Source organism: Cyanistes caeruleus, chromosome 5, assembly GCF_971803275.1.
Source record: "Cyanistes caeruleus chromosome 5, bCyaCae1.hap1.1, whole genome shotgun sequence".
NCBI classification, from domain to species: Eukaryota; Metazoa; Chordata; class Aves; order Passeriformes; family Paridae; genus Cyanistes; species Cyanistes caeruleus.
Window position 1 is genome coordinate 73,491,647 of NC_141705.1, and position 144,179 is coordinate 73,635,825.

Below are 144,179 nucleotides of genomic sequence, written 5' to 3' on the forward strand. Positions count from 1 at the left end.
AGAATGTTATTCCCCATTTTTTAAAGGAAACATTACAGAAACATAAAAGTAAAGCTGCTACATAGCAAACTCCCAGCTTTATCTTGTAAAGCACTTCTGTGCCCGAATTGACTATTATTTTCATGTCTTTGACACTGGCCCAATGCCATGCACCTACAGGAGTTGCTTGTTCACCCTCCCCTGCTCCAGCTGGGCAGAGGAGAGAAAAAAAATTAACGAACGCTTCATGAGTGGGATAAGGATCAGAAGAAAACATTTCAAGGACAAAACAGGCTCAACTGAAGTTGCAAAGTGAATTTATTACTAACAGAGTCAGAGGAGGATAATGAGACATTAAGTAAGCCTTTAAAACACCTTTTCCTACCCAACACTTCTCTTCTTCCCAACAACAGCTCAGGGTGACAAGGCATGGAAGGTTTTGTCAGTTCATCACCGAGATTTTCTTCTGCTATTCCAGGAGAGGAGTCCTTCCCCTGTCAGACTGTGGGGTCCCTCCTGTCAGGAAAATCAATCCACGAACACCAGAGGTTTATGTCCAAAAAGGAGACAGAGGAGTCCTTTTACTTTATTCGAATAAATGGAGAGGCCATGGGGTATTCCCCTGGGGTCTCTCAAATTTTGGAGGGCGCAGCCTCCTTTTTATCCTAATTCCCGGCCGCTTGTCCCTTCTCTCTTTCCCCATAGGCTGAGGTACTTGAGAGGTACAGGCTTCCCGGAACGCCTGATACCTGGGGTACCTTCCCCCCCCACCCCCCCCCCCTCCCCCCCTAGTGCATAATCCCATCTTAATTCTTAACTTTTGTGGAACTCATGGTGCTCTTTCAGTGCCTCTTTCATCTTTTACTGGAATCCACCCCATTGTTTCTGTTGTCTCTCACTGATAGCTGCATCTTATCAGCAGACCCTCAGCTTGTTTGTAAAGACAAACCCGTCATTCCTCTCACTGCCACAGGAGACAGTCCTCTGTGAACTTCTCTGGCATGAGTCCACTCTCATGAGCAGCAGCCATATCTCACCTGTTGCAATGTGAGTACCTCCCATGGGCAGTCCCAAAACCCCTGTGGTGTGGGTCACTCTTCCATGGGGTGCAGTCCTCCAAAGACAAGCTGCTCCAGCCTGGAAACAGGGGCCGTCTCTTTCCACTGGGTCTCCCACTGGACCAGAGCCTCCTCCAGGCTCTCCCACTCTGGTGTGGGCACCTCCCTGATGGGCTGTTGGTGGATCTCTGCATTCCCTCTGGATTCCCATGGGCTGTGGGCGGATCTCTGCATTCCCTGTGGATCCCCACGGGCTGTGGGTGGATCTCTACATTCCCTGTGGATCCCCACGGGCTGTGGGTGGATCTCTACATTCCCTGTGGATCCCCACGGGCTGTGGGTGGATCTCTGCATTCCCTGTGGATCCCCACGGGCTGTGGGTGGATCTCTGCATTCCCTGTGGATCCCCACGGGCTGTGGGTGGATCTCTGCATCCCCCATGGATCCTCATGGGCTGTGGGTGGATCTCTACATTCCCTGTGGATCCCCACGGGCTGTGGGTGGATCTCTGCATTCCCTGTGGATCCCCACGGGCTGTGGGTGGATCTCTGCATTCCCTGTGGATCCCCACGGGCTGTGGGTGGATCTCTGCATTCCCTGTGGATCCCCACGGGCTGTGGGTGGATCTCTGCATTCCCTGTGGATCCCCACGGGCTGTGGGTGGATCTCTGCATCCCCCATGGATCCTCATGGGCTGTGGGTGGATGTCTACATTCCCTGTGGATCCCCACGGGCTGTGGGTGGATCTCTGCATCCCCTGTGGTTCCCCACGGGCTTCAGGGCACAGCTGCTTCACCATGGTCTTCACCATGGCCTGCAGAGGAATCTTGGCTCCAAGGTCTGGAACAACTCCTCCTCCTCCTTCTCCACTGACTGCGGTGTCTCTCCATGTTGTTTCCTTACACGTTCTCACCTCCTCCTCTTCTCTGACTAGGAGCAAAAACCTTGTGACTTTGTTTCAATTTCTTTCTAAAATAAGTCATCACAGAGGCGTTACAAATCTCTCTCATTGGCCCAGCTCTGGTCAGCAGCATGTCCATCTTCTGAGCCATCAGAAATTGCTCTGCCAGACATGGGGGAAGCTTCCAGCAGCTTCTCGCAGTGTTGGGGGTTAGGTGTCTTTTTTTTCTTTAGTTCTGGCTTGCCTCTGGAATTTTTACCCATTAGTTGCTGGGACAACCTAACTGTGGGTACTTGGTGGGTGCTTGAAAAAAGACAAAGAGTTCGGCGGGGCCCAGGGGGGAAGGCGGCAGGGAAAAAAAGGAGGGTGGGGATAGTTTGGTGGGCTTTCTTCAGCTTCGGAGAAGGACACGTTGGGCGCAGAGCTGTTGCGGTGGGGAGAAGGGAATTTCGCCATCACCCAGACGGAGCTGCTGCTTCTTCTCCTTCTTCTCTCTTGGTTGATGGCCTCGCACCCCCTGTCCTGCCGGGACGTGTGGCAGTGCCAGCCACCACCGCGGAGCTGCTGATACATCCCATGCCCACAGGCCTGGGATGTCTGCTCATTCCTGCTGTTCCTGGGCCGGCTGTTCCTCAGAGCCCTGCAGGAGCACCGGGACTGCCCACCCGAGGGGGTTTGTGAAACAAAGCCTCTGGTCCATCCCTTCCCATCTCAGCCGAGAAGGCTGTCACCGGGTCCCTGGTTCTGTTTTCTTGCTAACACTGTAGTTATTGTTTGTTTGCCTGGTTTTACAAGTAAAGAACTGTTATTCCTATCCCCAGATCTCTGCCTGGAGCCCCTTGATTTCAGAATTATAATAATTTGGAGGGAGGGCGTCTACATTCTTTCACTCCAAGGGAGGCTCCTGCCCTCCCTAGCAGACACCTGTCTTCTAAAACCGAGACACGCAGGAGCCCTCTCTGTGCCCCGCCTGCTACCGAAAAGCAGACTGTGCCAAACCAATACAGTGTTTTGCAAAAAAAACACCATATATATATATATATATATATATATATATATATATATATATATATATATATATATATATATATATATATATAATTAAGTATCTGCAAGATCTCTTTTCTTGGCCCTTCCACAAAGATAATTCTCTTATTGCAGTAACTGTAATTTTTTTTCATGGATGATGCAATGCTGAATTAACAGTTCTTAACAATGCTCCATGCTTTTCATTATAGTAAAGGATATCATATTGTATTGGAAAAAATTTTAGCGACTTGTTCAGGGACAAGTGAAACAAAGGATTGGCTGAAAAGCTGTTGCCTCTCTGGCCTTCAAGGAAATTAAAATCCAGTTTTGATTTAAAAAAATAAAATTGGTTGATAAACGTAATTGTAATAGAATTTAAAGCTTGAGAAACTGACACATAATTATTAGACTTACTATGATTTATGCATATTTGAAGATGGCTAATCCAAGGAAGAAATGGAAAAGAATAATGGAATTACAGATCTGACTATGTAATTTCAATTTTAAAAAGCTTTACTTCTCTAATTCCATAGACATGAATAGGAAATCGGGATCTTTAGTAAAAGGAGTAAAAGAAGGGTGTAGTAAAAATTCGGTTTCTATTGCTAAAGACTTTTAATAGCTTCCTCTCTCTTATACTAATAATCAAGGGAAATGTATCATCATGAAGTATTTGGATTTGTTTTTTATTTATACACATACACAAATTCTTACTCTCTATTGTAAATTGGAATAAATGAAAGAATCAAATAAACTTATTTTTATGTAATATATATTTTATAGAAAGAACACTTGCAAAGAAAATATTTTTTTTTCCATTGTTCCTGTTTTTCTGTACCTAAAGTCTTCACATCCTTTGTTTGGGATGCAGAGGGAATTTCAGAGCAATCCAATAGTACAAAAATATATAAAATACTTTTTCTGTTGGGAATTCTGACAAACTCAAAAAGAAACTTGGCAGGTTTTATTTGAAACACTCTTTCCAGAATATCAAAAAAAGGAATATATATCAGAATCCTTTCTAAGAAATGCATCAATTTAAGTGCATTCATGGTGGTGTAGGTATTCTGTGAAACTTGCTGACTGAAGTTTAATTGATTTTCTTGTTTTATGAAAAACCTTTCATGTTGGGATTATTATTTATTATTATTATTATTAAGATGGGGACAAATGAGCGATGTTATAAAAGATGGTTTATTGTATAATCAGTCTTATGGAAGGGTGAGACATTAAAGATGCTACATTCAACACCATTACATCAGAAGCATTATTAATTCTCGTTACAATGCCTTTTTTAAATTTCTTAGCCAATCAACTACTCCCACAAAGCTCCCTAACAACTTTTTACACCAAACATGTAATGTGTTGCATTACATGACTCTGCCACAATGCATCTTTTCTTATCCAATCATATAATGCAACATAAGCCTACATTGCTACATCTTAAGGTTCCCACTAACTCTATAACAGGTTCTATTGTTTACCTTTAAAATTATTCACTATCTTGTTCAATATATTTTTTCACTTACATAAAGCATATTTCTATTTGCTTAAAACATATTTCTGCTTAAACCATAAACCCATATTCTTGTTTCATGTCTGTGTAACTTTATTGTTCCAAATCTTAAAGCCTTTTCCAAGGCTTAGGTCAAGCTTTGCATCCATCTTGATCTCTGAGCCTGTACACGTAAGGCTCTGGGAGCTTTCTGCACCTCCATTTCCCACATTTATAGCTTGGTAAATTAAATTCCTAAGTGGTCTTTTCTGGCTCATTATTGCACTTGGATTTGTGAAAAGCCTCTAAGACAGGATAAGTTTTTCTTCTACAGTGCTATAGAAATTTGTTTGATCTCCTTTAGAAAACTGGAAAAATGATATACGAATTCCTCAGTTACGTTGTGTAGGCTGCGATAGTGCTGTTAATAACGGGACTAATGTTATTTATCCCAGGTCTTCCAGACCTTGTTAAATATGTCCTGCAAAATGAGAAACAAAGGCTATTGAAAAATATTAGTAGTTTACTACCTGTCTCATAATGTATTCCTGAAGTCTTTCATGAATATATGGATATTTGCTATGCTTGTATTTGTTTTATGTTTGAGTACTCATATAAAGTTCTGCATGTGAATTATCTTTTTTATGATGTTCCCAAGTTTCTCTCTTATGCTTTGTACAAAGATCTTTCAAATCAGTGGAAATACTATGTCCAAAGATATCTAGAGTAAATTCTTGCTTGTTGTAAGTATGGCTGTTTCAGAACAGTCAGTTCTGAATAATAAAGTTACCTGCAGTTGCTGTAGTTTATTGAAATTATTGCCTCAACAGAAGTCTGTTCAGTGTCTTTCAGTGTCACAACTCAAGTATTTATGTTTTTGAGAGCAGAATAACAACATGTTTCAAGCATTATCATTAGTGGTAGAACACTGAAAATTTTCTAGGATTAAGTAACAAAGTTACTGTAAAATGTCTGTCATGGTTTTAAAGCAGTAACTAAAAAATTACTAGAAAACTTACTTATTTCTTGTTGTGAGATATGGATTAGAACAAGAGCAAAACAGGCTTAAAACTTAAGAGGAATAAAGAAAGTTTATTAACAAAACTACAAGAACAAGAACACTAGAATAAACGTCCAGAAAACCCTTTTATCTCCCACTACCCACTATTCCCTTGCTCACATGACAACATAGAGCCAAAAAACTTTGGAACTTTGGTGGTTAAAACAGTCCTAATTCTTGCTAGTGCCTTTTCATCAGCCTTTGTAGAGAAACAGAAGTCTTCTTTTGCTAATCTATGGAGTTTCTCATGAGAAAACTATTTTTGTTATAGTTTTCTATTTCTCTAATGCCAGCTGCCTGGAAATCCTGTCATCAGTTCACTCCTCCCATTTCACACCACTCTGACGTGTGTATGGGTCAATGAGTCTAGGGATGTCATTTTCTAAGGATGAGCTATTCAAAGGCAAAAGTTCTCTTCATCTGTCTCTGTGAGCTTCTCTGGAAAACAGTTTTCTCATTGCTCTCAAGGCCTCAAATCTTCGCTTCACTCTGTTCTAGCACCTCACTGTATCACAATTACTCTACCTTTTGCTCAAAATCCATACTTTGAACACTCCATTCTTCCCAATATACTATGTCATGAATTAAAGGAGTTTTTTTTAAACACTATTGTCCATCTCTATAGCTTTAAACGAAAAATATTTCACCTTATAAAGCATCTCCTTATTCTCTCTTCCGCATCTAAAACTTAACTTTTTTCTTCACTGTCTTTTTCATGTTGATTGTCTCTCTCTCTCTTTTTTTCTCTCTGGGAAAAAGGAGTAATCTGTATCTTTTATCCAGGTAGTAAAAGAATTAAAATCTTGGAAAAGCTGCAAGTGTTCATGGTGTCAGGTTTCAGTCTAGCAGCAGAAACTACAAACTAAACCAGGCCGGCCAGCTCTGTTTCTGCCCCCCCAGCCCTCTGCAGCCTTGTCCAGCCTGGAGGTGGGGGGAGGAGGCCAAGACAGAGCCTTGTTACTTTTTCAGAAGCCGGAAATCAAAGAGAGCAAGAGAACTCTGGCTTTACATCTTAAGGTGGTGTTCACAAGTTGATCTCACTTTCCAATGGTCAAAACTGCTGTCAGTTCTTAGAAATGACCGATAACTGGTCAGGAGAAAAGACTCCCATCAGCCTCCAGCAGCTTCAAGTTCCTTAGCTCCCAAAGCTATCTTAAAGGTAAAGTCACCCCATGACATTCCCATAGACATCAAAAAGTTAAATGGACTATTATTGCAGGTATCCAAACTGATATTATACTGAACAGGGTGCTGGCAACTCTGAGCAAACAAGGAAGAAAAGGGAGGTAATGGGAAAGGGGATGAAAACTATTCAGTTTGTAGTGTTGAAATAGAAAAGCAATGTGAGAACAAAGCTGTAAAATGGAATTTAACAACATGTGGCTTGAAGAATGTAGATTGGTTTCAGAAACGGTGATACATCATTGACAACAGAATAAGTGTCAGAATAGAAGGATAGATGTAAAATAACACTGTCAATCTGGTATGTAGGGCCTGGGCTATTCTAAAGAAAGATGTTCAATAGAGAACACTATGGAAGAATAAAATAAACTATACTGAAATACTTGCAGATATATTTCAGAAAATTTTGGAGGTAACTAAATGCATGTAGCTCCATCAGTTTTTCTTTCCAATGAAATGTCAGGAAACTGAAATATATTTATATGGGGTAGCTGGGAAGAGGAATGCTGTGGCCCTCCTGCTTTTTATTGCTTTCAGTTCCAGGCTTCTGGCAGTCTACTGTTAACCAGCCCCTTTCAAGTATGTCTTCTTCATAGATTCCATAAACTCACAGATTTTCATAAAATGGCCTAACCCTGTCAAAATTTTTTTTAGCTTAACTAACAGATAGTATACTGATGGGAAAAAGCCTGCCAGAAACCAAACCACAAGATAAAACTTACTTATTACTTATATTTTAGCTTAGATCACACTTTTCAAAAAATTAAGAATTTACCCATTTTTAGACTCCATAATTCTTTTGACTGTGCTTATCTGGATCTCCAAATGCCTTTGTATTGGACATCAAAGGCTGTCTACAAAAGTGTTCTGGGATGACTTTATGATGCTTGTATCCCCAGTTGTCTGTTTTGTTTATATGTTGGATGTTAAGTTCTGCACCTTTCAGACTGGCTCTGAGAGTGAAAGGGGGAAAAGGAGAAGCCACAGTTTGTATTCACAAAGAGCCCTCACTGCCCCACATTCTGCTCCTGGACTGTGTTGTCTGCAGCACAGACAGACAGCAGGACAGAGTTCTCCTTTGCTTTTAGTTAGTTTTTAACTAGTTGAGCCAGAGAATTCCCTGGACTGTGTTTTTTCCCTTGTTTCTTGGAACTGTTCAAACCTGCTATGGACCAAAACCCAGACAAACCCTGGAAGCTCATGCCTGTGGCCCACTGGCGTCTGGGCCTCAGCATTTTACAGCACCAAAGGGAGTGATACGAGTCTATGACAGCCAAGCTACACTCCACGACAAGAACTTTCTAAATTTAACATCTCATCAAACAGTGAGAGGTTTAATATTGTTAATTTATTTTATGCTTGTAGATACTTTGCTTGTTGAATAAACAGTTTTTTCCACTTTTTCTCCAAGGAAATAATTTCCTGAACCAGTTGGGAGAGAGGCTGCTTGAATTTCCTTTCTTGAGGGACCCCATTCAGAGGTTTCTTCATAAATTTGCCCTAAACCAAGACAAAAAGCCTATCAAACATAACCTCTTCCTCTTGTTTTGGGAATTCCATTTCATGAAACTAAATTTGTTTTCTAATGTGCAAAACCCTTATGTATTCATTTCAATATGACAAGATAAAACAAAGATAAGGTGTAGAGTTTGTTAGCACTAGAACCATGCATATTTACTTTTCATATTGCAAATTTATGCAATAGTAGGGTACTGTAGCCTCTACTTCTGTATTGGAGCTGAATCAATGGGTGGCATTTCACACCTTTAAGGCACAGTTTATTAACACAGTGGAAGTAACTAGTTTAAAAGGTCTCAGAGCCACTCTAATGAAACGAAAAATTCTGTGTACTGCCTTAATTAAAGGCAAATAGCACTGCAGTGCTTCAGTTATATTCTAGGGGTTGGTTGTAATCTGTTGGTTTAGGTTTCCATGGATTTTGTTGAAACCCATGGAAAGTTTTTTAATGCTATTTTTTTAAACGTCTCAAAACCAACCAAAAACTTCCTACTGTGCCCTGAGTACAGAAGAGAGTGAATCTCCACTTCCCAAGGGAGGAGTAAAAGGCAAAGCCGAGTCATGTATTGTACTTTATCATAGTGATGCAGAGAAGCAATGAGAACTTTTTTTGTCTCTTTGTGTATGCTGCTCTTCCTCATAATGTGAAGCTTGGGAAAAAACAAAATTAAACAAATAAAAGAAAGGAAAGGGTAATGTGTAAAATGGCAACTGTCATGTTTTAATTCAGCGAAGATGACAACTCTATGCAATATTCTTCTTGTGTAGATGATTTCTGTTTATGTTCTGGTTTACGGCAAATTTGGGAGGAAATCTGTGAATACGGTCTTTCTATAAAACAAATTCAAGCGGACCCTCCCCCAGCTGATTTGGAAAAAATGTTTCCTTGGAGAAAAGTAGAAAATACTGTTTATTTAACAGAAATTGAATAATATTGAACAATAAAATTTCTTGCTTATCGATGAGATGGCAAATCTAGAAAAGTCCTTTTCATGTGATGTGGCTTGGCCTGCTCAGTCTCTTATCAGTCCCTCCAGCGCTGGAAAGTGCCGAGGCCCAGGCCCCGGTGGGCCACAGGCGTGAGCTCCCAGAGTTTGTCTGGGTTTTCAGTCCAGAGCAGGTTTGAACAGATTCAAGAAAAAAGGGAAAAAAAAAACCACAGTCCGGGGAACTCCTCTGCCTCAGCTAGCTAAAAACTAACTAAAAGCAAAGGAGAGCTCTGTCCTGCTCTCTGTCCATGCTGCAGACATCACAGTCCAGGAGCAGCATGTGGGGCAGTGAGTGCTCTTTCTGAATACAAACTGCGGCTTCTTCTTCTCCCCTTTCACTCTAAGAGCCTGAAAGGTGCAGAAAGTTTCAGCCTAAGTCTGAAAGGTGCAGAACTTAATATGAAACATAAATAGAACAGATGATTGGGTATAGAAGCATCATAAAGTCACCCCAGGACAGTTTATGATAATGCCCTTGCTAACAACAACTTAGGAGGAATTTTTTGTTATTTATTTTGTTTTACTTTAAAGTGTTCTTCGAAGTCCAGTCTATGATGGATGATCTGGGAAAATGCCTGTACTATAGTTTTTTAATAATATCAGTTTAAATTACATTATAATATTATAGTAATATTGATGTTTATGCAGATTTAATTTCCTTGTTTTATTATTTTTGAAAGTGATGTAGCACAACAAATCAGAACTCCAGTAGCACTACAGAAGGCTTTTTTCCTTCTATGTCAGAATTAAAATAATAATCTAGTTCAGTGGAAAAAAAAACCCAAAACAAACCTGTTATGGTAAGGACTGTATTCTGCTAAGAATCCAAGGCTGATTTTCTTGAACAGAGTTTGTGTAATCTCTCTTAACAGAGATGGAAATTATTGTAATCTGTATTAATGGAAGACCTTATTCCTAAAGCAGGTAATTTATGTGCACTTTTTGATTCCTTTTCTTCTTATATTAAATTTAGAGGCAAATTAGCCTGAAATATAGTTTTAAAAATTGTTTAATAGAACTCCCTACACTAATGCCAGAGAAATAAAAGTACAGAGCAGATTCTTATCTTTAAGCAATTTAAGTAATGATGGGATTGTAGAAAATTAAGGGTTGGAAGGAATCCTAAAGATCACCAGTCCTCACCCCCCTGCCACTTCCTGCTAGACTATGTTGCTTAAGACCTCATCCATCCTGGCTTTGAAAACTGCCAGGGTTAGGCCACCCACAACCTCCCTGGACAACCTTTTTCAGGGTCTCCCCACCGACACAATAAAGGATTTTTTTCCTAATATCCAACCTACATTTCCCCTCTGTCAATTTGCATCCATTACTCCTTGTCCATTCACTACATTTCCTCATCAAGGGTCCCTCTCTGGCTTCCCAGATACTGGAAGTGAGTTATGAGGTCTCCATATCACCTTCCTTCTCCAGGCTGAACAGCCCCAACTCTTTCAGCCAGTCCCCTTATCAACTGGTACTCCAGTCTCCTTATCAACTTAATGGCCTCCTCTGGACTTGCTCCAATGGTTCCATGTTCTTATGCTGGGGACAGGAGAACTGTAGGCAGTACTCCAGATGGAATCTCAGCCACTTTTTTATCCATTGAATCATCCATCCATTAAATCCATGTCTCTCCAATTTAGAGACACTAACATTCAGCTTTGGATTCTATTTTATTAAAATCACTGTTTTATGACTTTTGCTCTTTATTTGAATAAATGCTATTTTCATACTTAGAAAAAAAATCATTTGGCATTGACTTTGCACAGGTTGAAAACTCAACAATTATATTGTGAAATACTTAGGAAAATGGAACAAAAGAATAAGGGGGTGGGTAAGAGGTGAAACACATAGCAGGAGTGGGGGATGGCAGAGAGTGAGACTGGTGTTTGGATAGTTTCAACAAACTTGATTATAATACATTTCTCAATGATAAAAGATTGTTTTGTTGAGGTGACTTGCTTTAGAGTATTTGAAATTATTTTTGCCACCCTCCTTAAAATTAACAATGTTTGTGCACTTTAATGCTAGCAGGTTTCAAGTTTAACTTTTCTCAGTATACATATTATAGGATACAGTGGTCAGAGGTTATAAAAATATTTGTAAAAATTCATGGTGAGCCTAAAAGAAACCATTCCTTTCAAAAAGACTTGAGAAATTATAGGCCTCAAAGACACTTAATGTTGTATTGCATTATGTTATGAGAAATTGTTTCTCCCTGTTGTCCCTCCTCTGATCTGTGATGTGTTGGTTCCATCCCCTTCACTCCTCCCCTTTGGTTTTTCCCCATTGGCTGTAACCTGCCTTCCCCCGCCCCCTTTTCCTCTGTTCAAAAGTTCAGGCGTGAACAATTAGTGCCCTTTTCTGCCCTGAAACTCCTTGGATTAAAACTGCGGTACTGTCCCGGAAAGAGAGAGCTTCCTTTGCCTTTTATCTCTGTCCTCGCTGTTTTCCCCCCACCCGGGGTGGACTGCAGCTAGCTGGGATACTTCCTAGGGGCTGGGAGCAGAGGGAAAATAACAATTTAAAGAAGATGGGATGTTGAAGATTGGGCAGGAGTGGAAACATGGTAGGATTGTGAACAGAAGCAGAAAATCAGTGCAGTTAAATACAGATATGGTGATTGTATTCAGTGATTTACTTAAGTGTATCTTTAGGGAGAACACTGTTTTGTCTAATTATCTTTTGTGTGTAGCAGTATTTTGTGCATTTGTAGAAAACTAATACAGCTGAAGATGAATAAGAAAACTGCCTAAAATAATCCTGCTTAATCATTCTAGGCTGCATTTCATATTGGGTCCAAAGCTGAACTCTCAAAAATACTGATGTATGCAACACATCCTATTTTGCTAAGACATTAAACCAGCTCTCCTAAGCACCTGATATTTTAAAAAATGATAACAGGCCTTTCCTTCTTATGGACCAGGTAATTTTAGTCTCTCCTCATAGCTTTTCTGTGCTATTTTTACTCTAGTGAAAATCTCCAACTCCTAAGAAAACCAATACCAACTGGAGGCAGAGTACATTAGAATGAATCCCGTTAAATATAACCTCAGGTTGTGCACTTAAACGGGATGGATTTTCCAGCCCTTCATTAAGGCACACTGTGACTTAGATCAACATAATAAGTAGCAGTGCCTGAGGCTGTGTCTATCCTAATACAACAGTCTCGGTCTAAACTTTTTTCGAGTGCACTCGTTGAATCTGGCAACTAAAGGAGTATATATATCAGTACTCCTTTTTCTTTTTCTTTTTTTTTTTTTTTTTTAATGCAAACTAAAGCTAGCTAGGCAATGATTCAAATTAAATCACTGTGTATATGTCTGGGGAAAAATGCATAATTGTTTGCCTGGGCAAATGTGCTTTCTAATGCTGGCAAGAGTTCATTTTGGTGTTCATCATGATGTATTATGAAAATTCTTTGGTCTCTCATTATATAAAACCAGCTTCTATTAAATAGGTGTATATATGCCTACATGCATGTACATGCACATAATCATTCTGAAAATGTTTGAAAAATAATGTAGGATTTGATGTAGAGCTACAGTTTAATTCCTCAGTCCAGTTCAGAGCTTACACTGTCAGATAAATGAAGAATAAATAATTTCAGTATAATGCTCCTGGTAATATAGTTGAGTGCAATTAAAGTAAAAAACTGATGGTGTTAAATTATTAAATCAGTATGGTAAAATTGTTGCATTAATTGCCAGCAGAGGTAACATGTGCAGTATGACTATGGACTACAAGAAGCACACGGTCTGTCTAAATTAATTTTTATTTTTATATTTCTCATAAAGCAATGTAAAGGGAATTGTCCCTTTGCTTAATTGAGGAAGTGAATAAAAAATTTAAAAGTCCACTATACTGACTTTCTGTAAATGTTAACATTCTTTTTGTCAAATCTATTGCATTTATATCTGTTCACTCAGGGTGAAATTTGCTGGGCTTGTAATATTTGCTTTTGAAGACTTTAAGGAAAAAGCCTTCTAAGCTTTTCAGCAGATGTGTTCTGTTATTGTATAGTCTGTTCAGATGCTTCCATACCTTGAACAATATATTTCAGTAAACAATTACATCTCCTGAAGCTATCTTGCTTTGAAGATCTGTCTTTCCCAGGTCTTAATGGCAACCTTAATCACAAAGAATAGGTATTCAGATTCTTAAAGCCACTTATTTGCCTATCATATAAATAGAAGTATAAATAGTTATTTTGTGGTTTTCATAATTATATCAAGTAAATCAAATTCTAGTACAATAATTGAGAAGTAAAATAAATAGGCCTTTAAATATGAAGAATTTATTATATTACAGACTTATGTCTATATTTTATTCAGTCTATTATTATTCTTGTTATATTAATTCCATATCCCATTTATCCAAGAGATTTCTGAAGTGGGTGTGTAAACTTATGTAAACATGTGTGTGTTTATATTGTGTGCACATTACATGCCAGAAAACCCATTACAAACATTGTCATTGTTATAAATAAAAAAAAACAATGTTCAGATTATATGTTCTTGTTCCAATCCCAGTTTAGGTCCCTGGTTAAGGAGTTTGGTGTTGTAAGCCCCAAAGGGCTTCATTGTTAGGAATTCCTTACTTGTTTTGTCCTTGCATTTGTACCCATGGGTATACCCCTTATTCCCTTCTAAACCGTCAGGTAATTCAGCTGCTGCTACCCAGGACGAACTTCTGCATTTCCCATGAAGACTTGCACACTGGTGCATATTAAAATCATATTACCACCTGGGAGCAAAGACAGCCCTGGACGACGAGCCACTCTCAAGAAACATGTGGAGGACCACACTGTGGAGGCAATGGGGACCTGGGGAGACTGGGTGCGCCGATCCCGGTCCAGCAAGCTGGTCACCATGACCTGGGCAGGACTTGAGAGAGAAGACACCCCTGGACTTTTGAGCCTAAGGCAGAGTCTCAGGATGATCCCGGCGAGGATGGAGGCTCCAGTCCTACTGACAGTGAATGACAACAGGTCTGTGTGGTCCTCCTCCTCAATGTCGACCACTGGGAACAGCGGTGGTGGCGCGCCCCCTGAGCTCCCCCCACCTCTAGGCCTAGTTCTCTCTAATAAAGGCTTGTTAAAGGGAGCAGAAGGTCTCCTAGCCCTTCAATTTACATCAACTGGGGGCTTGTCTGGTATCTGCTATGCCCACGAGGACCAGGAGGGACTGGCCATCCACCCTGGACCCTTTGTGGGATTGCTGGAGATGCCTCGACAGCCTTAGAGGGAGTTGACGCCAAGGAGTGCCAGACTGGGTGAGAACCTCCAGTGGCAGGATTGGGAGGCGCACAAGTGAGTATGTGAGACAGGGGCTGGCAGCCCAGGCTCCTGAAGCGAGTGGGACCTCCCAGTATCACGGTTCCAGACTCTTGCGAGGGGGCTGTCCGGGAATGGGGGAAAGCAAATGAGGCCCAAATAGGGTGCAGAAGAATGTGTGGAGTCGTCTTCCAGGGGGGTTTCAAAAGGCAGCGCGTAAGCGACCCCCAATGACTAAAAGATCCCCTCAAAAGTTCTGGGACAGAGGTCAGAGGGAGGGAGAATCCGGAACCCTAGGAACTGAATCCCAGGATAAGACAACAGGGAAGAAACAAAGTCAGGGGCCTGTACAGGACAGAAATGACTTCACAGTTTCCGCTTGGACCTGGCCTTTAGGTCGAGACCCAGGATGTTGGAAGGGGATAACGCTTAACCTGTTGGGACCAAATCCTGGTATCTCGAGTAAAGAGGGATAAGGGTGTGGGGAAGAGATTAGCTCGTTGGGACCCCCACCAGACTCCCTAAGGGAATAAGGGTAGAGGGAATGGGCTAACAAGGGGAGGCCCTGCAAGGACCTTACCAAACTCCCTGCATTTTGTTAGTTTAAGCAGGAAGTTTTTCCCCTTTCATTGGTTAGACATGTCGCCTCTGATGTTGGGTGGAGGTGGTTCACTTATAGGAATCAGAAATAACTCTTGAGTTGGCATTTCCTCCTAAGTTTTCTGTGTTTTTCAGAATATCAGTTAATGGAAAGATTTACGTTTCCTCTGGTGTTGGGCTGAGGCGATTAACCTGACAGTAGTACTTAGATTCGGGAGGGGATTTAGGGCAGAGAGGAGTAAGATTCCTATTTTGCTTTCTAGTATAGGATGACTTGTTTTCGGTTGTAAGCTCCAGTTTGGGAAGGGGTAGTAGGTTTTTTGCAGTTGAGTTCACAGAGATTGAAGTTGGGCGCGTTAGCCATTGTTTTGCCTGTCAGTATTTTTCTGTTTCGGTAAGGGCACGTTAATATATTTTGTGTTGAAACCCACTGATAGAGGAATGGGACAGTGTGCGGGTAGACAGAACTCTCCAAAAAGGAGAAACAAAAAGGTAATTCCACCAAATAGCCCCCTCGGAAAGATGTTAGATAAATGGGAAGACAATGAGCTCACCAAGGGGCTTGATAAAGTCAAGATGATCTATTATTGCATGGAGGAATGGCCAAAATTGGAGCTAGAGTGGCCGTGGTTCGGCTCTCAAGATGCGTGGATGTGTATGCAACTTAAACAACACCTAAGAGATCAGCCCAAACCTGATGAGGAGCAATTAGTATATGCAGATTGCTGGGGGCATGAGAGCATAGGAAACAAAACTGTAAAGATCTGTAAACTCAAGAAAACAAAGGATGAGGGAGCTGATCTAACGAAGGAACCATGAAGTGGCGGTGGGACCCCCTCGACCACTTACCTCCCCCTTCCTACCCTGTACCTCCCCTAGAGCCTCTAGCCCAATGTCAAGAATAGAATCCCTTCCCTTGCAAGTTTCCATACTTTCCACTCCCCCTCCTTCTCAATTTTCTGCCTCCTTACCACTTCCACCCCTTCAACTCTGTAATCCTCTCTCCTCCATCTTCCCAGGTCCCAATCCCCCTATTACCTTCACAATCCCCCACACCCTTTCCATTGTCCCAGATCCCTATTCCCATACCGCCACCACCCCCGCAGAATCCTACTCTTCCGTCATCTTCTGTTGCCCAAGGCCCTGCTCCCTCACTTTCTCCATCTTCCCAGACTCCTGTTTCTCCACCTCCTACTTCAGGACAAGCCCGAAATCCTTCACCACTTTTATCCCAACTCCCGTCTTCTAACCCTATCTCTTATGCCATCCAGGGTCCCCCGAGCTCATTGGCCTCCACCATGTTAGTCCAGAGATCGCACGGGATATCTCCCCAAGCCCCGAATCCCTCAATCTTCTCCGAGCACCCACTTGCTAACATTTTCACCCCCTTACTTACACAAACCCACCAATAGTTATATCCCCCTCACCAGGGAGTGTCCCCAGACCCCCTTTACAATGGAAAGGGATAACCACCTCCGCTAACAGTAATGCCTGTGTTAGTGGTCTGCAGACCCCAGGGCTCAAGCCATCTTCAAGATGAGACTCAGGATGAGGGCCTGTATTGTAATACTAGGTCCAGGACTCTCCGTGCAGACCAATTATTCCCCTTGCGGGAGGTATCAATGGGAGGTGTGTTCGGTAGGATAGGCTATGTGAATGCCCCTTTAACCTCCTTGGAAGTGAGAGGATTTAAGAAGGAAATGGGTAGTTTAATTGAAGATCCATCTGGGGTGGCCCAACAGGTAGATCAGTTCCTGGGGCCCAGTATTTATACTTGGGGAGAGCTGACCTCTATCTTGAAAATTTTATTCAGTCCAGAGGAAGTCAAGCTAATTAGAACTGCAGGTATGAAGATCTGGGACAGGGAAAATCAGGCACGGCCCCCAGCTGATCGGAAGCTACCAATAGATGATCCGTGCTGGAACCCTAATCAGGCCCAGGACAGAAGGAGCATGGAGGAGTATCGGACCCTGATGATCCAGGGAATCAAGGAATCAGTACCAAAAGGGAGTAATACTAAGTTGGCCTTTGACTCAATGCAGGAAAAAGACGAGACACCTGCTGCTTGGTTGAACAGGTTAAAGAAAACCTTCCAACAATATTCTAACATAGATCCAGAAATCCAGAAAGGCAGGTTTTGTTGAAAGTACAGTTTGTATCAAAGGCGTGGCCTGATATTAGAAGGAAATTGGAAAAAAATGAAGACGGGCAGGAAAAAGGGATTAATGACCTGTTAAAAGAGGTGTTATGGGTATACCTACGGAGAGACGAGGAAAAGGCAAAGAATAAGGCTAGGATGATGATTGCTGTAGCATGGGAAGGATTAGGAACAAATGGAGGGGTGGTAGAAAGGAAAGATAGCCCAAAACCCTCGGTAAAAAGGCCACAGGAAAAACCCATTATACTGCCATGGCGAACTAAACCAAGGCTTTATGAGGATAGAAGGTGCTATTACTGCGGGGAGGTGGGACACCTCAGAAAGGATTGTGGGAAGGCCAGCTTCGATAATGCAATAGCCAAGGAACAGGAAACCTTGGAAAGATTGCTGAAAGGTGAGGACTAGGGATGTCAGGGGCTCTATACTCTGGGGGACCCAATGTATCACCTCACAGAGCCCCTGGTAATTTTTGAAGTGGGCCCCCATTACCAAGATTTTGAGTTCCTAGTGGATACTGGTGCAGACCGATTGAGTATTAATGAAATCCCATCTGGAGTGACAATAGGGTCAAAAACTTGTGAGGTTGTTGGAGCAGAAGGAAGGCCCTTCACAATCCACGTGCTAGAAGGAGTGGATATCCGAGGAAACGCTCAGTGTTGTTGGGTGGACTTGGTTTACCTCCCAGACTTGGAGAGTAATTTACTAGGGAGGGATTTACAAATCCAACTGGGAGTTGGCATTATCCCAGAAAAAGGGAGAATGGTGGTAAAGATGCTCAGATTAACTGAGGTTGACCTAGAACAGATCAACCCAGAGGTATGGGCAGAAGAAGGGAAATGTGGACTCATAAACGTGACCCCCATACAGGTAGAAATCCGGGAAGGACCTCCTATAAGGGTAAAACAGTATCCCCTATCATTAAAGAGTAGGAAAGGGTTAGTGCCTATTACTGAGTCCCTATTAAGGTCAGGCATCTTAGAAAATTGTATGTCTTCCCATAATACTCCGATCCTCATGGTCAAGAAGGCTGAAAACAAGTAAAGACTGGTGCAAGATCTGCAGGAAGTAAACAAAAGAACAGTCACCCGACATCCAACTGTGCAAAACCCATACACATTCCTAAGTAAAATCCCAAAAAAACATGCACGGTTCACAACAATCGACTTAAAAGATGCATTTTGGGCTTGTCCTCTAGCAGAGGAGTGTCATAATTGGTTTGCGTTTGAATGGGAACACCCAGAGGGGAACAGAAAATCATAGCTAAGATGGACACGCTTGCCCCAGGGATTCTGTGAATCACTGAATCTCTTTGGATAAGCCTTAGAAAAAATGCTGGAACCATTTACCCCTGAGGATGATGCGCAGATCTTGCAGTATGTGGATGATGTCTTAATATCTGGAAAGGAACAGGGGTCGGTTTGGGCAACCAGCATTAATCTACTAAATCATTTGGCGACAATTGGCTTAAAAGTTTCTAAAAATAAATTACAGTTTGTAGAACCCCAGGTAACTTACCTAGGGCATATAATTGGAAGTGGTTATAAAAAACTAAGTCCAGAAAGGATTTCTGGGACTGTGTCCATTACAGCTCCAAAGACAAAGAGAGATGTCAGGAAAATATTAGGATTATTTGGCTACTGTAAATTATGGCTAAAAAATTACATCCAGAGTGTTAAATTCTTGTATAAGAAGCTGGTATGTCCAGACCCGATAGAATGGACGAAAACGGACGAGATCCAGTTAGAAAATTTAAAGAAACAACTATCTTCAGCACCAATCCTAGGAATGCCAGATTTAGACAAGGAGTTCCACCTATTTGTAGACGTGGAGGAGGGGATTGCATACAGAGTATTAACACCAAAATGGGCGGGTTCAAAGAAGCCCATAGCTTACCTCTCAAAACTTTTAGATCCTGCAGCTCGGGGGTGGCCGACCTCTCTTCAGGTAATCGCTGCCACTGCTCTACTGCTTGAGGAAGCCCAAAAACTAACATTCCAAGGAAGAATCAAAGTATATACTCCACATAACGTGAAAGGCATATTGAGCCAAGGGGCACACAAATGGCTGACTCCCGGATCCTAAAATATGAAATTGTATTGATGAATTCGGATAACCTTGAGTTAGCAACCACAAAATTGTTAAATCTGGCACAATTTTTATCAGGGGAACCAATGCCTGGCTTAGAGCACCATTGCCTGAATGCTATAAGTCTGCAAACCAAAGTCAGGGAAGACCTAAGAGATGTTCCTTTGGATTATGGGGAAGCTCTTTTTACTGATGGGTCCTCGCAGGTAATAGACGGGAAACGAACATCTGGTTACGCAATTGCAGCAGTATCTAAAGGTGGAGACATAAGACTTTCAGAAAAAGGAAAGTTTTCTGAAAGTTTTTTCAGAAAGGAAAGAAAAACGAAGAGGTCAGCCCAACTATGAGAAGTTTATGCATTAAAAAGAGGATTGGAGCTACTTGAAAAGAGATGTGGGACAATCTGTACCGACTCCAAGTATGCTTTTGGAATTGTCCACACCTTTGGTAAAATCTGGGAAGAAAAAGGATACTTGAATTCAAAGGGAAAAGATCTAGCCCATCGGGAATTGATAAAGTCTGCCCTAGATGCCTTGATGGCCCCAAGGGAGGTTGCGGTTGTCCATATCAGGGGCCACCAAAAGGGGAATATGATCGAGGTGGTTGGGAATCAGATTGCTGATTTGGCAGCGAAAGAGGCAGCACAAGGCCCCGGGGAACCCTCACAACTTCTAAAACTTACCAGCACTACAGATGAAAAAGAGAATACCCCAGTAAATACACCCATATTTACTAAAAAGGAGTTAAAGCTTATAAAAGAATTAAAACTGAAACAAGGACCTCAAGGGGAATGGGTACTCCAAGACAGGAGGAAATTCCTAAGCAAAGCATTGGCCTGCAGGGTATTGGATGAAATACACAAATTGACACATTGGGGGATGCAGGGTCTATGTGACCACTTCTTGAGGGAGGACATCTGCATAGGGGTTTATGATATAGCAAAGGCCATCACTCAGGGCTGCGTAACATGTCAAAGGGTAAACCAGCGAGTGATGAGGAAACCTATACCAGGGGGGAGGGAACTAGCTGAGAGACCCTTCCAAAATGTGCATAATGATTTTATGGAAATGCCTCTAGCACAGGGATACAAACACCTGCTAGTGATTGTAGATCACCTGACCGACCCATTGGCCAGAGGCTTTTCCCACTCGGAATGAAACAGCGAGAGTAGTAGTCAAAATACTTTTGGAACATATCATCCCCAGGTATGGGTTAATCAACAACATAGACCAAGGCCCCCATTTCACTGCCCATGTCCTCCAGGAAACCACCGAAGCCCTAGGGATAAAGTGGGAGTTACACACCCCATTGCTTCCCCAGAGCTCCGGTCGGGTAGAATAGATGAATAAAACCATTAAAACTACCTTAACCAAACTAACTCTGGAGACTAAACTAGATTGGGTAAGATGTCTCCCTTTGGCTCTGTTACAAATAAGAACTGGACCTCGAGCAGATTTAGGGGTATTCCCCTATGAAATGCTATTTGGACTCCCCTTCCTAATTATTCCTTACAGCATTGCCCAATATATGGAAGGGGAAGAAACATCAAGGAGGTATTTGGAAATTGTCATTAAAACTTTAGATAACCTCAGGAAAAAAGGGTATCTCCCTCAAACCCCTCCCTTAGAGGTAGACACACACCATATTAACCCTGGGGATTGGGTATTGGTAAAATCTTGAGCTAACTCTCCTCTCACTCCAAAGTTTGAAGGACCATACCAACTTCAACTCACCACACATACGGCTGTGAGAACCCGGGAGAAAGGGTGGACACACGTGATTTGAGTTAAAGGACCAGTGGCACCACCAAATGGGGAAGTAAACTTCGAAAAAGATCCCTCTAACTGGACTGTCGTCCCCAACACCAAGGACTTGAAAAAAACCTTAAGAAGGAAACACAGAGACTAAAGTCCCCAATCAGGAACTAGAATTATAACAATTGTTGTTAAGTGATCTCTTGGTTGCAATGTTTGTGGTTAAGTGTTTCCTTAAATCTTGTGAGCTAATGTTAAAGTGTTTTCCAGTCGTGGTTAACTTCTATTATTATTAGTTGAGAAAGTAAAAGAACCCCCCCAAATAAGGCTCCAATTTCCTAGCCAAGACTATATCCCTCACCAAGCAGCTTTTCCCAAGACCAAAAACGAGAACCGTAGAAAGGAGAAGGACAAAAATAAAGCTGTAAGCCTTGGACCCAGACCCCAAAAGGGCATGAAGAAAACCCCAAGAGGCAAGACCAGGGGAGATCAAACATGGTTCCTACTGGACTCTTGGGAGTCACGGACCGGAGGGAGCCTAAAAGGATCATCACAAAGCTCATGGTAGGTCTAGTGATAGCAATGCACCTCACCAATGCCATGGCGACCGACTCTTGCATGAAATGTTATTATCCCCTGTGTGATGGGGAAAATCTAGAGTCCGTGGTAAGGGTCCACAGAAATTTGAGTCCTTCTTGTTACAACAAATCACAATTAGAAGAATGCCAAGAAAATGGAAAAACATATTGGATTACCAGAAATACGGCCACTTTTAGAGAACGTCTTTTGGGAGACTGCCCCATGAGGGATACTTGGCTTTGCTTTGAAAAGAACGAACCAGTAAAAGGTGAACCTGGTGTGGTAAAGGAGAAAGGAGTGGACATGAGGGTGGGAAATGAAGAATGGGAAAATTTGAGTAGGAAGAACTTGGTCATTGATTTAATTGAAAAGATCAGCAAAGAATTAAATATAACTGATTGTTGGGTAGGTGGGAGTACTAAAATGTCTGATATTTGGCCCTGGGAGGGAATCAGAGAAATTTTAAGCATAAAACAAATTGGGGAAGGCCAAAGAACACCAGGGTATAGGAGAAGGGAAAAATGGGAATTAAAGGCTAAGGTAATTGGGGAAGAATGTATTCTACGAACTGGAAAAAATATAGGACCCCGGTGGGGTGGATGGCATGCAAAAGATATCTTATAACAAAGAATTTAGGAACTAAATGGGTTTCCCAAGAACTCAGCCGATATTGGTCCTTAGGGAAAAGGGAAAAGTGTGCATTTATCACGAAGGGTATAACCTTTATGAATGTGCAGAAAAAGGGATCAATCCCTTCTGGGGAATTAGAAGCCTATCAAAGCATAGGGAGTACCCCTATGAAGACGGGGAAGGTTTTTGGGAAGCCCCAGATAATTTCTTTTGGATCTGCGGGGATGAAGCTTAAACACATCTACCAGGAGACTGGTCAGGTAGCTGCATGATTGGGGTGATAAAACCAGCTTTCCTCCTGCTCCCAAAAGAAGCTGTCTCAGAGCTGGGAGTACCAGTATATGACAACCTAAAGAGGCCCATAAAAAGGAAGAGAAGGAGTGTAATAAGCAGAGGAGGGACCCAGAATTGGAAAGGAAGGGTCTGGACCCCAGAGGAAATAATAAGAACTTATGGACCAGTGATCTGGGCCCAGGATGGATCCTAGGGATATAGGAGTCCAATATACATGTTGAACAGAATAATCAGGCTCCAAGCTGTAATTGAAATAACATCAAACAAAACAGTCCTGGCCCTTGATCATATAAGTGACCAACTTTCCCAGACCCGAACAGTGGTGTACCAACTCTGTCTGGCAGTAGATTACCTTCTCGCTGATGAGGGGGGAATCTGTGGGAAGTTTAACACCTCTGAATGCTGCCTAGAAATAGATGATAAAAGTGAAGTAATCTGGAACATTTCTAAAGAGATCAGAAAAATCTCCTCCGTATGGAACCAAGAATGGACGCTGATCCTGAATACTGATTGGTGAGATGGTTTTTGGTCCTTTAAGGGCTGGTGGAAAAAGGTGGAGTTCATTGGTATAGTGGGACTAGCAGGACTGTTATTTCTTCCCTGTGTCATCCCATGTTTAATCAGAATAATTACCTCAATGGTACAGTCTAGCAGCATGATCTCCAACTCATTAGAAATAACCCAAGAGAAGGGAAGAACTAAGATCCTAATGTTAGAAAGTTCAGAGCGGTAAGAAGCAAAAAGGGTATATGACCAGTTCCAAAGACTAAAGAAATTTCATTACCAAGAGCCTGAAACAGCAATTTCACACAGGGTGATGCCTGGTCAAGTTAAAATAGGGGGGAATATTGTTATAAATAAAAAAAAAAAAAAATGTTTAAACTATATGTTCTTGTTCCAATCCCAGTTTAGGTCCCTGGTTAAGGGGTTTGGTGTTGTAAGCCCCAAAGGGCTTCATTGTTAGGAATTCCTTACTTGTTTTGTCCTTGCATTTGTACCCATGGGTATACCCCTTATTCCCTTCTAAACCGTCAGGTAATTCAGCTGCTGCTACCCAGGACGAACTTCTGCATTTCCCATGAAGACTTGCACACTGGTGCATATTAAAATCATATTACCACCTGGGAGCAAAGACAGCCCTGGACGACGAGCCACTCTCAAGAAACATGTGGAGGACCACACTGTGGAGGCAGCAAGGACCTGGGGAGACTGGGTGCGCCGATCCCGGTCCAGCAAGCTGGTCACCATGACCTGGGCAGGACTTGAGAGGGAAGACACCCCTGGACTTTTGAGCCTAAGGCAGAGTCTCAGGATGATCCCGGCGAGGATGGAGGCCCCAGTCCTACTGACAGTGAATGACAACAGGTCTGTGTGGTCCTCCTCCTCAATGTTGACCACTGGGAACAGCGGTGGTGGCGCGCCCCCTGAGCTTCCCCCCACCTCTAAGCCTAGTTCTCTCTAATAAAGGCTTGTTAAAGGGAGCAGAAGGTCTCCTAGGCCTTCGATTTACATCACCATTACAAATCAGAAGGGACTAGGTGAGGTATATTTTGAGTTAGGATATGTAGGGAATATTTTAAGAAAGGACTATTTAATTTTGTTTATCAAGAAAGCAAAACCATGCAAAGCACCTATAAAGTGAAACTAGCTTTTTTGGATTGAGTTTTATTAACTGTATTCACCTAACAGAAAGAAAATGTAGTCAAGCATTTTGTATTATGAGAAGAAATGAATTTTAAGACTCTCACAGAGATGTGATGACATCTGACAGATTGCATTAATGTGTGCTTCCACACTGAGAATACTGTTTTAATTAGTATATAAAGAAAATTAGGGTAGTACCAAAACTGGTATGATGCATGATGAAGTGATGCAGGCCAGAGATTTCCCGAGCTAGCTTAGATAGGTTTTTTTTTTTCACTCTGGCACGGGCCAGGAGGGGCCCAGACCAGGGCTGCTGTTTGAGCCCCAGTTCGGGCTTGAGCTTTTCGGCCCTTCTTTGAACACAAGTCTTTGAGATCAGGCGAAGGGATGAGGGGAGGACTTTCTTGTGGTTTGCAATTCAAGTTTTATTCTGTAAGGAGAAACTCCGGAGAAAGACAAAGGACGTGTGGTCTGACCATCTCCTTTTAAAGGGTTTACACCTCGTGGGGTTGGGAATTTTGAGAACCAGTTAGAAATTACAGCTGGCGGGCACACAAACTTTCTACGAATAAGATACCGACAGGTAAAATAAGCGGTAACGGACATGGAAATTCTCGAATTAATTTCCAAGGATTACGGGTTTTTTCACGGGCGGGGTGGACCCGCGGGGTGCAGCCACTGGGAAGATGGGGAGAAACCAAGCCGCCTGAGCCCCTGGGACACAGGGAACCGGAAACACGCGGGCAAAAGCGACAGAAACACCGCGCTGGGGCCAGAGCAACAACGAAGCAGACCCCCGGCGGCGGCGGCTGCGGTCGCCCGCTGGGGCCGGGACAACAAAGGAGCAGGTCCCTTGTGGCCACCCGGCGGGAAAACGGAGACTGACATAGCGCGGGGAGAAACACAAGCTGAAACTGGAGCCCGGGGCCCCGCGGTCCGGGGCCCACAGGAGCGAACCTGCTGCGGGGGTATGGCGGCGGCGGGGGCCGCCGGGCGCAGCCGACGTGGGACTGGGGCACGCGGAACCCCAGCCACGGCCGAAGGGAAAAAAACACACACAAAAGCCTCCAACCAAGCTGGCAAACTAAAAAGTCCACCACAACAGTGAAGAATAAAGTTATTAAAGATAAGTACTGTTTAATACCAAATAGTGCAACTGCAGCATGAACTTATCCTCACAAAATGAGAGATATATAGCAGGAATGAAAAATGGCCTAAATTACATAGAAATATATTAATGAGGACTTATTCAAACTCTGCCAATTCTTTGATGTTGGGGTTGGATAGGAACCCAGGGAAAAGGCCATAGGAAAAACCCTCTGGTTATGAAGAGGAGAGTATTAACCACACTGCTCCCTGTTCAGTTTTATGTAAACGTTACCAGAAAGTTTTCTGGTTTTGCTATTATTATTGGTTCATGTTTGGTGCAATATTTTACATATTTACACCCTTTCCTATTGGACCCATACCTCAGACCCTGCCCTGAGCTTAATTTATAAAAGTTACTGTATCCCATTGACCCTCGCCTTTTTGGTGCACCCTTTATGCTCTTCAGATTGTCTGTTGTTTTCATATAAAAGTTCATTATTTTCCAGGCCACTAAATCGAGCCCATCTGTCCCCAACTGGTCCGGTCTCAATGAAGTTATGGATAAAGAAAAGCCTAGCCTGGCTTTTATCTTTTATCTTTTTTTTTTTTTTTTTTATCTCTTTTTATCTTGACAAAATGTGTTGCTGAGATTTGATAAGAAAATGTGTCGGCTTTATTTAAGCCTGTTAAAATGGTAAGCAATACAGGCTATCAGAAAGTTTTCAGGTACACTTACGTCTTTGTATTTTCTATGTCTTCTTGCTTGTTGCCTTTAGCTGTTCAGCAGAGACCACATCTGATGCAATCCTGATGTGATGACCAGTTAAACTGCTGATTTGATTTGATTTGATTTGATTTGATTTGATTTGATGTGCTTTCATCAGGAGTTAGGTATACTATTCCTACTTCTTGACCATAGGCCTATTCCTACAGTCAAATCTTCCTAGAAACTCTGGGAAATTTTTTTTTCTCCTTTTTACACTGTCTGCATAAAATGAACTTTATATTCTTTATCTTATTCCTTAGAGTTTGTAACAGATTAAGAAGGGATGCCTTAACAAAACTCTAAGGTCCCTTAGGGATAAATAGAAGTAGCAATCTTGTGGCAAAACATCTGGTAGGACTTCCATTGCCTTTCCCTGAGCTGCAGCTCTTTTTTATCTTCTGTTCATCAACACCTGTTCAAGCCATGTATGTACTCACTTATATGTAAATATAGGAAAATAGCCACTTGAAAAATTTTATCAAATTCTTTATTTTTTTTCTATAAATTATTGGAATTCCATGCTTTCTGTTTGGAAAATCAAATAAGTCTTTTTCTTAAATTTTCATTGGAAATGTACTTTTACATTTGGTTGGTTTTTTTTTTTTTGCATGTTGAGTCTTGTCATAAATTCTGAATGTCTTACTTAAGTAATGAGTAGGTAAAATTTATTCTGCAACTCCCTTTCAGAAATGGGGAAAGGGAACATAAGTTTCATCATTCTTCTGCATTTCAAATAGTAACTCCTGCTATCCACACTTCTGAGAACATATTTTCTTTTAAGTAAGCCTTACTTAATTTTTTTCATTTCAATTTTTTTGAGAACAAGTGACATCGTGGTAGGATATGTACTTAGTTTTTGTCTTGTAGATGTGCTGCTAAAGGAATGGAACCAATTTCCATTGAAAGAAAAGCTTTTGCTTTTGTGGCTTCATGATAGCATTTTAAATGTATTTGTCAAGTATTTTAAGGCTTTAAGGTTCCTCAGCTGATATGCCCGTAAGTGCTTTAATAAAAGTTTTCTGATTAATTTTTAGTGTGCTGTTCTCTTAAACTGCAATATTGAACACAAGCCACACACAAATGCTATAAAATTCCAAGGAATATATTTTCTTCTCTTTTCCTGGTTTTCTGTTGTCTTATTGCCCTCATACAAATCTTGAAAGCAGACAACTACCACATATTTCTTTCAGGCATCTAGGAGAGGACTTTTGGCAGAGAAAAAAAAAATGTTTCGAAGGTCTGAAATTCCTTTCTTCAGAGGCTGAAACAGGACATTTTGTAGTTTGAACAAGTAAGAATTGGAAAGAATTTGGCTAAGTATCAAAAAATCCCAGGAATTTTTCCAGTTGTTTCATAGTTTCTATTGTAGATTTTTTTTTGGTAATAGCTTGCACTTTTGATGCATTTGTCACTATGTCATCTCTAGTGATTGACAGTCAATATAGTCTATCTTAATTTGCAGCTGGTTTGTGGAATTTTAAAAATTTCATTTATTATTTCTAAAAATCTGTCAGATTTTCAGTGAGCTAGTACCATTTATTAGGCCAGTAATATAATCTCTCAGTACTTAGTCTGTTTATGTATTTTGTACTCTGTGTCTTAAATTCTTTTTAGGTTCTCAACATTTTGTTTATTCTACCACATGATGTGTTTTGACTGTGTTCTGTCATTGAACTGCTTTCCTCAAACTGTTCCTGTTGTAATGCCTCCCATTGTTGATGTCACTTGCAAGTGCAGAATGCTTTCTTGACGAATCATTTACCATACATGTTCTTTATTTTCAGAGTAGGTCAGACCACTCAGATTCCTAACATCTTAATAGGTGAAGCAGGATCTTATTACTGAGTTTTGTCACATACCTAAATATGGGTGTTAAATGCAAGCAGCAAGCAGAGAGCACAGTGCCTGTGGAAAAGCAGGTCACATAACATTCTCAGTCTCGCCTGAGAAAGTGGCCTGGGAAATCATAAGGGGGAATTAAAACAATCCTCAGAGATAGAAGACAGCCTTGCAGGTGCTGTTTGTCAGTTTCTTGTTTTCATGCAAGAGAAGATCTTTCTTGCAAGGGTGGTGTACCCCACTGACCAATGATGGTGATGAGTTAGTTCACTGATCAATAAGGGTTTTACCTTTCCGGACCTTCGCATATCAATCTATAAAAGAAGATCTGAGGTAATAGACCTTGCTCTCCTGTTCAACGCACAAGAGAGTCCGTGTCGTGCTTCTCGCTGTTCCCAATATAGTGTGGCACCTAAAGTGTGCAAAACAAAAAAAACTTATAGAGAAAATTAGCAATGAGAGCAAAAGTCACATGCTTAAAATAAAAGTTACTAATGTCAGTAATATTGGTAGTGATTTTCATAGAAACTAATCTGGAGCAGACTTCATTGCTAATGACAAGCCCATGACTGCTACTAGTGAAATCAGGCTTGATTACTTCTACAAATAGCCTTCAATTTATCTTACAATATAAACAATGTAAAATATAAGAAACAGAATAGGGAATGAAATAGTAATTTAGAATTGATCTTGCAATATAACATCAAAATATATTTGTTGAAGTTTTTACTGTATAAATACTTCAACTCAGACACAAAAATAATTAACATGAAAATGTTTCCTTCTGCGATTCTTGTCAATCATGAAATGTTTATTTTGCAGTATTCAGAAATACTTATTGCAGCCCATTAGATTTTTTTTCCATCTGTAGCAAGTCATGATTTGGCAGAAACAGGAGTCTCTTCAATCTCAAAATAATAATAAAAACAAAAATGCAAACAGCATCTTCCAGAGGCTCTCTTCTTGCATTCCTTCAAAAGACTTTTCTCCTGGTATCTATTCAGTCCTCAAAACCTTTAAGGGAATTCTTTTGTGCTCTAATGCAGCAAACAGTGTATTAATTGATCATGAGACTAATTTACTGGTACTTATAACTCTGCCTTGGTAAATGTCATATATTTAGCAAACAGCTTGTGCAAGGTGAATAACCTGACATGATCTTGCTTTTTTTTGTATTTCATTTGGTTCCTGATACTTTCAGTGATACCTTTTGTTTAACAGGTCTTTCTGTCTGTATTTACTGTTAGATGCAATATTTTACTCAGTAACAGGTCTTTAGTTTCATTTGTAATGTTGAATTTTTGACATGAAAGAAATAAAATTTTATTCTGAGTTAAGTACTATATAGCACTGGAACATCAACTTTGTGTAGTCTTCTAATTACAATATATAGTATACAAATTACAGCATATTCCTATCCTTGTTCCTATCCATTGTTCCTATGCTACATTCATTTTAACTTGACATTTAATGTTAAGTGCCCATCTTACCACCAATAACCCATCTGAACCTGCACTCAAGAATCCAATTACTGAAAAGATTTAAGTTCTTGCCTGAATCTCCTTCTTTCTAGGGAAAGTAGACACAAGACAGGATAAATCAGAAATATCAAAACCTTTCAGAAACTCCTATACTTGCATATATTTTCCCTAAAGGTGTTTCCTTGCAGTATGGCCATGGGAGTAAAAATCCCTAGGTCATTAACCTCACTTTTTTTGTAGAAAAAATGGTAAGTAAAAATACTTAATAAAAATAACTTTATTGTTTTCAATTTAGTATCTCCACACCTCTGCTATTTTGCTTGATTGCAAGACCTTTCTCATTTACATTAAATTTTGAACAATCTTTCCAAGTTTCAAGTTGCATTCTGTTGTCACGTACACGCATATAATTTTATTTAAATCACAGAGTATTTTGAGTTCGATCCACAAGGGTCTTTGAGTCCAACAGTTAGGTAAACACACAGTAGTTGAACTCTGTAAGTACTTTAGTCTTTTCCCTATGCATTACATTTCTGTGTAATGAGGCCTAACATTATTTGTATTCTTTCCACAGTAGAATCCAGCTTGAGCTCTTATTAAGGGTAGAAATTTTCAACTGTGCATTTTGGGAACTTTTACTTCTGGAAGTGCAAGACATAAGTGACACCAGATAAAGACATCCAAGAATCACTTCCTCTAGCTTTTCTACTGTGTCCAAATTTTAAAGGCATAGCTTTATAAAGACACTGTTTGTCTCAGCCAGAAAAAGAAGAAAGAGGAATTTACAGCAATATATGAAGAAGACGTCATTTATGTTTTCAAAAATGAAATTTTTCTGGTGGCTTTCCAACTATGCTGAACTGAACTTTTACATAGGTCAAATTAATTTGAAGTAGATGAACACTACTTATATTTGGCAACATCTAAGAAGCTGCTGTTTTTCCACTTCAGAGGCATTTCATGTTACTCGCTTTCATTTATCATACTAGCGCATAAAAATACAGCATAGTAGATTTATTAGTTTTGAGCACCAAATCACAGAAACACGATGATGTTGTCAGCTGATGTAGTAAAAACGGAATTTGTGGAGGGGAAAAAATGCAGAGCCATTTTCTATATGGGCTATTAATAAAACTCCTTCTTGCATTATACTGATTCTTGTGTGGTGGTTTGTTGGTTTGCTCTTGTTCTAAAACAGTACATAGTCTCTGTGCTTATCTGGGAGGGAGTGAGAGCAAAAAAATGAATTCTTTTATAGAATATAAAATAAAAAGAATAAAAAATAAAAGAATTTATATATAGTGCTTTTATAGAATCATAGAATAGTTTGGGTTGGAAGGAACCTTAAAGATCTTTAGGTTTCACTCCTCCCTGCCTGGCAGGGATGCATTCCACTAGATCAAAGTTTGGTAGCATTGTATAGTAACTCTGGGCCCTCAAAAATAGGAGGGCTACAATGCCATCACCCAACTTTCTCAGAGTGGAATTTGTACCATACCATCTTTATTCCTGTTTATTTTACTTTATGCAAAAATATTTATTCTATAGAATTCTTTGAAAATTAAAAGAAATTTGTTCCATTCCTCCATGTAAGCAGCAGTTTTTTGAAAATCCCTCTGATACCTATGCCTCCAGAGAGACCACAATGAACAGAATAGAAAGCATTTTTCTGTTTCATCCTTCTATGTAGTAGTCTGAAAGCAATCCAGTGGGAGATCCCAAGTCAGAAATACAATTTATTAAATCGTTAAGTTTAATAATTTAATTTTAATTTTATTGCTAATGTTTTAATGTTAATTTTAATAAATTATTAAACTAAATGCAGTAATAAAGAAACACCAAGAGAGTCAGGATAGAACCTGAGATCCTGTTGGTCAGGGTGTTGGTAGCAGTCTGACTAAATGGTGGCTGCAGTCCTCCTGGAGTGACAAATGTTGTTCTGTTGAAGCAGTAATCCTGTAGAAGGGTTCCATTGAACTGTGAAGATCCGATGGTGGTTATGGAGAACTTGTTCTCTGGGAATTCAGTGGATAAAACTGACCAATGTGTTCCAAACTCAGATTATATCCAGGTAGGAATGCTTTGCTCCTCCCCATGGGCAGAGCATCTCACAATGGAATGTTGTAATTTTATCAGTCAAGCAGTGAGAGTCAATGGCCCATTTACAGAAGATACTCGCCTGGAATAATCAGGAATGAGTCGTGAAGGAGATAAGGAACACTGCCCCACCTGCTTTTAACAGCTTATGAAGATGATGATAAAACACGTACTTTTGGATACATCTTACATTGTAACCTAAAACATCTTGTAATACCTTGTTAATGTGTTCCAGTCCTATTCCAGAGGCTTTATTTGATTTATTTTTTTTTTTTTTATTTGTTTTAAAAATCTTTGTTCTTGGTGAGTTGGTAATGGTCTTATTCTTTTGAGTACACCTAAAACTTGTTCTTTCAACCATTTCTTATATTTCATATCAAGTATGTTGGTCTCAGAATTAAATAGTAGACGAAAGATGGTTGATATGCATTTAATTGCTATAAAATGATATTGCACTGTAACCAGCCTGGCAAAAAGTCCTATGCTTCCAGAGGTTAATTCTTCTAAGACCTGTGTGTTTTACACTATAGTAACTTTTCATGCTGGGCTGAAATCTAATTCTGTTATTATAAAAAAAGGCCATCATATTTGAAAATAATTTTGAATTTTAACATTGCTATTTTTCCATAATTTAATTTCATTGTGATGGGAAGTATCATGGCGTAAAATAGCTTTGCATAGGGGATGTGAAGCACAGATAATCTATTTGAATTAGCTGTGACTACACTGGTCATAGTGTAACAAGGACCTGAACCCTTTTATTCAGAACTTTGAAGTTTCTGTCTTTTCCTCCAACTTTTCTACAACAAGTCCTTTATTCCAAAAATTGTACTTTTGTTCTGAAGAGATGGACAAGTGATTACTTAAATTTATTTCCATTTATGGATATATATACAATATTTTTAAAATACTTGATTGTAGTATACAGTTGTCTTTGATATAAAGGATATTATCAGGGAACAACTGAAATTTAGGTTATCTTTGCATTATTATAGAGATTTACAGTTTTCAAAATAGTTTATCAGTTTTCATTTTAAGCATTTAAATTTAAAATCATTATTCTCTTTATATTAACTGAAATACATGTAGGGCCACTGTAGGTAATCTGCTACTGAGACTGTCAAAGTAGAATTAATACTGGATATACTTGTTAATTTTCCAAAAGTTATTAGGATTGTCTGTTTTTCATCTATGTGCTTTCTAAACATCATTAAAAATCACTTCTATACATTGTATATAATAAATATAATAATTTTATTGTCTAATTAATTAGTTATTAAGTAAATGTGTTCTTAATTAATTAATAGTTAAATTGTCTATAATAAAAATCCCTATTTTCTGAGCCAATACTCTCAGTCCTTCTTATACCTGAATGTCCACATGTATGTTTGTTACTAGCTATTGGGAACGGCAAGAAGCATGACACTGACTCTCTTGTGTGTTGAGCAGGAGAGCAAGGTCTATTACTTCAGATCTTCTTTTATAGACTGAGACGCGAAAGTACAGAAAGGTAAAACTCTTATTGGTCAGTGAACTAACACATCACCATCATTGGTCAGTGGGGTACACCACCCCTCGACCTTCTCCTGCAAGAAAACAAGGAACAGAGAAACAGCACCTGCAAGACTGTTTTCTGTCTCTGAGGATTGTTTTAATTCCTCCTTATGATTTCCCAGGCCACTTTCTCAGGCGAGACTGAGAATGTTACGTGACCTGCTTTTCCACAGACACTGTGCTCCCTGCTTTTGCTCATATTTAGCATCTATAGGTCAGTAAATTCATAATTTAAAACTCAGCATATATGTTTGAAAAATCAAGAACCCATTATTTCAAGGCATCCTGTAGATAGTCAAATGTATCTGTGCAGAGGAAATGAAGTGACCTTGTTCCACAACAGACCTGAACAACTGTTACAATCTGATTGAATTCTACATCATGGTTTTTAACTGCTTCCTGCAGCTAACAATTTTAGGCTATGATAAGAGGAAACACTGTCTATGACTGGTTGCTAATGACAGCTGAATGTCACAAATGACAGCCACTTTGGTAGCAATGCTGGCAGGCTGAGATGGAAGAGGAAGGTGAATGTCAGTCTAATAAATCTGGGCTGCTTTGGAAAACCTTATGAATGGTTTATTATTGCTCCTATGTGTTTTCTTTTTTTCCCTACCCTGACCTTAAGTGTCTGATCACTGTGATATCTATGTAAATATGCAGTAGACTTTTTTTCACTACTACTCCTAGTCAAGGCTTTTCCTCAACATTACCAAATGACTGGTACACTTGGAAAAACTATCAGCAGAATCAGCAGGATACACTAGAGATTTTAGTTTTTTCATTTTGGCTTTGGTAAATTATAGTCCTTTTTCCTTCCAAGTGAATGATCCTTTCAGAATAAAGTTTCTGTGCTATAATATAACTAAGATTTGACCTGCAGGGTCTACCCCTCTAAAGAAAACTTATCTCCTTAAATGTTTAATTCTGAAATTTTTTTCACTAGAGTGGAAAAATTCTAAATGGAAATATGACAAAAGCAAATGATGTTAAGGAGGAACTCCATTCTGCACAGGTTTGTATGAAAAAAGCATAAATGAGAAATATTTTAAAAGATAAAGTTTTAAATGTAAAAGGATGGATCATTTTTTTTTTTTTTCTTTCTCCCCTTTCTGGGAAAATCTTGTAAATTATTAGAATGGTATTTTATTTGCTTTTCTAGTTTTGTGTAGGTTTATCAGGAATTTTGTTTCTGGTGTATGAACTTCAGGTGATTCAGAAGTACAACTGAATTTTGAGTGACTGCTCACAAACATGTGTCTATGACGGGTAGGTGGTTAATTGTGGACCTGATTTTCTGAGTCTTAGAGAGTTTTGAGCCTGTCAGTGGCTGATCTGTTCCCAAGGGAAAGTCTCTTGGGAACATATCTCATTCAAGGACTGTTTTTGTAAATAATTTGTAGTTCTCAAAACAATATTGTACAGCTGTGATGAGTGTGTTTTCTCTTGTTCCACCAATGGGACAGAGAGGTGGTGTTCCCTTTACCAATCATGTTAAACTTGTATCGCAACACCCTATAAAAAGGGCTGAAAAGCTCGGAAATACACCCACTCCTGAAGGATCCTCTCTCTGCCTTTTGAATTGAATCCACGCTTTTTATTTCATGTCCAACAGTGACAGGTATTCTTACTCAAAGAACTATAGCTGGACTTTGAACTTAAGAAACTCTTACCCAACAATCTGCTTTTGAGATGCTGAATTTCACAGTACATTTTTCCTCCTTAAGCTTCTGGGATCCTTGTTAAGGGTGACTGCAGGCATGTAACAGAGCACAGGATGCAAGTTTAGAAAGATGCCACATTCTTTTAAGTTACTTGAATGCTTATTTAATGGATTATGGGACTGGTTGGCTCACTAGAATTCCACAACAATTATTCAACTATTTCTTTTGTTAACTGAATCAGTAAATTTCTTTCAGGATAGATATATCATGTTCTATGTCTTTAAGTTTGTCGGCTTCGAAATGTTAAGGAATAACAACCTATACAGTGACATACTGTGCTATCAGGAAACTCTAATGCAGGAAGAAGATGTTTCTTGCTAGCGTTTAATCTGTAAATTTCATTACATGTTAAATGCTTGAAATCATGAGATACGGGTCAGTACCATATCTTTATTTGCATATTGATATCTAAAGATGCTTAAGATAAAAAAGTTCATGATAATTTTTATCCATGAAATTACAAAAATATACTTCAATTAGTTTTCAAAATTCCTTATTATGACAGTAGACCAAATTTTTTTTTAAAACTGAAAATGTACACCTAATGCAAATCTACATTAATTTATTTTATGCTATAAAAATTCAAATTCATTTGTAGTCTGAAAGATCTCAACATGTATAAATGCAGCAAAGCGGATGGGATGAAAGTGCCTTTCAAAGATAATGTATGAAAAGAGTGGATAAAAACTTGACTTTCAGTTCTTCTGGGAGACAAGTGTCACTTTTTCGTGTGCAAGAATTGCATCTGTAAAAACACTCTTCCAGCTAACACAGCCTTATAGATTGGAAGAAAAGAACAAAAGTAGAACTGTCTGGTGGAGATTTTTTTGTTACAGCTAGTAAAAAATGAAAAAAACCCAAAAACACCGAGAAAACAAACCCATATAATAAATGACTAGCTTCTTCTTTTTATAACTGCTAAGTATTTGGACTATTGAGGCAGACTGAGTCATAAAAAATAAGGTTAGAAAAGAATGAAAGAGGTTACAGAGAACTGCTTTCCTTTCCCATTATTAAATGTTCTTTTGTACTTACAAGTGTTTCTGGCTTTATTGGCCCTTGAGCACTAAGCTGCTCCCTGGAGCTGGTCTGCTCAAAGACAGGAAAACATTACTTATAGATTATCCACATCTTGGATGCTGAGAACAGCCAGACATATCCAGCCAGGGTCCTCTCCCTCTGGATGATCTTGTCCAAAGAGGCTTCTTATGGTTAGGTACTAAGTTATTTTTCTAGTAACTTTTTGGTGCAGAGATGTAAGTGGGTGCAGAACCTAAATGGTTGCTTAAGTCCTGCTTTTCTGAGATGTCAGATAGTTATCAAAGATTCTTTGTCCTGCAAACTACTCCCCATCAAGGAGGTTTTGGCTGAGCTTATCAGGGATGTCTCAGGGCTTCTGCTAAATCTCTGTTGCCACATTTACTGGCTTGCCTTTGACAATGTTCTGTCAGAAGGGAAAACTAGATGGTAAGCCAGAGAAGTAAAATTAATCATAAAAGATGCCAGGTGTTCGTCTGGCAATGATTGCTATTCTCTTGTTAGCTTCAAGTTTGGGTGTCTGTCCAGCTGGTAACTAAGTCTAAGAGAAGTTGTCCTGCTTCATGATATTAAGTGAATTTAAATTTTCAAGAAGAAAGTCAATGTTTGATGCTAAAAAGGGATGAAAAAAGCCCTGCACAACCAAACACATCCATACAGAAAGTCAAGGATTAATCAGCATGAGTGAACAATACTCAGGGGCTTATGGTTAAGTAATTAGGTGGGTCATAGAAAAGCTTGGACATGTATACAAAGAGGATTCCAGGTGTACTACCATATCCTACAATTTCAGCCAGGTGCTGCAAAATATGAACCCTGGACTAAGACCAAGAAATGTTAAAGTTGAGTTTTCCTTTGGGACTGAATTTCCAGGAAGCTTAGTTAAGCAAACTTAAGGTTCGATCTTGATATGGAGAATTAGTAAAGGGTCCAAACTTGAAAACAAGGAATATTTTTTAGCTAGATTTATAACATGAGTTTTAGTAATTTTAAGATTTGATGCTACTTGTAGTCTCCTAAGAACATTTAGGACAAGGACTAGGTCACTATGCTAAAGCTAGCTTCTGGGTCAGTTTTCATGTCCTCATCTAAGAGAGGATATATTATGGCAAAGGAAACAAAATTCAGCTCTAGGATTGGCAGGAATTCTTTGCATTGTGGTTAAAATGTTTAATGAGCTGGCACTGCTTTGCTTATTTCTGTGTCCAACTCTATTCTAACTGAACTGTTGAGGAAGAACTTATTTGGATGTTGGTGTTATTTCCTCTAGGAGCTGCTGCTGAATTTGGTGGTGCTGAATTCTGAGACTGACTGCAGATTTCCAACTTCCATGGCTGAATCATTTTTTCTAAGTTAACTTCCATTATGAATATGAAAAGTTTTGTCAGGTAAATGTTAAGCTTTTCTTTTTTTTTTCTTTAGGTTGAGATAAGGAAATGAATTAGAAATATTTTTACTTTCTACAATATGAATAGGGTAAGATTTCTACCCTTTCAGAAAATAAAATAATAGTTGTAACAAAATTTTTCCTGCCAGTAACTTACCTGACATGTTCTGAACTACAATTTTGTGATGATTTTTCTTATTATAAAAAGAAATTAGTCTCTCTGGATGTCAATGTCTTTCAAACTCAACTTTTTAACAGGCTTAAAATATGCAAGAAATATTTCTTTAAAGACTTTCTTTGCATAATTCATATTCATTATTCTACAGCAAATGTTTCTTTCAAGAAAAAAAAGATGAAGGGTATGTTTAAAAATTATGACTAAGTATAACAAATTTAAATATAGATGTGGCCAAATGTGCTCTCAAACTTTAGGAGCTTCTGAATGTGAAATGAATTAAATTCCTGGCACATTTTCATAACCATTGAATTGCTACATTACTGTGTAAATCTTGGATTTCTTTTTTTTTTTCATGAAGAAAGAAAAAGCTCTCGTAATGAAAGATTGGTTTGTAACTTCAAGGAGAGCCTGAAAATGAAATTTCTTGCTCTCTGCAGAAAAGCCCATATTTTGTCTGAATTTTTACCTTCCCTTTCTAATATTGCTGTTCTTTAAATCTCCCTTTCTCAGTATTTCCATCCAGTATTTTTATTTCATATTAGAAATGCTCTCTTTTTTCATACATTCTCATATCTCTAGTCCATAGAGAAGCCCTTTAATTGTCCTGTACTAATTGAGATTCTAATGTGGAACAGCAGCTAGCAAACTCCTGGCCTGGCCTGTAGATATGCGTGGTTTGTTTTTCTTTATTTACTAAAGCTTCCACTTCTGAGAATACAAAACAGTTAATGAATAGATTTTGCTAAATCATATTCTCAAAATAATAATAATAATAATATTCTTGGAGTGTTAAAGTGTTTCATCATTTTACTGATTTCTTTTTTGGTGAATCATTTTAACTGAACCAATGTACTATGAAATTTCACTATGAATATTATATTAGAAACAGAAAAATTTGCTCTGCTTTTGAAAACAAGAAGATGGAAGAAGCAAAGAAAGGTCAAATTCAAGGTAACCTTTTTAAATAACATTGAGTATCCCCACTGTCAGAGTTCATCCGTACCTCAAATCTTTATAGAGATAAAAAAATAATAAATAGGAAATTCAAGTCTGTCCAAGTACCAGTGAATATATAATCTTTATTTTCATTGACATCCAGTTTGGCCACATAGACCATGAAAGCCACTAATTTAATAATAGGTAGTGATGTAGTAATGTTCCTGAGGCTCATCCAAAGGCAAGGTAGCTGTTTAAAATTAGAGTTTATGTGGGAAAATTTTTGTAGTATGATATAGGACAGATGGTCAGTGACATATTTTTTATTTGATAATAGAAAAAAAAGTCAAAATTATCTCCCTTGTTTATGTTTTTAATTTCTTGTAACTCCATGCAACATATCACATTAGCAATAGGTTAATATAGAAGCAAAGGATTTTTCTAACTACTTCTCAAGTCAAAAGTATTGTTTAATTTAAATGGAAATTTGATAATAATAACAGAAATATAACAATTTATATTTAGAGTCATGTATTTTCCTGTGTATGACCCTTATACTACACTAAAGTCTTTCATTATTTATCAGAAGTGATTTTTAATAGATTAGGTACATAAATGTAAATGTAATTTAATGCAATTTTTCTGTGTTGGGTCAGCGAATTTAATAGCATTTTTTCAGAACTTAAAAGCATTTCTTCATTTACTCATGTTTTTTTCTAAAGAGATGCTGTCCCACTTGAGTCTACTCCATTTTTTGGTGTGAATTTCATCTTGTGCTATCAGAGAAACAAAATCTGAAAATATCTTGAATCCATGGGCAGCTGAATAAAGGGAACTTCTTTTTCTATTTATAGTTTTTCCTCACCAAAGGTCTTTTCCACAGAATCAGATACCTCTAACTTTCACAATCCTTCATGTGCATTTTAACCTTGTCACCTATGAAACAGTGGTATTGGCCCGGGAAAACTAGAATTTTATTGGATACTAGAAAGTGAATAGGTTTTATAGTGGCATCCTGGCATGCATGTCCACACATATATGAGAGACATAAAAAATATGTGTTATGTGGAAAATAGTTTTCCGAATAATACAATAACTCTTTTTAAAGGTCTTTAAGGATTACAAAATATGAAATAGAATGTTTGCAAAAATGAGAATTTAACTAATAGCTGCCTGACAGAAAAGCAAAATCATTCCAATTTTTATTTTGCAATTGTTAATTAGCTTTCTTTCTTGGGTTTCTTTTTGGGTTTTTTTTAGGGTTTTTTCACTAAAAATCCATTCAAGTTTGGAGTGTCAAGTTGTTTCTTTTCAAGAAATTTTAGCAAAATAGCAAAGAATAGGATTGTAGAAAAAGTTTTGGGTGGTTTTTTTTTGTTTTTGTTTGTTTGTTTTACTTTCTACTTTAAATTGTGAAGCTACTTTTATAGCAGAAAAAAATCAAATGTTGAGGTATTAGGAATGTCAGTTTTGAGGCCAGGAATTAAAAATATAAATCAGTGCAGGACACTTGCCTCTTTCTCTACTATTAGCAGCAGATGTCTTTACTTGGATTTATGAATTTGGATAAACTATGAATTTGCATTTTTTTTTTTTATGCTGAAAGAAAAAAAGACATTAAATAATTTTTACAGGCTCTGACAGAAAAATGAAGACATTAGTGCTTTCAGAGGTATCATGGACATATACACAAGTGGACACTCACACAAGTGAGTAGTTCATAATGCAAATCAAGATAACAGTGTGGTATTGAGGTATTCAGTTATATTATCTGCATTTACTAAACTTCAGGGCATTTGTAGCTATTTGAAAATGAAATGTAATTTTCTGGATGAAATGTATTTTGGAAGGGAACATCCCCCAAGAAAGGAACATTAGAAAAGTTTTCTAACTGCTCTGCCTTGTCCACTCTTCTAGATAAGGGATGTTGTTTGTCTAGGTTAATTTTAATGATGCCTCTCAGCTTTTTTCTGATGCTTGCTCATGCTCTCATCTGGTATTCTGGGGTTTGGAGACTTACTATCATTGCTCTCCATTTTCCTGACAGGTGTCCTTTTATTTAAGCTTAGATGTCTAGATTAATACTTTTTTGTTGTTGTTGTTGACCATAGTGAAAAATCTTGAGCAATCAGTATTTTGTGTGAATTTATTGACAATAGTATTTTATGTGGACATTATTTTCAGATTCCTATCTCATGGAAATGATGGTGAAGAAAGAAGAGATAATGTGCATGATTATCTGTTGTGGAAACACCTAACGTAAGAATAAGAATTTCCTTATTTGTTCTCCTGTCAGTGATTTGGTATTTTACCACTTTATTACATTTCATAATACAGCAAAGTATAAAGCTCTTCACATACTTGACTGAGATAGTGCCAAAAAAAATTCTGATTCATAGTTGCTCTGAATAAATGTATGCATCTAACAATGTTTTTATCAGGTAAGAGCACTTCTGTCACTATGAGGTGAAGGGACATGCTTTATTATAAAGTTGATTTTGACCTGCACAGTCATGATGACTTTGTCTTGTTTCCCTGTGCACAGTATCTGACTCATTGTATGAGTGAAGTGACCACAGACTCTGAACTATGTGAACCCTTTAGAATCTACAAGTGAATTCACACAACAGATAACTAATGAGGTTGTACTGGTTTTGGTCACTCAAATTAAATTTTGTCCAATTACTAGCCAGACAAACTATTTTTGTAGAGTTTGGCTTGTTCTGGTAATTATTAAAATTGTCTCCATCTTTACAAAATTATTTAAATCAGATCGTAATGCACTTATTTTTTTAATTAGTAGCTGCACTGGTATTTCAAATATAGGCATTTACTGAAGTTTATAATATATATGTCTGTGTGTGTGTGTGTTTGTATATGTGAAGTATTGTGAATGCTAAACAAAACCTTCCAAGTCTTTAATGTATTATTCAGAGGTCATAATTACAATAAAATGTCCCTTATTTACAAAAGTAATATGGCAGTCTACAGATAAAATTTCTTGCAAATTCAGAAAAGCAGTCTGTAGCAAGGTGTCACTGACTTTATTTCGTGAAGCTAAAGACTACATGATTATGTGCAATATGACACAGGGAAATAACCCTTCTGATCTATGTTGGTGGTCCAAAGCCACCCGTACAGAGGGTAAATGTAAAGTTCATTCCAGTGGCACTCAAATACAAAAGAAGTGTGGACATACAGGAGAGAGCTCAGCAAAGGAGCAACTCTTATACAAAGAAAGGTTGAGAAAGCTGGGACTGCTTAGTCCAGAAGAGGAAATGCTCCAGGAATCTCATCAGCGTGTAGAAATACATGAAAGGAGCAAACCAAACAGAGACAGGCTTTTTCTAGCAGTGCCCAGTTATAGTGAAAGAGATAACAGGCACAAAATGAAATGGCATCAGGTTCCTTTCAAACATCAGAAAAGTGCAACCAAGCTCTGGCACAGAGATAATGTGTAAAGCTCTTTCCTTGGATATATTCAAAAACCATCTGATTGTGGTCCTGGACAATTGAAAATTGACAAATGAAATGTTCTGGGGTGATCCCATTTGAGCAGAGGGGGGTTTGACCAGATGACATCCAAAATCCCAAGTTTCCAAACTCAACCCTGTGATCCTGTGTGAATGCCCTAAAATAACCAGCCTTTGTCTGTCCTCAAGGCAAAAGTCAGATTTATTTCCTTCTTTGGATTACGTAGGGTTAGCTTCTGCTGTATCACATTGGACTGTGTTGTATATAATGTCATTTAAGATCATACAAATAACCCAGAATGAAAGCAGGAAATCAAAGGATTTTTTTTCATGCTCCCTACAGCAGTACTTTAAATTGCAAATTTCGGGCTTATTTTTGCATTGGTTTAGTTTGCTGAGAGAAGCTATGAAATCACCTGGGCTTGCAGTGCTAGTTTTACTATCCATCTAGTTTTAGTGAACTAAGTTTATTGATAACTGTTTTCTTGATGAAACCGCGTAGTCTGAAAGGTATAATATTTATTATTGTTTTATTGTTTTACAAGAATATAAGCCTATGAAAGGTACAAAATGAATCAAAAGTACATTCTCAGAAGCTTTGTGGTTAGGGGCTCAGATATTTTAAACCATCTTTTTATCATTTACAAATGTTACATAAACGTTATACTAAAATGTTTGATAAATAAGAGTTAATTTGCAGTGTATTGGGGTGATTGTAATTCATGTAGACATTGGTTTTGATGTGAAAATTAGAGTTGTAAAAATTGAACTGGGGATTACTGGCCCCTCCAATAATTACAGAACATGATATATTGCACCCTTCAAATGCACAACCATTTTCAGAGTTTAGGCTATTTTGCATTGGCATAGTGCAGGTACACTTAATTTTACAAACATTCCTGAAAAATTAGTTACAAATTAAAACTATGCATTTATAAGATCTTAATTGTAAAGAGGGGCCGGCTCAATATGCAAAATTTAATTCCATCTTAGTGTAATTGTAAAATTAGAAAACAAAAATTAAAAAAAAAAAAATTGGTTGAAAATACTTTTTTTTTTTTACTTGTGTTAAATGATGTGGTATCTTTCAGGTAAATATATGGGAAATCTTATTTTTGAACCATATTACAAAGAACAGAGGATTAACTTTTCTTAACTTGATTTGTTACTTCATTGTACTTTTGGATGATATGTGTGGATGCTAAATGCAAGAAAGCAGGCGGGGAGCACAGAGCCTTTGTGAAACTAAGTCACACAAGGTTATCACTCTGGCCTGATAAACCATAAGAAGGAATTCAAACAGTCCTTGGAGAAGGACAACAACCGTTGTAGGTGTTGTTTAGGATACTTGTTGTTTATTTGTAAGAAACAGTCAAGGGGTGGTGTTCCTATTTGACCAATAATGGTGATGTATTGGTTTAATGACCAGTGAGAGTTCTACCTCTCAGATCTTCTCAGACCTGCCTATAAAAGAAGATGTGGAATAATAAAACTTTCTATCTTGTGCAACCCAGCTAAGATAGTCTGTGTGTCATACTACCTCACCATTCCTAGTATAGTGCGCTAAATGTGGGTCTTTCTTCCCTTCCTCGAGAGTACAGTACTTTGGGAAGGCTTCCTTCTGTACCCATTCCTCTAAATTTGGCCTGCTGCTTTTTCTTCTTTATGTGAATTATAAAGCTCTTCGTGGAAATACCTGTTTTCACTTTGCAACTGAAACAGCTGCAATTTCTTTCACTGTTTTGTTTGGAATAAGCTGTCTCTGACAGCTCTTTTCAGATTTGTTTTTACAGGGCATCAGATTCCACTGCAGACACACTTCCTTGACTTGGATATCTGTCAGCTGATAGACTACAATTGGTGAAGAGAGAGCTGCTTTCTTAGCTATGATGGGAAAGTTGAAGAAACTAGATAAACTCACAGCCATCCTATTTTAGATGGAAAACTTTCTGGTTTTCTGAATTGTCAAAAGCAGAAAGCTAAGTGAAAAGTGCTAAAGCTTTGTGCATGTGCTGGCTGATATACCTGCAACACCACAAAGGAAACATACAAGGAAGAGAACACAACTCCAAAACCCTTAGCTCACTTTGAAGAGTAACCTGAATTGTGAAACCACAGTTTTGGAATGCCACTGTTGACCAAGGACCAGCTGTACCAGATTTCTGTTAGAGTGTAAGAAGACATAAGGGTTTTGATTCACAGCCCTTCCTCTATTAGTTCATTTGAATGATACATGACGATTTAGCAGAAAATAGAAAATTAAAGCAGAAACTACAAATTATTTCTGAAAATTTTTGCTGTGAAATCACATACAAATAAGAAGGAAGAAAGTACCAATTATATAGAAATGGGATGTTTCTTTTCTATTTCATATCTTATCTTTAGGGTGGGGATGAGCCACTTGGTTAATGCAAGACACTAATCCTGATGTCACAGTGTCATATACAGAGAGGTAATAATCTACTAAATCTTTATTCTTTGCAGAGTGTCATTTGTCATTAGCTTGACCTGCTCATTGTTCAGAATAATCACAAGCCACAGGATCACAACAGCAGTGTGAATGTGAGCTAATAGTCTGTGCTATGAAACAGGGCTGATAACTTAGGTTCAGAGCCATGACAATGCTGGTGCAGTGCTCTCCAATATCTGTCAGGATGGCACATATTCTTAAGCAGTGAGTAAAGAAAGGAAAAATTCTTTAGATTTCAAGTACACGAGAGAGGAAATGGTGGTGGAAGAAAAGGACAAAACAAGTGACAGGATAGTTAAAGAGGATAGCAAAGACACTTGTAGAACCTTCTTTTAGAGGAATAGGAATGAAATATAACACATATAGAAAGAGCTGAAAAGCCAGATTAAAATTAAAACCAGGGAGTTGTGCTTTCAGGACCTCTTTGGCTCCCAAGCATTGAGAGATGATTTTGCAAGATGGAGGACATTGCCAATGAGCCTTCCTGGTAAAGAATGTTTTGATGTTGAAACTTTGTCTAACAAACAAACAAATATCTTATTGCTGAAGCTGAAACTCTGGTGGGCTTATAACTGGCAATGTTAATTTACCTGAAGAGAAAAAAGAAATTAAATTAGCAACCTGATAGTATTACATACTTATCCATGTTTGCATAGCCTTTAGTCTCTGGAGACTCCTGAAAACTTAAAAGGTTTTTGTATGTAAAATACTAGGGATTTACAATATGAACCAATGACTTTTATACCTTATTTTGTATCTGCAAGATCGTAGAAAATTTCTTTTATGTCATTACTATTTTAAAAGTTATACAAATGCCTTTAAACATAGAAACAGAAACTTTTCTCTAGGTTGTACTCTACATGGAAATACCTTGTTTCTTCAGATATCAGGTTGCTCTCTGTTTGTTTCTTATATTTAGTGAATATTGGAATTTGGGTCAAGTATCCTATTTTGTCAATATTTATAGAGTGTTTAAATCCACTGAAGATCTTCCCATATGAAATGTAATCCTAAATATACATTGATCCTTGGCACATTTATGGCTCTAATCAGCTTATTTGTCTAGGTCTCTGACGTGAAATTACTTAAGTAGAAGATTCTATGAATATATAAAATAATATTATTTAGTTCTGTTTTCTAGTGCTTATTAAAATGTTCTTCTTTTTGATATCCAGAAAAATAAGAAGCAGTACTGTGCAAGCAACTTTTATAATTGTCCCTAATGTTGGGATGATGTCTTTGCAGCAGTTGCTACCCTGGTGGATATTTAAAGTACAGAAAATTTGTTGCTATTTTAGAAATGTACAAGCAACAGTAAAGAAAATATATCTATGCATAAGTGTATGGTTTTCAAGTACAGAAAAATATGACTGTTCTTTAACATTTCAGAAGAATTCATCTGTGGTTTATCTGCTTTAATCCTGTTTTCTTTGACTTTGAAGTCCATGATATTTCTGCTACAGGTTTTTACTCACATGATTCCTTCTGTCTAAATAAGTAATTTATTTTTTTGTTTTTTGAGGGCAGTGTAAACTGAGTAAAAAAAAATCATCTTGCTTAGAGACATTTAAAAAAAATATACAATTCAGTAGCAGATATGTTTGCTTCCAATTTGTAATACACAGGCATCTGTTTATTTAAAAGGTGAAACTTTGTCCATTTTCAGATAATCTTCAAGGGTAAACATCCCTCACATTTGTATCTCAGCATTTATTATGACTAATATAAGTGTATTGTTTAAAAGGAACAAAATAATATTTTTTAAAGAAGGGAATTTAACACAGCTGATTCAAGGTAAGGATAAGTTACTGGGCAATTAGAGAACACTGGATAAATTAGAGAACAGTGAATTTGAACACTGATTTTGAAGACTTCTGAAGATTTTTTTTAATTTAAAAATATAAAATTCACAGAATATTTAATAAAATTTTCTTGTAAGCTCACACTGGCACAGGTATAACATTCCTCCAACCAGATGTATAAAGGATAAAATTTTTGAAAGCAGGAAATGTTCTTGATGGAAAATCACTTAAATTGTTTCTATTTGAAGTATATTTAATAAAGCAATAATTTTTCTGATTTCTGCTTAAAATTAATGTAAATAAATATATTCCATAATAATAATATTAATATATTAATATTAACAGTATTAAATATATACATAACTAATAACATTTTAAATTTTAATAAATATAAATAAAGAAATACTAATATACATATATTAAATATATGTCCATTTGGATATTTTATAAATATATTTTATCAACTCACCCTAATTTTCCAAATATATTTATTGTGTTTTATCAAATATCTTGACAAGTTCTTCAGAAACCTTTTAAAAATATACCAGTGATAAGAAACTTCCATATAGTTCTCTAGTGCATTCAGAGAATGATAGAGTATTTAATCTTAACTTGGTAAAAAAAGATATGGAATGATAGACAGAGCTTTGATCCTTTAATATTGCTCAGATATGCACATTAGTGGAAATTATGGAAATATTTTCTGTGCTCTGATTTTATTGTATTTATATGCCCACAGCTAACTCTAAGCTTTCAGTGTGTCCTTTCCCCACAGTTTCAGTCAGAAGGACCTGAGATTTAAAATTAAAATTCTAAAAAAAGTTGGTAATTTGATTTGAGGCAGTTGACTGACAAAAATAATTAACAAGTCAAAGACAATCTTCAAGGAGGAAGGCTCTAAAACTTGAGAGAAAGAAAAAAATAAGAGTTCCTCTGAATCCTAGCACTGTCACAAGAGCACTAGTATGTCAGACATAAGTTCTGAATAATGTTTTCTATTTAAATTCCTATCAGAATTTAATTGTGAAAGCAGTATATGTAAGCAGCCTTTTATAAAAAGTAATATTTAAAACACACAAAGCCTTAATGAATTGCCTGTCTCCTAAGATCTAATTAAGAACTTGACAAAATGCACTCTCTCTAGATCCAGAAAAATCTTTTTTGCTTGCTCTCATCCCATCAATGACGTATGAAATTAATATTTTACTATTTCTCGAAGATATCTTCAGGTTTTTATACAACATCCTTTTAAATATTTTTTTTTTTTTCCTATGGGGAAGAAGAGATGTAACTTATTCTATATCAGTAAAATTATTTCTGGCAAAATATAGAGATTTGTGGTTCTGCAAGGGAGACAAAGGCCATGCTACAGAACAGAATCAGACTCACTGGTTGTGGTTAGTATTAAATTACATTGTTTTCTGCCACGTAATGCTTCTGTAATCCATGTTTCTAGACTATTGAAAAATAATAATATTTTGCAAGAAGGAAAACATGTATTCAGCCAGCAACCAGGTGTACAATGTCAATTGTCTGTCTCAAGTATCCCTGCTGCTCTTGTCTCCTAACTTAGCAGCCAATGAAATAATACATTTCAGGACGTGTAGGTTAACATCCACAAAATCGAAAATATGAAAGTCTTAAACTGAGCTGTATTTTGAGCAGTAGCTTGTAAAAATATTCTTAGCTGTCCACTGACATAACTGGACACTTACAGACCAAGGATATATTTTAGCTGCAAGATACTGAATAATGTATTTCTCTAAATATTTCCCTTCCAAACTCAAAGATAAAATTTATTTTTCCCCTCTCTTAAATATACCCTGGCTGTAGTAGAAGAGAATTATGGTAGTGTACTACAAAAACATTGTTTGTTTAAAATTCTTTGAAATAATGATTAGCTGGACATCAGAATAAGTCTAGTGCAAAATATGTCTATTTAAATGAATCCCCAGACTAAGAAAAAGGGAAAAAAAGGCTCAATTGGCAACTTGTTTGCAGTCGTATTTCAGAATCTCCAGACCTGTCAGAAACTTCCTATCTATCCATGAAAAATGCATCCCAGGTAGCTTTTAATTGGTTCATGATAAGATTTTAAATTTTAAAATGTTTGGATTCTTGGATCTTAAGGGTACTTTCCAACATAAATGATTATGCAGAGACCTATACAGTTAAAGAACATGCATTTAACTCAACAAATAGAGTGTCACAAGGTAACTGATCTTAAAACTACTGTAAAATGATGTGGTTTACATTATTTTATGTGTCTTGTGCTCTGTGGTAAAACATGTTTAGATTAGGAATGCTGTTCTCACAGTAGAAAAAAATAAATAGCAAAGTGCACATTTCCATAGGCATTGCTCCAGTTTTATGACACACTACCACTGGATAGTTTTGAAATTAAGTTATTAATATATATATAAAAAAAAAAATCAAGTTTGAATGAAATAACTATATTTAATCATTCATTATGTATCAAAAATTTAGGAACAATAGCAACCAATTTTTCTTAAAAAGATAACAAAATGAAGTAATGGGCACATTAAATACTTGTATATTTACTTAACTATAATAAATAACAAAACTTGTGGTGTCCAAGGCAAAAAAATGGCTAATAAATTGCAATAATTTTAGTATAGGGTATTCACTTTACTCCCTCTTTTTAGCAAGATTAAATAACATCAACTATATAATATAAAAGCTCAACATCTTACCAGTTGAATTTATTTTCACAATGAAATAAAGACAATTTTTGGGGGATGGAATCGCTTAATAGCTGCATTTACAACTCCTGTGAACATTTTTCATGAATGAAAATTGCTACTACTGCTTTAGCTCACCCATTTATTTTATGTTATGATGCTTCCTAAGGAGAGACTGCTTATTTCAAACCTGCTGGAATACACGGAGAGGACAGGGACAGGGAAATATGGACAAATCATATAATTTATGAATCTTCTTTAATTGCTCAGCCTGACTTTGTGATGCTATTTTTAAGTAACTCTCTGAAAGCATCTGAAAGAAAACTGATGTCAAAAGGACAGAGAATTGATGGTATTAGTAACTGTAGAGATTTGCAACTTAGAAAAGAGCCATCTTTAAATTTAAAGACTTACGAGTAATAACAGACAGTATTCACCTTAATGTTGCTGAGATAATTTAGGCTTTTATCAGTTAAAAAAAAAAAAAATAAAAAGGTGTTCAAAGCTTGCAGAATGACCAGTTATGCTAGTTTGGGGTATATTTTTCCTTTCAGAGTGATTTTCGTGTGTCCTTTCTAGCAGCTGTATGGAAGGGATTCCTCAGGGCTTAGTGGAATCTTCTGGGCAGATATCTGTGCCTCTGCAGATTTTGAGGTGTCGGCAACAAATTTTTGCAATAGCTCTTGTGGCATTTTTCCTCTGGCTGTCAGCTCGGGGAGTTCCCCCTGTCCTCCTGCGCTCCCGGGTCCACCCTGTGCCCCCCCAGCAGGTTCACTCCCTAATGTTTGCCATTTGAAGATGTCCATGTCTGTTATTTCTTAATATCTTTGTTTGTCTAGTCCTGATTTGTAGAAAGTTTGTAAGTTAGTTAGCTGTGAATAATAACTGGTTCCTTCCAAAACTCCCACCCTCCGAGGAAGTCCTCTTAAAAGAAGCAGCCCAGACCCCTGAATCCTTTGTCTCCTCCTGGCGTTCCCTTGGCAAGAATAAATTGTGAAATATAACCCAGAAGAAGAGTCCCCCTTTTGGCTTCTTGACTCAGTCGATAGACTTGTGCTCAAAGTGAACTGGCATGATCATATCTTGGTCCAAACCCAGACAGAAGTTCTGGCCAGGACCCCTCCTGGCCCCAAGCCGGAGAGAGAAGAAAACCTATATTTGAGCCAGCCTGAAAGCTCTGGCCCGGGTCAATAGCAAATTGGCAAAGGGATTTACTTGGAATTCATAGCCATTTATAAGGCTTGTTTGCTATTTCCCTGTTCTTCTATGTGCAGATTGCCCATCAGCTTCAATACATGTAAGAAAAAGGATTTTTGAATTTAGAAAAGCTGACTGCATAACATATTTGTAAAAAGGTTTGTGTTAGCCTATTATAAAACGTTCCTTTCAGAGTGAAATTTAATAAAATTTATTCAACATACAGCTATTTATATCCTATCTGAACAGAAGGGATCAAGGAATTCTTTGGGGTTTTGTTCTTTGCTCCTAACAAACTTGGGTAATATGTAACCTTGAGGATTTCACCACTTTCTAGACTAGTTTAGACTTCTGGAGAAAATGCTTAAGTGATGCCAAGCATCTTGAGAGGAGGTGATTTCATTCTCAGTAAAAATACTGCACTGTTCATGTGTCATGCCCACCAACAGTCAGATAAATTATTTTAGATTACTGATCAATTTTATGAGAGATCCAAATGACCATCAACTTAGAATAATGGTTTCCCCTCGTAGGAAAGAGAAAACTGCTAAAGGCACAGCAACAAAAAAGATGACTTAACAGTCCTGGAGGATTAGGAAACTAAGATTAGCATATAGATGTAGGAGGGCTGAAAATCCAAAGATGCTTTTGCTGAAAATGTGTGCTTAAGGACTCATGTAAAAGCTCTCAAACTCCAAATCTAAAAGCCCAAAAGCAGTATTTGCATTTTCGGCTGTACCCTTCATTGGTTCACTATCAATTTATGCAACATGTTGATGAGATAGATTTCTCTGTATTTAGATGTTTGGGTTTTTTCCTGCATTGTATTTTCACATAAAACTGAGATACAAAAATGAAGTATCCTGTAGCCACTGTGCCCTTGATACAGATCTCAAATTTACTCCATGTCAACTATAATCTTTCACTAAAATATAGTTTGTTTTCTGAGAGAAGAGCCCTTGATAAACATAGTAGTGGGGAAGGATTAAAACAAATAAACAAACTAAAATCCCTTCATACTTATAAATAGAATCAAGGAATGTTAACAGGTTGGAAGGGACTTTAAAGATCATCTAGTCTAACCCAGCAATTCAAGACATAAAAATAAAAGGCATTTGGTCCACCTCTGGGTTTGTCATCAGAGCTGATTCTCCCAGTTCAGGAACAGGAGAAAGGGTTAGTATAGAAATAGCAGAGCTGTATAAGCTTAGGCTGGTACTGTGGATATAAGAAATGCTGTGGTAAGACTGAGGCCTAATAACCTTGGTATTGGATGAATCAAAGATTACTAGATAGTTATGTGTTGGTATATCACTTGTCAGTAAGTCAGATCTTCTTGTCTCTTAATATTCCTGTTAATAAGTGCAGTGAAATTATAAACACAAGCTCTTGTGGATTATCTATTTCTCGTATATATTTTCATTTTAATGGGAGAGATCCAAAAATTCCTAAGGTGTCCAAAACTTGCCAATTTAGTAACTATTTTGTAAATCTTAGCTAGATGAAGGAGTTTTTATTTTATATTGACACAATTGCTTGGATCCTCATAGTTAGCAATATGTTGAATAACTTCCATGAAACATTTTTTCAATGAAAAAGTGCAAATTTTTTTTTCATTGAGATTATTGCTTTCTTTCTGCAGCTGATCCAATGAAAATGTGGCAGACTCATACTTCAGGTCAGCATAGATTAGCTGTCTTTCCCAGGTGAATTTGGGAGAAAGCATGAAAAACTTTGAAGTTTATGCATGCAAAATACATTTGGGGGAATGAAAATATTGCAAGCAATAAAAATCCTGTTAAAAACAGATCTGTATTTATGCTCTTACTTCAAAAACAAGTGAAAGGTGAGTTTTAAAATCACTATTTTATTTGTCTCTGGAGCTTGTTTTAACAATGACTCTTACCATTCTTTAGTTTCCCACATACTACATAAACCCAACAGGTATTTAATTTCTATGTAACTTAGTTTGCCATTTTCACACTTTAGGCATGTATTTCTGAGTATTCTTATTGGTTTCTACCTTATTTCTTGTATTCATTCAGTCTTTTTAATATGTATCTGTAAGTGCCAATTGTTTAAAAGAATCTTTGCACTTACTAGAGAAATTTTACCTGTTAAGATAGTCATCCTTCCAGCTGAAGATGATTATTTTAAAGTGAAGAGTAGAATTTTATTTTGTAATGGAAATAAAGATGCTCGAGCCTTTCTTGGGATGCTACACAAATTTCTACTACTACTTTTATCAATGAATACAAGAGATAAAAAGAGAAAGAGATGGATATCTCCCATTTTCCTAAGATCTTAATGAAAGATTTAATTAGCAGCAGCAGCATTGTTGTACAATAAATCAATTAATCTCTCCTGCCCTTTCCCTTGTGAACCTTTTAAAAACTTGCAATTAATTAAAATCTTTTGTCACTTAATCATTGCCCTACAACCCTGAATTATCATGTGATGCAAATAGAGTAAAATGCCATATTTTTGATGCACATGGGATGACCATTCTGGCTTGAATGAATTTAGTGGCTTTGCAGTTTATGCCAGACTCTGCTGCTTTGTTTGAAATTTGAAGGGACCTTCTCTGATATGCTGATGTTCTTGTTGATGAGGAATATATATCTACATATGAATACATCTAATTTATAGATGTTCTGTAGTCATAAATATATAGTCATATAATGAATATTGTAGTATATAACATGCAATACATTTTTTCCCCCACTGCTCATCTTGTGGCACAGGTCCTTCATACCTCAGTCCTGCAAATCAGATCACAGAGGGAGAAACATCTGTACTGGAAGTGCTCCTATGAAGGAGACAACACTGATTTGGGGAAATTCCTTGACTTTGAAATATGAGAAGAGCTTAGCCATATTTTACCTCCTATTTCTCACATATCAGAAATTTTGTATTTGAAGTGGGAGAAAAGTGGAAGACTTGTCTTAATGCTGCATATTCAGAAGATAATCTCCTTAGAGAATGAAGTGGGGAGTAAGGGGATGAATATTTCACTGTAGTCTACTACAGGGTCCCAGATGTCCTTGAGCTCAGTCCTTGCTTGTTCACTCGATTACTACATCTCTAAAAATAGGTTGATAAATCATGAAAGTTAATTAGGGTGTGTTGGATATCTGCAGAGAGAAAGTAGTGTTATTAATTGCTATCTTTTTATATCTTGCCTTTATTTATGGGTTAACATGCTAAACATGTAATTTCATGTAATACTCAAGGTGATTTCCACAATTACAATAGCCCTCTTTGAAACCCTGACATGAGAGAACTGCAGGCAGATGCTTCCCAAATATCAACAGATGTTTGAATTACTTTCTGCTATGAAGGTGACAATGATTCTATTCTCTCTGCTGCTTCGTGCCTGTGTTGGTAGGGTTAAATATATTCAAATATAAAATAAAAACTGAGGAGTTAGAAATACATATTTACAAGAAATTCATATTGTTGGCAAAATTTGTTTTGCTGACACTCTTTATAAAAGCACAGGTGTGTGATAAAAGATTTCAGCCTGAAATAAATGTACGCCTTAGCTTTAGTTGGCCTGTTCTTTTCTTTTTCTTCTGCCTTTTATGATGCACATTCCATTTTTAACAAATTATCTACTAAAAATAATCAAGATGTTCTGAGGTATTTAAGTTGCCAAAAACAATCTGAAGAACTTTCTGCTTGTCTTGGTTTTGTTTGTTGTCTTAAAAGCACAGAACATATTTTTACTTCAGTGTAGTAAATGCAGTTTGATTAATATTGTGTGCTTCATTTTATACGGATAAGCATGTTCTGAAATCTGCAGTGGGAAGATGCTGTTGGAAAGGCCTTGGAGAAGGAAAAAAAATTATGTTTTGCTAGTAGAGAACTAAAACAAGAGGTGCCACATTGATGCAAGCAAGCACCTGAGCTTTCCTGTATCAGTTCCATGTCCTTTTTCTTCAGCATGCCTTTCCTCTGCTGTAACAGAGAGCAGAGGAAAATCTCTTTGGCAAAGGTAATTTGACCAACATTACAAAGGCCCTTCCTTTGGCCGCTTGTCTGATCTGCAGTCACATCTTCACCAAAGGGATTTGTGCTTTCCCTTGGCCAGATTGCCCCTTCTGAACTAATGAAAACTTGGAAATGAATTTCCTTAGAAAGAGTTTCTAGAAAGAAAAATTTTGAAAGGGGCTAGCTAAATGTTCATTAAGTAATTGGGGGAAGGAACTCTGGCAGTTCTGTTGCTGTGGCTGGGTGATACAATCTCAGCTTTCATGTGAAAGACAAGCTTAAGCCAAGTTCATCAGGCTGTAAGAAACCTGTTTTCCTCCAGGTTTTCACTGAATCAGGATGATGCAGAGCATCTGCAACTATTCCTAGGACTGCTAAACTAGAACTTACTTGAAAGAGAATGTGCTAAAGCATAATTTTGTCAATCAAATTATGCACAAGTTTTTTTCTATAGTATATGATAAAAATGTAACCATTTTGATACATTTCATCTTCTGCTTGCCAGGTGTCTTTCTCCCTTAAAAACAGGATATAAAAATGTAGAGGACTTCTTCAGCTTCACATACTTGTTACAGCACTTCATAATTACATGGGTATTTCTTCATGACAAGAACAAGGCAATAAAAATGAAAGCAAATAATTCTAAAATAAAATTGCTTTCAGAATATTTCACTGACTTAGAAGCAGTGCATTAATAAAGATGCTAAATGAATGTTGAATTATTGAAAATGATATATATGTAATTAAGTACTAATAGAGATTTGTTTCAGAAAGGTGAAAGTAGTTTTTGATTTAAATGTTAGGGTTTTGGTTTTTTTCCACAAACAATGTTAGAATACTCAATATGGAAAAGCAGGCTACCACATTTAGGACAATGATTTTAAGGCAGTAATTTAAAGTTTCACAATTTTCTTTTCTGTAAAGCTCACAGCATCCTGCCGGGCATTATCATGGTCTTAGTAAAAGGAAATTCAAAGGATTATTATGGAGATAACCATGTCAGAGCAATCTGGACTATCCTTGAGAGCTGAGGATAAATATGAGGCAGCTGAACCATTAAGAAATAGGCATTAGCCAACATAGGGGGGCTTTGTTCATTTTATTTTTTTACAGCTAGATTGTAATCCTACTGTTCTTTGTGGGTTTTTCTTTCAATTAGCCCTTACAACCACTAAAGAGACAAATGAGAACATTGCTTAAACAGATGTTGCTCTAGAAAATGGGTCCAGATCATTAAATATATTCATTACATTTAAATGATTTACGATAATTTTCAAAAATAAGTTATTTTAGAAAAACCCATGACTGGTAAAAACGTGTGAGTTAAGACCACCTAGAAGAAAATATTTCATTTATTAAAATTTGAAGATGATATACTACAGTTGATAAATGGGATACACTATATATATATATTTGTATTCTATAACAATTTGTATTAAAATTTCAGGGGTTTTGTTGTTTTGGGTTTTTTTCTGGTTTGTTTGGGGTTTTTTTAATGGAAAGTAAATAATATATAAAACTACTGGGGAAAAGGAAGTTCTGAATTGCAGATGTTTGCTCTCTTGCCAACTTTCTTTGCAATATTTCTAAGACAAATATACCTTTCCAAATTATTTTTGTGAGGCAACTTCCATCATCTTTGTGGATCCTTGTTTTCCTCATTTTATGTCTGAAACTAATGATCTATTTTTTCGTTTGATTCTTAACTTTTTCATTTTATCTCTTATTTGTTAAGTTTGTTATAATTTGAACTATTTTGTGAGCAATGTTAAAGGAAGGTAAAATCTGATGGTGTATACTATGATATGGCAACACTGAAAAATGCTATGAAATGGCATCCCATGGACTTAACAGAGAGCCACAGACAAAATCTGTAGCTTCCACTGTGCTTCTTATGTGTCATAACTCTCAAATAATTCCTGATGGGAATAGTTAGCATGAATTTACCAAGTGCAAATAGTGGTTGACCAACCTGATCAGTTTTTGAAATGAGATTACTTCTGTGGATAAAGTAAGTACAATAAGTACTGTTAACTTTGGTTAATGTACATGTATTTCCTTAAGTCTCTGCTGGAAAATTTGTGTTGCCATAATATTAAACGGCCTTCTTTGTAGAAGCCATTCTATGAAACACTGTGTGATGGTTGAAATAATATTTTTAACATTTCATACAATTATCCTCTTGGCCTTTTTTTCCCTTTTTTTTTTCTTTTGATCACGCAAAACCTGGATTTCTTCCTCTGCTTCATCTAAGCACTTCTCTTTATGATAAATATTATCAACACCTTAAAAATAGCTCTTGTGTATGTCAGAGGACACAAACTAGCATAAGGCCCATAGGATAACTAGAGAGAGGCTTGTACAAGTCTGAACTTGGAGGTCACTTTCCAATGTGATAGTGTGAGAGAGCTGGAGACAGTGTGCTATATTCTTACCTCCTTTTAACTGCTTTTTTTAAAGTCATCTTCCTTTAGGCAATAATTCATTAAACATCTGAACTCTGATTCACAAACATGTTTCTATTCACAGCATCTAAGTACAGTAGTATTCCATGGTGATATGCTAGGAGAGGTTTGCTTCTTCAACCAGTTTTGTTGTTCTTATTGCTGAGAAGTTAATCTTCATGTAAAATATGTCAGTGAATTTCTTTGCAACCAGTTGAAGTATTGCTTTCCATTCTGATGGGAAAAAAGCAGAGTTTTGAGTTTTTTGGTTTTTTTTTAAAATATTTTACTTGGTTTTCAGCAGACTGTCCCCACAACTACCAGGGTTCATTGACCTCCTACTTTTGGTTATAAGGAATCATCATGTTAAAGGGTATTTTCTCTCATTTTGTCCCTCAATCTTGAACATCTTGATCAGTCCCTAGCCTTGAAATTATTCCCCTGGCCATATTTCAATGTGGTTTTTGTTGGACCGTAGGCACCATACAAGGTAGCCCATCTAAAGGTAAATTAGAAGTGAATATCAATGACTTTAGAAATATAAATAGCTGAATAGATGTTAGATAACCATTGATGCTAAAGTTTAAGGAAAATAACAAATTATTTTATGTTCTCTTCTGAATAAAAAGGTATTGGTTCTTGGGAGGAGCAGAGGGGAACCTAAAAGAAAATGGCTGGTTCAGCCAGTCTTTCCAAGTGTTGCTGTCACCAAATAGCTTTCCAGGATATTTTTATATTTTAAAAAAATGTGCCTAAATGTGCCTAAAAACCAAAATAAACCTGAAGTAACCTGCTTTCACTCTATTATGAAAACCCTAGTGGTCTTCATTTTAGGCAGATAGATACAGATTTTGTATGAAAGAATAGAAGAGTTGTGGTTTCTTCCTCTGCTCAGAATTGTGCAGGTACTTGGGGAAAAAGTCAAGAAGTACTTTATTATATATTCTTCTATTATGTAGTAGTAAGATATTCAGAAGTAATTTATTCTTTGCCTCAATGTCTATGTGTATATTATTATATTTTGGATGGAAAGTGGCTCAGTAGTTCCTGTACCACGTAAGTCTAGAGCCACCTCTCAGATCCCAGGCTTCTTGCACTAAATGTCTTGCCCCAAAGGGTGAATAAATGTCTGACTTTTTTCTGAGGCCCATATATAATGTAGATTTTTAGGAAAGTTATTTTTGAATTGGTTACACTTGTGCTTAACTGTGGGAGGCAAATAAGAGTTATTACTAAAGGCAGTGGCACTCACTTCAGCTGCTATGGTTCAGTTTGACAGGAACCAGGAATCAAAGCCATAAGCTGTCACAATTCAGACTGATTTATTAAATGAGATCAATGGCAATTTACATTAGTGGATGGGACCAACTGAAGTGGTCAAATTGTCCTTTTTTTTAATAGCATGTGTCTGATTTTGCTGGTATCTTCTGGCTGCAAACCTTTAAATCTTGTCTAGCTTACATTGTTGGAGCTTGCAAGATCTGGTCTAATCTGCTGTTCCCAAGGGCAGAAAATAAATGAATTTTTAATAATAGCAATAAGAATAATAGAAAATTAGTCTGGAGCTACCATGAGACACATGACATGGTTCAGAATACTTTTCAAAGAAAGCTGTTTCTGTGAAATCTGTAGGGCAGGTGATTACTAGTGGGAACTAAAAAGTTGATTATTAATCTAACTTCGAATAATAAGAACAGCTGAACCTTGGATGATAGTGATTATAATAAGCATAAAATGGCCACTGTTATATTAAATGCCATTAAAAGCATCACAAATTACAGTTTACAGTATGATAATGAACACAGCTAAGAGAGGCAGTAGTTTCTGTGTGTGCATTCAACTTTCAAAATATGAAAGTTAGATTATTTGACAAAATTTTTCATTTAGTTTTCACTGTTTTGCAGTATCCCACCTTGATTCCTTTTTTTTCAGTTTTTTTAACAGTATTTTTATGCAGAAATATTCCTTGCTGTGATGCCAAATTGTTTTTTGCTTTTTGTCTTTCATATATTCTCTGTATTCTTCATACATACATTTGTAATTACGCTGACTATTTTGTATAGTTATATAGTTCTTAGCTCGTTTTCCCAGTACTTTTCCCTTCCCTGATAAGCAGAAAGACAGAACACATTGCAGAGCTCCAAGCTGGGGATATAAGGTCACTATCCGATCTTGGAAGCTGAACCCTGGTAACCAAAGTCAAAACCAGCTCTTTGAGATACATTTTCATCAACAGCTTTTAGTCCCTAAAAAGTGCGGGCAGGATTCCTGCATAGAGGGGTTTTTTTGGTGGGAAATTGCCTCACCACTTATGTCTCTAATTGATTTTTGTAAATTATGCTAATTTGCTAAACTTATAAAACTGTATTCACCCCATGGGGTGCATTTTGTGGACATTTTCCATATCTGCCCCTGGAGGCCTCCAGTAAACACCAATATTACCTCCCATACTAATATTATCTTGAAAAGTGTGTTGTTTCTTTTCTAGGTTCTTTAAGGCATCAGTTTAAGTAAGTATTTCTGAGGACAAGTCTTATCTCAATGTTCAACCATCCAATCCAGTTAAAAGGACAGAGAGATTAGACATCATGGCCACACTTTAGAAACTCATCTTGATTCCATCAATTTTTATCAACACTGGAGGGAGATGAGAAGGATACCAGTAGTGTTAGTTTAACACTGCACGCTTTAAACTGTATTTTAATTGAAAACTCTCCTAGATCTAAGCAATATACATTATATCTATATAATATATATACATATATAATTTATATAATATATATTATATATGTAATATGAAACTGCTTAGTCTATTAGCCAAATAAATCTATCTTAAATAAAACATTTATGCATTTCATTGTTGGAGTTGTTTGAGATGCAGTGAAATACTTAGAAGCAGTGCTTTTTCCTTTTTGTAGGCCCCAGTTATTGCTGAAAATACATATGCAAATATATATACATTTTAGATTTTGTCTAGTTTAGATATCTCAAATACTTTTTTCTCAAGTTTTTCAAGGTCTGTTTTGAAATCTGAATTTTTTTTCCATATGCAATAAATAATCATGCCCTCATAAATATAAGCAATATTAGTATTAATTTATATTAAGGCAAACTCAAAATATAAAAGTAAGCATATTCCTTTTCAAAAAAATCACTCTATTTTGGTGTCAAGTTTTCATTGGATCCTTATTTTGGACAGAACAATTTTGATGTGTCTGGAAGCAAACCAACCAACTAAAAGTCCCAATTATATTACTACTATTGTTTTTGCTGTAAACAGTTGGTTCACTTTATCTTTTAATTTTAAAAATTACCTCATCTGCCCTGAATGAAATTTCTTCTGGTTCCTTCTTGAATACCTTCCCTAAGCTGGATTTCTGCTCAAATTTGATTGAACAGTCCTTGCATTTGCCTTAGAGAGTTTTCCATACTATTCTTCCATTCCCAGTAATCTTACTTTTTTTATATACTGGCTTTAGTTAACTTGATTCTTAAGCATTTCTTGTTCATAATTATTTTGTATGTATCCACTACAGCTTCCAGTATAAAGCCTTAAAATCTAATTTACAGAAAAAACTTATGCTGCCCAAATAACAGTGAGTCTTCCTTATTAACCAGTCTTTTCGTAATTCTTTTACATTGTACTCTATAACTAACATCACATATGTATTTTTTGACTAGCATATTCAGTGCTTCATATTATTTCTGTAATTATTATAACTTTATTATGCATTATGCTTTAATGCATCTTTTGCATAGCATGGGTTTTTTTTGTTTATTTATGTGTGTGATAATCCTAATTTTATGTTTATCTACATACAGTAATCTATTATGAGAGTAATTTCTTTAGCCAAATTTGAGTATCCAGAAGAACTGGATAACATGTATGAATGGAGTAAATGTCAGTTATTTACATTTTAATTGTGAAATATTAGGGCGCAAACCCCATGTTGAATTGTGTGTCTTCTGAACCTAATTGCATCATGTAGTTAATATTGATTGCACTCTTGTTAGTGACATCAGAACACAGCCATTAGTAAGTAAGTCGATTCTTTTTTTGCTTCAGGGATCCTTGATGCCATAGTCATGATTAAACACAACTTCCATCTGTTCTAGCCTTAACCAAATTTTATACGACCCAAGCAGAGTGTGGAATGATTCCAGACACTATTACATTGCTCGGCTAAACATTTTTAGCTGTATTAACTGTTTAATTTAATTTAAAAGTCTGGCCATAAAAGTCTTTCAGTTTTAAGAAGTGAAATAAATCTTTCAAAAAACATCACAAATGAAAGAGACAGTAGTTCAATGTGAATAGGGATCACCAAACATTGTCTTCATCAACATTAGATCAAAACATATTTAATGGTGCTATTTTACCTACTCATTATGTAATCATAAGTTACCTTGGGTTGAAAGGGACCTTTCAGATAATCTTGTTCCAACCCCCCCACTCCGTTGCAGGGACACCTTCCACTGGATCAAGCTGCTCAAAGCCCCACCCAACCCAGCCTTGAACACTTCAGGTGATGGGGCATCCATAACTTCTCTAGGATACCTGTGCCAGTGACTCACCATCCTCACAATAAAGAATTTCTTCTTAATATCTTGTGGAGGAAGCCCAGTTGTCTGACAGGCTCCCTCCCTGGAGGTCTGCCCCCTAGGATAAGACAAAACCGCCTAGTCATGGTGACTAAGCTGTGGACCCCCTCCATGCCTCAGGACCCCATGTTATCTCCCTGTTAACTATTGGTCATCTTATCCCAGTCTCGGACCATTGGTCCCCTTCCCGATTCTTCCCTTCCCTATAAAAACCCCAGCTCTATCCCAGATCGGTGGTAGATTATCACTGGCCTGTGGACATGATTTTTTGAGCCTGAGAGAGTTTTCAGCCTGTCAATGGCTAATCTGTTCCAGGAAAAAGTTTCTTAAAAACAGTTTTTCTCTCAAGGACTGTTTTTTGTAAATATGTTCTTGGTTCCCAAAACAATAATATACAGATCTCCTGAGTGTTTACTCTTGTCCCACCAATGGGATGAGAGAGGTGTTCCTTTTACCCATCATGTTAACCTGTATTGGAATACAGGTTATAAAAGGGGCTAAAAACTCCAAAATAGAGGCTTCTGCCTTCTTGGGATGAAACCTCTGCTGCTGTGATTGAATCCACACTTCTATTTCATGTCCACTAGTGACACTGGCCTGCTTTACTGAAGCCTGCATTAAAGAACTCCTGTGGAATGCCACATGGTCTCCTGTCTCTTGTCTACACATGGCTGGGGTAGTCCTTGAATGGAGCTGGCTAGGCTGATCTGTGCTGATCACTACAAGAGCAGAATTCACTTCTAAAGAGCTGATCACTTAAGCCTATGCCTATGCTCCTAAGGGTTACCCCTGGCTGGAAACTGCCTGGGACCCCCTGGATGATGGCTCCTTTCCTGGGACTCCTATCTGGGCTTGTTGCCAGCAGGAACTATGGGTCAGGCAGACCCCAGAACCAGCCATGACAATATCTAATCTAAGTCTTCCCTCTTCCAGTTTATAAGTAATCCTCAAATATTTCACCTGCTTTTTTCTGTTTATATTTTTATATCTCTTAACATCTCTGAAGTACTTTTCTCCTCCTCTTTGCTTCTCTATAATTAGCTGCTGCTGTTGAAAAAAATTGACTGCAATTTCTTCTGCCTTCTCCCTTGTTCCTATGTGCGATAGTAACAATGACAATGCTGATGTTCAAATTCATAAAGCCTCGTAAGAAGCTTTCCCCTCTTTCTTGTTCTCCCCCTAATGTTTGTTTACATGGCTTTTACTGGGCTACAAAAGCCCCCTTTCTTTTTAAGCAAAAATTAATATCTCAAAACACTTGAGATGGATAGGATGGTAATGATTCATGATGGGAATATTGGTCCTGTGATGCAAAATAAGCTGCTAGAGAAGACACTCTAGTTCTCACTGCTAGATGCAAATAACTGCAGTTATGAAGAAAATCTATGTCCTTTTACTCATTTTTATTTGATTGAGTATGCCATCTCACACCTAACATTTTCATGTTTTTAAAAGAAATGAGCAAAGTTCAGAATCTTTTCATTTATACTCTTCTGGGTGTAACAAGATTTTAAGCAATCAGCAGGGTAAAATAATTACAAGCATGGGGCTGTCACATTACATTGGTATTTTGGTTTGGTGTGGAAAGTGTACAAGGTTTTTTTGTTTGGTTGGGTTTGTTTGGTTGGTTTTTTACATTTTTTAAAAACAGACAGAAATAACATCATGCACAAGAGAGAAAGGTACTTTAAGAGCAGTCAGCGCATGTAAAGACATGAAAGTTATTTAGAAGTCTGTTACCTTCATCCAGTTTTGCTCATTTGAACTTCTAAACAAAACATAAAATTTCTTACAGATGCAAATGAAATAAATCCACTCTGTGTTGAATCAGAGAAGGGTGATATATATGTTCAGATCAGTGAAAATGGAGGGGAAAAGCAGGTCAAGAAACTTTAGTGGAAAGAAAAGGAAGTCAGATGCCAAATGTGAAGAATGGAGAGACTTCATGCTATTCCCAGAAAGTTTTAATTTCCATATTAATTCAGTATTTTGTAGGAATTTGTGTATTAGATCAAATAAGTGAGCTAGTTTGCTTGGTATCCTCCCTCAGAAAGGAAGGATTTTTTATCTACCTTCAGCTGTATTTATCTCTTTAGCCTTTCTCTGTATTACTATTTGAATTACTCTTGTAGATGCAGCTATTTATAGAAGAAACTGCAGTAAGGGTAGAAAAGTGAATACCACATGATGCTTAAATCAGGATTATTACTACATACATTACTACGTCAAGCTTTTGCAACCTCTGTATTTTCACAAGTTAACTCTGGCAGAGACACTTGAGAGTGAAAATTTTTGCATCAAAAATGTGAAAAAAATTATTAGAATGGCTTTACTAAACTGACAGACCATTCCCTGAAATTTTACCTTAAAATGGCAGTTCAAAGGTAACAGAATGTTATAGTAAGATGTATAGCAACTTTGGATGCTCTTTCCCTTACGTACATGAAACACAATATTAAATTAGAACTGTAATGGTAAAATATGGTTTTGTTTTTTTCTGTATACTATTCACTTTTATTTAGACTGTTTTTTTCTTTGTACTCCTTATGGTAATTCACCCAGGAAATCTGCTCCTTGCATATAAAAGTAGGCATTGTTTCTGTTTGTGGGATTTGGATGAGTACATATTTAAATATGGAAATACAATATGGGGATAGGAAAACATGCATTGTTTGCCAGTAAAGGACATGGGCAACCCCTGGAACATATGGAAATCCTTATTGGATTAGAAAGCAATAGCTATGTTTCATTAAGAGTAAACCAAGAAAAAGCTGTTGCTTGGAAAGCTTTTGCCTTGGGTCTAGCTAAAGTTCCTGGGTTTGAATGCTAGAAGAAATGGATCATGTGTAAAACCAAGCAACTTCTTATTGAGGTCAGAAAAAGAGGCACAAGTTGAGTTGTGTTGAACGTGATAAAACCTAATTACAAACCTAATTACTGGAGATATTCCATCTTTTAGCTTTTCTGAGAGCATTGGAATAGGCTCAGAATCTCTTACTGCCATGAGATTTGCTGCCTTAAACTAAACTGGGTTGCATGGTCTGGGCTTGGAATGAATCTACTCTTTAGGCACGTGTTTTCCAGTTTAGAAGACAGTTCCCCAAAAATAAAATGCAGAATATGATCTCCCTATTAAGAAACGGAAAAATAGTGAACAGAGACAGTAGTGGAATAGGATTGCTTTTTCTTGGCCTGTGAAAATGTAATAAGGAAAAATCTGAGGCAGGCTGCCAATGGCACTTAAAAAATGTAATAATAATGCATAATAGTGATATAATAAAATGGACATATTGCCATCTGTATCATTATTTTGATGACTGATGCATGCAATGACTTCCTCTGCTGTCTGCTATTTTCTGTCAGAGATGTGACCTTTGCAACACAGGCTGACAGCTTTATTGGAAGTGAATGTCTTAGCATATATGTAACTTTTTCATCCATATGGTTGTAAACACACAATTTTTCAATGTATTAAAATCAGTAAAAGAATCATGATCAAGTTATCATAGAGCTTCTTAATTGTTGGGAAATGAAAAAATAAATTTTTGTAAGACCTTAAAGGAAAGAGGTAGTTTATAGTACAAAAACTTTTAAAATACCACTTAGTTCATGAGGTTGTATGGAGACATCTGATAATATACACAGAAAAATTGTTCCTTACTAATATTCTTTTATCCTTGCTAGTTGCTCAGATACTGGGACATGGTTCTGCTTCATGACTTCTGTAAAGCACGGTTCATGTCTAGTTAATTATAGCAACTCCTGGTTGGAGATATCTAAATAAAATAGTATTCCATACAAATAATACACCGACTGAAGTGTAAAGAGATCTTATTTTGTCATATAAACTACTGATAATAGTCATGTGAGTAGCTCCAGGTGAGCCAAATCTGTTTGGGTTTAATTCCTAAATTTCATCAATATTTTTGTTTCTGTTATATCATCAGGCCAGGATATACATGTATTTTTTAATAAGTTGCAATTTGTTTATAGGAAGAATATGCAATGTAATGCATGTATAAAAATAAGTGGATTCATTTGGGGCAAACTGTGAAAATTATTTAATAATAAATAATAATAACTAATATTTATTTATCAGATATAGTACAGAGTCATAAATATTCAAATGTTCATAAGAGTATTTCTATTGGGAGGTACTCCACAGTGCACTACTATTAGCATGAAATACGAAAGTGGACCAAGAGCTAAAACACTTGAATATTCATTATTTGTCATTTAGACTATAAACAAGGTATGAATAAGCGGTTGCCAACATAAAAAAATAATTATATATGTCTAGTGAAAACAATTAACAGAATATGTTGGTTTAGATAGATGAAATCTAAACCCGAAAGCATATTTTAACTGTTGTCCCTGTTGGGAAACAATTCTGTTCAAAGTTTCCCATTATCCATGGGGATAATGCAAGCCAACAAAGTAGGCATAGACATTCATATTTTAGCCTGTCAATGCATTACTGTGTGTTTGACATTCCTTTGTAAAATTATTCCTTTTGTCACTGCCCTAGTGGCAGTCTGTGTATTATTTGTATGGAATACTGATAATTTATTCAGAGCTACTCTAGTTGACTGTGAGGTTTGTTTGCACACTAACTACTTCACATATTATAAATGGCAATATATGGCTATTTACTGATCTTATCTCCATTTGGGAAGAAACAATGTCTAAATTAAGAAAAACTCAGAGATATAAATCTTAAAAGCTTTTTCATTTTAATAGGTTTTATTTCAATAAATTACTTAATATTTTCATTTAAGAGTAGCTATACTGATGATGTTTGGGACTAAACACCTTATTTTAAATGTAAAAATTTCTTCTTTGGCCATTTATTACTGTAGATTGTTTTCTATATTTTTCTTTAAATCGTTTAGTAATGTCATTCTGTTTGGAGATTCATTTAAAAGGATCTGGTGGTAAAAGAGGCCCAGTGATCATCACAGATTATTTCCTGGGCTCTTCAGTAGTATGATTAACATAATACAATATAAGTCTCACCTGACTTTTGATTGTTTGGTGGTTTTGGGGTGTTAGCCTTCATTAAATTACTTCAGTGAAGAGTAGCCACTGTGATCTTATAGGCTAGATCAGTGATTAGCAGAAAAATTAAGTGTAGTTTAATTCCATGTTTTAGGTTACAGTAGGAATTGTCACAGTACACCTGAATTCCATCCATATGAGTAAACTTTTGCTGTTTAAATCACATTATTTAATGCTGTTAGGATTTTACTACATTTGAGGCAGTATTTTTTTTTCAAACATGTCTTCCTCAACTTCTCTGATATCTCTGCATTTTCCAGAATGCTGCTTCTTTGAATAACATAAATACAAAATGTTTTGGTATAATTTAAATTCCATAGAAATTATTTTATAAAGCTATTTAGGGGGCACACTCTTCTGGTTTTGATTGGAGTTGCTTGAATATTTGCTGAATTTCTGTTCCAGTCATAAGATATGGTCCCTTCTTGAGAATGTATGGAAAGAGAATTAGAGCATGGCAGGTTTGGAAATGTGCAACTAGGAGCTTCTGTAAAAGCAGGAATCTGTTAAGAACCTGTTGCCTCCTGCCTTGGTATACTGTGTTGAAGGTTTAGCATTGATTATTCCAATTTTCCAGACTATTCTTCACTCTTCAAAACAAATAAGTAGAATATAACATTTTTATAATTAATTTTAGGTAGCTATGGCATGTCTCCTCTCAGTTGCTTTATGATATTATTTATTGTGTGTGAATGTACATATTCTCATAATTTATGTCTCTTTCTTCCTCTTTCCTACTTACTTCTTTATACCTTTGGAGAGAAACATCTCTGTGAGGGAAGGTCTTTTTTAAAGGAAAATTTTAAAGGAAAATTTTCTTTTTTAAAGGAAAATTTGTTACATTTTCTCATGTGTACAGACTCCCACCTTACTCTCTGTGCATTCTGTAGGGTACTTCAAAAGTCTTTATTTACTGCAAACAAGTCTTCATTTCAGTGGCCTGACCTCTAGCAGACCCCCTAGCTCTTCTCTTATACCACTCAGCAAAAAGTTTTAGAGTTCCCACAGCTTTTTTGATTTCTCTCCTGTGATGCCTAGGCTTGTTCCAAGAAAGACAACCTATCTTAATATCACCAGGATTTTGTAAATGCAAAAGAAAACAGACCATATGAGCTGTTTTTTTCTCCCCATTAATTTCACATATTTTATATACTTAGCCTGAGTAGTCACTTGATCATACAATTTGATTTTCTGCACATTAGATGGCCAGAGGTCCATGATATTGCTCTCTTACCTGCGCATTAAGGACAACCATTTGTTTCCTGAAGCCTGTGGGAATCTCTAGAGAAAACTTATTTATTTTTCAAAACTTAACATCTGAAGTCCAAACTCTGCTGTTATCTGTGAGCTGCACAGCCAAATAACATAGCTCTCCAAAAAGACCAGCAATTCAGCACCACCCATAGGAGGAAAAAGGACATTCACTTTAGCAAGTACTAAAGAGCCAAAGCTACTGCAGATATTTGCACTATATTTTTAAATTAAAAGTTAGATCATGCTATAGAAATAAAAAGTGGCAATTTCTGGAGTTTCACCTAGTAATAAAAAACCTCTATTTTTAGCCTTAGTCATGGGCTTTTATGGCAGTTAATTCAGCTAGTGTGGATATCAAATTACAGAATTGATGGAATATTTCTTACCAGACATTTACTCATTGTTATAATAGCCGTAGAATAGTAATAAGATTAGTAAAGAATGCAACATGGCAGTTGCTGATATGTTGTTTTACATGAAGCTAACAGTACACGGAAACAGTTTTGAATTTCTTTTAGTTATCCAGTCCTTCTTGCCATCATCAGTTGGCTATTTTTCTTTTATATTAATAGAATATTAACCAGTATTTTCCATTTAGTTTATCTGTGAATCCTTTTTGCCAATGAAACCCTTCTACCTCTAAAAAACTTAAAAATTCAATTTCTATTTTAAAGTACTAATTTTTAAAAGGAAAGACAGATAAATAAGATATCAATGAAGAAAGAATTGAGTAGATGTAGCCCTTTTGAATGGTAATTTTCTTTCTGGCTGTAAAGTTGGTTCACAACAGACATTATACTGATTATAGGGAAGATACAGATGTGGGACAGTTTATGCTACCTATGTGTGATTGCCCCTAAAAGTAATCAAAACTTTCCTGATTTATTACAGCTTTACTAGCAGTGTCTTTATCAGACAAAAGTAAGAATATACCAGAAAAAAATAGACTGCAAATCTTATGGCTGTTGGCATCTATTTTACAATTTCATTTAATTCAGTTTTGGAATATAATGCAGGGATGCCTTAAGAATGCTGATAGTTTAGTTGGTATTTGTAATTGTACATGATAGAATGATCAGGGATTCTATTTTTTTGTGTTTGTTTTAATTTCTATATATGTGTTTTCCTTCTGCTTTTCTTCTTTGTGATCCATTTTCTTTTATTTGCACAGCATTAAGAAAATTGTTTTCGCCAAAGGCTTGACTTGTATGTGTTTATGAAGTACTTATTCTTAATGTTAACCATTCTGACTAGTTTTGTCAACTTTACATATAATCCTGAACAAAAATTTGCACTCAGTCCTAGTCTCTAAAATGGTAAAATACAAAAAAGAAAAAAAAATCTGTAAAAACAAATCTTTTTATGGGTTTATCCTTAGTCCAATTTGTTAAAAAGCCATTTAATTTTCCCTTACCCTTTTTTGTTTTGATTTTGGATTTAATAAATGACACTGCTTTATTATGAAAGATGCACGTAAAAGCTATTGTGAGTCTTCTTCTCTATAGCTCTATATTTGGAGTTAACATAATTTTTGAGAATTTTGCTCACTATTAAAAAATTTAAAAATGTAAATAATAAGGGCAAAAAATCTCAGATAAAATTTAAAAATAACTAGATTTTTCCACTCCATAAATGTTTTGTTTTCAGCCAATTCAAAATACTTCCATCCTGAAATGATGCAGAAAAACATAATAGACATAAATAGATAATTTTTTTTCTGATGATCTCTGTAGTCATGAATGATGTGTAAGAACCAAATGCTAATTCTTTATTCTGCATGACTCTAGGAGGTCCAAACAAGAGATTGTTTTCTTCTACAAGCTGGGTAAGTAATCTAACCTCTGGGTTCAGGAACCCAATCTTTTTCATGTTGGTCCAACGAATATTGAGCTATTTCTATTGTTTTCTTTCAAGACTTGAGAGATTAGGTCAGCATTGGGTATTGGGATGGTTCTGAGTGAAAACAGGAGCACGTACTCCTCCTTTATGGTTGGCTGTTAAGAATTTTACCAAAAATATTCTTCCTCCAAACCCAACAAAATTTTTAAATTAAAAATCCTTGAAAGTAGTGGAGTGTCCCAATGAGAACTTTGCATATCACCGTGTCATGATTTCTAAGTAAAACAAAACAAAACCCTTCAAATTTCTACTTTATTCAAGAAAAAAATACTGTTTTAACTGTCTCAGAAATTTATGAAGACACAGAAGTGACTGTTCATCTTATTTTTTATTTTTCTCTTTCCCCCCCAAATCTTGTAATTAAAACAAGTAATAGAAATTTGGCAAGTTATTGGAACAATCTATAAAAAAATTCTTTATTGCTATAACATTTTACTATCTTGATAAACTTTTCATACATTACTAACCATTTCTTAACCATGCCTAATTGTGAAAATTTCACACTTCTGAGATTCTCAAAATACAAGATTAAAAAAAACCCACAAAAACTCCCAAAACAGCAAACAAACAAAAACAAACAAAAAACCTCACTGAAATTTAGTTGTTTTTATAACTATGTATATTTGGCTCTCTGGCTCTAATGCTCAGAAAATATTCTGGTCTTAAGCTAATTTTTTCTATAAAATGCCAATGTTATATTTCAGTTGTCACTGCAACTGTTGCGGTTTGTAGGGTTAAACACAAGGAACTAGGAAAAAATGTGGGATTACTATTGTAAGCTTTGGCTGGGAAGAATAATAATCCTGAGCTGAGAGAAGCAATTCCCACTGTCTTCTCTGGAGAATGAAACTCTGTATCATTCAAATGTTCTTTTATCACTGAAACAGATTTCAATAGAAAGAAAGAGTATACTGGTTAATATGTTTTTTTTTTAATTTATGTTTCAATTTCCCATTGTCCCTAATCAGACCTTAAACTCTCTGAGACAGAAACTGTCTTTGTAAACAAAACCCTAGTAATAATTATGCCTGTAAAGAAAATTATGTCTGAGTGTAAGCTGACAACAGCTAAATTAAGGTTTTTTCTTTTTTTTTTTTCTTTTTCTCCTTGTCTTTATATGAAGTATCACTCCCATCCAGTGTACACTAAGAAAGGATATTTTTCTGTTAGTTATATCTGATGTCATGTGCACATCCACTAAATGTAGGAGAATGAAATTTCCCTGATATGAGAGAGCTGGCTCAAGTAGCTACATTCATGGCTGAAGTAGAAAGAGATCCTCACAGACTAACAAAGCTGGTTTATAATACTGGACATGATCAAAGTGGAAACATCCAAAATGGACACAGATGCAGCAGAGAATAGTATTTCAAGGCAAAAACTTGTGAGTTAAAATGTGTGCATTATTGTTTTTTAGATACGTTGGCATTTTGCAAGTAGAACTGGAATATTAAATTTACAGAAAAATAACATAAATCATATTTCAAACCTGACAAAAACTCCTAAGCAAGTATATTCCATAAGGTGCATAAATTTTTTCAGAACTTTTATTTGGCAGCTGTGAAACTGTGGGGCTGAATTGATAAGGAAAACCATATTTAAAAAAAGAAACCTCAACAATAGAACAACCCTCAAGACAAAGAACAAGAGAGGATATGTCGCTAAAGGACAAATAATGATTCACACAACCACTCTCAGTGTCAGAACAAAACCCGTGACTTTATTTTCTGACTCCAGTATTTTATAAGTTCTCTACAATGACCAGGGATTGGATAATTAAGTTACCACCTTCCCAAGCATACTGGTCATGTGAAATGACCCTCAAAAGATGTTTCTTAGAAGGAATGTGATAAACTACTTATGTTTGTAGAACTTTCATGGGAAAGTAACTAAAACTATGAAAACATTATCAGAAGTCTTAATTTTCAGGGCGACAAAGGCACACTATGATTATTGAATACTTCCAGTTATTGATTTTTCAGCTTTTTTCATTATTTAGAAATGCATAACCATTCACACTGGTCTAGGAACTAAATATTAAGTACCTACAGTGGACTTTAAAGAATTCAACCAACCAGAAGAGTTTAAAAATTTTTAATGATTTGAAATAGAGTAAGATTCAGAACATTTACAAATAAATATTCCTATTATGTTATATTCTAAGAACTATGGTCCAGTTCAAAATGATTAGCAGAGAGAAAGTTGTCAGAATTTAATCATGCAACAGTATTATTCTAAAGTGTTTTTCCTTACTTCAGGAATTGCAGTTTTACTCTTCCAGAGGATTCACTCTTTTCAGATGATTGTGGTTTTAATGTAAATAAAGGCAAATCTATTTACAGTTGACATTTTGAATAATCCTTTTGTCTTGGGCACAGGTGAAGAATACAAGATGCAAGAAACATGTAGCTGCAAAACTGAGCCATTAATTCTTCTAAGAATTGCAGTAATTTGTTTGGGAACAATTTCCTTCTTACATCTGACAACTGTTTCAAGAACCATTGTTGGAGCCTTAATGCCTTGTGTTTCCTTAAGAAAATAAAAAAAAAATAAATTATTTGTTTAAAAATTATTGTTGCCATTTCCCTCTTCTCAGAAACATTTTTGTGGATCTTTTTCTTAGGTGCAGCAAAATTCTGCTGTGAGAACCAGGCCATCTTTAAGAGTTTACGTGGATGGAAGAAAGTTCCAACACTAGGACCTTGTTGTACCCCGAAGTTTCTAGAGAACTTGAAATTTCCTAGGTATGCATTTTTTCCCATCTAGAATCATGTACGCATATTGCTTCTGAGGGATCTGTTTAAAAAATATTATGGTTTTCACTGGGTAAAGGCTGACACTGCTTTACCTCAGCCGTTGGTCTTTTCTGTTCTTTTTTGTTTCATGAATAAAGTAGCCCTTCCTAGTATTATATATGTTATTATTTTGACACAGTAAAATTAACATGAAGCAGAAAAAAGAAATCCCTTTAGCAGGTGACTGCTACTTCTTTGTGCTCCATCTCACCTGACTTATCTCCCCTGTGTCAGAGCTCTCTCTCAGCTGCTGCTGTCTCTGACAGACACACACCTTAGAGGAGCTGAGAAGTGGAGAACGTGGAAGAGTGTTCTCTGGATATTGGCACACTGTTGCATTAGGTCCCAGGAGGTTCTCCGTGACATCAGTGTCAACTGAAATCTAGCTTGAAAGAGAAAGGTTTTGAAAAACCTGTATCCACCTCTAAGAACAGACTAGCCTGTTGGTTTTTCAAGCAAGGCAGACACCCTAGTTCAGAAGCCATCATGGTGGACCCCCCCTTGGCCACTCAGGCCAATCTACCCACAAGACATCAATGTGATGGATGGCGAAGCAATGGCGTTTATTGCAGGAGAATTTGACCTTTTATAACCTAGGGTCATTGTGTTACTCCCATCTGCTTACGTTACACTTAGATGCTATTGACTAATTGCAAGAAGCCTTGCTATCTTAACAGAGAGGGGTTTTTTCTAACTTTCCGTTACATCCCAAAATCTTCCGCATCACCAGGCCTTAAACTACAACATATTTCCCCCCCTCTCTATGAATAACTATTTTGCTAAAATATAAGGTATATTAGTCTTAAAAATTCTAATGTTATTTTTTATATATGTATTTCTAAACATTTTGTCTAACTTATCTATATTATAAAAGTTTTAAAAATGGATAATATAAAATTGAGTAAAATATAAAATACTTAACTAAAAAACTAAAGGCTTATAAAATGGATACTACAGTTTTCATTAGTAAATATGAGGCACAAGCGGTGACTAAGTATATTTTTAAAGCATCTGTTGCCTTTCTATAAACAAAATGTTAACTTTTTCTAGTCAGCTTTTAACAAAGGACATAAGCTTATTCAAAATACATGGTCTAAAGATTAGCATGAGTAAAATCATCACAACTGGTCCAATCAGGGTAGACACTAGGGTGGTTAGCCACGGAGATTGGTCAAACCAGGATTGGAACCAGCTTTGCTGAGCTTCTCTCTCTGCTTTTCATTGAGACAGCTTGTCTCGTAGCTCTGCCATGGTGTCTCTCACTACTCCGGTGTGGTCAGCATAGAAGCAGCACTCCTCTTTCAGGGCGATGCAGAGGCCTCCCTGCTGCATGAATAGAAGGTCGAGACCTCGTCTGTTCTGCAAAACAACTTCAGAGAGTGAGGAAACTGATTTTTCTAGAAAGGATATGGATTTCTCAATTCTCTGTAGATTTTCATCTACAGTAATTTGTAGGTAAAACAGTCTCTGTTGTTGGGTCACGATGGCAGAGACACCTGTGGCAGCACCAGTTGCTCTCAGGTTAAGCAGCATCGCTATGGTTATTATACCTGTCACCACTTCTCTTTTCTGAAGTCGGGTGAGTCTCTCTACTTGCAGGCTCAACTCTTCATCCAGGTGGTACAGGACTCTGGGGATGATAACAGCTAATACACAAAAATCAACAGAGGAGTTAAAGCTTGGGTATAAATGCAAGGGCTAGACTATTAGATCATGGGTTTTCAGCTTGTACCACAAGGTTGGGGTTCACTGCTTCAGGTGTTATAACTATAAACAGCACAATTACTATAAACAGTTTACCATGTAAATGACACCATACTTGCAAACTCACAGCTAAAACTTTAACGTTAAATGAACTTTCAAAAATACTTACACTACCTCTTAAAGAAAAATACTTATACTTTATACTAACATAACAATCACTACACAGGCTAAACATTTTACTTTAAACTGTTATCTAACTACTTTTAACACACGTGCTCTGGTATATATGTAATCTAAGCGTGAAAGCAATTTGCTAAAAGGATAAACACACAATTACAATTTACTTTGTATATAGTTAGATGGAGTCTCTACACTTCCCAAATCTTCTACAGAATTTTTTCAACACGATTCAGTCTTGGAATGTTCAGTGCTCCTGTGATGTCAGCTGGCAGCTGATCGGTGACTGAGGGCTTTGATGTTCAAGTTGTTCTTCACATCTTTTTAAATTTTAAAACAAAGGATAACTGAAAAATTGACAGAAACACAACATCATAATAACAACATTAAATTTTTGTTGGCAACTGTCTGTGTAGTGTTCAGACACAACTGTGTCCTGACAGGTCCACTTTTGATCCATGTCTGGAGCACCAAGGCTGTGTGATGACATCTCTGTTCACTGGATCTCATGTGTTCAGAGGCAGACAGTCTGGTCAGATGAACAGGTGACCTTTCTGAACCTGCCAACAAAACACAGGCACCTCTCTCCTTGAAGTTAATGAATTACACTAATTAAATTATTTTTAGGGTATCAATTTCCCCCGTTTTCTAAAAAAATAAAAATGAAATGTATTTCTGTTCAACGTTAACACAAAACCTTTTAGACAATTAGTAAGAACTTATAGCAGTTGAAAACTAATTAATATGAAAGTACTGTTAATTATTAAAACACTGCACCAGCATCTCATAGTTAACAAACAAGCACAGACAAATATCATCAGTGAAAGATTGGATCATCACATCTGGAAATGATTTTCCAAGCTCACTTTAAAATTGATCCAGCTGTCATATTAATAGGATCAAATTGTTGAGTTAAAAAGCGACTCAAATATTGATTTGGTACAAGAACATCTGGATCTGTTGATAAACATTCTGTCCAGGTAAAGTTAAGACTTGGCCAGGGCCTTAAACTTTAAACTGGAAAGATGCCTCTTAACTTATTTTTAAAACAAGGTTCTCAATAGCAACAGCTATGAGATGCTTACAGCACAGCAAACTGTTAAAATGCATTTGTACAAAGCAAATAATTAAAAACTTTAGGTACCAGACTAATTAAATCATTCAGTAGTTGGTTTAATTTGAAGCTTCTTCAATGGCAGCTGATCTTCAGCAATGCTACATTTTTTTTTTTAAATTCTGGAAACACTGAAAAATAAGAAAGTTATAGCAAACAAAACTGCAAAAATTGCACCAACTGAATAGAACTCTTAATAAAGTCCAGGGTGTCACAGACTGTATTTATTTCTGTCCACAAGCAGGTGTTCATCAGCGCTCCGCCACAGCTGCCCCAGTTGTGGCCGTCCTCATATCTCTAGAAAAACAACTGTATTTTGCAATTTAAACAAGTGTTTCCAATAAAACATAAAACAATTTAAATTAAACAAAATTTAAACTAAACAATAATTATTTATAACAAAAGGAAATAACAAAACTTAACTTTAAGAGAATATCCAAGTTATACAGCTTAACTAAAAAACATTTAAGTCAACAGTAACATGGATTCACTATAAAAATTATAAAAATGTAACAAATACATCACAATTCTATGTTATCTAGCTTTGAGAATAACTCACACTAACTGCAAATGTTACTAAAAACACTCATTCACAACAAAAATTTGCCTAGTATATGCTCAAATTAGCTAAGATTCCAAAGTGCAGCCTCTCTAAAAAAAAAGCCACAACAACACAGGATTGGGCAAGTTGTCATTTAGCTTTTGTAGCACTTTTCAAAAACATCAAGTCTAATTTTTAAACTAAAATCCAAAATCCAAATTAATATATATGCAGTTATATGTGTTTTATATGACAAAAAGATTCACATTGAAATCACCTTATTAAAATTGTAGAAAAAACAAGCAAATAGATAATACATGCTTTAACTTAACTTTGTCTTGTACAGTAAAGTTCTCTTAACTAATTATTTTTTAAACCACAAATCTCTTCTGTAGATAACATTAATTGGAAGGTTTTCTTAGAAGCTGTAAATCACACCATATTTTAACCTTGGGTTCTAAAACCAATTATTGCAAGGCAACTTCTGTTAAACACTTTAAACTCCTTTTTTTTTTTAAGAACCACAATAATTTCTCTAGTAAAATCCTAAAAACTGCAATTGCATAAACTCATAATTACTTATAACACAAAATTAACTCCAAAAGGGTACATAAACACCTTTTAAAAACTCAATAAATCATGACTCTGTAACAAACTGGTTATTATCTCAGGGCTTCTTCTCAGAGAGGGAGTGGGGGGGAGGGTGGTTATGAACCGCTCGTGTCTTGGTCAAACTCAGAACTCAACTGGTCGGCTACTTCCTGTTTGCCATGCCTTTTTCGTGGGCTCCGGCCCTTCCTACCCGCCTGTGGGCAGGCTATTCCTTCCCTCCTGGTTCTCCACACCTTTCATTCCACCCTCTACTCCGCCTATTACTCCATCTTTCACTCCACCTTTTGCTTCCCCCTTCTTCTCTTTGCATTCCAATCTCTGTGCCTCTGTGCTCATCCTACCACGTCTTATCTCTTTCACTTCAGCTTCTCTTTCTTTTTCACATTCCTTTTCTCTCCCATCCCCCCGACCACGTTCCTCTTTCAATGCCAGCCTTTGTTCTTTGTTTTTACTTAAGATACTTTCTCGCTGTATGTCTTTTTGTTCAGCACCATTTTTAGACACCAGGGAAAATGTTTCTCTCTGGGCTTTTCCCACTGCACTCCTGGCTTTTTCTGTTAACTTTTTCCAAAAGTCTCTTGCTTTCTGTTGTTTCTCCCAGAGCACACAAGAATTTTGGGACCAAGGGGACTCCCGACCCCCCTTTGTCTCTGCTGAGCTGCTGTTGTCTGGAAGCTGTAAAGCTCTGACCCTGAATTTCAGGGTAGCCAGCAAACAGTTCCTTGTCATTTCCCAAGTTTGTTCAGCAAGGATTTTAGCACATCTGTCCCACACCTTAGGGCAGATAAACATTACAAGCTTATCTACAACTATAACAAACCAAAGTCTTGCAATAACAAGCAAATTAGGTTTACAACTGAATTGAATTCTGACCTTTATCAGTGATTTCATCTTCACAGGGACATCTCCCTCATCAGGATGGGTCCAGCCTGTCCTGACCGCTGCTCCTGTTTTTTCAGGGATTCCTCGCTTTCTGGATTTTTTCCCACTTTTCTTCCCGGGTTTCGGCACCAATTGTTGGTTTTTCAAGCAAGGCAGACACCCTAATTCAGAAGCAAGCACCGTGGCCCCTCCTTGGCCACTCGGGCCAATCTACCCACAAGACATCAATGTGATGGATGGCGAAGCAATGACGTTTATTGCAGGAGAATTTGACCTTTTATAACCTAGGGTCATTGTGTTACTCCCATCTGCTTACGTTACACTTAGATGCTATTGACTAATTGCAAGAAGCCTTGCTATCTTAACAGAGAGGGGTTTTTGCTAACTTTCCGTTACATCCCAAAATCTTCTGCATCGCCAGGCCTTACACTACAACACTAGCCTACCCTTCTTTAATTTCTTTGACATTGAGGGGACTATAGTGATAAAGCATAAGAGTTTGGGAATATAAAATCCTTTTGCAAATGTAAAAATTTAGATCAAAATCTGCCTGCTTGCACAGCAGAACTGTCTTCTGTGAGAATTAAAAATGTTGACAGCAACTATATTATTAAATAAGCATACATGTTCAAGCACAAATACATATTTTTAAAATTAATCTAAAATACATTGTTCTAATAGGAACATGAATATCTGCTTTAGGTTTTGAAATGGAACACAAGAGTGCTGTAAAAATGTGTAAATGTTATAAATTCATTATGGATGAGATTTTTTTCCCCAGTTAGACTGAACAGCAAATAATATTTACTCTCATCACAAATATGTATTAAAATTCATATATAAAAGAGCAAAACATAGTTATATTTTTAAAGTAAATATAGAAAATATTTTTAAAGTTTTAATTTTGTAGGTTTGTAGATTGCTATTATTTCAAACTAGTTTGATGCTAAAGTGAATAGTTTACATAAAAATCAAATAGATTTGTTGCTGTAAACTTAGAGAATAGGTCTCTAAACTGTCACAGTCATTATTTCATTCTGACACTCAAACACATAGTCTCAACAGAATTTTTCTGACAACATAATGAAATTTCTCTGACATCTTGTATGCCCCTGAAGTTTATGGAAAATTGGTATTCATAACAACCTATGTAGAGATTGTGGTAGTATGCCTTTAACAATTCTTATTTAACTAACTGTAGCTACTTTGGTAGCTATACTGTACATCAAAGGCACTTAAAACTGTATGTAAAAAGTAATTTTCTAACTTGAAAACTTTATCCAACCTAACAATAGGCAGTCTGTACAGATGTGTGAAAACAATCCTGGTTTCAGGATGTTTTATCTTAAAAATTGGGGTAAAAATTAAACAAGTGTTTAATTTATTTAGAGGAAGTCAGTGTAATATTTTGAAATTGGATTCAGAAAGCATCAACATCAGGACTGGGCAGTGTAAACAGAATAATATATTATGTTTGTTTTTCTAGGTCCAGATGTGAAGAGAAGCAAGACATTTCTACTTCTTCCCTTTTGCTAAAGCAAGCAGAGTTAAAGGAATTCCATAAAGACTCAGAAAAGTGTTTTGGTTTGATACTGGTCAAATGCCAGGCACCTATGGAATTTGTTTGCTCACCCTCTCTTGCTTTCAGCTGGGCAGAGAGGAAAAAAAGTTAAAAAAAGGGTTCATGAGTTGAGATGAGGAGTGGGAGAAAATATGAGCAAAACGGGTTCAGATTTAAAGGTCTAAAGTAAATTTATTATAGACAGAGTCAGAGGGGGATAATGAGAAGTGAAATTAACCTTAAACCACCTTTTTTCCCCCCTGCCCCTCCCTCTTCCCCACTAACAGCACAGGGAGACAGGGTGTGGGGGTTTTGGTCAGTTCATTATTTGAGATCTTTTTCTGTTCACTCAGGGAGAGGAGTCTTTTCTCTGCTATGTCATGGGGTCTCTCCCACGGACAAACAGACTTCCCGAAATTGTTGTGGCATGTGTCACTTGTCCTTGTGAGGACAAGTTGCAGTCCTCCAAGGCTGCTCTAGTTTGGAAACAAGAGTCCTCTCTCTCCACCTCTGGAAGCAGGGGCCCCCTCCCTCCATTCAGGTCTCCCACAGGATCACAGCTTTCTTTGGCATCCACCTGCTCCAGCGTGAGCACTTTTCCCATGAGCTGCCAGTGGATCTCTGCATCCCCCACAGACTTAATGGATTACAAGGGGACAGTTTGTTTCAACATGGTCCTCACTATGGCTTGCAGAGGAATCTTGGCTCCAGTGCTTGAAGCAGCTCCTTCCTTTCTTTCTTTTCCACTGGCTTTGGTGTTGCCATGTTGTTTTCTCTCACATGTCCTCACTTACCCCCTTTTCTTTGAATAGAAGAAAAACTGCTGCCTGTAGGTGCCATTGCCATCAGGTTCTATCAATTTAAAGATTCCTACAGGGCCCCACAGCGCTGAGAGGTTGATCTCATCTAGGTTCCATGTTGGGGAGTTGCTCATCATGTTTCCACCGCTGGTCAGGTGGCCCCACTGCCATCATGCAGGCTGTGGCAGACGTGGCAGCGCAGGCGCTATTTAATGCCACTCTGTATATGGGGATCTAGGAAGGGGTAGTCACCACCACTGCCCCTGCCCTTCTGCCTGTGGAGCAGGTGGCTAGGGCTGGCCAGGTTGGCAAGGCTCACTGTGGGTTTTGCTGAGATGGCAGTGGCCGTGGTGGCTCATTCCCATGCTCTGCGCCAGGACAAGGTAGTGATAGCCCTGGTAGTGGCCCCTCACCACCCTTGGAAAAGAAACAGTCATGCACTGTTCTGATTTTTTCTTAAATATGCCATCACAGAGGCATTACCAATTTCTCTAACTGGGCCAGCAACATGTCCATAATCAGAGCCATCAGAGATTGGCTCTATCTGACATGGTAGAAGCTTCTAGCTGCTTCTAACAGAAGCTGCTTGTGTGGCACCCTGCCCGCTACTAAAACCAGGCCATGCCAAATCAACACAAAAAGATGCTAGACCAAGCCAGAAGATTACCTTTTACAGCAAGATACCGCAGCTCTGGAAAAAATATATTCAAAATAGTCGTAAGTAAATCTCATTCTAGCACTGGTGATTTGACTGATGGGCCCTGAGTTTCATGTTATATTTGTTCTATAACTTAAAATGTTTCTAGATTGCAATTCACTTAATGCTGGCTTTTTTGATTCTTCTTGGACATTTTATTGTTAAATTCTGTGAAGACCTGTTGTCCCTTGCTCCTCTCAGTAGGGTTTGGCCCTTATTTCAGACATCTTTCCTGTCTCTCCCTGCCTGTCTTCAGTGCCCCATCTTATTTTCTTGCATCTGTGGCATATGGGAATAGATGCTTGCTTGCCCTCATGCTGTTGCCTAATGTCAAAAGACAAAACTCTTTCAGAAGATTAAAATAGTAAGATAAAAATCAGGTCTTTCTTAGAAGCTCCCTGGTGCCCCTGTGGTGGTTATGGGCACACCCAGCTTTGGAATTTTACAATTTTATAACTGTAATAAATTAGCGTATCTAAAAAATATGGTCCAATTAGACAAAAATTGTCTAATAATTGTCCAAATATTGGGTAATTTTCCCCTATGTTCTGCCCCATTGGAGTTGGCCCAGGGTTTCTTTGCCTCATTTCTTGTTGTGTCTTCTTAGATTCTGGTTGCAAAAATATCCTTGTTGGAGGTTTTCTTTCTGAAAATAAGACTAAACAGTATTTCAGGAATGTGTAAAAAGATTAACTTACTGTTCTAAAATGTTAGGGGAAATGGGAGAAAGTACTAGAAGCTACAACTGTAATTGTATGTTAGTAGTCTACGAAGTTACAAATTCTAAAAATGTGTAGAAAGCAAAAAATCTTTAGGCATCAAGGGAAGAAACAATGGCTCTGTTTTTCCAGGTGATACCCAGTGGAAAGCAGCCTCTGCCCTAACTGTCTCTAAGCCAACACAACAAAAAATGGTCTTTACTTACTGTGCAGTCAAGTGCTCTGTGCTGTGCACCTGGTGTAAGAGGACTCTTTGGTGTTGACATTAACATTGCTCTTGCGTTCAGATTTAATTTCAATGTTTTCCTAGGGTTTTTAATTTCACTTAAATCAGCTTGAGAAACTTAAGCAAAGTTGTAAAACTTTGAAGTTGCTCTGGACTGATTGTCTACTATCAATACTTTATGGTCTTCTCTAAAAATCAGTCCTCTTCTTAAGTAAAAACCTTTTTTTTCCTGCAAGCATAGAACTACTGAAAACTGAGGTCTCCATCCACCTGGAAGAAAATGACAATGTTTTGAAGTAGTTCCTATGCTTAGGCTGAGGCTAAACAGCACTACATTTAGAGGCCTTGACAGAAGTGATGTTGATTTGCTACAGAAACCAGACCCAATCCCTGCATCATCCCCTACCCTGCTTGTTGAAACACAGGCAGATGGAAGTGATAGCAGTCAGTTTTATGAGAGTGGATGCAGACATTGATGTATGTTCAGTATGCTGCCCATGGGGTTCCTATGGGAAACCTATGTCTTTGGTTTTTGCCTTAAGTTTGTCCTGTTGCAAGACAGAATTCTTCCTGTTAACTCTGAGCAGAGAAGGAATTTATATTTACAATTTCATTTAAGAATAAAACCTTAGAGAAAAAAATAAGTGTTTTATAGGTGTTCTTTGACTATTGACTTGGATTATTCTAGTGCAATACTAGCTTCCAACCTTAAAAAAGGTCAAAGCTATTATAGATTGACCCATTTCATCTCCTACTGAGAAAAATGGGAAGACTTCAATGACTTCACAGGGAGCTTAGCTGGCATAGCAAAGTCTTCCTGAGAAGTACTATGTGGTCTAGTTGAAATCCACCAATTATACTGTATTTTGCTGCAAGGTCTGGGTAAGGTCACAGTTATACAAGTTCTCTATTTAAGTGCATGTTCCTACAATTCAGATTGTGCCAAGTTAGCAACAGTTCAACAAAATCTAAAGTATATAACAACAATGGTAATAATTTAATCTTGTTCATCAACAAAAAGGGGTTTATTTTTATTTATCTTCTTATTCCACTTCTTATTAGTAGTGGTTGGCATTTGATTTTGATCCCACAAGTGTGTAAACATGTAAGTAAAGTAAGTGATTTTAGACTTTTTTAAAAAGAGTTGAAATACAGGCTCTGTGACAGTCACTCTTAAAACATACTCATGTCCTAACTTCTCCACTATTCTCCAAGCATCCTCAAGTGACGATCACTTGTAAATGATCAGCTCTGGTTAACTGTTTCAAACTAGTGTTTTTCTTGATTCAAGGGCCAAACTTTGTCATTCCAACATCTTTTTTCTTAAGACTGTGTGAGACATCTTTGATTTACTTCTTTCTGAGGGCATCCCTGCCTGGCAATAAATAAATAGTCTGGTTTAATGCTATTTCTTCCCCTGGGTATCTTTCAAATGTTTTTAACTACAACAGATTTTGCTGAAGTAATACATCAGTGCTAGTAAGACCTTGTTCAAGTTGTGGAGGCCAGTATATAGTAATATGAATGGCTCTCAAGGATGTTAAAAGAACATTTACCATGCACAATGCCATGTCTATTTCTCATAGGGATGTTCATCTAGATTTGACAATTTTAATTAAGAAAGCTGCACAGAATTTGGAAATGTTTCCCTGATTTTTCCTAACAGTTGGAAAACAGTTTGAATGTGCATAAAAGCATATACTTAAGCTGGAAAGAATGAAAAGAGAAGCAAATAAGAAAACAAAGAAACAAAACCCAAAAACAACAGAAAATGCACCCAGCCCACTCCACCATAAAGCTACCCCACAAAAAAAGAAACCAAACCGTTTTTTGATATTTTCTGCTAAAGAGTAAATTATTAATGCGATTACAAAATTATTTTTTTCTTTCCATTCAACCATTGTGAAGACAGAAGGAAAAGCCAAGCAGGCAGGGAAATTCACAGTTTTCTCCATATACAGGTCTTGAATCAAACAGTAAACTCTTATAGATTCAGACAATGAATTACTATATATTTTAAATAGTAATAAAAAAATCAGATACTGAAGCGTTAATGTGGAAAGAGTTCATAGTTTTCTGAATAGTTCTGAAGGGATTAATTATTGTATCCCTGGAGTCAGGCTATGAAACAGCTAAAATGGAAATCTGAAAATAGTAAATAGTATTTTGCATGCTCACCCTGTTTTATTCATAGCATATGTCTTATTTACCTTATTTTATTCTTATACTGTGTGGCCATTGTGCCCTGGATATTTATATATAGCTTGATGTATGAGTATATTATAGTTATTATTATAAAATAACACTTTTCTGTTATTTTTAGCAAAACCAAGACTGAATACCTGAATAGACTGATAGCTCTTCCAAGGAAATAAAATATTTCATTATAAGTAACTTGTAGGTATACAAATATTTGGTGTTCATAGTTATTGCTTCCAGAGAGACTTAGGTGCATTGCCGTTACATCTTAAAACTTAGTGCCAGGCTGGAGCTAACACCAAGGTTGTTGATATATCAAGGTTCTTTACTGCAGCTGTGCTTTTGCTTTATGCTTTTTGTTTGTTCTCATGCTGAATAAAACCCTGCAGACCAAGTTGCCCTATAATTCTGGATAATTGGGTTATTAATTTTAAATCCCTTGGATGGTAGGAGGAAATAATCACTGTGCCTGTATGAATTGGAAAGATGCCATTCCATTGAAACCAAGGTGAGACAATTTGTTTCTGGAATACCAGGAAGAACTGAACTGCTGCAGAATAAATGCCTTTTTGAGATAAAACTAGACTCAACAGTTTCAAGCTTCCTTGTTGGTGCCTGCAGTTCTGAACATTTTAATTGAGGCTTTTCTTTTGTTCCACAAAAAAGAAAGCTTTGTCCATTTGTTTGAAGTGAAATGTTATTTTGTTTAAAAGAACCCATTTTAACAATTGAACTGTAATTCATAATTTTAAAAACATTTGGTCCTATTCTGAGTTGGTGTAAAATCAATATTAAATTATTAAGAATGATACATGAGAAAAGAATCTAATAATTTACTTCTTCCACCAATTTATGCAAGTGCCAGCATTTAATATATTCCTAAGATAAACAACACCATTTTGTTTATCATACAAGTGATTATATCTGTCCTTTTTGATCTGTGAGATGTAAAGCTTAAGGAACTAATTAAAAGCTTTGGCCTTGGACATGATGTTCCTGATTAATTTTCTTTGCCTGCAAAATATGAATATATTCAAGTTTTAAAAAAATTGTTTATAGTTATTCCAGACTACAATCCATAAATTGAAATACCAGATATTGCTAAACTATATCTACTTTAATTTCTTAAAATTCAAGTATCTATAAACTTTATTACATGTCAAAGAATTCAGCACACAGATGACACCACTAAGAATTAAAGCTGAGTGTCTAAATTTTGGCTTTATTAATAAAACATTGTAGCACCAAACAGCAGAGTATGTTTTCTCTTCAGTTACCAGATGTCCAAGGAAAATAATGAATTCTGAAGAAAGTCAGATGATGTTGTCACAATTTTCAGTAAAAGACAAATACTTTAGGGAGTATGTTTCGATTTCCTTTCTGATAATGACTAAGTTCTTGCACAACCATACAGACTATAATGAGCTATTTATAGGTATATGAAGTTACAGCTGTAGTCACTGAGGACATTTCATTAAATGTGAGTTCTCTAATATTATGCATAACTGATCATAATCTATAAAATCTTAGCTGAGTTTTTCTTCTGAATTGGTCAATATAATTTTTTTCTATTGAATAGCACTGACTATAAGCAGCTTGAGAAATATGGAAACCGCAAGTGCACGTAAGAGCAAAACCATGAGTAAGAAAAAAAATGATGCAAGTTTCATTAATTCAAGCATTTACTTTGTAGAAATGAATGTCTGCAAAATATAATGTATATGAATATTTAATTTTATTTATATATATCTATGAGAACCTTGAGTGACATTGCCTCTCAGCAGATGACAATAGAGGATGCTTAATTAAAGCATTTATCAGTCATGAAGGAATGATAAATGGAGACATTTTAAAAAAACCTTTTATATAAATCTTAGGAAAAATATATCTATTTGAGAAAATAAATATTAAGTCTAAAAGTACAGAAAGCTGCACCATCTTCTAGTAAAAAATACTCTTCATTCAAAAAAAATCAAAATATTTAAATAAAAAAACCTCAAGAATGATACCTATTCAAAATAAGATTAATAGGGAAAACAAGGGTGTTTCTAGGACCTCATGGCAATTACCACTTGCACTGCTGTTCACAAATACAACATATGCATTTTATTGTCTCTTGACTTGCACAAAATGCTTTCCATGAGTTTTGCCTGGACTCAGCCTGTATGGCCTGCTTGCTTTGACCTTGATGGACCCAGTGGTAACATTTCAGCTGATGCCTACTTTTGCAGTCAGGGAGAACTGGTAGCAGTCAGATCTTAAGTTCCAAAGTCCGTTTTGAAAGAAGAAACCTGGAAGGATAAATCATTGTGCATTATGGAAACCAATCTGTGACAGAGAGCATAGCAATCTCTCATTTGGAAATGGGAACTTCTGGAGGTAGTTTCAGGAGCTTCTGAAAGTAAATTGTTTTTCTTCTTATTTTAGCCTATTTAGCAATTGTATAGGAATATCTCAGCAAGAAGAGGAAGAGCAGAAATGGAGATATTAAAGAGAGCTAAAAAAAGAGTAGGGTGTTCTATGTGTGTGTGTGTATTTAAATGCAATCAAAGCTTCTGTCTAGCTGAATGGTTCAAAATATCTGCGGATCAAAGGACAATTCTACTTTGTGTGTGGCATCCCAGAGCCAGGGAGGAGCAGAAGTGTTTCACGTCAGCTGAACATCTTGCCCCTACTACCAGGAACCTTTCTCTAACACTTTGGCTTGTTCCTACAGGGTTCCTACAACTTTCTGCTAATTGAAGTCCTCAGATCTGTAATATAGTCATAGATTACTATTTTCCATACCCTGCCTCCCCTGCAATAAAAAAGCATAGCATCATCATTATTGCAAGAGACCTTTAAGATCATAAAGTCCAACCATCTATCCACTGCAACTGTAACCCCTAAACCATATCACCCAGTGCCACATCCAGATTATTTTTTAACACCTCCAGGGTGACTTCAACTCCTCCCTGGGCAACATATTCCAATGCCTAGGCACCCTAAGAGTGAATTTTTTTCTAATATATAATCTGAATCTATTCTGTCTAAGATATGATTACTTCATAGAATGCATACATTCCTTATACTTGTTGACTTCCTTATTGAGAATAATTCCCCAAGTAAAGAATCTAGAGAAATCAAGTTCCTGTGGATTTTTTCCTCATGACCAAGTCCTATGGTGTTTACTTTGCTCTAAACTGCAACTGAAAATTCTCTATGTACAAAATTTATAGTTTCTTTTTTAGCTCCTCTCCTTTGATAAACAAACCAGAAAAAATGCCTTTGCGTGTTTCAGAAATCTGAAATATCAGAACTTGAGATCTTTTGAAAACTAACTCTTCTCTCAAATTAGACTTAAACAGTGATTTGAGAACAGAAAGATGCGGAAAGACTGATTTACATCTGAGTAGTGTGATAGAATGTTTTATATCCTGGCCTAGTTTTTATTTTCATGTATATGTAAAATTCTTGCTGATTTCAAAACCTGGGAAATAGCCATGGGATTTAGCTTCCTTATCCCCAAATTTGAATTTACTGCAGAAGATGAAATATAGCATTTCAATGCAAATACAGCAAAACATAGGAAAGTAGCTTTAATTTAATAAGCAAATTATTTTCTTATTAATTAAATGTGTATTGATTGCTGCAAGAGCAATTATTGTGTTTAGCAAGTAAGAGAGAGATTAATCCAGTTGCAATCTAAGTAATTTAGAATTGCATGGGCAAAACAAATACATAATTAGAAGGAACTGCACTTCTAGGAAGCTAAGGATTTTTTAATGAAAAATGTTCTGATTATATGAGTACTCACTATAGAATTCAGGGAATAACAGTTTTTAAAAACTGCTAGTTTACCGTCTCTCTGGAAAAGAATATACAGAAGACACGAGAGTGGCACCAGCCTTGCTCATAGCCTAAGTGTGTATTAGAACTATTTAAGTTAAATTAATAAAACTCAGTTTCCTTACTGCCAAAGTGTTGCAGTGTGTTTCTTGTTAATGGTATATTCTGTTATTGCCTAAGTTAATGTTGAGACCCTCCCACACCATGCTGTCAATCTACCCTGAGTCTCCTGTCAATCTGTCTTAAGCCCACTGCATGCTTGGAATTCCACTTTGAAAATCCCCTAAACTTTGATGCTTGATTAGTCCATGTGACCAAACTTACCCCCACTACTTCCCCTCATTGGATGATAATTTTGTGAACCATCCCCAGGATATCTCCGATTAGCTGATGCTTTGTACCTTCCCTTTGAACCGCCTCCCTATTTCAGCTGTTGCACGTTTGCATTTTCTGTCTTTTGCCCCCAAGATTCACCAGAGCAATAAATCCTTTGTTATCCCATGCAAAAGACCTCCCTCTCATCCTTGTCTCCTCAAAGTGCAGACTGACAGCTTTTTGGCCATAGAGCAAGTACTCTAGTGGCATCTCAGATCATCCTGCTCCTGGGGTGTGACCCACTCCTGGGGCAGCCGAAGTGATAGAGCCAGATAAGCTCCCGCGAGATGCGATACCAAAGGACAGAAATTCTGCTATATAAAAAGAACAAAACTTCTACATTTGCAGTAGATGGACAAAGAAGAAAATAATTAAAGAGCTGCCACTAAAATATGGTGTTCCCTCTTGCAGTGTAGAGGCCATGTGGCAAAGGAAAGCACAGGAAGGCTGGGATCCAGTTTGCCAGAGGATCTGTGGGTGTGAGAAGGCTGAATAAAATGACCCACTGAGTAAATTTGTGGAACAAGGTCGAATGGCCCCTTATCCCTCTATGCACACAGAGACCGCTCATGAAAAGCCTTATGCTGTATTTCCTAAATGTTATTAAATAAAAATGGTTTCCCTGACAGGGTTGGATGATTTTTATACAGGGATTTTGGAGGAGATGGACCATAAATTTTAGAAATGCTGGGCAGTATTTTATAGCTCTATAGGCCAAATGAGGATTGTGGGTCATTTTGAAGCCATTGCTAGCTAAACAAGCAAGTAATGCGTTTACCTCTGTTGTCATTAAAGGAAAAGGGACTGATGGGATGTGTCTCACAAGATACTTAGCAAAATTTGATGAAGCATTATATTTAGAGGAAAACAAAAACAATCAATGGAGGAGAAAGCATAAATTAATCTTGTGCTGCAAGACCACAAATGTCATTTAATTCGGAAGACCGGTAGTTAAGCATTAAAACTTTTTCAGGCGTACTCAGAACAGAACAGAATTATTGTAAGAGGCAAATTTTATTTTCTTGGTAGAATTCAGCTAGTTTTCTGCCATCAGATGCAGTAGAAACAGAAATATAGATGTAAATAAGAAGAAAAATTTTTTTATAATATTTAAGCACATTAATTAAAAAAAATGTTTTTTCTCAGATACGTGATATGAAGAAACAATGTATCTTTGAGAAAGATTAAATGTAATAGATAATATTTGGAAAATAATTTGCTGTGTCTGAATCTTGAGAAAATTTTCTTCAATATTTCATTTTCAGTAGTGTTTTAAAGTCGATATCAGTCCATAAAACTTTATGAAATAGTTCACAGAAATTCCTTAGCCCTATTATTAGCTGTTACCAGAGACTAAAATAGTTCATGCCTCAAAGGTTGGTAAAAAGTTTTGCTCATTATAGCAAAAACTGCATAAAGAAGCTACAACCACAGAAACATCCTTAAAGAACTTTGGACTGTAAGTCCAAACTGCAGAGGTTAGATAAAGAGAAACCTATTCTTCAGTCGCCTCAGGCCAGAGAAGAAACAAGGCTAAAGGAAAGGAATGAATCCACAAGAGAGCCAGAAGCAACAGAGACTCTTTCCTGTCTGGTTTGGGGTGGGGAAGACCACAGCCCACATGGGACAGGTTTACATAGATGACCCCCACCAGCTGAGGGTGAGGAGAGGAGGTTTTGGGTTCATGGCATAATCTCTGGTCAGAGGCAGTGAACACCCATCCTCCCTTACACAAACCAGCCCAGCTGTGGAACCCCCAACCCTGGGAAGGCCACATCCATGAGACATTCACACGAGAGGCAGCTGAGGGGGTGCCTTAATCCATCAAACACCCCAGAAGTGACCCCCAGAGTCATTCCTGAGGCTTTGTACTACTGGACTGCACCTGATGCAACAAACCCAGAATCTGTTGTAAGAGACAATGGCAAACTCCACCCCCACCCAGGGAGGTGCCTGCATTTTCCTACCTGGCCTGAGCGTATATTAACCCATTGGATTCTGTGCTTTTTGGGGGGACCTTCACCACCAAGGAGACCAACTGGAGAGGATCAATGGAACACTGTTGGGATCCTTGGAGTGGTGATATTTTCCTTATTCTGTGCTGTGGTGCATTGTTGTTCATTATATTTGATTCAATTACATTCTTTATTGTTCAGTTGTACTCCCCCCCCCCCCCCGCCATGTTAATACTTTGGTCCCAATCGTGCCCTCCTACCCCAGCTGCCAATCCACCCTGATACCTGCCCCTTGTTCCCGAATGTTCCCTGGTCTCCCTCCCATTAAGTTGTCAATCCTCCCTTGTGTCAACCCCTGCCTGGACCGCCCCCTTTGGAATTCCCCTATTCCTCCGAGCCCCATTGGACCATGTGCCCCACTCTCCTCCCCTGGTGTTCTCCATTGGTTTATGTATTGTGTAACCCAGCCTTGTGCTCCTCCCCTAAGTCTTCCCTATTGGGTTATTATGTGTACACTCCCCTTGCTCCTTCCCCACACATGAGTTGCTGTACCCCTCTATCTGTTGTCTTTCCTCCCAGGAACCTTCAGGAGGATAAATCCATTTTGGAAGCCACATGGAAGACCTCTCCCTCATCCTTGCTCCAGCTGCCCTGCTTTCCAGGAGCAGCCCACTCCTGGCTCAGTGCCAGGAGCTGGCTGGGGAAAAAATCCGGCACCTCGTCAATTATGTCTCTGGCAACCCCTTTTTGTCCCCCCTATTTCCTTTCTTCTCTCTCTCTCTCTCTCTCTCTCTCTCTCTCTCTCTCTCTCTCTCTCTCTCTCTCTCTCTCTCATATTTACTATCAAATAAAACCCATACTATTTACATTTGCATGTGGGCTCGTTTACACCTTAATTCAGGCAGATGCATTTTAAATATTAAATATTCCAGGTCATAGGCTTGCAGATTAGTGGTTTTTTTCCTCTTTCTCTACATTCACAGCTTCAGTGCTGTGAGAGCAGGGGGCAATTAGTAGCCTTATGCAGCAGCTCTTCCATCCACTGAAGACACAGACTGTGCATTACTGGCTTTTAGAGTGAGAAACTCAGTAGTGTCCCCTGACCTATCACTCGTGTGTCAGTAAAAGAAGCTGAAACAGCTGTTTCTCAGAGGACAGCAAATGTATCAAGAAAACTCTTTGTTGATATAGCCCCTGTACCTAGACATGGTAAATAAAGGCTATTTTGGGTTGTCAAATACATAATAACTTGTGTGTAGAGATTTGTAAAAAGCAAAGTTTGTTCTGCACAACTTCAGTCTTTTCACAGTGTAGAGTTTAGGAAAAACTGGTGTTCTTTTAGGTCAAGGAGATGTGATTTGCAAAGTTTTCACTTAGGACAAACTTCGTGAAGTATAGTAGGATGCTTCTGTTCTGACATGCTGCTCTCCCCGTTTCCTTTAAATTTTTTCCCAGTTTCTCCTTTCTATTTGTTCTTTTTTGTTGTGCATTAAGCTAAAATTTTAAAATTACTCAAAATTTACATGCTTCTCCAGGTATGGGCAGAGAGTAGTGGGCTTCCAACAAACGTACATGTGAGTTCTTGCATTTGTGTTCTTCAGAAGTCAAATCAAGAGGAGGAGCAGCAGGCACTGCCTTTCAAACAGCTGTATTTTTATTTTTCATTACTGGGATACTCCTATTATAATTTAGACCTCAGGGCCATTTTCTTCCTTTATTGTTTAAATGCATTTCCTTCTAGATATCTCTGGTCAAGGTAATACCTGCACCAGGAAAGAGCAGTATTCAAAGGGTGAGAAACCCAGAAGCAAACCACTCAACATTCAAAATGTGTGTATTTGCAGGAAAACGGATGAGTAAGAGGGAATAGCTTGGCAAAGTACTGAATCCTAAATATACTGCAAAGTATTAACCTTAGCTAATGCACTAGTAACAATCAAATACCTAGTATTCATAATATGTTTCATTAAAAGACAAGGAAGGGATCATGTGAGTGTCTGTTTTCCGGACAAATGTTTCAGCGATGGAAACAATATTTGAAATTTTGGGTATGTGTATGCATAACAGGTTTAAAGAAACTCCCTCTCAAACCTGATTGATCCCGTATGATATGGTGAAGTAATAAAAATGCACGTTGAATATCTGTCCATCTGCAAAAATCCAGAGGCAATTTCTGCATAATTTTAAAACAAAATCTCTTAAACCTGTTGACATAGAAGCAGTTTATTTGATTCATGAGTGGTATTACAAGCAAAAAGAGTTGAAAAATTAGAGATGGTGATATGTGCATTTTACAGTAGGAGTATTTTGTGAAGAAGTCAGAAACTGTTCTTTAACATGTAGGTAGTCATCTTTTAGCTAATAATGACCAGGAGATGTATTTCCATTTCTAGTTTCCTGTAGGCAGAGTAGAATGCTATGAACTAAGGTCATTATATCATATACTACAGAATACAGATTACAGGAATTCAGCCTCATTCATCTGGGAATTATTATAAAGTAGCTATTGACAAATGTGAACACTTTAAGAGAAAAAGTGAGATAAACTGTGTGTTGAGATAAAGACAGTTTAACAGGTAAAGCATGCGGGCAAAACAAAACCAAGGAATTTCATTCACCACTTCCCATGCACAGGCAGGCATTCAGCCATCCCAGAAGAGCAGAACTCCTTCACATGTAGTGGTGACTTAGAAAGACAAAAGGCCATTGCTCCAAAATATGCCCCTCTTCCTCTCTATTGTTCAGTTTTATATGCTGAGCATCACACCATATGGAACAGGAGATCCCATGGGCCAGTAGGAGTTGCATGTTCCAGCTGTGTCCCCTCCCAATTCCTTGTATCCCCCCAGCCATCCTTGGGGTGGAGGCAGAGGCAGAAAAGTCCTGATCAGCAATAATGAAAACATCTCTTGTGTTATCAGGACTCTTTGGATCACAAATGCAAAACACAGACAGCAGCTACTTTGAAGAAAATTAACTTTATGCCAGTCAAAACCAGAACAGCAGCATAGATGTTTTTTGATCAAGTCCATCACTTTTCAAGATTTCCTTGAAAAAAGCATATTAAGATTAGGAAAGCTCTCTAAAGTAACAGAGCCTATCAATCCTGAAAGATTTCTTTGTTTGGGAGAACAGCTGAATACACAGAAATTTCAAGAACACATGGATGGTAGAATAAAGCTCAAAATACATTGCATGCTGAACAGTACATAGCAGACCTATTCTAATCTGTTGGGCCCCACAGCCTGGGAGCCGTAATAAGTGTGTAGCTGCCAAGGAACAGTGAAAAGGCATAATGTCTGGTAATGTTTTGGATCTCTTGATTTAGAAATGGCCGGTGTTTCTGCCCTGGGGTGACTTATGATGCTTGTATCCCCAGTGGCCTTTTTTGTGTTACATACTAAGTTCTGCACCTTTCACACTGGCTCTGAGAGCAAAGGGGGGAAAGAAGCAGCCACATCTGTGTTCAGAAAGAGCCCTCACTGCCCCACATCCTGCTCCTGGACTGTGCTGTCTGCAGCACAGACAGACAGCAGGACAGAGTTCTCCTTTGCTTTTAGTTAGTTTTTAGCTAGCTGAGGCAGAGAAGTTCCTTGGACTGTTTTTCTTTTTTCTTTTTCCTTGGATCTGTTCAAACCTGCTCTGGACTGAACACCCAGACAAACCCTGGGAGCTCAGGCCTGTGGCCCACCGGGGCCTGGGCCTCGGCACTTTCCAGCACCGGAGGGACTGATAAGAACCTGAGCGAGACGAGCTGCACCACATGAAAAGGACTTTTCCTGGATTTGCCATCTCATCGAACAGCGAGAGGTTTTGTTGTTTAATATTATTCAATTTCTGTTAAATGAACAGTATTTTCTACTTTTCTCCAAGGAAATCTTTTCCCGAACCAGCTGGGGGAGGGTCTGCTTGAATTTGCTTTCTGGAGGGACCCATTCAGAGATTTTCTCCCAAATTTGCCCAAAACCAGGACAGTTGCCTATAATTTTGTCTGATATTATGGAGAGCATTTGCAGAATTCAATCCATGTCTCAAAAATTGTACTTTGATGAACTTTATTTGAGCTCTCTTCTGTTCTTTTGCGTTTTTTTCCTCCCTTACTACAGCTATTCTAATTCTCTTGTTGAATGTAATATCATGAGGCTACAAACTGTAATGTGCAGTTAAAGCGTGTTCTGACTCACAGAGTTGAATTCTGTTTTTTGACCACCAGAAGTCAGTGTGCTGCTCTGGCACTTGTAGCTTTCAGAACTATAGGGCAGAAACACTGATGAACTGATTAAAAAAATGGGAAAATCCTTCAAAGTGTGCAGGGGAGACAGAATATTCATGTTTTTAAAAATATGTTTAGATAAAGAGAAGCTCACAGCATTTCATTTTGACACAGAAATTCTGGATGCATTTGTTTGGGGCTGTTTGGTTTGAGGTTTTTAGCAACATGTTCAGCTGTACAGAATAATTTTGTATTGTAATCTTCTCAGAAAACATTTTAGATAAGAAACAGAAAACATCAATATTTCATGTGTAGCTGTCACTGAATATTTGTGCACTGAATATTTGTCTAAAGGGTACAAATAGTGAACTTATGAAAAATAAGAAAATACCTAGAAAGATGCTGTGGTAAGCAATGAAAAATATGTTACTTAAATAAAGAAATACATGAAGCAGAATACAGCAGACAGAAAGAATTTTATATTTGTAACTGAATATAACTGCAGTTCAAATAATATTAATGTATTAGAAAATAAATGTGTAGAAGATACACTGTTAGTGAACTGTATAGGATATAAAATGTATCTACCTGTATTGTGCTCTAACAAAACATCATATATATACAGTAAAAGGCATTATCTAACACTGTATTTTAGGGTTTAATTTTAACTATTAGAGTGGAGGAGTAATTTTTAGGTAGTCTTCAAAATGATTTGACAAAAATACAGCAGCTAGGCAACCTTTTGTCCCACAAATTACAAATAAAGTGTAAAAAACAAATTACTTGTAAAAACAAATAAGGTCTATTGATTTCTATAATTAGGGTTCTCATTCCTGCAAAAGAAAAAAAATGGTGTTTTTGTTGCTTTTTTTCTCCGTTCTAGATGCTTTATAGAAATTGGTACTATTACACACATTATTTTAGGTGAAACTGTTCATTTTTTCAGATAACTTTCTACACTCTGAATGTGATCTGTAGTCTCTTTAGTTGACTGTATCAGCCACCAGAAGAGAAACCCTAATCATGGTGTACCACACCCTGCCGCAGAGCCCATCACTATTAAAAGATCCCATGTAGGCTAGTACGGTTGTGGATGATGTCTCTTTAATGCTCCACATCTAGTCCATCACCAACTTTTAGAGTTGATTTTTTTAAAATTCAGTTATATTTTTTAATAGAGCTATCTGCTGCTTTAATCTTTGCTTTTGACATGCAACATGAACAAGGAGAGTATTTGTGATATCTTCTGCCAGACAAGTAGTAAATAGATGTAGGTAGAAAATAGATGCTGACTGGATAGCCAATGCAGCTAACAGATGGTCTTGTAACATGTTCTTTTGAATCATTAAAAAAGAAAAATAGATGCACTTGAGCTTTTTTCTCTCAGTAGACAAGCTCTATGACAAACAATAGAATCCTGCTGGTTCCTTAGTCAATTGTAAAAATACATTGTTTGTCACTAGAAGACAAGGGGAAAGACAAATTTCCGAGGAAAAAGAGCCTGTAGGTGATATGTGCTCTCCTAGTGTAACTCAGAAAGTTACACTTAGTGTAACTGAGAAGGAGTGCTGAAAATCACAGCCCGTGGTACACCTTTGTGATTGAAATGCTGTGTTATTGCTTTTTCTTTATCTGTTGTTTTTAAAACAGTGATTATTCCTAATCACAGCCTGCGCACAATTAATCATTGTCAGGTGACAGATGGCAAAAGAGTTTGAAAACAGATCTCTTTATATATATTTTTTTGGGGGTATGCTCACATTTTCTACACTTTATTGCTTTTTCAGCACTCAAAAATAAAACTAATATAAATCCACAATCTTTTCTTTTTAGAACCTCAATCTCAATTGCTATTCATAGCCTGTGGCATTAAAAGCTACCTATTGTGTAGCAAACAGGATGGTAGTATTTCTGAATCAACAAAAAAAGGAGCATATGAAAACATCTGAAACCCAGTTTTCCCATCCTATACTCAAGATGTGACCGCCAAGAAATAGCCTTCTGCAAGTGTCCGATATACTGTGTTTTGGGAATGTTTGCTTTCCACTTTGCACAAGTGCCAGCAAGACCTTCGGTGACGAATTAGGTTTTTCATCTGTGTGCTGCTTCATAAAGTCTTTGCTAAATAAGCTTGTTCAGTTTTTAAGTGTGCTCAGATGCAGGGTTCATGTTTGACAAGACTCAATTTCTCAGTTATTTCTCAGTTAATTATTTAACTGTGGTTTAAGGAATGCAAAACTTAGGCTTTTACTTTTATATGCTTCTATTTTAAATAGAAGAAGTAGGACTTCTCAAAACTTTTTAAGTATGAAGATGGCATCTAAGCTTTAATAAACAGGACTTTTAATAAAATTCAAACTGATCCTAAGGAGCTGGTAACGTTTGGTTGATAAAATCATCTATTTGTTAGATGATTTCTTTTCAGACTATTCTTTTCAGAATATTACAGTACATTATATTATATTATATTATATTATATTATATTATATTATATTATATTATATTATATTATATTATATTATATTATATTATATTATAATTATATTATATTATATTACATTACATTATATTATATTTATATTATATTATATTATATTATATTATTTATATTATATTATATTACATCATATTATATCATACTATGTTATATCATATTATGTTATATTATCATATATTTTGTTCAGATTATTTCTTTCCAGACTCTGTTAGTGATCTTATCCATGTACCAGCATAAATGAAATGCACAGTGCGATGTCAGTATCGATTGGCAGACTTGGTGTGTGAAGCTATTATGGGCACACAGTGAATTTCCCTTTCAGAAACTGATGGGCATCTTTGCAGACACAAGCAGCTTGATGACGGCTAATGTGAGAAGGGATGAGGTCCCAGCATCTGTCCTTGATGATATAGGTATATATCTATTGATTTCAAAATGGGAACAACAATGTCAGTGTGTTTTACATGTGCTCTGTGTAGCAGGTAAGGTACCACATTCTCTAGGGGAGTCGCAAGTCTCTTCCTCATTAGTCATTCATTTTCTACAGGTTTCTTACTTGGTTCTGGGAACAAATTCTGATAGTGAAATGCTTAGGAATGTAAATTCAAGAAACAAAATTTCAACCTCAAGCAGTAGCAACTTCAGAAGGTATTGGAGATTAATACTCAAAGCAGAGATATAAATATGAATAATTTTCTAGGAAAAGATGCAGATGATACAAAAATGAAAACTGCATCCCAGTGTCAATTAGGTTTGTTTCCTTAAGAAAAGAAAAAATAAGTTGTTTAAGTCACTAGTTCTGAAATTAAAATAATTGTATTTTTGTGTGATCAAAAATTGCCTCTTTTTCTGAAATTATTTTGCATCTGTTATGCATCTACTAAAATAAACTTGATGTAAAATAACCATTTTAATTTTTGAAAATTATCATTTTATAATAAATTGTTGTTTCTTTCATATTACAAACTGAGAAATTATAATTCTGTAGAAATTCTTAACTTCTCAGTAAATCAAAAAAATTAACTGGGCTTCTTTCACTTCCCCCACTTCCCAGTTTTCTTTATAGTAATAACAATTGCATTATAGTTATTACTATATCATATACTTGTATCTCATATTCCCATTGTAAAAAAGAAAAAAAAGCCATGGTTTATATTTCAGAATAGATAAATCCCACTGGCATCATTATGCAGATATGCTGCAAACACTCAGATTAGGCTTTAACAAGGCCTTTTAAAGTTTAGCTGGTTTCTAAACAGTAATTCACTGTCCCAGCATTACAGTCAGTACAGATGTGGGGTTTTTTCCTATCACTACCTATGTCTTTATCCTGTTTTCTACATCTGTCTGGCACAGAAAGTATCAATGTATCAATTTATCAATCAAGTATCTTTGACATAATAACTGCATTCTTCTAACACCATGAATTTCTGTAATTGTTTGAAGGAGCAAAACTGTACTAGTTAAGAACCCACAAAACAAATCCTCCAAAGCTACATTAGATTCAGGTCCAGTCTGTGTCTGAAGTTTATAATTTCTCCTTCAAGTTAAAGCTATTTCTTGGGGAGTAGGGATGGACAAAACCCAAAACAACATCTATATATGAAGATAATAAAAGCCTAAATTACTAATCAGGGAGGAGATACTCTTGAAGGAGTTATCAGTGAAGAATAAATACTGTGCAATAATAAGCGCACTAAAAAATAGCATTGTATAAGTTATTTAAGGAGAATGGAAAACCACTGCTAGATGGTTGATCAAGGAGATTAATGATTTTTGTATTTTTCCTAAGTATGATGAAAGTAATGTTAACATTTACCCAAAACATTTTTTCTTTTAGTGCCAGTTTGAATTGAGTTCAGTACTTTATATGTTGTACAAAATATATGCCATTAACCTTTGTCACCTGCTAAAAAATTAAAATAATTTTTATACTTCTCACAATCTCTGCCCAATAATAGTGCTGCCACAGAAGTTTGCATATTACAGGCTCAGCCGCATTTCCGATGATTGACCCTAAAGAACTTTGCTCTGGGTGTATAATTTACCTAAGAAGTTTGTACCACAGGTTTTATAAAAAACTGTAAGATCAATACTCAGATGACTCATTTTTCCAGAATTTCAGAATATTGTAACCTTTAAAGAAGCAGGGGCTCTAATGCTTTTTAAAAAATAAAAATTTGCTAATGATTCAGATATTATATTCTTACAGTAAAGTGGTTTAAATTATTGGGAGATATATTGGATATATTGACATATAGTGTGAGAAAATTGTGAAGAAAAAGAACATACCCAAGAGGCAACTCACTATTTGCTGAAAGTAATGGGACAAATAAGACATTTCAGAGCATCTTGTACTATTCTAGATACATCTCAGTTATCTGAATGTTAGTTAGTGCACATTAGTGCCAAACTAAAATCTTACCCTCACTTTTACATAGCTCAATTTTGACTTGGGCTTTACTACAAGTAAAATAGTTGGAAAGAGGAAAGGCATCTAGTCTTGCCATAACTGGGTTTGGAGGAATTGTTTGGATTTGATTTTGACAATACCCATGAAATCCACCGTAACTCTTTCAGCTCTGCCATCCCACACTGTCATCTCGGTGGAGTAAACAAATATTAGGTGGCTGGGACATCTCCTGTTGCATCTCTCAGAAAAATTTGTGGTAGAATAAGAGTAGCAGAGTACCCTGGGAGGTCCTGCAATTGCTCAATAAGAATAAAGATGGCACAAATTATTTTCAGCTTCAATTATTGTTTTTGTTGGCAGTCTGGGAGATTAATATTAGTTCTTTCAATTCTGTGTTTCACCCACATATTGGAAGTTCTGCCTCTGTCTTTGAAATGCACTGGTGATTTTTGAAATGGGAAGCTATTACAATCCTATTTACCACCAGATTTTCTGCCAGTTTTCTAAAATGAGGTTCAAAGTCAAATATGCAGAACTTCTTCAGGTACTCCCATAGAATCTATTAAATAGAGAGGTAAAAATCTGTGAACCTTGCAAAGGTTGATTCTGATTTCAGAATACATGTTACAATTCATGGAATTTACCCTCCAAGTAATTTCAGTTCTCCCCTATGAACACATAGACTTGTTTTCGGAAGTCAAAATATGCTCTTAAAATACCTTATTTTACTCCAAACCCACCCCTCAAAAAACCCACTTCCTAACATTTATGCTGAAATTGAACATATTAAACAAAATAGTGCTAGAGTGCTAGAAAACTATACTTTTATTTTCTTACAGGAAAAAAACCCCATGATTATCTGCATGAAAATAAATATTATAATAGTCTTATGATCATTTTTTTCATTGCTTAACATCTGTCCACATTTTAGTCTTTCACCTTAATCTATTAATTTTATTCTTGTTACATTCTTTTTTATTAAGAAGATGAGAGACTGCAGTGACAGATTACTCACTGCTACATTGTCCATATCGGTAGAGTCCATATCAGAGAGACAAAAATTATGCCTGTCCAAATGCTAAATAACATATCAAACCTGTGCTCCTAGTAAATGACTAAATGTATATTCAGTTTACAGCGCAAAATTTTTGTATCAGCTAAGGCAGAAGTCCCACAGATGACAGCTTCATTCACTATCTAACCCTAATTTATCCCTTGAGCACTGCCCATCCTACAAAAAATGCAATTAAGTAATTTAAAAGTGTATCAAAATGCATACAGGCAGGAGGGGGTACAGGGAACTAAAAATGCACAATCAGTGTTAATTTTTTCATTTCTTCATTTTTTAGTCCTTGACTTTGCAGATTAATGATGTTTTAACAGAATTTTTACATCTAACATTCTATGTTTGTTTAAAAGTAAATTGAAAGCAACTCGGCTTGGCTGTTGGGGAGGACAGCACAGAGGCCCATGCAGGGCAATTTAGAGTGGTGAAGTCAACAGCCCAGACCATTTCCATTCTGCTAACAAGATTTATAAGCAGTAGAATTTGCAAATTGTCACCTTTCATGAAAATCAGTCACAAAATAAAGATATGGCAGGTATTTTCTTGTATTTCTAGTATTTGCTGATAAGAAATTGCACTCTAATAGCTGTAGTATATATTCCAGATTTTCTATATATTGTCATTTCTTCCTCTTATTCCAGTTCTAGGTAGTCTAAACTCTGTGAGTCTACTCAAGTCCTGAATTCCTGTTCTGCTCCCTAACATCTAAGACTATTAATTTTATTAGTATTAATTGTATTAATAGTATTAATTAATTAAGGCTATTAATTTTAAAATTACTTTCCTCTGACCTCTAATATTTAAATCTGACTATGACGATGCATGTCAGGTGTGCAGTCCGACTCTGACTTCAAAAGGCTCTGACAGGGGTAGGACCAGACTCGAACTTAATGGTATATGTGACAGTATATGAATATATCGAAAAAGGCAGGAAGGTAATTCCTGCTTTGTTTACCAAAGTATTATAGTAAAGTGGAATTTTATGAATGTCTATCAGTATGGAATCTGTAATAAACATTGTTGGACACTGTAGTCAGATGGCTGAGATTTCAGAGGTGTTTCTAATCCAAGAAAAACACACCTACATGCACAGTTGTGGTACTGTTGGGAGCATCAGTACAGGACATGTCAGAGAGATTGGGGCATAAGGTGGGATATTTTTTATTCTTTTCAAAAAAAATCTGTAATTCTTGCATTTTTCATAACATTTGGTAAACCTACATGTATTAAAAAAAGGTTTATATTTTATGTCTGTTATAAATTTGTATTGTGATAATGGCTTTCGCAGATGAATATTATATATTAAATACTTTTTAGCTATGTATGTACTTTTTTGCTAACAAGTCTTAGGTTTAAAAGAATTTCCTAGGTACAAGGCAAGGAAACTCCAGAGGGCAAGGACACTGGGGCCCAAGCTGTTATCAGGAGAACAATAGAACCCAAACTGTTATCAGCAGAAGATATGAAGACCAGCTGCCCTCAGGGGAAGGATGAGGGGCCCGGACTCTTATCAACAAGTGACCATCTGCAGCAAAAAGGAAAACAAAACTCCAAAATAATGCTGACCAGCTAGAATAATGATGACCAGCAAAAAATATGCTGACCAGCAGAAAATAAAATTGTGAAAAAACATGATCCAAGAAGGTAGAACCAGGGAGGGGACATGCTTGAATATGCATTAACCCCTCACAGCAAGGATGGGATAAAAAGGGTATTCCTGAGATACCAGGTGTGTTCCTGGCAAGGTGCCAGGGCACCCGGCCGTTTTAACCCTTTGCTTTATTTCTTTTGTCTCCTAATTGTCTTTTGTTTATATTAAATTATTTTTATAATTTATTAAGTGAATCTCGTTTTTAAGATGTCCTTCTATGTGCATTTGAATTATTTTTCCACTTTTTAATTCTGCCTTTGAAGCACATTAACTGACCTGGCTGTCCAGCAAAATTATAGTTTAAATGAAAGCCCTGGTAATTTTTTCATGGATCCCTGCAGGCTTTCAGCTAGAACCGAATGTGCTCATAGCAAGGTGCAAGTGCTGTGTAGTACATTAGCACAGTTACATTGGGAGCTGGTTTTATTTTAAGTCATATTTTAAACAATTTGTTACACTTGATTTAGAATTTACTGAATCAATGTTTGTAATCAATATCAGAATTTTCTCTGTAAATGGTCTGTAACTTACTCAGGAGTATAATAAATGTCTGCATGAATAGGTAATAGCCTGAAACTCCTAAAGGAAGAAACATGGATTGACAGGATAACAGTAAGAGAAAATTGAATCTAATTGCAATAATTATGATGTCAACAAAATATTTTTAGATCTAGCCTTTCACTGAAGTAGTCCAAAATGTTGGAGGGAGGAAAGACAACAATTTTTGTTAAAATAATTATTGTTTTCCTGACCTATGTCTTGCTTTGTAGATTTTGAAGAATGTAATAGCCCTCAGGGGGGACAGTGCTATTCTGAAAAACTGTGAGTCTAAGGCCTGTAGAGATCTTGAAAGGAGTGAAAGACAGACGCCTCTTTGTACATTTGACTGTAATGCTGTTTAAATGAAAATGCAATGTTTAAACGATCCCGGGTTGTCTTTTTCACATATTCTGATTGTAGTCAACTCTGCAGGGAGATTTAGCTGTCTCTCCTGTCACATCGAAGACTGGGAACTATACGAAAGTTAACTGAAGCCACAGATGAAATTTACTTCTACAATTACATGATAAGTTCTGTTCAAAAGAAAATATTGCATTCCATTTTCACTTTTGAAATTAAATTTCTATTTTGTTCCTGACATGCCAGGCTGTTCTGAAAACCTCCCAGCTGGAGGCTGCTATCAATGAGCGCAGGTGAAAAGCACTGATCCCAGAAATGGTCAAAAGATTGGGACACTAAGTATGTGAAAGTAAATATAATTCAAGAAGGATATTTAAAATGGCATGAATCCTAGAGGCTAAACTTGTTAAACTTTAGATTTCCAATAGGTGTATGTGAGGAAGTTTTCATAATAGAGAGGATTATTCTGTACTTTGCCCTAGTGAATATCCAGGACACTTGCCTCCTTGCACAGGAGGACAAAGACAGCACAAAACTTTTATCTCTGCAGGTTGTAGTGGTGATGCCAGACTTTCAATGTGTTGTAATACCAAAAGTATCATCTACATTTCTTTTTTGTATGTTGCATATTAGCTGTGTGTTAATTGGATGAAGAATTTTAATTTCTGATGCTCAGTTGTGAACAAAGTGGATGAAAGATGACGTTTGGTGTTTTTATGTCTGTTTTTAGACTAAAGATGAATAAATAGGACACCCATCTCAGAAAGCCCATTAGCTTTGTGGCCACCATTGTGGCCATTGTGGGAAAGTATCACTAAAACCTCGCTCTGTTCTTGTGTTCTTACTCCAAGCAGCTTGTGCTAGTTGGGTGTGTACGTAAGAATTTTTATTTGCTTCTCAAGGTCACAGCAAAGATGTACATAGAACAATATGCACTTATATAGTTAAAAAGCATGGAAATCTAATTATATAGTGTTGGGGGTTAGGTGTCCTTTTTTATTGTTGTTGTTGTTGTTGTTGTTGTTCTGGCTTGCCTGTGGAATTTTTACCCATTAGTTGTGGGGACAACCTAACTGTGGGTACTTGGTGGGTGCGTGGCCGGGCCCAGGGTGGGAAGGAGGGCAGGAAGAAAGAGGGTGGGGACAGTTTTTGTCTGGCTTTCTTTGGCTTCGGGGAAAGACATTCTTTTTGGGCGCGGAGCTGCTTCGGTAGAGAGAAGGGAATTTCGCCATCACCCAGATGGAGCTGCTGCTTCTTCTCCTTCTTCCCTCTTTGTTGGTAGCCTCGCACCCCCTATCCTGCCGGGACGTGTGGCAGCCACCGCCGTGGAGCTGCTGATCCACCTCAGCCACCGGCCCAGGATCTCAGTTCATCCCTGCTGTTCCAGCTGAGAATTCCTCAGAGCCCTGCAGGAGCACCGGGACTGCCCACCCGAGGGGTTTGTGAAGCAAAGCCTCTCCTCCATCCCATCTCAGCCGAGAAAAGCTGTCACGGGGTCCCTGGTTCTGTTTCCTTGTTAACGCTGTAGTTATTGTTATTTGTTTGCCTGGTTTTACAAGTAAAGAACTGTTATTCCTATCCCCAGATCTCTGCCTGAGAGCCCCTTGATTTCAAAATTATAATTCAGAGGGAGGGGATCTACATTCTTTCACTCCAAGGGAGGCTCCTGCCCTCCCTAGCAGACACCTGTCTTCTAGAACCAAGACATATAGTTAGAAGTGTTTCTATCTTTCATCTTTTAAAGGAGTGTTTCTTTACAATTTTTTACATCATTATTTATTAATGACAATATTGAGTTAATATTCCTAACAGTATTGTAGATAGGTATTTTTTTAATCTCAAATATTCTAAAGTCACCAATATAGTTTAGAAGTTTATGTATTTTAGCTCAAGTTTTATGTAAAATTTCTTTCCTTCAGAGACTACATTTTAAACAGTGGCCATGATGACTGCATTGTCTGCCAATGCAGAAAGAAACACTTTTTTAGTGAGGAAAGCAATGACTTAAAAGAACAGCAAAGTGCAGGATCGAAGACCATTAGTAAACTCACAAAGAAATTTGGGCTGTGCGTCTCACCATTCAGAAAAATTGCATCAGTCATCATGCACATCCCTGTTACCAAATAATCCATGATTGATTAACCCCATCTAGCCTACCATCATCAACATTTGACTCAATGTTTTGTGTTTTTATACAGCAGAAATTTGAGGTATAAGAAAAAAATCAATTTCAAAGTGATTTATGTTAGCCAAGATTGTCGGGTGATAATTTTTTTAATGCAAAGAGGTTGAGCTGACTGTAAGCTGGGATTTTTCTGCATTAATTATAAGGCAGGTTAAATAGGGTCTGTTTTAGAATGGGTATTGTCCTTCTTAGAAAGCAGAGAGCTCTCAATTTTGACTGTAAATTAAAGGAACTTGTATTTGCCAATTAAATCAAGCAGCTGTTTCACAGACAATAATGCCAATAGCTACCAACTAAACTCCAAGCTTTTACTCTGGATTGTTTAATGAACTGCTTTTAATACATAGTAAATGCTAACCTCTGTATCTCAATTTATTGAGCAACAAGGGAGGGATTTTTAAAGACATCTCACTCCAAATTTCTATAGCATTGTAGGACTTTCTGTGCTAATGAAGCACAGGAATTTGAGACCTTTTCTTACACTATTTAGAAGAATCCTGGAGAGAATGGTGTTATCAATATTGTTTTTGACAATGCATGACAAAATTGCCATGTTCTGATGCTATACAGTGACTGTAACTTTTTTCTCTTAAGGAGATATTTTAGGCATGCCATACAATCTTGCTGCTTTTATTCTTCACTTTAAACTGCACAATACTGATGATAAAGTCAAAATGCATATTGCATGCCAATGTATGCAGCAGTCCTGTGTGACAAATGAAGAAAGTAATTGAAAACAGTGCATGGATTTCAGCAAGAAACATTCAAAACTCAGGAATGCTATCTTGAATACATATTTTTTTCTGCATGCAAGGCATAGTCTCTGGTATTTGTTTTCATCAGAAGGCCTTCTATGTAGAGAATATTTTATATATTAGTAAAGGCCTGTCTGCACAAACCAGCCTTTGGAATAAGTTGGAATATCCTTGTGTTCAGGAGAAAAAATGTAAACTTGTGTGTGTTAGCCAATAGTAGCTTGCTCTGCCTGCAGACCCTGTAGAACCCTATAAAAGGTGTGCTAAAGATAGAAATAAACGACGTTCACTTTTACTTCTGTGAAGGGTTGTGAATAGCTGGCGGTCTCTCAATACTTCTCTACATCTCTCAGCTCTTTGAGCATAAGCATAAATAAAAAAGGCATCAAAGCTATCTAGCACTATAACTGGTTCAGAGAGAAATTGTGAGCTGGTAAAATGGTATACTGGGAGAACATCCTCAGTCCATTCCTTGTGAATACCATGTTAAAACATTTTTATTGACCCTTCCTGCTTTCTGCAAACACTGTCATATCAACCTAAGCTGCAATTAGTCTTGCTTGCTATATTTCTATGACAAAGTTTTGCTTTAACCATACAGAATCCAGAAGTAAATGGCATTTCTTTTTTTCTCAATTTAAAATCTCAAACTATTAAACAACAGAGAGAAAAAATAAAAGCTTTCATTTTTTTTCTTGTTATCTGCATCTTGGACATCCATTAAATGCAGCAGAAGATGAAAAATTTAAATATTTCTTAGAACCTGCCTCATTTTCTGTCCTTATTTCCAGCTTACATCTGTTGCTAAAAGGAGAGAAAACAAAAACAAGACACAAGAAAGGAAGAAGGAAGAATTAAGGAATTTTTCAAAGACCTGTTGCAATCAGCAATCTCTGTGTTTTTTCTGTTACTATTTTATAAGTAAAACAAACCAGAAAAATCACATTTATAAGCCGGGGAGTGGTGGTTGTGGGGAAACAGCCATGAACCAAATACACAGAAACCAGAGATGCAAATTTCTGACTACAGATGGCTGTTTTTCTTAATTATATGGATAACAGTTTAGTAATACCTAATTGGTCATGCTTGACAAGTAATAGCAGTTTTTCCAAGACAAACAAATGTTCACATTTTTCATACTTAATCAGGGAGTTTATGTGCAAAAATGACCAAATGTATCATCTATTCTAAGCGTCCTATGCTATTTTGTAATAAACCACCATCTGTACTTTTTTTTACAGAATCTGCGTGTGTGACCACAGAATTTAATTATATTGCAGATGGGTTTGAGGAAGAAACTAGATTTTTTTATAAATTTTAATTTTTTATATTTAAATAAACTACAAAGCTCACTTCATTAATTTAGAAATGTTCCCAAAGCAAGTTTATTTTGCTTTTAGCTGACAGGTAATACCTTGAACACCCAATAACTGCTCTCTTTCTTTCCTGTGTCTTCCAAACTCATAGTCATTTCTCATTAAGTGAATTCAGCTTGTGAAAGTGTGTATTTCTTTCTGTACTGTGTATTACATATAGGTTGTTTATTTTCTGAGTCATTTAACTTTTAGTAAATAAGTTTGTCCATTATGGTTTAGATATTAGTTTATTCATATTCTGAGAGCTTGTAAATTTATATGTTTTATTTTCTAATTACTTGTCTCAACTTTGCAGATTTTGTTCTAGTGAGTAAATATGGCTGAAATAACTATTCTTTACTAACTTTTTTTGGTGTGCAGTTCTTTCACATCAATAGTATTTCTGAATTTTGTGTGTGACTAATACAAGTAAGACAAGTAAGGTTATTTATTTTTAAATAAATAAATAATGCAAAAGTTTTAATAATTAATTCAATAATTACACATATTGCAAATAAATAAATAATTTTAATATTCTTACACAATTTAAAACATTTTTGCATCATGCTACCAGATGGGGCTGTGCCAGGAGGGAGGGCTGCAGCAGAGGCGTTTGTGACACAGTGGTGTTCTGCCTCCCCAAAGGTCAAATGTGGTCCTTCTCCCTTCCTCCTCAGAAGGGCTTCAGCCATGTCTCCAAGCCATGGGCATGCACCATGTAATACTCTGATTTTACCTGTGTGCAGATTAAGAGCATCTAGGTAGGAAGGTTGTTAGGGATACTTAATGCAATTCAATATCAGACCTTTACAATATATTTCAGTAATTTCTCCATTTAGAAAAGGTCTTGGCTATCTCAAAGAAAATAATCTGACAAACATCTTCTCTTGCCCCACCTTCCTATTATGCCTACTTTAATTCCATTAAAAATAGAATATTATCAGTGAAACTGGGAGGACATGTAGCTCTCAGCTATTCTAAAAAACATGAAGTGACCTGAAGGCCACTTACAATCTTTCTCTACTCATTTTTTCTAGCTGTGGTGGGTTGCCTGGCTGGATTCCAGGCACCCATCAAAGCCAACGTCCTGCTCCCTCTGCAACTAGATAGAGGAGAGAAAAGATAACAAAGGGGTCAGAAAAGGACCAAGAGAGATCACTGGCTATGATCAGTGTCATGGAAAAACACTCAATTTGGGGAAATTAATTGAATTTATTACCAATCAAAATGCAAACACGATAATGAGAAGTAAAATAAATCTTAAAAAAAACTTTCTCCCAACCCCGTCCTACTTCCAAACTCTACCTCCTCTCTCCATCATGGGGTCCCTCCCACAGGAGAGTGTTCTGTATGAGCTTCTCCAGCATGAGTCCATCCCACAGGCTACAGATTTTCACAACCTTCTTCAACTCATCCCCCTTTCCATGGGGTGCAGTCCTTCTGCAGACACAGCCTACTCCAGTGTGGGTCCTCCACATGGTCACCAATTCTTCTAGGGGACATTCTCTAATGTGGGCTCCTCTCTCCAGGGCTCTGCAGGACACTGTCAGAAACTCAGAAACTTTTTCCAGCATGGGCTTCCTATTGGCCCACAGCCTCCTCTGAGGCATCAACCTGCTCCAGTTTGGGTCTCCTCCACAGACTGAGGTTTGCTCTCTGCATCCCTGTGGATCTCCATGGTCAGCAGAGATACAGCTGCTTCACCATGGGCTGCACCAGGGACTGCAGGGCAAGCTCTGCTCCTGCACCTGGAGCACCTCCTCCACTTCCTTCTCCACTAAGCTCGGTGTCTGCAGAGTTGTTTCTTTCACATATTTTCACCTCACTCTTCTCTGGTCTGAATTACAGCTGTGCAATAACTGTTTTTTCCCCCTTAAACATGTTACCACAGAGGCATTATCACTATTTCTGACTGGCTCAGCCTTTACCAGTAGAGGCACCTTCTTGGAGATGCCAGGGATTGGCTCTGTTAGACATGGAGGAAGCTTCCAACAGCTTCTCACAGAAGTCATCCCTGTAGCCCCACTGCTACCAAAATTTGGTTATGCAAATCCAATACATTACCCCTTTTTCCTGACTCCTCTGCCCTTTAAGAGTTTCCGTCTAAGTTGTGCTCTTTAAATTGCTTTGAACATGCTGCACTCCAGAACAATTTTACCATCTACTCTTCTTGCTTTCAGGAAGAGTAGATAATTAACAGGGTTAGATGTTAACAAGATTCCATGTGATTAAAATTTGTGGTGAGCAGAGAGTCCCAAATGGGACAAGTCCTGAATGGTCTTGAGAATGTAATTTTTCTCCCCTGTCATGAGATAATTTAAGTTGATTCAGATAGTGTGAAAAGGCAAAATCACAGTGGAAAAGTATTTAAATATATTATAAGATTTGGGGCAGCTTTCAGTTCAGCTCAGTTCAGACAATCAGTACAGGGTACTGCAAGAGCATCCGCTTGTGCATCTATCTCATCTCTTACAGACTTGCTATTTTACTATTTGTGGATATGATGAAAAGATGAACGCTGTCATTCACAAAATACTTAAGAAGATGGATGGAGATTTTTCATTCTGTACTGGTTGTAGGTTTTACTTTTTTTAGTATTTTTCCTCTTCTTCCTCTTGTTGGTTACTAGTTAGCTGTTAGAACTGGGTTAGGTTAGATGACTATTCACTATATATTTCAACACTTTTGCTTCCAATCTCAGTTTGGATCAGGGAGTATATATGTGCAAAATGGAAATTGGCTGACAAAAGGTAGGTCTTTTGATTTTCTTGTTTTCTTGAAAGTTTTTAGGGTTCAGTTTGGATTTGTTTCAAGTTATGGGCTAGGATTTGTGTTTATTTTTATTGCATGAAAATTTTATTGCATTTTTCTTGTTGATGTATGAATAAAAATAAAATGTGGAATGAGATATTATAAGAAAATATGCAACAATATAAACACAGTATATATAAAATTAAACATATACCAAAAATTTAAAGCGAATACTTTTGTCCTTATACTGGGCAAAAACCTTGTCAAATTTTAATATATATTTGCACTGATCTTTCATAATGTGAAGTTCAGTATTTCCCAAATAAAAGCAAAAAGCAGTAAATAAATATTAGCATAACAGGAAAATAAAAAAGCAGATAGTTAAAAATCTGATACAGGTTATATGCCATATGCATATCAAAAGGTTGGTTCATACGTTGTCTGAAACTCATTAAGAGAATTTATCTTTTCTTCACACTTAAGTTGGATTTCAAATTTACAACCATAATTTCAAGTTTTCATTGTATTCCATTGGTAACTTTAAATGATTTTATCTTACAATTTTAAATCTTTGTGCATAGGCACACTGTTTCCAAGTGGATTAAAACCATTGAACATCAATTAGATAGTTATCAAAACTTGAAACACAGAGGAAAATTCCAGAGGAGAAAGCAAAAGCACTGTTGTGCTAACATACACTAGAAAAGCTTGAACATGATCATCTTGATAAAGATTAGACAGATAACTTGAATTGTTGGAAAGCATGAGGTTTAATAAGTAAAGGAAATAAGTGTGATTAATATCTGTCATGGTTTGGAGAGGTGAATTATGTTTAACACATTTGTTAGGATTCTTTTATGATCTTGTCGCAACACAAATATCGATGGTAACTTCTGCAAACCATTTGAGATTTATGGTACTCTTCCATGAGATTTTGATCAAAAATTACTACAATAAAATAGATATAAACCTACCTTAAGTTCATTCACCATAGGGATTTTAACAGGAAATCTTCCTCCAAGAATGTGTTTCCAGTTAGATCCTTTGATCTAACTTTATCCTATTCTTAGCCCCATTATATGCACCTTCCACACTGATTTAAGAATATAAATATATAATTAATTACAGGTAATGTTTATTCATCACACTGAAATTGATGGCACAATGAATAAAATTAAGTATGTACCAGCTGAACTATATTCTTTGGTAATATAGATACAATTAGACAATATGATTGTAGTGGTTTAGATTCACCAATTTCAGTTTCTCAACCAACATACTAAATAGTGTGGTGGGTTTAGAGCTGGCTAATTAGTGCATTTACTCATTTTTTGCTGTGAGATATGGATTAGAAGAAGGGCAAAACAGGCTTAAAACTTAAAAAGTATAAAGAAACTTTATTAACAGGACTACAAGAATAGTAAACATCAGAATAAAACCTCCAGAACACCTTTCCTCTCCCTGCCCAACCGCTTTCCTTTCCCAGCTGACAAGGTAGAGACAAAACCTGGGATGTTAAAGCAGTACCAACTATACAATAGCATTTTATCACTTCTACTAGGGAGAGGAATTTTCTCTTGCCATGCCATGGAGGCTTTTCTAAATGAAACTTCTCCCGTGGCTTTTCATTTTTATGAATAGCAGCTTTTTGGGAAAAGTTTTGCCATCATGAAATTCCTCCCATTTTCACAGCCCTCCTAGAGGTGTGTCCATGGGCCATGAACTTATGGGGTATTATTTTAATGCTGAGTTGTTCAAAGGCAAATATTCTCTTCATCTGTCTCTGTGATCATCTCTGGGAACAGAGGTTTTCTTCTCCCCTCCCTGGGTGCAAAGAGTCTTTATCATTCTCATCTCTCTCTCTCTGTTCAAGCTTCTCATGGGATCACATCTGCTCCAACATCTGCTTGGCTTCATCAATGGATACCTCTGCTCACATCTACAGTTTGAGCATCTCCCCATACTCTCATGAATTAAAGGGGATGTTTTAGTATATCATTGTCTACCTTCATGGCCTTATCAAAAGAATATTTCAGCCCCATTAGGCATTTTTTCATTTTCCTTCTATCTGAGGATTTTCTTCTATCTTCTATCTAAGGCTTGACTCTTTCTTTACTGACCTTGGTGTTTTCATGTTGTGTTTTTACGTGTCGTCATAATTTTTCTCTCCCTGGAGAGAGGGACAGGGTCTGAAGGTCTCATCTGTGTAGTGGAAGGGTTAATATCTCGCCCAGTGGCCACAGCAGTCACAGTGTTGGATTTCAGGCCACGCTGGGCCCCTCCCTCTGCCTGGCAGCCGCTGCAAGGGGGCAGTCCTGGCTTGGCCGGGAGCTGTTGGTGCGGGCTGGGGGGGTTTAGTGACAATGAGATATCAGCAGCTGTGACCCGGCCCAGCCTGGGGGGGGCCACAGCCTCCATCCCCGGCCCCGGAGCTACTGGGGCCTGGCCGGGCCTCCCCCAGGCCACACAGGCTGTGGGGTAACAGGGCCGGAGACACCAGGGTTCTGCTACTGTCTGAGGCCAGAAGCAAAGAAAGAGAGTTTCCAGGCTTGTGGTTTTTAAAATGTGGATATCACAGAGGCAGATCTAATTTCTAAATGGTGCAAAATGTTGTCAATTCTCAGAACTAGCCAGCTATTGGTCTGTTCTAGGCACAGAGGAAGCTCCCAGGAGCTTCTCTCAGAGAAATCACTTCCTTGGATGGTTTCTTAATTCTTCCCCAAATACCAATCAATGCAAAACAAGCACAATGATCAAAACCCAAGTATCTTAAAAAAAATTATAAGCCGTCATTTTTGTGTACAGGGATAGTTATAAAAGTAAGTGAGATATTTTGTATTTATGTATATTAGTGTATGTGAGTAATCATCTTATAGATATTTAATGAAATAAGATGTAGTTAGCCCTGACAGCCTTTAGGAGTACAAAGAGGGGCTTGTCATGTGGAAAACAAGAGATAAAGATATTTTATTGTACATGACAGATAAGAAAATTACTAAAGGGTTCATGAAGGACCAACATCTGCAGTCTTGAAATGAGATTGCAAAATTAAAAAGAGAATTATAGGAGAAACTTTTAAAGTCTGGTGACAAAAAGAAAACGGTCTTAATGCTTTTGTTCAAATCTGTTTATTATTTCAAAGGGTTATATTTAGCCTTGATCAACAAATACATATATTGACATCCTTTTGGGTGGAAATTTCTTGAAGAAGTTTCTGACAATCAAGGGATGGAAGGCACAGTAATGAAAGACTTAGCAAGGTCTGGATAAGTTACTTTTTGGGAGATGGCACTAGCTACATTAAAAGCAGAAATCAACAATTATTTATCCACAGTAAGAAAGACTAGTCCAGAAGAAACCAGAATTTTGTTGGAACTTTTTAAACGCTTCAAGACCTAGATTATTTCTAAAATATAGTCTCAAGGTAAAATAGAAATTGTCAGTTATCTAGAAAATGTTGTGTAATGCACCTGAGTGATGTTAAGATTTTCAGGTCCCGATTGATTTTTATTCTGATGGTAAAATAAACACCACAAAACCCCATCATGCAATTTTGTGAAAACATTATAACATGAACTTTGAAAAATAATGAAAGAAGTACCTTAGAAGCATAAAGTACAACTTCAGAACCAAAATTGTACTGAGAACAAAAACCCTCCAGTCCATAAGTCTGGAAAGGAAGTAAGAATGGCATGCTCTAGGTTAGTAGTAAATTATATTTTGCAATGAGCAAGTGTTTTTGAACTTGAAATGTATTTTTGCTTCCTTGAAGGGTTCTCTTAATTTACAGCTTGTTGTTTGATAAAGCTATTTATACAAAAAGTCTTTGGTACTTACATATCCTGGCATTTTTATTTGACAGAAATAAATAACAACTGAAGTTTTTAAAATGGAAAATTGTTTGAGACAAGTAATATAAAAAATGCATTCACAGACTCTTACATTTTTTCCATCAATGCTTGTCCCTGGTAGTCTTAGAGAATAAAGAACAAGATCCTATTTGGAGCCCCTCAGAGGAGCAGTATGTAGTCCCACAGCATAGAAGGGTAGTGCAAGATGAGGCTGCCAACTCTACAGCAGCAGACAAAAGCCCATATACTTGTCTCTGAGACACTCATGAAGTGATTTGAATTGACAGGAAATCAATCAGGGTTAAATCTCCCTGATTTCATCAGTAAAATTCAACTAATTCAACACATCATCTTCCTTAAAAAAAAAAAAATACAGAAAAAATATTGTACTTGCATTAGCTGTAGCCTGAAACTGGGAAAAGTCCCTATAAAATGCAGGTGAGATTTTCCTCATGGAGCTTTGTCCCTCAGTTGTTGACTGTTCGAGTGCCACTCACTAAAAGAAGTGAGTCTGTACACCATTGAATTTAAGCAGTCTTTCACAGTTTTTCATCATTTCATGAATGAAAAGAGCAGCAATCACTGCCTTTGTTTTGGTCTATTAATACTGGCCTCACTGTTACACCTATTACTGTTCATATTGCTATTCCCTTTATGTTTTATTGTGAAACATTTTAATTTATCTGCAGAATCAGAAGCTTCACAGATGGCAATGACTCCCAAACCAGCCCCATGGTCAGAGCAAAGATCTGCAAGAAGACCTCTCTACCCTAACCTATTCCAGCTCCATTACAAAGCTAACAGCCCCTGCCTTCAGCAGTTGAGGATTCTCAGCAGTTTTTCATTGTGCTTTCTGAATAAGGAACTTAGTAGAGGATCCCAACACTAGACTTTCAATGGGTCATCCCTTCTGCTCTCACACTAGAGGATATAAAATTCAGTGAGTACTGATTACATGGTAGTACCATGGATCTCATGCACTGTAGCTGATGCTTCTTATATTTATCTGTGAAAAATTAATGATATGAAAACTTGCATGTTATCTGTTATTAGTGTTGCCATATTATGTTTCTGATTTTCCTTACTCTAATGTAAATTATTCTAGATTAAAATGTCTTTATATTTCATATATATCTTAAATATCAACTTTTCTTGCTATTGGTGTTAATTTTATACTCCCAACTGTTTTACTCATGCTCAGAGGTTTTCCTATGCTTGTTAAACCCTGCACACAGTGTACTGTGAGATCATGCCTAAAATTGTCTCCCATTTTTTGAATGTTGCCGTCATACAAGCTGAGAGATGTCATTAGTTCAGGAAAAATTCTCATTTCTTTAGAGACTAAATAATTAAGGATTAGATATCCCTGGTGGATTTTTAATGCCTCATATATATATTGTCATTGAAATTTCTCTGACTGCACTGGAGCCCACTCCTGATACGTTAGCCCACTCATATCAGCCCACTGATAGCCCACTCAGGTGGATATGTTCCCACTAATGGAAGCATGACAGGCTACTGCCAATGATATGGATATTTTCCTGTGGCTGTTCAGTCTGAACAAACACGATTTATAAGAATTTGGGAGGAAAGTGTTTCTTAGCTTGAGTATTTTTAGAGTGTAATTCTGTTGCTTAGGCAAAGGTGAGCAGTGAGTGACATGGTAGGTGCCCTGGGGTGCCCAAGACATCCATGTCAGTCTGGCCAAAGTATCACAGGGTTGACAAGCATCGTTAAGCAGGATACAATAGACCCCAAGTGGAATGCACTCTATGATACCAAAATCAACCATGAATATTTCCTGGCTTCATATAAAATATATAGGTTGGTTTAAAAATTTTTATCCTATTCTTTGTGGTTTTTTCCTACATCTTTTCCATTTTCATAAGGTCTCTATTTCTCTGTGCACAAAACTAAAGTCTTAAGTTTCACAAAAAATCAAAGCACCAAAGCCAACAAACTGGGCTTCTCCCAGCCCTACATAGGATGTTCAAGATTCCATAAATTTCAGAATCAAAGAAAGTATATCATGAAAGACATTTTCCTTTGAAAACCACAGAAGAATGTGCTATTACAGGTCTGAAGTTTTAGCTATTATGAACCTCTAGGTTTTTACAAGTCAACAGATGGCTACCAATACTTCATTTTTTTCAAAAAACCTGAATATAATTTCTTTTTGCAGGATTTCCATTACTATGCTCAAGTCTTTCTTCTATGAGCATTTTGGTCTTGTTAAAACCTAGCAGGTGATACTATAAAAGCTGTTCACAGATGATTTTAACACACTTTTTTATCCTGTTCTATTTTTTAGAGCAAATATTTTAAAGAGAACTTGTCTTGTACCAAAAGTTTTCTTTCGTGAACTTTCAAATCTTGTTAAAAATTAAGTTCTGAATTCTCTTAATCAGAAAGTATGTGCTGTCTTATATATTTTTTACTTAATATAAAGGAAAATGAATGAACCAGGCACAGTCTGGACTAGGCATTGTTTTGATGATATTTCATACATCATTTTGTACTTTCGTATATCACTTTGTACTTTCCAATATTATTTGTTCCTTCAAACATATTTTGTGCATTTTGGCAAGTAAAGGTTCAGGGTCATTCTGAAATTCTACTTTTCGGTTCTGCATAGCATGGAATTTATATAGTGAGTATTTCTGTCTTACTAATTGCAGTCATTTATTTTCAACATTTCTGTCTTGTAAAGCCTGGCTCAAATTTATTTCCAAGAGATAAAATGAAAGTTAGAAATATATTTTGATGTAGCATATCTGCATAAGATGGGAGCTGAATGTGTGCCTGTATTTTAAATCTCTGAATGCCTTCTTAATAAGGTAATTTGACAAGGTTTGTCTCTTGCTAATGGCTTCACCAGCCTAGCACAATGTGTCCTGGTCTTTGGCTTGATTATGAAGGTGCTTCTGCAATACAAATATGTGATAATAAAAGATACTCATCCTGCTGAACTTAACCTGTAACATCCCATAATGTAACATCTTTAGCAACAAAGCCAACCTCTTCAGCATTAAGTCAGTTCTTCCCCTCATTTGAACCTTCTTAAAATTCCACATGCAGGTTGCCATCTAAGTCATTACAAGGACATATCCCAGAGTTTTAGTCATTTGAATCAAAGCAAGGAAAGACGTGAAAGATTGATACTTGAATTGATGTATTTTTATTTACTAATCTTTTTAGTGCATTTAATTTATGTCAGATAAATCACTTGAATTCTTTTCAAAGATCAAGTGAGTAAAATGTCATAGCATTAAGCATAAGAATCCATTTTTTTGCTAAAGGTCTTGTCCCTTGGTACATGCCTGTAGAAGGTTCTTGGGGAAGAGCACACACATTACAGAGTTTCGTTATGTGATTTTTATAACATTCCAATCTTGTTTTTATCTGGATTCATTTTACACAAATGATGATTAGCTCTTTTATTTAAAACAAAGATTGCTGAGATTAGCAGCTGAAAAAGAAGCATCTGCATCTATGCAGCTGAAAATGTAATTGTTTTTTTCCAGTAATCACGATTGAAGTCACCAGGTGGTGCTATTACATAGTATTGCAAGACCTTCTGAAATTTCTTTGTTTTTTTGTTTTTTGTTTTGTTTTGTCTTTTTTTGGCGTTTTTTTTGTTTGTTTGTTTTTGCGGGTTTTTTTTTCCCCCAGGAAATGTCGAATAACACCTCTGCCTTACAGTTGAGAGAGGCTATAAGGGCACATTGTGACTTTTATTTTGGGAGTAGAAAGATTTTGTGGGAGGTGGGAATGGTTGGCTAAAGTTGCTGTTTTCCTCTAAAACGGGAGAGATTGCATTCTGACTGTGGTGGAGTTAGTTCCTGGTCTGAAATAATACATAACTTATGTGACATGGAACTTATTTTTTTTCCCCTTGAAACAAAAAAAACAAAATAAAGCTTGAAAGTACATCAAAAATTATGTTAGGAATTAAAAACAGACATCAGGAGGGATAACTATGCTATTATTTACATAGAGAATATTATTATGACTTTGAGGGAGTGTTATCTCTTCAAGAAAAAGTCTTCATGATTAGTTTCCATCTTCATTGGATGAAATTAGAGACAATAAACATTAGAGTAACTTTTAAATGAGGTGACATTGATTTAGATTTTTATCAGCAGAACCAGTGGAAATCCTACAAATGTAAGTTGAAAAAAATAAAAAGAGAGAAAGGTAAATAGTCATTACCTGCCAGTACGTGTGGTGGCATAATAGTGATAAAGAAAAATTCCTAAATGGGAAGGTAGCCATCTGGAGTTTAAGAGAATAATGATTCAATATGCTTCCAAAGATTCAGCAATTTTAATATAGAAAGTCTTGTTAGAGACCGAGACGCTTTTATTACCCTGTACATGGAGCGATGGCTTGCTTATCTCACCTCATTAGCATTTTAAGTAATAGGAAAGACAGTTGTGAAAGAGAATCTGATGAGGGGAGGAGGGGAAAAGCCTTCCTGGTAGCTATTGATATTTATTTATATAGTTCATGTAGGCATATGTGTCTATTTTTTTCCAGGATAGGCTTAAGTTTTGAAATGACTCCTGACAATAGTTTTCTTCCTTTGATGGTTTAACTAACCCATGATGTCTTTACAAATTCATTGTAATCACTTTTAACAATATCCAGAATTAGTGGTGTAGCTGCATGGTGATCAATATATAATAATATATTATATATAATAATACAATCAATAATATCCTCCTTTTCTGCAAGTTTTTAAGTATTTTTTCTAATGGCAGTGACTCTGGCAGGACAGAGAGAAACAGCTTACTTATATAAAGTCCTTTACTGGATATCTAAACAACAACTGAAATATCATTCAGTTAATCTTTAGAACAGACATTTATACATGCTTGAAATATAATTTCAAAATGCCTCAGAATTATTCTAAGTATGTAACAATTGTATGTAACATCAGAAAAAATAGGAACGTATATATTTTCTACTTTTCAGAATGGTGTTTTTGTGCTCTTTTTACTAAAAAGTTGTGATAAAGCTCCACCTTTAATACAATTTAGGACACAGGTATGTTCGATGGACTGGGATACTGGTCCAAGTAAAAGCTGTTCCTGAGAGAAATCACTTTTTTGTAAAAATTTTTCTGACCTAATAAACAATTTATCATATCAATAATAGTAAATAGAATTGGTATTTGCCATCTTTAACAATTTAATATTGTCTTTCATGTATACAGTGTTGAAGAAAATAATTCATGGATTGTATTTGTCTGTTACACTAGATAACTCACTAAAATGCATTTTTAATAGCTCATTAATCTCTTGATACTCTATTCTTCTCCATTAGAGTAATATCATATAATAAAACCAGTAGAAAAACACAGACTATTTTAAAGGCAGAAATCAGTAAGAGGCCATGTAAAAAAAAAAAAAAAAGATTTCAATGAGATCAAATCCTCAGCTTTTTTCTCTCCTCCAGTTTCTTCTGCCTGAGCATTTCTCGCTATTAATTGAATTTCTATACTGCCTTCCATTCTACTCTACTTCATTAATATGAAGAACTTCAAAACAGGCTCCTGGGTGCAATTCTCAAAGCTTTATAGAAGATATAAGAAGCCAAATAACATTGCTGAGTAACATTTATCTAACACTGAAATTTACTGTGCTGTTATTCTGCTAATATTGTTTGACCTTTTCTATTTCCACCCCTGCATTTAGATCATGAAAACTGAATCAGGTCTTTAGATCCTAGAGAATGTTTCTGTTTTAAGGATTAAGTCATTAGTTTATTTAAAAAAATAACTTATCACTAGTTTTTGAAATGCCATATTTTTTTTTAACTTTATGCTTGAGTTATATGGTGCAACACTTTTTTCTAAACCTTGATGATGTGTGACTCTGAAATCATATTCTACAAGGATTTTAATAAGGAGGAGGTTGGCAAAGTGAGAGTGTATTCCAACAAAAAGGAATGCCTGCTGAATAGTAGAACTGTTCTATTTATACATGTACTGTTTGAACACAGAAAATGTGAATTATTATAAATCCCCTTTACTTTTTTTTCTTTATTTTTATCTCTAGATAAATACAAACTTCAAGCTGTCACAAATATGTTTTTCAGCCTAAGAACATTTGGGAGACTTTTTCTGTTGGGAGGCACACCAAATCATTGGGGTTTGAGAAAATAAGGTTAAATATCAGAAGTCTTTTATAGAATAACTTGTGAGTCACTTGCAATTTCTCCCTACCCTAAAAGAACAAGCTAGGACTTGAGGTGACTTTTGTGCTTAAGGCACGACTAGAAAATATCCCTTCTAGAGACACCTAGAAGAAAGGAGGTGTTCCCTGAAAGAGGGATTTGGAAGATCTGCTTTTTCACTCTTGATATGCAAGATTTCCTCCTGAAGTGAGTGCAAGTTTGAAGTGTGTATAGAGTGAAAAAACAATAGCAAGGTTAAAAGAATGTCCAACTGAAAAACAATGAAAATTTGGGAAGCAGCGAAGGCAATAAGACCAGAGGCTAATGCTGTGGAAATGAAAATATATTTATGTGTAACCCCTATAGGAAGTAAGTAAACTTTACATGTGGTGAATTTTAGTATATTAATTCTCTAGTATATTAATTCTGTTCTCATTGTTAAAGATTTATTAATTCCTGCTTTTTGCTGAATCCCAAAACAGATTTTACTTTGTTCTTGAAAAATTCCCTCTCAATATTTTAAAAATTATTTTTAGAACAATTTCCCCTCCACCTGACTCAGCAATTTGTAATGAAAATTTTTCCAGTCACTTTATAATTTTTAGGAGTCTAATCCTGAAAAGGATATCCAAATATAAATAAATAAGATGAATACCATCCATGATTTTTTTCTACCTCTAAAGAATTTACTTTCTCTAATTATAGCTACAGCTACTATTAAGAGACATTTTCAGGAAATCAGAAATGGGTTAGTAGGACATGTAGAGTGTCTAGATGAAGAATGAAGATAATAAATTCAGATTAATACTGTTGGTAAAATCCCTAAATATACAAAGATGTTTGCTTTTCCATTTAGATGACATATACAGAAAGTAAGTGTCTTTCCACATATCAACCCAGAGTAGTTTTAATACACATTCCCTGGACCATGATGGCTGTCCCGTAATTTTCATTCTTTTTTCAAATTTGTGATATCCCAAATGAATCTCCCAGCTCCTGAGTCTCCTCCTTGCAACTGAATCCTGCTTCTGGAATGAGCCAGCCCACTTTCCTGAGACTTCTCACCTGCTGTAGTTCACATTTACAAAATGAGGGTCTCAGACAGAAGCTGAACCCAAAACTCTCAGAAATTCTCTTTCCTGATCAGTGTTTTGTCTCCTCTCTCTTAAAAGCTGCAGAGATGATCTGGTCTCTTTTGTAATAGGAATGGGGTGGGGGAAAAGTATTTTGAACCATGTTTTCTTAACATATAAGTGGGAATTGGAGTGCATATGCACAACTGCATTTAGCAATACATTTTAACACAACCTAACATGTTAATGTCACTTAAATCTGAAAATGTTCTAATAGAATTTTAGCTTCTAAGACCTCTGAAGTACATCTCTGCAACTGTAATTTTATGTATGTTTTTAATCTTCTTAATAGCTTTAAAATGAACACTTTCCTGATTATAAACTACGACACCTTTATGCATGTCTTTGGATTAAATAAGGTGATGTGGAGGTTTTTTTTGTAGTAGGAATCAGACATTTTCTGAAAGAATAAAATAACTTTTTTACTTTATAATCTCAGGTTATAATATAAGGTAGGATTTCCTTTTCTAGCATTGGGGGACACCAGCTCTGCACACATTTATTCATATTGCTGATTGTTTATCAAGGCTAGACTTTTCTGAGAATACCAAGAGATGGGAGTATCAGCTATGAAGTTAATCTCTGTTGAGATAATAACATCATTTAATTAGTCATATAAATACAGTTAGAAGAATATTCAATAACTGTTTTATATTAATAGAAAAAGAAAAGGTACTACTTGCTTATTGAATCACAATTTTATTCTGTATTAATTTCAGTTATGTGGAAAAAGTATGTTTAAAAAAAAACAGAAAAGAAAGGAAAAGTTCCCCATAGATTTAGCCTGAACTACTAAATAATAGATATTAGGCAATAAATACAATCCAAGAAAGTTAATTGATAATGGCTCACATTTATCAGCAGAAAAAGCACAACTAATTTCATAAGCATTAGAATCATACTACTAAGATATAAAGCTGTATACGGTAACATTTCTGAGCTAGGGAAAAAAATACTAAATAACAAATATTAAACTAAAAGAGAACCATAAAAAATGAGGTCAAGTAGTTATGATAACAAAACAGATGTCAGACAACAATATGCATCTTAGTAAACACCAATCAATTTATGTTCTTGATTCTACTTTCAAGGACATCACATCAAGAGCATCTCACAGAATAAACAACAGTCTCCTGAGAGTAGCCCTTTCCCTGGAGGGAATTGATATCTAAACCAGCAGAAGTACTTGTGAAAAATAAAATAATTTACCATACAAGCCAAAATTGGGCAAGGAGAAAAACTCAGAGTGATGACATTAGAAAATTAGTCAAATACCATAGCCTGAAATCTAGACTATAAATCTAAAGGTTTATGGGATGCTTCATCAGACTTATCCAGATAATTAGTAATTCAGGATCCAGTCTGAAGTATCTGTAGAAAAATTGTTTAGGGGTCAGACACTCCTGTAAATTTATGCATAACATATTAAATTAAATAGCTGTAATACAAGTTTTTGTTTGAAATGTTTTATTAGAATAAATATCTAGTTGCTATTCTTTCTTTCAAGCATATTTGAAATATGAAGATCTTTGAAATGTGAAGATCTTCAGAGAAATAAGGCCTTTTTCTTTTTTTTTCATCAAGTAGGGTGGCCTGTGTACTGAAGCACACAATCTGTTTCCTTGTTCTCGTAAGTAAATCATAACATGATGGGTGAAACAGCAGGTCTTCAATTCATAATTGCCATAGTGAAAATAATTCGTCATCTGAGCACAACTTCTATTAGGGAGCTCAAACTCCTTACTGCATTTGTTATCGCATTTTGAAGAAAAACCTAAGGAAATATATAGATGCCTTTGTCTCACTTCTGGCCATTTCCTTTGATTTTTATTAATGTTGATAAATTTGTACATCACATTTTTCAGAATTATTTAGTAGCCTTAAAAACAAGTTTCAGCTGACTTCTTCAGCTGAAAAGAGGAACTAAGTTTTATCTCCTTCAGACCTACTTTCACTCTGACTTTCATGAAAAAGATTTTTGGGGTATCATTTGACTGTAGAGACAAGATCAATTTATTAGGATATTATATGGATGTGGTTTTCTGAAGAGACCTTATAGCACTCTCCAGTGTTCTCAGGGGCTACAAGAGAGCTGGATAGGAAGAGGGGCATGTAGTGACAGGGAGAGGGGAAATGGCATAGAAATTACAGAGGGCAGGTTTACATCAGATATTAGGAAGAAATTCTTTACTAGGAGGGTAGTGAGGCCCTGGCACAGGTTTCCTAGAGAATTGTGGATACCTGTCAAGATCCGATTACTAAGGTTCTTAGAAATTCCTCTGCCCAAATTAAGGTGCAAACAAGACCATATGACAATAGTATGGGTTTTATTTGATATTAAATATGAAAGAGAATGAAATAAAAAATGACTGGGGGTGGGGACAGAAAGGGCTTGCCAGAGATAGAATAAGGAAAATATCATCACTCTGTGGGTCCCAACAATGCTCCATTGATCCTCTCCAGTTGGTCTGCTTGGTGGTGAAGGTCCCCCCAAAAAGCACAGAATCCAATGGGTTAATATATGCTCAGGCCAGGTAGGAAAATGCAGGCACCTCCCTGGGTGGGGGTGGAGTTTGCCATTGTCTCTTACAACAGATTCTGGGTTTGTTGCATCAGGTGCAGTCCGGTAGTACAAGGCCTCAGGAATGACTCTGGGGGTCACTTCTGGGGTGTTTGATGGATTAAGGCACCCCCTCAGCTGCCTCTCGTGTGAATGTCTCATGGATGTGGCCTTCCCAGGGTTGGGGGTTCCATACCCAGTTTGGGTAAGGGAAGACGGGTTTACTGTCCCTGAGCAGAGGTTACAACACACGGAAATTTCCTCCCCTCACCTCGGCTGGGGGGGAGATCTGTGCAAACCTGCTCCCAGCAAATGGGTCTGTGGGCTATGGCCTCCCCCACCCCAAAGCAAGCCAGAGATGATTCTTAGCAGGGTTTGGCTCACACTCTTCTCCTTGTTTACTTGTTTGTTTCAGGTGATTGAAGAATGGGTTTTCCCTTTATCTAATCTCAGCAGTTTGACTTTCAGTCCTAAATCCCAGTCAGGTATTTTCAGGGAGGCTTCTTTGGTTGTAGCTTCTTTATACAGTTTTTGTTAAAACGAACTAAACTTTATATCAATGTTTGAGGCATGAACTATTTCAGTCTCTGACAATGCCCTATCCCTGGGAGAGTTCAAGGCTGGGCTGGATGGGGCTCTGAGCAGCCTGGTCTGCTGGAAGGTATCCCTGCCCATGGCAGAAGAGTTGGAACAAGATGATCTTTAGGGTCACTTACAAATTCCAAGCTATTCTATGCTTCTGTATACACGGCAGAGTTTAGAAAGGAAACAGAGAGGAAAGGACTGTCTTTCTGCCTTGAAGAATTTCAGCATTCATCTGTACTCACAAGACTGAGATTGAGCTATCTTCTCTTGAATTACTGTAAACTAATAGAGTCGGGCCATCTAATCAGTATACAAGTCTAGATTCAAACACTTTTCTCTCAATAAATGGTGAAAAGGAGCTTGAGAATGGGGATGGATTGCAGAAAAAGCTTTCCACTAAGGCATTCAAAAGTTATACCTCACCTCAAATATCAATTTATTACTTTAATGTGCGTACTGGGATTAACTGGTTTTGATATCAAGAAGACTGCTGTCTGGTTTACTCAGAACATGGGCAGGATGTGTTCATGTCTGCATGTCAGCCTCTATATATCCATGCTGGATATCTTGAGATTGGTATCCTATGTCATTTTTGACAATGTAGCTTTTCTGCACCATTAGTGAGCTTGCTGAATCAGTACTGCAAGAGCACTCCTAGGATCAATGGTATGGCATTAATCCTTCACAGAGGCCAGTTTCTAGAGCCAAGAACACGGAGATGTCTTGTTTAAATCTTTATTTTGAATCTCTAAGCAAGATTTACCTAGAGCAAGACTCTATACCTGCATCATGACTGGGTGTGAATGTCACCACATATATTTGATTTCAGCTCATAGCGTGAAGGTATACACTGGAAGAACTGACTTCCATTTTATAGTTCCTAAGGGATGTGAAACATTAAATGCTTTCAACAAGCTGCATGAGACTTTGAAGTGCTCAATAACTTCTGTATTATGCCATTAATATTAATTCCACAGGGATAGATTAGTCATTCAGAACCAGTTAAGATTTTGGGTACTATGCATTTGTTTCGTTTTAGGAAATATTTACTTATACTTTTCTATCAAATATAAATACATAAAAAAATAAAATAAGAGAGATACAACTTTCAGATCCTGTGCTCATAGATACATTATATAAAGTAATTATTGTCTGTTAATTCTCATTTATATTGGCTGGTTTTCAGGATAATTTGCATTTTATACTGCACTTATTCCATTAGGAATTACTTTGATGATAAAATTTAAAATAGAAACAGAATCAGCAAATTCAAAAACGCATACTGATAAAAACTGGGTTGAATTTAATTAGAACTGTATAAGCTAAAAATACCTATATTGATATGTGCATGCATTGAGATATGCTATTGAGCTATAGGTCACTGTCTTTTAACGTTTCAGTCATTTACCTCTCTTGAAGTTCCACTAAGATACAAATACTGAGAAAAGTATTATAATTAAATCATAATTCTGCTTATCATTAAAGCAGAAATCAAGAAAGAGAATACATCTTTTATATTTGAAGTAATTTATATAGTTTCATCAATGAGATATTGTATAAGGCACATAAAAGGCAAAACAAGCTACATTTACAAAACCTGAGCAACATCTTAATTCAGGATTTTCCTGTGGTTTATTTTATGTGTTATTTCATAGGAGAAAAAAAATAATATATTATTGCAAAACAATCTCCTGAACTTAAACTAGTTTTTTCTAATGTAAGTAGATTTTCTCATATGTGTACCAACTTTCTATTTCTCTTCCTAAAATTAAATTAGCGTGGAAACTTTCTGAACAATATAATATTATGCATAAAACTTCTTTCTATATGAAACAGTTCAAGAAATTTGGCCTCCATTCTCATCACAGCTTTTTTGGAGCTGTGTTTGAGAACTTTGTAAATGTCTCCATTTGGGATGCAGTGAACTTGTATTTGCATCATTATCAATAAGTCATCTCTAGCTATGTTTCTTAAAGAGATATTAACTGTGATTATCTGATACCTGTTTTGCATAGCAAAATGAAACAGAACTGTTGTCTGTGGCCAGATAATGAAAACTCTTTGTCAAAACCAGTAAATATATCAGGAAAATTTCCACTTAAAAATATTTTCCTTAGATAAAAATTCCAAAAGCTAGTTTCAAAGCTGTGCAAGTATTTTTATTCAGTGGTGTTTTTTCAACCATTTTGTTTTTAATTGACTTTATGCTAATGTATATTTGTTAGCTTACTGTCCAAATTTAGGTATTCAATATGTTCCTTTATGTATTTGAATATAAAGCATTTATTATACTATAGAAAGTACAAGTGAATCTTAGCTTTTTATGTTATTGCTATGCTGAATTAAATTTGCTTCTTCACACACTTCTAAATTCTCTTTTTTTTGTCAAGAATATCAAACTTTCACTCTTGTGATTTTTGCTTTTTCTTTTAATACCAGAATTTTCTGGAGAGCAGAAATTTCTGCTACTCTTTATTGTTGTGGTTTAAGAATGGTATTCCCCAATTTATTGTTTCCTCTGAAACACTCCAAACCACTTGTCACTCACTCATTTCTGCATATTTTATTCCAGAAGGGGCATTTTTGCTGTTGTTCAGCCCTAGAAAAATGTTGTCAAATAAACCACATTCATGTGTTTCATCTTTAAATTTTAAGAATTCAGAGTGCTGAGAAGTTTCTCTATAACTACACTATACACTTGAGGCTGTGTACACACATAAAAGGGCAGAGATTGTTTATAAGTGACAAATAAGGAGTGGTAATTTGTCTTTCTGACAGAATTCATCACAAGTTTGGAAATAATGATTAAACAAGATTCAGTAAATACTACTGGCAGAAAAAAAATATTTTTTTGATATTGCCTACAAAATTAATTAAAGAAACTCTTGTAAGAATGCGGAATTCATAACAAAACATACTCAAATGTAGCATCTCTGTAAAAATTCCATAGCTAATGCAGGCACTTGTTTATTTTATCATGATTTGTGAACAGCTCCTGTGAAAAATCTCGGGGACAGGCGGTGGAGTATGACTCAGGTAGTGTAGTATCACTTTCTCCAACTTGGTGGGTGATTTATTCACAGAAATCAATTTAACAATGTGCTTGTATAACATTTGCCTGGAGACTTCACTTTGTTGATAGTTTTTGGTAGTATTATCTCTGAAAGAACAATAGCAGATGATTGGCAAAAAAAAAAAAAAGCCAGCGTATAATTTCTTGTAGAGGAAATGGCTCTTACTGAATGTATTTTTATTTCATGTGCTATTACCCAAATGTAAAATAACTATTTTAAAAGTTTGTACTGTGTCTCCTCTCCTTAGGTCATTGTGCCTAAGAAAAGTGTTTTTCTTTCCTTTGGGGTTTTGGGTTTGGATTTTTTTGTTTTGGTTTGGTTTTGTTTTGTTTTGTTTTCTTTGTTGGTTTATTTTTTCTTTCATCATTTTTCATGATTTCTGTTATTATATTGAGCTACTTGCTCTTTGTTCAAAGCCTGTTGCTTTAACTGCAATATTTTTTTTCTTTCATTCCCTGTAAACAAGATCCTTTCTGGTTGATTTTTCTTTGTTGCTGTATTCCATTTTACTGGGAAAAGAACAGCTGTGTATAAATTTACTAGCCTCCAGCAAATTTTGGAGGGTTTTATGAAGTATATGATGTTGGAGAAAGAAAATAAAAGGGAAAATCTCTGATTTTATATCAGTTAACAAATTTCCTTGGCTTTTCCCAGATGCTCAATGAATAACTATGTAGAGATGCAAATTTACATAAATCTGAGGGGAAATTAGAGAAAAAAAAGGATGCCTCATATTTTTATTGCATTCCCTTACTTACATGAGTAAGACATTGGAAATGTAAACACTACATTTATTCAGCTATCCACAGAGGAGGGGAAAACCCTTGTGTGCAAATAAGCAAGAGAGATAATCTTTTGTAGCCATGAAGATATGAAAATCTATATAAAGGCAATTGAAACAGTAAACTGATACAGAGTTCTTGGGTCAAGTCTGTGACTATAGAAACTGCTTAGAGAAAATTAAAATCGTGGCCTTGAGTTATTATAATAAAGACCTCTATTAGTACTTCTGGATAATTTTAAAAAATAATCTCACCCTTTTCACCATTAATTTTTTTTTGAGTGAATGAAAGTATTGCCTTAACATAAAAATTCCCTTTATATTCACTTATACACCAAGTACAGTTAACAAACTCTTACCCTTACAGCCTGTTTCATGATGATATAGACTTTGGGGATTTACAGAAGTCAGGAAAATGTTTAAACAAGTTTAGTTTTGAAAAGTAAAAATATATGGATAAACTAAAAGCCACCAAACTGCACCCTCAAAACAAAGTGGAGTCAGCTAAAATATATTCATTTATTGGTCTGGTTTTGATAGGCAGACTAATAAATCATATAAAACCAATAAAAAATATTTTTTATTCTTGCTTCCAAAATGCACATACTGATTTCTTACAGGAAAGAGCAAAAAATATTTTACTTCACAAGTTATCTAGAAATCTATTTTTGCAGAAAGATTTTTAATATTACAATTTTACTACATTTATTTTTGGTTTAAAGACCAAAGGAGCAAGGAGCTTTTCTCTCTTAACTGGAGGAAGAAGCTGACACGACAAGATGAGAACCTAATAGAAGGTTCTCTTCCCACTTGATAATAAATATCAGCACTATTTTTTTTTGTTGAATATGGATATATTAACAACCCATGTAAGTTTTAATTATCTTTGACAACAATAAACATTCACATCAATTGAGACAATGAGAAAATCTTTTGTACTTAAAGCAAAATGGAATCAAAATCTGAACTAGGACTCTTTCTAGATTTCATTCTAGAACAACTTGTAATTTATCTCTTAACACAAAAATTTCTCCTGACTTAGCTTAAATAAAAACCAACTGATTTATCCAATTTAATAAGTTCATAAGCTGGAAATTATACGTGTGTATATTTAGCCAGATTCTTAACAAAAAAAATCAAGTTTTCATGAAAAATGGTATTTGATCTGAAGGCCCATTCCCTGTAGAGTCACGGAATAAACAAATTCTCTTCCATCATGATTTCCCTACTCCTCATGGGGAAAAGATTATCCTGAACCACCAGCCCTGCACTGCCTACCCAAGGAACAGGGCTCCTTTCCTCTTCTCCCCATTGAGTTCCAGACGCTTGGGCACTACCAAAAATGCCTTTAGGACAATTATTTGAAAAAGTGCCTGATATTTCAGACTTTTGAGTTCCTGCTGTCCTATATATTCTCTGGAACAAGCTCTTACATCTGTTCAAGAAAAGATTTCTAAGTCATCAGTAACAATTTTCTGAGAAGATATTCAGGGATGAGACAGAAAATTGCTAAAGAAATTGCTCTGCTTTCAACAAGGCTCAAATATTGGGTGGAAACCAAAATGTGGTCTAGGTAATTCTCATTCTTGCATTTACAGAACACTATTCTTGAATTAAGGAATGTAAATTAGCAGTAGGATAACTTGGCATTTTCTTTCTATAATGTTTAGCACCAATTTTTTCCCTGATGTGATGCCTTTGATCAATGAGTGAAGGAGAATATTTTTCCCTTGGAACTGGAAAATAATTCTGACAAGTTTCCTTATTTGTAATTTCCAGTGAGGCATCCTTTTTGATTATAATAGAATTCATTGAAATTCAAAGGTACTTATGAAGAAATTGAATTTTAAATATTTGAGTATTTTAGGTACTTTATAACTTGAGTTTTCATACCATGGGAGACAACCCAGCATGTATGTATCTCATAGTTGAAATACAATCTTTTAGAAGAAAAAAATCTGGTTGGAGAAGTAGTGAAGGCAGACACCATTCTATAATATCTCTTTTGTTTTGGTGAAGACTTCAATAATTTATTTCATTCATCATCCTGTTCAGGCTTTTGACTGAAATGCTGATTTGCTGGAGCTAGAAACTCTCAGTAAGGTCAAAGATTTCAGATGAATAAGAAATATACAGACAGATTCCAAGTTGGATTGGTCTTTTCTAAGTCACATAATGTGTTTTCTTAAACTGTTCTGTTTTATTTTCATCCCTTGAAAGCTAGAGGGCAACATTGTCTCAAAAGACAAGGCAAAAGCACATCACTAACTGCAAGAAGTTTTGTGCTAATAAAAGTCTCTGTTCTGAGACTGAGTTAAGATACTTGCTTAAGATGTGATTCTACGAGGTCCACTTAATAGGGCATTTTTAAACTTGTCTTTTCATGTCCAGTGACTGATATGGATTTATGATGATTGTCGATTGGATAATGCACAGAAATATTCATGATGGAAGATGTGTTCTCTGGCCAGTGATAAGGAGAAAGCTAATTTAGCAGATAGTATTATTTAGAGAAAAGCTTTTTGGTAGTGCAGGTGTAGGACAACCCACCAACCAACTCACTGGAGACATCAAGATGTGATCATAATTAGGTGAGAGCTGCTTTTCCTTTTATAAAAACCATGTTTAGCTGAAAATGCAGCAGCTTCAGAGTTCACTTAAGCTGGTATCCTGCTGTTTACTGCCTGACTTGCATGTGTTTACTATAGTTCTGAATCTGGCCAATTTTCTTTGGAGAAAATTATCTGGTGTATAGTAATTAATTAATTAATTTTTCCTTTTGATGGATTAAGTAACTCTCTTCTTGTTTTACTCAAAAGCGTGATTTTTTTTTTTTTTAATAGATGGTTACAAAAGCTATTTTATGGAGCTGTATAAAGTTTTTTGAGTTTCATGAACTTGGCAAAATGTCCCATCTCCAGGTAACCAAGACATTCAAAAAGATTTAATAAAACTTCCAAGTAAAAAACTTCCAAGTAAATAAATTTCAGCATCCAGCAATAAATTCTACTTTGTGCATTTGGCATCCAAACACAGAGTAGCAGCTCAGTTGAATCACTACTCCATGAAAAGTGAGCTCATAATCTGTATGGCTGGATGATCATGCTCCACTTGGAAAGGAAATAAACACTTAAAAAATCAATCCTCTAACAGATTCTCGCAAGAAAAAACCTGAGGTTGCAGAAGTGATCCTTATGAAAATGCTTTTCAAGAAAAGTGTTTGGAAATATTGACTTGAAGTCCAAATAAATCTGCCTATTTTATTTTATTTTATTTTAGATATCTGGTTCTAAATAAAATTATTCAAATACATTAAATACTCTATTTTCAGCATAACAATTTATTGTAATGAAATAAATTCTTAGGAATTTTTCTTAGAAAGAAATGTTATGACAGTGGTAACTTGGTTATAGTTGCTTATGGAGAATACATTTTAATTTTTGGTTAAAAATGGGTTTGGGGATGTTAATGCAAATTGCTCCTGAAATATGCAAACCTGCAAATTCGAATAATGTCTCCTTTACACAGGCAAATTAACTGAATAAATAAAAATGTCAAGTTGGAATTTAATTTCAGATTGGTTTTATCTCTATGTTTTTATTCTAATTAGATATTTTATACACATTTTAGTGGATTTTGAAAGCATTAAAAAGCTTAATATATTTTTATTATTTGTTAATCAAGACCTGATAAAATATATAATAATTTTATATTATTTAATGCTTTAAATAAATACGTATATAAAAGTTCACGCATCCCATTTCTTTTATATAATCTCCCACATTATTTGATTGCTCGTGTGTATTTTACTCCACAGAAATCTTGCACAGACTATTCCCTCATGGTCACACAGAGTTCTATTTGTCCATCATTGAATTAAGAAGTTTAACAAGTATATTAATTTCTCTTCATATTTCTTATGCTGAAAAACATGGGTAGGGGAGGGGAGGCATATTGTAGCACATTGTTCCAGAGAAGGAGTTACAGATAACCAGAAGCTAGATTTAAGTACAGATGAAACTTTGTTCTGGTATAAAAGTTATACGTGTTGTGCCCTCAGATAGAGTTTGTTGAGCATATTGCTTATTTTAGGTAATCAGCTTTCCTGGCTTTGATGGGTTTCAAACATCCTTTGAGTCTTAATGGAAGATGAAGCTATTTAAGGTGAAAATATTTAAATCAGGTGCTTTTTTTTCCAGAAGAAACAGAGGCAAAATCATCATCTTTGCACATTACTACTTTTAAAAATACGTCTGCTGAAATGAGAAGATTCAGATGCTGAATATCACTTTTATCACTTTTGATTTTATATGCCCAATTGTTGTTCATACCTACCTACATAACATGAAAGTTTCATTTTGTTACTTTTCAACACATACTGCTATTTTTAATTTTTAATTTCTTTTTTTTAATTTCAGTGTTTCATAAATGGAAGCAAACATAAACCCAGAAGTCAGTGAATATCTTTTTAACTGAGAAGATGTATGCCCACAGTTTCATAAGACTAATAAGATTAATCTAGTAATTAAATGTTAATCTAGTGTCACTTAAAGATACATATATTCATAGAATGTTGTTTCAAGAAATGTAACAGTTCTCCCAAACATGCATTGACAAGAATAAGAAGAAGGTGTGGTTTTTAGATCTTATGTTCCAGTCTCTACTTTAGTAAGGATTAATAAACTAATGTGTGTTCAGTACTCTGTTTTCATCATAAAGGGGTCTAATTAAGAGTATTTTAATTATACAATTTCCAGTTCAATTACTGATTATGTTCAGTGGGGATGACTTCAATGAAAATCCTTTCATAAGTTTGTTTAAGTGAGGGTGAGATTATTAAATATAAAGAACAGAAGAGCACTGTATAAAATAATATTCTTTTGCTGTGCCCAACCTGTTCCTGCTTTATAAAGGTCACTTTCTTTCTGTAACATTGTATTTCTAAATTTAAGTTCAAAAATAATACACCTGTTTGATAACATAAATCAAGGTGCTCTTTAAGGTGAGAGATAATTGCAAGCTTGCTATACTTCATTAAGCCAGTACTCTCATACTGTCACACACTTCTATAACTTTTTTCTACCCAGTTAGAGTATTTTAATGTTTGCTTTTTTCCTCACTCTATTTCCTGCTTTTTCATCACCCTTAGTATAAAGACTTATAATTTTACAACAAACAATAAGCATATAATTGCCACAATTTTATCTAGCTCTGTTACAATTTCTTAATTTGTAAATTAGTATGACTGTAATATGTGTCATCAAAACTCTCAATAGAAACTCATAACCTTAAAATTACTGCATAAGAATAATTGAAGAATTAGCTATTCTCTATTATTCTTCCAGGTCAGAAGTGTAATGGTCGTACCTATTTCCTTCTAACATATAAGCATTGCATCCTGGAAACATGCCCTTATTACATACAAATTGTATGTTTTTTGCAGCATGGCATGCAACTAGGGAAAATATTTCCTTGTAAATTATTCACGCGATATATAATCAAATATCTACACAATAATTATATACTGGCACTAAATTAATATAAGTATTAGGTATCATTGAGCTATTACCAATTTTTAAATACTTGGTACCTGAAAATCCTTCTCTTAAGGACTGACAACATGTAGTGTATTTTCACAGTTACTGAAACCTATTAATTTCTTTTATTATGTGATTATTAACAACTGATGAAAGCAGTCCTGGAAAACAAAAATAATACAACCAACCAATCAAAAAAACCCAAAACACCATCCCAAACAAATAAAGACAGGAGAAAGGATTTTTTGGGGGAATATTATTTGGAATGTTATTTATTGCAGTAAATTACTATATGTGTGATTCCATTTCCAGATGAAAATACATGAATTCTGGAAGCTTCCCCAGAGAGGTGTGTGGCCAGACACAGTTTTAATGTAAACCATAGCATCATTGATTCAGCAATATTCTTAGAGTGAAGCTGACAATTGATTTTTAACTATCTGTATATGACTTACCATAAGCAATTGGCTCATTGTGATGAAGAGGAAAAGTAACATGGCATCTTAACTGTGCCATGAGCAGAGGAGGCAGCTTGTGCGACACCTGAGCCAGAACTGGGGAATCCATTTGTCTAAATACAGCTCTCAGCCCTCTTCATCTTCCCGTGCCAGGAAAACTCTGGCAGCAAGACTGCCTCCTTGCTTTGTTCTCTGTGGTGTCAGTGGGGCAGCTGTGCCATGTGGCTCTCGAGATGGTGATTGCAGTCTCCATGTGGGCTCTGACTGCTGCTTTATGAAAGATTAACAGCTCCAAGATCTGTGTCTGATACATAAATTATTCACGGAACAATGTCATATTGAGGTATGAGTAAGCTCATCTTACAGTGTTGACTTCAGCTCCTTCTTTAACAAGGGGACTGCCGGTGGTTACAGAGTGAGAAAGGGGTAAGGATTAGCACATGATCATCTTTACTCTCCATTAGGTTGATGTACTTTGGCTTCATTTAACAATGCACGGCATGGTATAACAGAGTCTCCTACAGAAACAGCACAGCCTATGGTTCTGCTGTGGTTAGACACTCACATAAATTATTGTAATTTGCTTACTGCCTTGGAGTTTGCTAAAAAGGTGTTTCAGATACAGTGATAATTGAAAGAGAAATTCTGTTTAACTCATGAAAAGACCCCAGTGAATACTATTTAAACTGGTAAATTCAAAATTAAGCTAATATTTTATCTAGGGTGTATCATGAAATAAGAAGATGAACTGGAATGCATTAAAGACAGAAAGTTAGTATCGATTTCTGTGTTTCTAATTTATTTAATTTTGTCATGAGGTAATGATTTTTACATTTCTATATTTAATTCTTCCATTTCCATTTTAAACAAATAAATGCCTGTGGAAAATTATAAACTTCAGCCTACATATGTCAGGACTGTAATGACTCCTCAAAGCAATTTCTGGTGTTTCTTATTTGTTAGTTTTATGTGGTTCCTGTTTTGCCCATTCATAACAATACTTTAAAAATCCTGTTCTTCCAAGAATTTACTGATTTTAAGAATGGTTTATTCATAATTGGTGTGTGAATTTTTTTCAGAACAAAACTGATGCATGTAGTGCAAATTCAGAATGTCTCAAAATAAGTTTTGAAAGACAGCTCTTCATTTGTCTTGTCTTCTGAATCTTTACACACCTGCTAATAGGACTTCACAGTACTTTTCTGCTCCTTTCTTCTCTATTTTCATGTTAAAAATCAATCAAAGGGATTTCCATAATGAGCAGAGCTCCTTCTAAGTGATAAAGAATATACTGATAATTATTTATCTCATACCTATAATAAAAGAAAAAAAAAAGAAAAATTTAATCTTCAGTTATATAAGGGTTACAACTAAAGATTCCTTCCTGAATTCAAGCCCACTAGATGAAAAACTATTAACATTATTTTACTGTTAGGATAGGTCTTAACAGTAGGTCCTCAGAAAACTTAAATCTTGGGGATTTAATTAAAAAATCCAAGCTAACAACTTTTGCATCATTCAGTGATTTATAATCTCAACTGAAATTTAGGTATCATTACCTCAAAACTATTTTTTGTGATCACAAACAGCTAATGAAAAAACTTACCAAAGTGGGGCTGAAGCAGGACTAAAGAACATAGTTTGGTTTTTTTTTTATCTCTGCCTCCTGGAAAAGCAATGGAAGATTTGTTTCCTCAGCTGGGGATACTTAGGACGAGCTTGTCTGTTTCAAAGGGCAGGCTGAGCAGATTTGATGCCATTTTTGTGCAAATTCCCTCAATACTGGAGGTTGCAAAAGTGTTTTCTAAAATTCTATTTCATTACTCAAAGCCCAGCAGATTTGTATCCATAGCTGATGCTTATAAAAAGAAACAAAACCAAAAGAACCAAAATACCAAACCATATGATTTTTGTATATGTTCCCTTGACAGGAAGTCTTTTCTGCTCTTTCATCTCCAGCACTTAGTCATTTTGATATGGAAAAGTTAGCACCAAATTAAGCAAGAATTTTTCAAACTACAAAATGTTTTCCTGCTAACCATAAACTGGGTGAAATTCCCTGCTGGTGTGTGAAACCCAATGTGATCACCAGTAATCCCTCAGGCTCCCTCTGCTCTTTTGGTGATAAAAACCAGGAGTGATTTGGCTGCCTGCTGAATATTTTGCTGTTTTGTTTGTTGATTCAAGGGGTTGTATGCTCCCTGTTTTCAAAATTAACTGGTGCTTTCCATAGCTCTTGATGGGGAAAAAAAGCCTCTTCTATGAATAGTCTCTGCAGTCCTGAAAGCTTTCAATATTGTCAAACGTTGCAGGACTTTTGTTTAATATAGAAATCTTCCACACTGGTCTTATATTCAGGAAATACATAAATACTGCTGAAAATGCATCTGCAAATGAAGCCAAATAAGTGATGATGGTTTTGGCTTGTCATTATTATTTTTTATTCAGTATTAACAACTTGCTAAAAAGAACAAGCAGCACATTTGTGTGAATTATGTTCATTATGTGACAAAAAGAAAGGTTTTTTTCCTAGTTGTCACAAGGTTATATTTCTGCAAAGTAACAATGTTATGGTGGTCTTTGTAAAGGTTGGCAGTTTAATAGTTCTTTCAAATTTAAATTGAGGCTTTAGTTAGACTTGTCATGATCATTGGTCAAGATAGTTTTGAACCAAAAACCGATTATCAATGCTGATGCATTACTCCTCAATATAAGAGGTATCGTATGGTACATTTCCATGGCTTATCAAGGTCTTTTAATTAGGTAGTAGACCTGCTCACACAACAAGCTGCAGGCAAATATTTTCTGCTGGTTTCAGCAGAAGGATTTCCATCAAGTGAGAGATCACTGAAGGGTGGCAAGAAAGGATTTGGTAAATCACTTGATACAGAAAGGTTGACATAAGCGGTCTTGAATTGTCAGGCTCATGTACAAAGATGCCAATTGTGTTTCCCACCCAGAGAAAATTTCATTTTCACAGAAAAGTAAATTATATTATTAATCATCTTTTTAAAGCAAATAATGTTCATGATGAATAAATGTGTTCAGAGGAAACATGTGGTAACTAGTTTTTAAATTATTAGGCTGCTTTATTAACTGGCAAAAAAAAAAGAGAAAGGAATTGTGAATGATTTTATAATTTCTAAGTCACAAGCTCTGTTCCAATTGTTTTCTCAAGCATTTTAATTCTTTTTGGAACCTTGATCCTCGTTCAGGCAATTAGAATACTTTCAGACATTGGTTACAGAAATACAGATACCTAAAAAGATAAAATAATCTACAGGATGGAAAATAATGTTAAGTTTTACAGTTTGTTTCTTCCTCACATTTGACTTCTCTATTGTTTTAATCACTGCTTAACTTTCTTAGCATCAGCATCAGTCCTTGTTTTGGCTAAAGAAGTAAATAAGTATTCTACCAATTTTTATTTATTTTAAACTTTTGTTTGGTTTGGTATTTACCCAAAAGCTAATTTTTTTGTTTTTTAGCCACCTCAATGAAATCAAATATTAAGTATAATTTATTCATATAATTTCCTGCGAAAACAATAGTGTCCAGGAGTGACTGTATGGTCTGGTATCCCATCGTCTGTTTTCTTCTGTCAAAAAAATGGGTCCTACAGTTTTAAGCTAGGCCCAGAGCGAGGGGGAGAGAAGCGATGGGATGCTTGAGGCGCTTGTATTCAAAACAGAGATAAGAGTTCAGTTCTTTCCAAGCTTTCAGTAGTTGCAAAGTAAGAGAGATTGGGAGGTTTTTGGGGTTTTTTTGTTTTATTAATGGTTTGTTGTTTTTGTTTTTGTTTGGGTTTTTTTGTTTTGCTTTTGGGTTTTTTACAGTTTTTTGTTTTGGTTTTTTTTCCCCCTGCTGGTTTTCCTTGTTAGCTATGGCAAGAAAAGTTTTCCCAGGACTGTGTTTTTTCTGTGACTGTTCAGCTTTTTTCTCCAGTCTGGAACACCAGGACAATCACCCAAGGGACCCCCAAGCTGCTCTGTGGCCTGGATGCTGGGCCCGAGACCCAGAGGGACTGAGAGAGACTGAGCGAGTCAAGAGACACCCACGAATGGACTCTGAACTACAGAAGGACTCTGCCATCTCTTCAGGGCAACGAGAGGTTTCATTCTTTCATGTTATTAATTTTTTCATGTTTGTGAGTTCTTTGCTTGTGAAATAAACAGGTTTTCCACTTGTCTTCAAAGAGATTATCTCCTGAACTGGTTGGAGAGGGCCTGCTGGAATAATTTTTTTAGAGGAGACCCTTTGGGAAGTTTCCTCTCAAATTTTGTCTTAAACCAGGAGAAATAGTTAAACAAATTGGAATTTTATTTGTCAATTTATCCTATATCATGAAAAATACCCAACGAAACCATTCAGCAGAACATTCAAAATAAATATTTTCTTTTAATTGTTGTTTGTCTTTCATATTTTATTGCATTGTTATTTCTATGATCCTTATTCATAGATTTGTTGTGTGTTGTTGGATAGGATCAGCAGTCTGCATTCTCTGATGAGCATCTTGCTGTTAGTCTTGGCAGCACTATTCTTGCATGAGCAGATATTTAATGGAATATGGAAGAGTTTCAGGAGGATGAGCCAGGTCATCTCCACCCCAGTACCCAGCTTGTTTGTAGAAGGCAAAAGGTTTTAAATCCTCTTAGAGAAAATAATTCAACTGTGATTTCCAAATAACTTCTAAATGCTTTGACTATAAAAATACTTGATTAAAAAGGAAATGTTTCTATGTGTAACTGACCATCTTTGGAATAAAAATCACTCGTGCCTCTTCCATGTGCATCAAATTCCAGCTCTGAGCCATAAGTTTAAGAAGGTTTCTCTGTATAACCTTGCTAAAGAGGTATTCAGTTTGAACAATTACCTATCCTGGTGTATTGGGTTCAGCAACTCTGTTCATTCTTGTTAATATTCTTTTGAGTTGATCAACTCTTCTAATAAGTAAGAAACCTAAGGCTAATTTAAGGATGTGAATATTTTACAGGGGTCAGGCTCATATAACGGATGTTGTTTTGGTAGTTCTACCTCTGCTCTCTCTTTGATTATTAACACTACCCTAATTTTAAGAAAATCTTTCTCCAGACTCCAGTCATCTTATATTTTCCTCTTGTTTGAGGGCCTAAAACTGGCCTACTAGATTATAATGTGCTTCATATTTTTTTTTTTCTTTCAGTGATCTAATGTGACAAGAAATATAGTCATTTATCCCTGGTTATCAATAATGTTCTTTTCATGAGAAAAATATAATTTTCATTCTGACATTTATACTCTGTTTAGATCAATATTGAGCACAAGGAGTAGAACAGGAGGATTAACATGTTGGGTTAAAAAGCCCTTAGGGGAAAAGTCTAAACACTCTTTATATGATTTCTAATTTTATATATTTATTGACTTAAAAAATACTATGTACTTACGCAGTCCAAACAACAAGTAAATCTTGTCAACACACCTGCAACACTGCTACAGAATAGTCCTATGTTCTTTGTATTAGATAGTCCATTTTTTTTTTGCAACAGGTACCAGGTTCCATTTTGACATTATAGTTATTATTGTTGTTAATAAAGGGGAAAGGAGAATAAGGGTATCACAGCCCATGACTGTATAATAACAATGCCATGATTTAATGAGTCTTGGTTCAACACTTTAAAAAAACCCATATGAAATAGATTGTTTTAACATTGGCCTGATTAACTGATTTAGTTCTAGATATTTAATACTTCCACTTTTTAATTTGGTAATGGAAAAATTCAGCAGCCTGTAGCATACATGAGACCAAACTTTATTATCTCAATGATCATCTCTGAACAGCTTGGGAACCTATATGGAAGAATAATTTTCTTGGGGTCTGATTTACTATACCATTTCTTTCTGAAAAACATTTCTTAAAACATTGAATAAAATATGAACTTGTCTGATACCAAATTTCTTGAAACTAGTCATTAAGATTTATTATTTCTATTATGAATAATGTCCATTATAAAAGAAGAAAAACATGACTGTAAGGCAAGCATATATTTTCTGTCATAGCACAGCAGTTTGTCTTCAATGACTGATGTTGTTTGCTGTTTAGGAAAGTAATAACAGAGAAACAGCAAGTAAGAATTGTATTTTTAGCAGAAACTCATTGTTTACATTATTTTCATTCTTTGATAAAATGAATGCTTATTATTGTCAATAGTGACAATCAAAAGCCACCTGACCTCTTGTAGCTTAATAAAGCTACAAACATTGGTGAAATAGTCATAATGCAGAAAGCATTCACCAAAAAGGAGAAAGCATTCACCTCTTCACCAAGAGGATAGTTTCCTCAGGAAAGCTGTCACAGCACCAAGCCTGACAGAGTTCAAGAAGTGTTTGGACAGTGCTCTCAGGCACAGAGTGTAACTCTTGGGGATGGTTCCTTTGCAGGGTCAGGAGTTGGAATCAGTGGTCCGGATGGATCCCTTCCAACTCAGCATATGCTGTATTCTATGGTTCCTTTAAAATGAGTGTGTTGGGAATGGTTCATATCCCATAATAATTTTGTTTTGTGTCCAGAAGTGCCATAGCCCCCACTTCCCCGACTTCCAGCTCGGGAATATCGCAATGGGTGAAGGGTGGCCCAGGATCCTGCAGAGGCTGGAGCCAGGGGCTGCTCTGCCTTCTGGTGGGGTGATCAACACTGCTGCCATGTGGCACAGTGGGTCTGACCTGGGGTCCTGTTGCCCTGTGTTTTTTGGGTTTTTTTCTTATGGATTTTTTTTCTCTTCTTTGGGCTCTGTGACCAGGGCCTGCCAGCTTGTTTCTCTGCTCCTCTGCCACTTGGGAGCCCAGAGCCTGAGTGTGCTGTGCCAAGACACAGCCAGGAGCACTCCATGCTGGGCTGTTCCCTCTGTGTGGCAGCCCAACCTCAGGACCAGCTGTCATTGGTAAGCTGTGCAAAGGAGCAATCCCCCACCCAGCTCTTCCCTGTTTTCTGTCACTGCTTCAGGAGTTTTGCTATGCTTTAACCCAACACCCCACATCCACCAGGATCCCACTACTCCTGCCACTGCTTTGGGGTTAGTGCTACACTTTGATTTGCCACCCCTGGGAATCTGCTCACCTTTGCTGCGCCAGCACACTGCTCTGAGAGCACTGCTACAGTCCAGCTCACCACGCGGAGTGGCACTGAGACCAGCTGCTCCCCACAAGTTTTGGAAAGGAACCACCTCCTCTCTTTCCCTGTCGCCTGAACCGCCATTGCCAGAGGTGAGGCTGCTGAGCTCGCACCACAGCGCCCCCTGCCGGCGCGGGGGAATCATTGCTCCTGGCCGGGAGCCACCAGCGCCCCTGCCGGCTGCGCCCGGAACTGCACCGAAGTGGAAAGGCTTCTGATTTTGTAGCTGCTGCCCTTGTTGTTGTTTGTTTCATATATATATATACACGTAAAGTCTGAGAGTTCAATATCTAGTATTTATGTACCTCTTTCCTATTCTGTTTGTCAATAAACAGTTGGGGTTTTTTCACTTTCATACACTAGTATTCATTTTCTGTTGTCAGTAATGGACTATTGGAACCTTATTCCAGAGTGTTTTCTCCCAAACTTGTCTCTAAATTGAAACAATGAGAAACAGCTGGAAGATGTCTGTCAGACTCATCATTTCATCCATTCCTTAAAGGCTATGAGGACACAATGCTGGTTTGACTAAGGAATTAATAATCTCAAGAGCTGGCAGCAGCTCAGCAACTCAGCTCCTCTGGAGATAGGCTTTACTTCTTCCTTTTCATCTCTTCTCGTTCTCCTGTTAACTCTTTGTATTGACAGGAACATCTTTCATTCCCTTCTCTTTCTTCCTCCTGATCTGTTCAGAGAAGTTCATCTGCAGTCAGCAACTAAATAGACATTTCCTACCTGGTATAAATTCTCAAAACCAGTAGTTAAAGTCTGGCCTCATTCACCCCCTCACCCTTGTGTTTGAGAAACTGAATTGCTAATGATTCTGGGAAACCTGAACTGCTGCTGCCTACAGTTAGCTAATAGTGGGCAATATTCTCAATCTATTTTGTGGCTTTGGAGCTTTGTGACCATCTGTTTGAGAAGGGAATGAAATTCAATGTTTCCCCAGCACCAAAACGTTATTATCAAATGAAGAGCAATTTTCTCTGAAGTATCCCTTTGGAAGAGTCTGTGGTGTGTCCTCACATGCTTATTTGCTCAGACCTACCAAGGGAGCTGGGAACTTGTACTGTAAGGTGATGCAGGAAAGTACAACACTACAGGAAGCTCTCCAAACAAGTCCCATATGAATTTCCTGAGTTCACAGTTATTTATTTCCAGTGGTCCTCTTCTCGTTGGTCTTGCTTTGTATATCATTGCAAAGCCAGAGACAGCTGCCATCTCATCTTTTCAATTCCTTGGCGATTAACAGTGTTTGTCAGTGATCTGTACTCGTGCTGTCTGGCCAGGAAATAGCTGAATGAGAGGACAGAGAAGTACAGTTCTTTGTGTCCTCTCAGCTTTCCTGTTCAGCTTGAGTGCACAGCTACAGACCATGGTCTGTGCTCCCACATGGTGTCTGTGGTGGCCATCAGGAAAGATGTAGGCAAAGGTCTTCAAACTTAACACAGTATTTCTTTCACAAATACGGCTTAGAAACCAAAGTAACTGAATACAATTTATCCTATGAAAAACATTCTGCAGCTGAAAACACCACTATAATAAAAAACCCCAACACAAGGACTCTAGGACTGTAAACATGATGTCTTGTTTCTACTCTTCCAAAATAATGTTATGTGCTATTACAATACATGCTTAAGCTGATGAAACTTCTGTGAACCTTACAATTCTGTATAGTGGTGGGGTTTTTTTCCCCCATAGATTCCAACTATTTATTAATGAAAAATTCTGTGTGACTATCTCTAAGTAAGTTTCTAAAATAATTTCATCTAATAGGGTCAAAGAATTATAGAATATCACTTTCCACAGAATAGTGTGTTGTTATAATGTATTTCAAAACATAATTTGTATAATCTGTATATCTATAAGATTTAGTTTTGTTTCTTCACTATAACACAGTTCTTGACAAACTTTCAAGAACAGGAATCAAAGAGCACCAGAGAAGCAGAAGAAATAAATCTGCAATAAATAGTAATATAATATAGTAATATTATAACAGTAATAACTGTAATATAGTGAATGAAACTCAAACAATGTAGATATTTTTAATTGTAATTTTTCATAGTAAAGATGCCATTGTAATAAAAGTATGTTTTCAAATTAGTGACATTTTCAAATTGGTTTCAGATTTATGAGAAAACTGTGCTGGTGGGAAATAATCAAAGAAAAATGCTCAAAAATGTTAATTATAAATACAATTCTTCTTGTGTCTTGAGCTAGCAGAAATACCTTCTAATTGCTACCAGTCATCTCCTTTCACTTCAATCTGATCTAAATAATTTCAAAAGACCCTTGAATTCAGAGCCTGGATTTCTAGGTTTCAGAAAAATTATTTGCTCTTGAAAGCTTCAATAAAAACTCACATATCATCTGAGTCAGGTAGATGTTTTAAAATAATCCCATTTTAGGTAGATTCATAACAAATTTTCCATCCCATACCCTTCTTTCTTAATACAAAATACTTTTGATACACGACATACTTGATTTAAACATTTGAGATAACTGTGTTTGAAATTAAGAAATTATAACACATGCATAACATACACAGAGATAATTTTAGAAGATGCCATCTATTTATATAGATTTTTTTGTTAATCACTCACCTCCCAAGAAGGTGAATTATTACAGAAATTAAATCTATGCATGATCTATTTATCATTCTGTGGCACTTCTGAATGAAGTATTTCTAAATGAAGTACTTCAGCTTCATTTATATTTTGTGTTCAAGAATTACCCTAGAACAGGATGCAAAATACTTCCCTGTGCATGTTTAACAAATTTAGAACAAGCATTTAGACACAAGGGTTTTGTTTAGAATTATGTCTAACATTAGAAAGTTATATCTGTCTGTTGTTTGAGAAGCATGTTTGGGTGGGGGAATGTTGTAGTAGAGACAGAAAATGGCACCTGTTTCTTCTTCCACCATTGCCCAATCTTTATTGCACACAGCTTATATTTATATGGTTATCAGAGGGCATTGTGCTTAATTCCAATTGGTTAGGAACTCAGTTCACTGGAACTCACTTCACTGGTTGGCAATGGTAAGTGAACATGTCAATAAAAACTTTTCTCTCTAACAATGTCTACGTACTTTTTTTGCTGATTCTCATGGGACAGATCCCTTGTTATTACAGATGCACTTGTTTTGTCCCCCAAGAATAGTTTGTTATGTTGACAAACTTTTCATTCTCAAGATGTTTTTACATGGGAACTTATCAGGCTAGGTGCTACCTATACCTAGCCAAAGTAACAAGGCCTGAACCATGATTTTACAAGGCCTGTCTTTTGTAAATTTTTACCTATATGTGACAAGAGATGAGAATTCTTAAACACAACTGTACATTAAACTCAGGTGAAAGTGATATTAGGTGAAAGTGTGAAATTAGGTGTCTGCTAGTTGGTTTCTTTTTTTATTACCTGCAGAAATTACAAGTATGACGAAAGTACTCAGCTTTTCCCCAGCTTGCTTTCCTGTGCAAAGGCAGACTTTGGATCCCCATTTAAATATGGCTGAGAGAGTGTTAGCTGTAGACTCTGAATAGTTAGAGTGTGCAGTAAATAATGACAAAGGGTGCTTCCCTTCAAATATCTGACCAATGATCTCCTTTTTAGCCTGAAGCAATAATTGTCTGTGTATTTTAACAGTTCACTTGCTTTCACTATACTACTTGTTTCTTAGCACATTGGAT

The 144,179-nt window shown here is 36.4% G+C and overlaps 1 protein-coding gene and 4 long non-coding RNA genes across 7 annotated transcripts; 3 read left to right on the forward strand and 2 right to left on the reverse strand.

Annotated features, from left to right (window-relative positions):
- The first annotated feature begins 11,991 nt into the window (after positions 1 to 11,991).
- On the forward strand, positions 11,992 to 14,346 carry LOC111928964 (uncharacterized). Its single transcript, XR_002864407.2, has 2 exons — positions 11,992 to 12,137; positions 13,872 to 14,346. It is a non-coding gene; the product is annotated as an uncharacterized LOC111928964 (long non-coding RNA).
- An 18,672-nt stretch (positions 14,347 to 33,018) lies between these two features.
- Positions 33,019 to 83,646, forward strand: LOC111928965 (uncharacterized). Of its 3 annotated transcripts, XM_086890388.1 has the most exons (6): positions 34,603 to 34,677; positions 37,089 to 37,206; positions 40,504 to 40,578; positions 69,102 to 69,139; positions 71,837 to 71,957; positions 78,525 to 83,646. In XM_086890388.1, the coding sequence occupies exons 2-6, from the start codon at positions 37,184 to 37,186 to the stop codon at positions 78,709 to 78,711; spliced, it is 444 nt and encodes a 147-aa protein (XP_086746514.1). In that variant the 5' UTR covers positions 34,603 to 34,677; positions 37,089 to 37,183; the 3' UTR covers positions 78,712 to 83,646. The 3 variants fall into 3 exon arrangements, 1 of the variants encoding a protein (XP_086746514.1); XR_002864408.2 differs by lacking the exons at positions 69,102 to 69,139; positions 71,837 to 71,957; positions 78,525 to 83,646 and adding exons at positions 39,954 to 40,028; positions 40,865 to 41,081; XR_015287206.1 differs by lacking the exons at positions 34,603 to 34,677; positions 69,102 to 69,139; positions 71,837 to 71,957; positions 78,525 to 83,646 and adding exons at positions 33,019 to 34,071; positions 40,865 to 41,559.
- On the reverse strand, positions 71,292 to 77,113 carry LOC147653251 (uncharacterized). The gene is made up of 2 exons (XR_015287207.1): positions 72,220 to 77,113; positions 71,292 to 71,742 (listed from the first exon to the last, which is right to left on the reverse strand). It is a non-coding gene; the product is annotated as an uncharacterized LOC147653251 (long non-coding RNA).
- Positions 83,647 to 111,419: 27,773 nt separating the features above from the next.
- On the forward strand, positions 111,420 to 117,223 carry LOC147653252 (uncharacterized). The gene is made up of 2 exons (XR_015287208.1): positions 111,420 to 112,003; positions 113,725 to 117,223. It is a non-coding gene; the product is annotated as an uncharacterized LOC147653252 (long non-coding RNA).
- Positions 117,224 to 133,126: 15,903 nt separating this feature from the next.
- LOC147653253 (uncharacterized) lies at positions 133,127 to 140,601 on the reverse strand. Its single transcript, XR_015287209.1, has 2 exons — positions 140,437 to 140,601; positions 133,127 to 134,656 (listed from the first exon to the last, which is right to left on the reverse strand). It is a non-coding gene; the product is annotated as an uncharacterized LOC147653253 (long non-coding RNA).
- Positions 140,602 to 144,179: the final 3,578 nt, after the last annotated feature.

What these genes read in the sequence shown, in the direction of transcription:
- LOC111928965 (XM_086890388.1), top strand. Translation starts at nt 37,184, where the DNA reads ATGAATATGAAAAGTTTTGTCAG. An exon ending in TGTTTTCTTCTACAAGCTGG is followed by an intron (nt 69,140 to 71,836) that starts GTAAGTAATCTA and finishes TCTTTTTCTTAG; the next exon opens with GTGCAGCAAAATTCTGCTGT. An exon ending in GAGAACTTGAAATTTCCTAG is followed by an intron (nt 71,958 to 78,524) that starts GTATGCATTTTT and finishes TTGTTTTTCTAG; the next exon opens with GTCCAGATGTGAAGAGAAGC.